The following is a 144179-nucleotide window of genomic DNA, read 5'->3' on the forward strand; positions in this document are numbered from 1 at the left end:
AGAGCTGAAGGGGAGGTCGCACCTCCAGGGAGAAGCGGACAGGGCAGGTGACCCAAAATTGACCAACGAAGGTATTCCATCCCATACACGTCATTCTCAGTATAAAGTGGGGGGATCATGAGGGTCTCACCTCCCTTCTGCTATGGCCGGCGTCCGAAGAGGACTCTGTCCATTTTCCTGCTGCCCCCGATCCCGATCCATGCATCCCTGAATCCAGCTCTCGACCGTCACTGGGCCCAGTCTGGGCCTTCCCGGAGCCTGCCCTGCAGTGCCGGGAGTGATGTGACCGACATTGGGGGAGCTCTATCTTGGTTTTGTATATATTTGTATATATTTAATTATGTCTGTTATTATTATAACACTCTTTTTCATTATTATAGTTTATTAAAACTGTTTTAACTTTCCAACCCATAAGTCTCTCTCCCTTTTCTCTTTCCCTTCCCCTTCTGGGCAGGGGGAGAGGGTTAATAGAGAGCATCTCCCACCAGTTTAATAGCCTGCGCAGCTTTAAACCATGACATGCTTAAGTAAGGGCTCCTACACTAGCCCTTTCGCCGTCTCACCTGGCTCAGGTGGAGTACCCAGCCCACCTAAGTAGGACCAGAAATGCAGTGTGAGGGCCAAGGAAAGACACCCTAATCCTGACAGGCTGAAAAGTATTTCTCAGTATCTTGCAACATTGGAGCTTTCAGAGCAGTGATGGAGCTCGTCCAGACTCCCATCCTGGGTTGGAGCTGCTGTGCATCACCCCAGGGTAACGGCTTCATTAACATCAGTGCTAGTGCCAAGCTCTACAGCACAGGATCCTTTTAACTAAAGACAGTCCTCTGGAGATAGCTGCCTTCTCCCCTGGCTAAAGCCGACCACCAAGATAAAGGCTGCTTAAAATCCTCTAGGAGAGGAACTTACTTGCGAGAGTCCTGGTGGAAGAAGCAGCTTTGTTTCTGTTGTGCTTTCAATGGGTAAGCATCCCTTTCTCTACCTCTCCTACTGCTAGAGCAGTTTGTACATCCCATCATTCAAATGTCTGACATACTGTTTCACAAAGTGTTCTTTATCCATAGCTGTGACAAGCAAATTACGCTGAATTAAGCTCATCTACCTTGGTCTCAAGGGATGCTGGCTATTAAACTGTCTCAGAACTGGCATCTTGAAGCAGCCACCACTCACCCTGGAGGAAGATGCTGAGATGTTTGAGCTACCCAACAAAAAAGGGCTGCTCTATTCCAGGGTGTAACTAAAACAGCATGTAGGGAGCACCTACATGCTGAGTTACTCAGTCCTTCTGCAGAAAATGGGCTCAACTTGCAATGGCAACAACATTTAGTCCAAATGGCAGGTCTGCAACTCCACCACTGGCTCCAAGAAATCTATGTCTTTCCTTTCTGATACACAATAAACAACACGATATCCTGCAGGCTCCATCCCACCGCCTGCTTGACTGCCATCCCACTCGGTGGCAGTCAAACTGCCCAAGTGTGCCCACAAAATCACCAACAGCCACCATACATGAAAGGCAGAGATCATGGCTTGCCTTTTAGTGAAGTCAGGATGGGCTTGGGGGAGATTTAACAGGAGCTGCATATTGTTCAAAGAGCAATTTTAGAAAGAAACTGATGGACGCAGGAGAACAGCACAAGTCATTTCTTCACCTAAAACCTTCACTCGCAACTGACTCCAACCCTTGTTCTCACTAACCACCACCTCTGCTGGGCTTTGAACGGGCAAGAGACATGCAACAAGGTGAAAATGATAGGAACAGCTTCCAAGATCCTTTCTGACAGAGCTTAGGCCATTTCACATGACAGGGCTAACTCCTGCATGCCTCACTCACACTCCACTCATGCTTTGCTCTCTTCTTCTTGATTCAGTTAGCAAAGGAGAGTTGGGTTGACACCACTTCCTACAAAATAACATCCTAATGATCAGTCTCAGAGAAATGTGCTGCTCCATGTTGAGGAGAAAGCTTTGTGCAAAGCTACCATGGGCACAGCAGCTGACGAGACACTTGGGACTTGGGCTGCTGATGGCCCTCAGCAAAGAAACACAGAGGAACTTGCTCTTTTCTTTTGGAGGAGCCCATCTAGCCCAAATGAGACACCAAGGACTGCCATACTGTTTGAACAGGCAATGGCACGTACCTGCCACCTGCATGAAGTATCTCCCCTGCGAAAGCAAAGCGTGGAAACATAAATCCCATAAAAATTAAGTACTGCACACAGAAAGTAAAAAGGAATCTGGAGAGGCGTGTTTGCACACCCCTCTCCCGCTCAGGCCTACCACCCTAGCTGCTTGGGGAGTTTGCCACCTACAGATGAATCACCTCAGACCCAGAGAAGATTGCCCAGCAGTGGCTTTAGAATGAAGGAAAAAGGAAGCTGAAAGAAGACCTCAAAAAGCCTCCCAGAGCAAAACAGGAACAGGATTATTATTAATTTTTTAAACAGTTCAGGAAAAGTAATTTAGAGCCTTGCCCTCAGTATTTCTAAAACCAATATTAAAAAACTTATTTGATGCAGATGATCATTTATAATTGTCATTACATAGGAGCACCTCTCCTATGAAGACAGGCTGAGAGAGTTGAGGCTCTTCAGCCTGGAGAAGAGAAGGCTCCAGGGAGACCTTCTATAGCAGCCTTCTAGTACCTGAAGGGGGCCTACAGGAAAGCGGGAGAGGGGCTTTTTACAAGAGCGTGTAGTGACAGGACAAGGGGGAATGGTTTTAAACTGACAGAGGGTAGATTTAGATCAGATATTTGGAAGAAATTCTTTACTGTGAGGGTAGTGAGACACTGGCACAGGTTGCCCAGAGAAGCTGTGGGTGTCCCCTCCCTGGCAGTGTTCAAGGCCAGGTTGGATGAGGCTTTGAGCAACCTCGTCTATTGGAAAGGTGTCCCTGCCTGTGTCAGGGGGGTTGGAACTAGATGATCCTTAACGTCCCTTCCAACCGAAACCATTCCATGATTTTGTGATTCTAAGATTAACTTTATCTGCAACAGAAATACACCCCATCTTGAAGGTACCAGAGGTTACAACCAAGCATTGAAAAAACCTTTTCTTTCTGGAGTTTTAGGGAAAGAAACCTCAAATTCCTCCTCCCCAACAACCATCTGACTCAGACATCAGAACAAGTCAAATACGAAGATTTGACTTCCCTGCAGGATCTCAGTTTGTTGAGATAATCTGCAATACGTCTACTAAAAATGGAGTAGAATGAATGAAATTACTGCAAATGGAGTAGCAGGCTATTTAGAACTAAATGTAGAATATAATTTAGTTTTATTACAATTAGTTGATAAGCTGCGTCTTCATCTCAAATACCTTCCTACTAGGAAAATTAAATTCAAGTGCAAACTGATGGTGAGAGTTCTTTTTGTCAGTTGGATGCATCCGCCTTTGCAAAAAGGAAATTAAAGCCAGCCTGCTACTTTTAAACAAAGCATTGGAGACAGCACAATATACTGGTATCAAATAAGGTTTGCATTAACATGAATAATATTAACTATTATGCATTAATATGAATAAGCATCAAACAAAAAATCTAGACCAATAGTACTTTAGCCAAAGAAAAGTTACTCTTGTTGCCATTTCAGTACCTGCTAAGAGTCTAGAGATACTAAACAGGCAAGTTCAAAGCATATATATATATATAAAAATGAAGGAAAGTATGAAAAAAGGCTTTCATCTGAAAAACGAACCAAAAAGAAGTTTAAGGCACTCCCACCTATATATTTATTTTTATTCCAGAAACTGAGGAAAGCCAGATGTCAGCACTTATGTCAAAATGAAGTGGGCATCACCCAGTATTACTAAAGCAGCATAAACTGCACTCAGATTTTTTTATTTAGTTTTAATTCTCCTGCGTACTTAAGCTTCTACTCCACTCAGATAATTTCATCTTCACCTCAAACACAGTTGGCGTTTCAGGCTCACTGCCAATTTGGTTTTTCTTTTGTCCCCCCCGGCAGCAGCTCACTGCACTTGAATGGATCATAGTAGTTGATATTCGCACTACATTAAGCACTCGCAGAAAAAAAAAAAAAAATCCTGCATGTATTTATGTCATAAAGTCATGGTGTGGTATTAGATACCACGATAAGAATGAGTTACAGAAACGTTAGAAGAACTATTCAGACGGAACATCTCTAGATTTTGTAGATGAAGAGGAGCTGTCTGGTCTATGAAACGTAGCTAGTAATAAACCCACGTTCAGTGTTATCTCCAGCTGATCAGCTACATGTACGCAACAGGGGTGATGACATTTTACGAAGGCACTGTGTTTTTTTTCTGCTATTTAAAAAGACCCAAAAATCCTTCTCAGCAGTTAATGGAAGCCTGCCCACTTGCAAGAAAAATTCCTGTCAGATACTGTTTCTCAGGACACAACCCCCATATAGATGTACGATGGGGGAGCAGGGTGGTGGTGCTGATAAAAAGGAACACAGGCAAAGGTCATATGCAGATTTATGAAAAATAAATTTATTACATAACACCTTGTTTTAACAATGTTTGATTTTTTTTTAATTCAGAATACTTGCGTCATTCATGTAAAATAGTTTGATACAGTACATTGTATGTAAGTTTTTCCTCATAAATTCTAAGGCTCTCCTAACACCTTGATCCTCTGCTGTAGGAATGGCACCCCTAAACAACGTGCGAACATTAAAAAAAAAATAATTAACTGAACAAAATTTAAAATCCACTACACCAAGCTGGTTCTCAAAAATCATGACGAAATATCTGAATGGATGCCGCACCTTTTTAGGAAATATCATTCATGCTTTTTTAATCCCAAAGCATGCTCACAAATCATTAACACCAACAGGAAAAAAATAAAACACTGTCTATGACAATCATTTCAGTTTGTTTGCTGAACCAAACATGTTTATATCAATGACAACATACTTATTTTACTATCAAATAGCAGCTTTAATACCAGTCAAGTCATAGATTTAAAAACAAAAACAAAAATTGATGTTGGAAATTAATCTTTGGGACATTTGTAATTGCTGGAAAAAAAATGCAAACTTCATGTTCTTAAAAAAAAAAAATCTCGTCGTAGCAATCGTGTCAGTCATAAAACATTGATCTAGGTGGAAAATGAACCAACCCACAAAAGCCACTAAAAATAAACGTCTATCAAAATTGTCTCAGAGTCACGGTTAGTTTGCTTTTTTGCCATGGTAACATATACTGTATGCTTCAAGTACCAGTTCAAAGATGTTGTGTACTATTGGTCAGATAAAGTTGTTACATCAAGAGAATTCACCACATAACGACAACAAAAATGCTTGCCCCTAGCACATTTCACAGCTTCAACTGCTACAGACTGTCACTGAAAAAAAAAATGCATCAATCAGTCTGAACCATGTCAAGTAAACTATGGAAGTAGCATATCCACAACACAAACTGTGCTAGCACTTTCTTTTCAAGTCTAACCCCAAAACCAGGTACAATTTGGGAGCCACTACTCCGCTCTGTGGAAGGGGGTGGATCGTGGCGTCCGGACAGGTTGGAGGTGTGGTTGTACAGTACATTCTCGTGGCCCAAGCCGGGTTCCAGGCAGGCAGCTGCACAGCCGGTCCTGCAGCATTAGCAACAGTGCACTGACGTTATTGGGATGCAGCTCAGTACCGATGCGTCTGGTGCGAGTACTGTGGCGGCTGCTGGGAGGTAGTTGAATATCCCATGCTGCTCTGTGGCTGTGATGTGCTTGGTCCGGGGTTGGGGTAGGCAGCATGGGGGTTGGAACGCTGCAGAGGGGTAAAAGCAGAGGAAATGCAATCCTTCCTAACAGGTACATCACAAGACAGTTGCACCTACTGATTTATTTCTTCAAGAGGTACCAAGCACACACAGTCTCAAAGCAGCTGCACTTCCAGGCTTCTTCTCACTTACTCTGATTACAGCAGGTGCAGGTATGAACATCAGGAATATCAGATTAGAAAGTGACAGTTACCACCCTTCAGTTATCCATCCTAATTGCCTCCTGTGAGCCTACATCCATCTTAGTCACACCTCCAGCCAGCCCTCCAGATGGCTATGGTACACCTGCATGTTACACAAGGCTGCCACCACTCACAGCAGTAGCCTTCTCCACTTGCTCCCTTCCCATACTGAGAAGGTATGTTGGGGTGGAGGTCCAAACAATGCATCTTACTGCTGATGAGCCACTACGCAGTATTTCCTATACAGGCAATATGTGTGCCACCCTTTTGTGTGACCTAGGAGTAAAGGCTGGGAGTGCTGTGATTATTTAGGCTAAGGTGTCATCTAGCAGCAGCCTTACAAATACTTGAAGGAGAGTTAAAGACAACAGCCACACGCTTCTCAGTGGAACTAGGTATTTCAGGGGGAAATGGCCACAGATCGTGGCTTGGGAGGTTCAGGTTGGACATTGAAGGAGGGGGGGAATCTCTAAGACACCAGTATAGCACTAGAAGAACTTGCCCAGAGAGGCTGTGAAGTCTCTATCTACAGAGGTTTTTAAGACTCAGCTAAACAAAGCCATGGCTGACCTGATTTAGCATTAGCAACAGTCCTGCCTCAAGAGGGAGACTGGGCTAGATGGTCTCCAGAGGCCCCTTTCTGCAATTATTTATTGAGTGGAGCATCCATCATTGCAAGAAGCTCTGAGCAAACCAGAAACTGCCTACTTCAATTTTAACCTAAAAGTTATTTATTTACACATCATGCATTATAAAGGAAAAAAAGAACTGCATGTGAGATTTTCAATCTAAGCATATGACCACTTAGTAGCATTTAACATTTCATTAAATTAACACAATTTCAGTACATTACTGTGCTGTTTTACATTTATGTTAAGGTTTACACACACACAAATTTTGCAGCGTTTAGAAACTGCTGTGTAACTTCTGAACTCTTGATATCACAAAATTGTTAGAATTTTTAGCAAAAGCTGCTTCTAGTAAAGGTCTGGAAAATTCTCTAAGGTGAATATTCCAGGACTAGAGTATTGCTACTGAGACCTGAATAAGTAAAACTATGGTGAACCAATATCCTGAAAAAGTAAAATATTAAAATAGCTTTACAGATTTTAGGGTAGATTTAGATTAGATTTTAGGAAGAAATTCTTGACTGTGAGGGTGGTGAGACAGTGGAACAGGTTGCCCAGGGAAGTTATGGATGTCCCCTCCCTGGCAGTGTTCAAGGCCAGGTTGGATGGGGCTTTGAGCAATGTGGTCTAGTGGCAGAGGGGTTAGAACTAGATGATCTTTAAGGTCACTTCCAACCCAAACCATTCTATGATTCTGTGATTCTATAAGTCGCAACATAATAAATAACCAGTCAAATTTTCCTGCTGTTCAGCATTTAGAACAGAAGCTACAATCAGGATGCTGAGGTGATGGCAGAAATGAAAAGGCAAACTGCTTGTTAACATACGCTCACAGGACTGAGCTGATTCTCTAGGGGCGTATAGAGTAAAGGGAAAGAAATAGCTGGACCAGCACTTAATGCCAGCGGGAACTGCTGAACTGCACCGTCGACACAGAGACTGAACTTTTGTGACATTTGCCTTCAGTCTTGAGAGACGAACTAAGTCACTCATCGACAGAAGTGTCACAGCTCTGGGTCGCCCTTCGCCGTGTAACAAATATAGGATGTACTTCAGAGAGCAAAAATCCCTGAATATTCTTTTTGCCCAGGCGTGGCTCCTGTATGTAGGAAATTACCACAAATTTAACCATTTTAAAACTGACCATTCATGTCAGTTGTAAACACTTTCTGCACTGTGACTTCTACAGCAAATCTTATTTTAAGATGGAGGCAATTAAAAAAATCATCAGACTCTTTCACGACACCCAGCACAACAAACGGCTTTTGTTTAAGAACAAATGTAAATATCCAATCCTTTCTAAATACCATTAAGCACCCAGAGGGTTATCACAGGCAAAAGCTCAGAGTAGTGGAATTGCTCCAGCCTGTTCAGTCACATTGCCTTTGTAAGTGTCACATTGCAGATTTAAACGAGAAGGCAAGGAAGTCTGTGTGCCATGTGTCTACTATTTTTATGCATGACAGAAAAGGATACAAGGTCAACTTGCTCTGCAGAGAGTAATTTGACTTCTGAGTGGATGGAGAAACTGTCCTAGTGTGCCTTGCCCAGGAGATGGCAATCCTTCTTCACAAGCTTTATATGGGGAATTTGAGTAAATTAAATGAAGAACAAAGGAACAGGTGTTTGATTAAAACAGAGGGCTGTATTGTGATGTTTGTTTGCTGACTCAAGTTGCAGGATCAGAAACAAAAAATGTGAGGAATTTTTTCAGGGAGACCTGAAACCACCGACAGGCAGCTTTTAACTACTTTTGTTCTAGTGCCAGCAAGTTCAAGTCTCCTCCCTTCGATTACCATGTTTTCCAGGTACCTTAATCAGAACAAAGCTACTCACTGCCTTCTTGCAAGACTGGGAGGGAGATGTTGGGTTTGTGTGTTTCTGGTGGTTTTGGGTTTTTTTTGTGTTTTGTTTGTTTGTTTGTTTTTGTTGTTGTTTTGTTTTGTGTTTTTTGTTGTTGTTGTTTGTTTTTGTTTTTAAAAAGAAACAGGTGTTTTGCCTCCTAGAGAGACGGCAGAAAGATTAGTCAGGAGCAGTCAAGTTACCAGTAAGAGCTCCTGAGATAGCAAAGTAGCAGCTGCTACTATCTCAAGGTAAAAGTAGTCTGAAATTATGTTTGTTGACAAGGGCTGCCCCCAGCTATAACCGTGGGATGAATATCTGAGAGTACAAAAGTTTTGATGAGCATAAGCTGAGAACAAACCAACGTCGGCTCCCGCTGAGGCAATTTGAGACTTCTGACTCCTGAACTAGCAAACCTCAGCTCTTACTCACAGAAGTAGAAGCTGAAGTTTATTCAAAATGCTAAGCTGCAGCAGCAGAATGAGGTGAAGGGCATGTAAACAGGGCATGTAAATGGGGCTCCCTGACACAGCACATGGAACCTCTGCATCCATCTGCATCCATCTCCTTAGATATGTGACTCAACATGAGGAGAAGATTAAGAAAGTTACAGCTGCATTTGCCTTCTTAAAAATACACACACAAAGCAGAAGTGGTAGGAAGAGCCAGCTAAAAGGCCAAAACAGCGATTGACTGCAGCTTGCCAAATTGAAAGGGATGAAGCTCCTGTAAGAGAGCGCTCTGTGATGCATAATCCAACTAAAAGAAAGATGATGTTTATACTTAGAGGCACTCCACACTGCAGCACTAGAGTTAAGGCTGACCACTGTTTCACACATTTCAAACAGCTCTCAAAATTTACATTGTGCAAGGAGAATGACTTGAAAACTGGTATACTATTGATGTCCTGGCATAAGCTGAGCAAAGGCACTTGGGGGACTATATGAAGGGTCTCACAATAAAGCTCCTGAAAATGACCTTATTTTACATTTTTTTAGTACTTCCAAGTTTTGGCCAATGGTGGAAGTACACAGATTTATATAACGATGAGGGTAATGCCCCCAGCCAGCCTTCAAGGAGATCTGGTACTCTCAGGAACAAACTCTGAAATGCAAGATTTCGCAGTCCATTGTTGTTTACGGAGAAACAGTATCAAACTGTGAAAAGCGTGTTGACAGCAGCAGTTTTACTGACACTGTTCTTTAACCCTCCCTAAATTTTGCTACAGGATATAAGCATAGCTAAGTGGGTTTCCAATATTAGGGCCTCAGATTTAGATATTAAACTTTACATTAACTGAAAACACTGACAGTGATGTCTGACTTCCCCATCTTTTGATTGCATCCAAGACACACTTCCAATTGGCCTTCTGTACTATGCATTCCATGTGAAGCAGTAAGTAATAGCTCCTGCAGGCTAACATTTCCACCAGCGTGCCTCCTCTTGAAATCTATTCGCTAGGCTTCCAAAATCTGCCACCTCTCTAACTGCTCCTATGCATATCATTTGAAGTCATCCTTTTGTAATTTCCTCCTTTGTAATTTCTTAGCTTGCATTAACTAAAGGTTCTGTCCTTAACTCTCTTCTCCCCAGTCTCCAGGAATAACCTCATCCAAACCCACAAATTCAGGTATCATTCCCTGGGATGACTCTCAGATACTCTTCTGCACTAGACTCTTCTGATTTCCTTGTCTGACCACAAGCTCAAATGCAGGAAGGCTAGACCACAGTTTTCAAGTTTTCCTCAAGCTTTTTTCCTACTTTTTTTTTTTCCCCAAGCTTCTTCCTCCTTGTCTTCCTCACTCATTGATCACCACCACCTCACCTGTCTCTTCAGATCTGTAATACTGGGCTTACTCAACCTGGAATCTCCCTTGATCTTCAAAACAGAGATTATGACAGTATCATGTCAAGTCTTTGTTTGTCATTCAAAATACTTCTTTGCCATCTATTTGCCCAACTAAAGCCCTTGTTCAGATTCTTATTTCACAGCTTGTTTACTGCAATATCCCTTGCCTCCTACCTTTACAGGCTTGTTCAAATAAGGAATGGTATTTTTAGGTGATACAAAGCACAGCACAACAGGCTCCTGGTGCACAATCAGCATTCCCTAACATGAAGGTAATAAATTAGTAACTGTAATAATCTTTGATCCTAATTTCCTTACTGCTAACCTAAAGAGCATCAGCGTATCAATTTACAGGCAAACCATCAACTGAAAAAAACATGTGAAAGGTGACAAAAAACACCAGTTTATACAGTGACATTTACAAAATTACTTTTTTAGCTTAAAGAAACACTGCTGTAAACATGAGAACCAAATACACAACATATGAATAAAACAAATACCTGATAGTCTGAGGTCATAATAAGTCCACCTGAGGTAGTGGTAGGAGGAACAACTCTCACTTTTTTCAGTGGGGGTCCCTGTGTGTGACTGTTGTCTTGGTTCCCTGGATGACCAGTTCCGTTAGTATGGTTATTGCCCTGCTGCTGCTGCTGGTTCTTCTCAATTGTTTAAACACAAAGAAAAATTTCAACTCAAAAGCAGTACATGAAATAACATGAAAGCAGGAAATAGTGTGAAAGCCAGTGAAGCATGATGATACTGTTCTTCCAGTACTTACTTTGTCTCCTTTATCATCTGGTTCTTCTTCTGTTAAAAATTCTCGTTTTGGGTAAGGGATTTGACAACCTGCAAAAACACTGCCCCCCAAAAAAGTCTATTTATCACTGCATTAGAACAGAAGGGTTAGACCTGTAAGATTCATACTTCATCCATGCTAGTTTCAAGTTGCCTGCGCCACAGCCTGTAACTAATAACCTGTAACTAATGCAGGAGTTTTCCCTGTCTTACTTTCACCATATTCTAAACTTAGTAAACCTATTCACATTTATTTTTAATCTTCAGTTGCCTCTTAGACACTCATTTAAACTAGTAATAGTTTTCACAGTTTCTGGTAACTGGTGACCAAACTGGTGACTGGAAAGGTACACCACTTGTCAGATATCTGCAAGGGCACAAAGAGCTATCTTAATCCAGCTATCATGTAGTTCATAATCTCAGGACTAACTAAAAATACTCCTGGAAACTCCACTGACTTCAATAAAACCACCTGGAACAAAGTTTAAAAACAACTAGAAATTTCATCTGTCAATTCATATCTCATGGTCCACATGAATTTGCTACTGCTAGTGCAAGCTAATATTTACCTGCCCTTAATCAGCAGAATGTATTTATAATAAAGCCTCTGTACACCTGTTAGCATTACTTTGTGTATTCACATTAAAAAGCCAACCTAAAGTTGAGAAAAAAGCCAAACGATGTCTTAAAAGCAGTTTCTGCAAATCATTCACATGACGACATGTCAGGAAGAGTTATAAATAATCCAGCAGGTTTTAGTGAATTACTTTCATTTTTAATTAATTGCTTATAAATATACATACCATATTTTATAAATTCTTCCCTAGCTAATGGTAGAGAATCATACGCAGGATGTACTAATAGCTTTCCTAAGAAGGCGTACAATCATGCTCTCTGGCTAGTCTTCTGGGAGGGGGGCTTAATTTTTAATGAAATCATTCATACTCCCTAAATTTTCTTCCTTTTGTAAATCTCCCTGCGCAAACAAAAAAGAGGAGTGTCTACAGAAAAAGGATTTAAGTTGTTAAGGATGACAGCACAGAGACACAGAGTTGACTTCCCCACCCACTGAATTTACCAAAAAGGCTAAGACAGAAAAATGTAAACTCATTAGAGAGTGTCATCTGGCATTCTGGAGCAGAGGAGTGGACCCGCGGGCACTTAGCAGTTGTCTACAAAGATCTGTAGCATGCATAATCAACCTGTCAGTGAATAACAAGATTAGTGCTGCGACTAATAGGATCAAAGTTCCATAAAGCAAGAGATTAACAAGAATGCTACTTAATTTTAAAAACCACAAATGGCATTTTAGTGGTTATAGCTTGCCTTGGTTGTTAGACAGTATTTCGCTCAATATTCACAAACACATTTACAGCAGAGAGAAAGCACAAATTTCTAAAGCATCTCTGGGTGTACAGGTAGGTTAATAAACTGACCACTTACTCGGACGTAGGAAGAGGATCTTCTAAGAAATAGGGATCCTGCATAGCCTGTTCTGAGGTAATTCTCTTTATTGGATCCATAGTGAGCAATTTCTGAAGCTGCAAAAATAAAAGATAAAAGAAAAAGCTCCGCATTACCAAAACTGTTTACAGAAATGTCATTGTATTATTCCTGAAAGACAAGCTGATACGAACGCGTCTGAGGTCAAAACCCTAACCATAAATGGCATAACCACATTCTTCTCTCTTGTTAAAATAGTAACTTCATTTCCCATCAAAGAACACACATTTTTACTTGCAAAGCCCAGGTCACTCAGTTCCAGTCAGAAATGTTCTAACAAAAACATTGGAAGAGTTTCCATGACGTACCAGCAGCTTGAATCACAGAATAGTTTGGGTTGAAAGGGACATTTAAAGGTCACCTAGTCTAACCCCCCCCTGCAGTGAGCAGGGGCATCTTCAATTAGATCAGGTTGCTCAGAGCCCCGTCCAGCCTGAGCTTGAATGTTTCCAGGGATGGGGCATCTACCACCTCTCTGGGCAACCTGTTCCAGTGTCTCACTACTCTCACAGTCAAGAATTTCTTCCTAATATCTAATCTAAATCTACCCTGGTTTTAGTTTAAAACCGTTACCCCTTGTCCTAGCACAACAGGCCCTGCCAAAAAGTTTGTCCCCATCTTTCTTGTAGGCCCCCTTCAGGTACTGGAAGGCTGCTAGAAGGTCTCCCCCGAGCCTTCTCTTCTCCAGGCTGAAGAGCCCCAACTCTCTCAGTCTGTCTTCATAGGAGAGGTGCTCCAGCCCTCTGATCATCTTCGCGGCCCTCCTCTGGACTCGTTCCAACAGCTCCATGTCCTTCTTATGTTGGAGGCCCCAGAGCTGGACGCAGTACTGCAGGTGGGGTCTCACGAGAGCGGAGTAGAGGGGCAGAATCACCTCCCTTGACCTGCTGGCCACGCTTCTTTTGATGCAGCCCAGGATACGGTTGGCTTTCTGGGCTGCAAGTGCACATTGCTGGCTCACATCCAGCTTTTCATCCACCAGTACCCCCAAGTCCTTCTCACTTCAATGGTCTGTTCACTTCCCACAAGAAAATGTAACATGCACATATTTAGTCTGGTTTCTTCAACCACACTGCACTTAACAGCAAGCAACATGATATCCATCTAAATTAAAATAATTCTTAGCAATTAATAAACAAAACTGATTCCATGTCCATCGTTGCTCATTATTTTGTATTGTCATATTAGTACATCTCCATTGTCATCCATAACATTTTAACCATATTATATGAAGGCAGTCCTTAGAAAATCTTTATGCTGTAAAAGAAAGTAGTAATCAATATGTTCAAAAAACCCACCTGGCCAGATAAATTTTTATCACCTGCTCCAGTGTGTCCTTGTTTATTCTGACAAATATGGACTCTCAGCCACATGTGTGCTACATGCTGCTCAAAAGAGCAGTTGTGCAAAATCTTGAATTTTAGTTCATTTTTTGCGTGACGATGCAAAATACTCTGGAGAAGTCTCATAAGCTGCCTCCTCCATGAGCACATCAAGTCTGAGCTCTGGTGTTGTTGCACTATCAGTGTTAAGACCTCAGCCTTTATCTTTGTAACAACTGATGAATCAGGTATCAACTACGTGAAAAAAAAACTTTCCAAATTGCCTGTGTTAGTTAAAGACAATAAAGATGACTACAAAGTATAAATATGCAGAAGACAAGGCAAAGTATCATGTTTTAAAAAACAGTTGAACCCAGTTCAACTAAAAATCCAGGAAAACTTTACCCTTTGAGAAAGCACCTCTAACTCTCATTGGGAAGTGTTAACAGAGGGCTAAGCAGCACACTAGGTATTTGCTGCCTGATGCCCAACTTTAAAAGAATGGCATACAAGATGTTTCAGTAACAGATAACAGAATAAAAATCCTAGGGCAATATGCAAATGAAAATTTAAAAAATAAAATTGATCTAACCAAAGTGAAAAATTTGTATAAAAAGAGCTACAAACATTGCTACTTGGATGGACATGCTCTGAGAAATGCTTAGGATACATAACCTGGAACTCCTCTTGAGTAAATTCAAATACCAGTAACAGACGAGAAGTCTAAACTCAGCACAACATTAAAGACTGAAAGGTAATTCTAAAAACCTTTTTTACTGTTTGTACTGTTTTTACTCTTCCACTCTCATTTTTCACCTATGTAAACATCTCAGAAGCTGGCTGGACTTTATACATTTGTCACTGCAACATTTCAACAGTGATTATCAATAAAAAACACATTGGAAACATCATGCTGTCTCCACAGGTCTAAAGATTTTCTCCGTTTTAAGAACAGCAGAGTGATTTTATTTAACTCTAGCACTGAATTGCAGTGATGCATTCTAAAAGTAAGTATTTCTTATTCAAAAGGTCTGGCATACGTGCTTATACTCCTCCCCATCCACTCAGCCGTTTTGTGGAACACAGCTGTGCTGGACAAATAACATATACAGGCAGAATGAGATAACCTTCAGATATTACACAGAAAAAGGAAAACAGTGAGTCTTCATGTTTAACCATAGAATACAGTATCCAAGGCAAAACTACACCATGACATATTCTCAAAGACGATGATCTGTAAAAGATCTACCTGGACTTGTGCAAAGCATTTGACACTGTCCTGCATGACATCCTTATCTCTAAATTGGAGAGACATGGACTTGATGGATGGACCACTCAGTGGATAAGGAATTGGCTGGATGGTCGCACTCAAAGAGTTACGGTCAACAGCTCGATGTCCATGTGGACACCAGTGACGAGTGGCATTCCTCAGGGGTCAGTATTGGGACCGGTCCTGTTTAACATCTTTGCCAGTGACATGGACAGTGGGGTGGAGTGCGCCCTCAGCAAGTTTGCCGACGACACCAAGCTGTGTGGTGTGGTCAACACGCTGGAGGGAAGGGATGCCATCCAGAGGGACCTTGACAGGCTTGAGAGCTGGGCCTGTGCAAACTGTGTGAAGTTCAACAAGGCCAAGTGCAAGGTCCTGCATGTGGGTCAGGGCAATCCCAAGCACAAATACAGGCTGGGCAGAGAATGGATTGAGAGCAGCCCTGAGGAGAAGGACTTGGGGGTGATGGTTGATGAGAAGCTCAACACGAGCCAGCAGTGTGCGCTTGCAGCCCAGAAGGCCAACCGTATCCTGGGCTGCATCAAAAGCATCGTGGCCAGCAGGTTGAGGGAGGTGATTCCGCCCCTCTGTTCCGCTCTTGTGAGACCCCACCTGCAGTACTGCATCCAGCTCTGGGGCCTCCAACATAAGAAGGACATGGAGCTGCTGGAGCGAGTCCAGAGGAGGGCCACGAAGATGATCAGAAGGCTGGAGCACTTCTCCTGTGAAGAGAGGCTGAGAGAGTTGGGGCTGTTCGGCCTGGTGAAGAGAAGGCCCCGGGGAGACCTCATAGCAGGCTTCCAGTACCTGAAGGGGGCCTACAGGAAAGCGGGAGAGGGACCTTTTACAAGGGCATGTAGTAATAGGATGAGGGGGAATGGTTTTAAATTGAAAGAGGGCAGATTTAGATTAGATATTAGGAAGAAATTCTTGACTGTGAGGGTGGTGAGACACTGGAAGAGGTTGCCCAGAGAAGCTGCAGATGCCCCCTCCCTGGCAGTGTTCAAGGCCAGGTTGGATGGGGCTTTGAGCAACCTGGTCTAGTGGAAAGGTGTCCCTGCCTGTGGCAGGGGGTTGGAACTAGATGATCTTTAAGGACCCTTTCAACCCAACCCACTCTATGATTCTACAAAATGCTACACTTTCATCCTATAGCTTTTTTTTTATCATGGATCTAACAAGATATGCAGAAACTACGTATGTAAATAATATTCATTTTACATTTGCTATTCTTACTTTTCATGGGATTAAATCCACCTTTTTATAGAGATCCAGTGTCATGATCTATGTCTGAACTGGTCACCTCCTTTCACTAGCTATTAAGTGAGCATACACAACCACAATGCAGACCTCCACGCTGTGGATAGCAAAAGTTAGGAAAGAACATTTTCTCTTCACAGCCTTCACTTTTAATGGCACGGTTAAGAACATAATAAATATGTATTACCACCATCAATCCAGTTTTAGGTTTCATATCATCAACAAGGACTCACAATAAATTACTTCAGCTCTCTGAGTCTACATGTAGTCTTTGTAGAATATCAGTTTAAACCGAATAATTATTGTTCTCTCAAACAGCTCAAAAAGAAACCCCAGGAGCCAGAAAAGGGGAAGTCAAAAAATGAGAAAGAATTGCCAACATGCTGAAAAACATCACAATCAAAAAATATTACGAAATTCTGGCATCATTTCTGGCAATTAGGTTATAAAGCTGTCCATTGCATGCTGACAAGATGTGAGCAAACTTAGTCATAATGAGCAACAGAAAACAGAAACCACAAGAAAAGTTTAATGATTGTGCAACCATTATCACACAGGGGGTAAAAACTCCTATTTTGTCCCCTTGTTCGGGTGCCAGCACAGAAGTGAATCTTCCACTTATTATTACAAATATTTTCTATTTTAAAAACTGTTCAATTGTAAGATCACCTGGCTGGTGACATAATAAAAATGCAGTAAACTTTATGTATCAGCAATGAATGGGACAATCACTACAGTTCACATGGTCAAAAGTAACCAAACGGAAGATGAAGCACCACTCAACTAACCAGAAGCAGCTGCGTACTCATTTTCTAGAGCATAAACAAATAAGTAGAAAAAAGAATCAGGAAAGTGAAAATGGGAAAAAATGTAAGCTGCAAAAGCAGGAAGGAGCCAACGTTGTCTCATGTTAACACATCAGCTCTGCATGTGAAAATGGAACATGTGCATGAATGTCAGTAAAGAGGAAAAAAATCTGGTTAATTCAAGTTAGGAAATCAAAACATTTCATTTTTGGCAATGACAACAATCTCTGGATTTACTAGTCCTGGAATTATTAGTTCTGGCATATTTTACAATAGTAAACTGTTTTTTTTATCTGTTCTGATGGAGAGAGTAAAAGGGCTGCGAGAGAGCTTGTGGAAGAGGAAGATCTTGGAGTATCTCTGGAAGAACCGGTACCAAGAGATTCACTGACCTTGTTCAGGCTCTGGGGGAGAGGCCTAAGGCATTCATCACCAGTTCAGCCTAGCCTCTGACTGAAGGATAAATTCCAAAATTTATATGGAGAAAAAGTACTGAACAAAAAAAAGATGGCTGCTTAAAAACCCTTGGGTCTCATCATCAGAGAAGGTACAGCTTCCAATGACTTGAACAAAAACTGCGTGGTCCTCAGACACGGGTCCCTTAACCATCTTCCCTTTTCTCCAATTTATTCCTCTCATCTCCAAGATCAAAAAGCTTCCTGTTTTCTTCCCTCACTCCTGCCCCCCCCAGATAATATATTTCCTTATAATTCTAGCCTGAAAACATTTAATCTGAGTTGGAAACATCAAGATAAGGAGAATATCCATTCAGAGAGACTTAAATACTTTCTCCTCCCTATATAAAGTTTCTTTTAGAAACCTGAATGTTCTTCAAAACACAGAAGAAAAGGCCTAATACAGTATCACCTGAAATGATGTAACACAGGCACTTCTAGGGCTGAGCAAGTGTATAAAAAAAAAATTAGACATTCTAGAGATAAACCAATTGCTGTAAGAGTGCTAGGGAGTTTTCATATAAAAGCTACAAAGCATTAGTGAACCAGGAAGGCAGACTGAAATTTTCCAAACTAAACCTTCAAGTTTCCAATTAGTTTTTTGTTTGTTTTAAACAAAAGTGCATAACACAAACATAGCAATGAATATGTAAAAAATTATGCATTTAGGATTATTTTTAAAATTAGGCTGTTAAAAGCATGCAAAGCAGCAAAATGGGTAAGAGCTGCAGCAATATTGTAAATATAAGTGCAAGCTTAACATGACTTACAGACTGAGAACTTCTGATACACTTGATACAGAAACTAATCCAGTGAATGACTCACAGAATTATTTTATCAATGTGAGAAGATAAGGTGGTTTTGCAATTTTCAGATTGCAGAGCATCAGTTATTCCTAACTTCATTTATAAAATAAGGCATAATCTTTATAAAATAAAGTTAGTCACAGAATACTTGACACCAGCTGAACTCAACTTGAACACCTGTAACTTGTACGAGGGTTTTGATTTTTTATGCATGCAAGCACTTACCAAGTGGAATGCCTTACTATCTGGTTTAACTTTATGTTTTTCCATATATTTGATAAGGCTGCAGTTGGTATACCTAGAGAAGAAAAAAAATGACACTTCTAATATGCAAATCTGTACGGCAAAGCTCTCTTAGTAGCCATGAAACATTAGTAAGAATATTTTAGTCTCCATTGCTAATCCACTACCAACACTAGAGATTGCTTAAAAATCAGACACTGCAGAAATGCATGTTTCCCTCACATGCCTGTAAAAACACATTACATCCACATAAAAAGCACACTTTTAACCCACATGCAGATGTTGAACTATCACTTGGATTTAAACTGCCTTTTAGCAATTTTGCTACTAAGCAGTTTCATTCTGTATATTACTAATGCCAGTAAACATGGAGATAAACACTAAGCCCATCTTAACACTCTCCTGCAATGTACAGGTTGCTACAAGAACATCCATGAATTCACTTTTTTGAAGAGAAACTCAGAAATAAGGTTTCTAAATGGTTACAATAGCATGGCAGATGCAAGAAATGTATATAACACAGTACAGCCCCAAATCCCTCAGCATGGAAACAAGGCAACAGGGTAGGGTCTTAAGTGCAGGTATTAGGCTCCGGCAATGTGACAGCAAAACTGAAAGGTATTCTTTTCTTTAGCCGTCATAAGCTACCCTAGGCCCCAAACCTGACAATTATACCCACTGTTTGCTGGAAACAGTATAAGGTTACCAGATCCCTTTTATGCAGCTATCACAGAAAAATCATTTCCAGTACTACAGATTTGGGAACAGCTGTGACAAACTGTGCTCAGCAATCTTCAGAGCTGTGTGGGATCTTACTGGCATCACCCTTTTCACACCTGCCACCTTACCATTTACAGTCTGTCTCTGGCTACTCTTCTGATTCACATCACCTCAACAGGCCAAGTTCACCACGATGAAACAATTTTATTTTTCTTTTTTCAATCTAAGTCATAACCATTTCATAGTCCTTATTTGGCATCTACACAGAAAACATCCTAGGCTACAAGAAATTTAGGGTAGGAGGGAGAAGTAAAATGTGCTTTCTTAAGAAAGCTCAACTCAAAGCAGACTTACGTGTTTCTCCGGAAATCTTTCATTAAAGTCGAATGTTCGGGCATCTTTTTTATGTCTTCCCAATCTTTATCTGCAAAATCAATATTTATTAATATTTTTTTTTTTCTTTTTCCCCCCAAGTGAAACAAAGGCTTTCCAAGTGTCTCTGTAGCCCTGATTTTTTCTTAGTCTGCTTCTCTAACCTTGCAGTTGCTTATTTCTTTGTACTCCTTGGCTCATATTCCTTCATCACCTCTTCACAATAAATCTTCACAATACCAACACCTAGGAGGCTCCAGTGTGTGCTGGTTAACTCAAGAACTCTAAAAAAAACCCAGCTGCTGGCTACAGTGAAGATCACCACATGCCCAAAAGACAACACAGAAGAAAAACATGTCAGCTGTTGTGCTCGCACCCTTCAGGACTGTTATTTAATTTATTGAGGCACAGTCATGATCTCGGGACAGGAGTACACAAGGCTCCTGCAAACTCTGTCTCCTTCTACAGGATTTTCCATTCTGCCAGCACTGTCTTTAGTTACAGGAAAATGCCCAGGGGTACTGTGTAAATTTCTGCTGTCTCAACGTAAAAGAAATACTGTTAGCCAACAAAAGGTTAAGAAAAAGTAATATTTGCACACTCAAATTAAAGAATTTTTCAGCTCAACTTCTCTGTGTAGACAAAGTCTGAAATGGATTTAAAAATCAAACAAAAAAGTCACTACCACCAGCTAGCCTCAAATATACTGTGCTCGAACTCCTGAAAAGGCTCTGTGGGCTAGTAGTTTGATTCAAGTCAAATCTTTACTAAGTCTTATCAGGATTGCAGAACACTGGGAGCTTAAAAATGTTAAGTGAATAAATAAATCAGAGGTTAATTATTTAATTATTATTTATTTAAATAAGAGGTTCTCCTCTTTCCCTATCCCAAAGGCATGTGAAATTGTTTCAAATATGGCAAGTGTCAATTAAGAAGCAAAAAATTTGCTTCAATTAAATGAAAAATAATATTTCTTGGTAACAACCAAAGACCTTCAAAACATCAAATGCAGACCATTAGAAAGGTTTATTTAAACCAACCAGAAAACAATAATGAGGGTATCATCTATTTATGTAAGCTACACAAAGACAATGTGAAACCCAAATGAAGTAAGTAAAGCATAATAAAAAGGGTAAAATTCTAGGCTAAAAGCAGAAAAGGACAGTATTGCTTAAAGAAGCAAAATGAAGGGGGATTTTCAAGAAAATAGAAGTACTTAATATGCAAAGGCAACACCTCCATGAATCTCATACAGCAGTATAGAAGCAATGAAGTACACACAGGACAAAAAAAAAGTCAAAGGAAAAAATAACAGAGAATTTAATAACAAAATTCTAGAACCATACAAACATAAAGAGCACAAAATTCATGTGATAGGAAGAAGAAAGTCCACCAGAACAGTAAAGAAAAAGATTATTAATAGTGAATGGACAACAGGAGGGTACACAAGCAGTACAGAGAAAGATGATCAGAAAGTAAAAATAAGGCCCCTGTTATTCTGACATCTGCAATCATGTGAACCCTAGAAGGCAAAGCATGAACTGAAAAGATGCGAGACAGCCTGCAGAAAAACAAGATATCATCAACACTGAGGGGAAAATGCAACAAGTGATATCCACACTGTAATTTGTTTTGGTTCATGCAACCAGTTCTTTGTTCCAGTTTGGAATAAAGAAATTTTCTCCATATCACAAGTTTTCTACCAAGGGAAAAAAAAACAAAATACCCTCCCCTACTTCCAAATGCTATGTTTAACTTAGCATGAGTTAGACATCTGCATAATATTCACTAAATGTAGATTTTTGCTCGGTTTCATACAACCATCAGTCACTTTCCAAATCTATAATCAGTAGTGAAGAAATACAGAAATATTGCTTCTGACTTTTAATCATCCACCATTAAACATGATCTTTTAAAATGATAAAACATGTATATGCAAAGATAACCCTACCATTAATAATAGGAAAAATATCTAACATGATCATTAGATTCTAGATTTATAACTCATGACATAAAGATTGTGTTTGAACAGCTTTGTTGCTTTGATCAGCTGCCACCTTCATACGCAAAGAAAGCAACACAGGTATCTTTCTTTGAACAGCAGTGATTAAAAAAAATACAGTATGTACCTGCAGGAAATCCCATTACATTGAATATTCTGTCGAGCTGGTCATGGTGATAAGGATTACTAGTTTTGATATCTTCTTGTCGACAATGGAATATTGGCTCTGATGTTAGCAGCTCTGCAAATATACACCCTATGGCCCAAATATCTTTAAAAAAGGAGAACAGAAATAAAAATCAAATGACTCTTTCCAAAAGCATCTTGGTGAGGTAGAATGTTAGTTTTTAGCTTATCGGAGATAAGGTCCCTGCATTGAAAGTGTCAAGTTTCCATTGTACAAGTGCAACACTTCCTCGGCTTTTCCTTTTAGCTGCGGATAGAGGTGCACAATTTAGTAACTACACAGGAGCTGAGAGTGTACCACACAAGTTCTTGAGGGGTTTTTAAAGTGTAGTTACCATTTATTGCTGTAAAAAAATTAATTTAATTACAAAAAAAACCCAAAGGAAACTATTTGGGTAACTGTCCATGCATAAAATACAAATGAAGAAAAGCCAACCAACATCTTGCCCTTTCACTGCCATGCTGTCCCTGTCAAGAAGTGTGCCCTCTCTGATCAGCCACTGGGCTTAGTAAGTATTAAATGACCCCAAAAATACAAGTTGAAAAGCAGTGATATTGGAATAAGCCAAATGCTATCTGTAAAACCTTGCGGAAAGAGAGTAAAAAGAAAATCGCTCCATGCCCGTGTACCTCACACCCGTTTTTTTGGTAACATTAATCTAAAAAAACCAAACCAAAACCCTTTCTGCTTTAACTGTTGTGTCCCAATCCGTAAAATCAGATAGCCTGAATTTTTCCAGTTGTTTTCCTGATCTTTTCTAGTATATACAAATATAATTTTTAACTTATATAAAGAAATGCTACACTGAACCTTGAATGAACAAGAAAAGGTCATGAACAAGGACAAAATCAAATGACGCAGAGAGCATAACCCCATTACTCAGTGTTTGTATACAGTCAGGTTTTATCTATGCTGAAAAAAAATTATGTACTAAAGGCTATGACCATCCATGCAGTTTCACATGCTGCAAGCAGAAGAAAATGCCGGTAAAGTGAAGGAACGTGCAAACACAACAAAAAAAGCAGTTTAAAGGAACATATAAAAGAAATGTATTTAATCTATAAAACAAATAAGAGTACTAACAGAAAAGTAAATGAAAATACAGTTAAGTCATAAATGTTAGAATTTCTGGCAAAAACACTGACACAATCTTAAAAAAAATAATGGTGACGGTCTGAGGAAAGAATTCCAGGTTACAGAAACACCACCACGTATACCAACATACAACCTCCGTGTTTGTGCAAAGTGGAGCGTGGCAGGGGAAGTTATTTTCCCACAAACGGCTTCCAGGCTTTAACTTCTCTTTTAAACCAGCCAGCAAGAGAAAAACTTCCCTGTCCTCTTTCCTACAGTCTCTCCCTTCCATGGCAAAGCTGTTCATGTCCACTAAAGGTGAATCTCCCTCCAGGCTGCTACTGGGCTGTTCCCCCTGACCCACAGCCACAGCACATGATGCCCCTGCCCTCAGCGATCCCCTACCTCCAAACTGTCAAGAGCAGAGACTGGCAGAGCAAAGGCAACCGCACCATGCCAAAGGTGTTCAAATTCAGACCAGTAAGTATGAATTAAGTGGTGAGGAAGATGCAGCGTTGAGCTGATGTAACTTAGGCCATCCTCACAGTGTCTGCGTTCAGTGAGGCTTCAGTTTTTCTGGATATGCCTGATGCAGCATCACAGCTCAGCCTGTTGCGTGACCCTGATCACATCTCACTACTTCAAGCAATTCCTGTTCACAATTGTGCTTTGAAAAATACACAGAGAGAGGCTAAAATGCAGCTTATTTTTACAGTTTATTTTCAGTGCAGCCAATATGTTCTCTATTCTGTACATTCCTTATTTTATGTATTTATTACACTAAGTAAAAACCTCTGCAATAAAATTAATGCACTGTGCCTGATCATCGTCATACATATTCTACTAATCGTTCGAAGATGCATCTGTATTTTGTATAAACAGCATTTATGAAAATCTTGTGTGAAAGTCATATAAAATTACATTGCATTGCAGGGCATTTGGAGCCAAAACCCAGAAATATTTCATTCCTATATCTAGCCAGAGACCTTAGTAAACTAAGCAATGTGTCAAAGTTCAGTATTTCCTCAAGAATCAGTAATGTACCTTTAACTCAGATACTGTCCTTTGTCCTATTTATCAATGCTTCAATGTTTGGGCACACTATATATAAAGAACAAAATATTACATTTTTATCCAATTTACTTACCAATAGCTTTGGTATAATGCCTTGCTCCAAGAAGCAACTCTGGAGCTCGATACCAGAACGTTACAACTACCGGATCCAAGTCTGCTAAAGGCTTCAGAGGTGAATTAAATAATCGGGCAAAGCCCATGTCAGCTGCAAAATTCAAAGAGAGATGCTTTAAAATTTTAGGAAAACTACCAACTATATTTTTTTCAACGAACTGATTGAGTTTACTTGTTAGCACTACCATCACTGTGCTAAATAAAACACAAACGCAGACTGTAGCAGATATGAATTCTGTGAGTAGATTTTCTCCAGTGAGAAGCTACTGGAGGTCATCACCTATAAAGTATATCATTATAAATCATTACTAACATGAGCCATTTAGAACAAAGAATTAACCATTGTTCTGAAAAAGCGCATCAACTCACTTCTCTCAGGACACTGGTAAATCCTGACTCATTTTACCTGGTATTCTCTGGTAAAATATTCTGTTATTACAGGATGGTCTTTCAAGAAGCAGCATTTTAAATGTGAGTGAAATGCAAGTTCTGCAAAGGTTAGAATGATTTATAATACATACATGCACATCACAAAAGCTCCCTCCTCATGAAGTTAGCTGTAGCAACACTTCCTTCACACAAAAAAAAGCAACTAAGCCTACAGCATCTGCCTCCCTGCTGATTTTCTATCAAGACATATTTCCACTATCAAAGATACCAGTACTAAATACCATTTAGGCTATGGTTTTTAAATTCTGTTCGGGGGCATTATATCATTAAAAACTGCTTTTTAGAATTGGTGGTATACAACTGCCTTGAAAGCTGTCTGAACTACCAAATATAAGTGACACAGGAAAAAATGGGCAGAGACTAAAATATGCACTTTCTCCCATCAAAGAGCTTTCCCAACCCACCACTCCCCAAATCCCAAGAAAGAGGGACTCTGGTGCAGTTACACATGCTGAGAAAGACTCGAATGAAATGAGATGAGTAGCCATTCTGAGGGAAAAGGACCTACGTGCTATAGCTCACTGTCTGAGGGAAAACTGCAGTGGAAATATGGGTCTCTAACTTGACTACACAATCCTTAATTTTTTTTTCCTGTGCATTCCTATTTATGTTTGTTTTAATGCATTTAAAAAGAGAAACATTTTACAGTTTTCTACATTAGAATATCGCTTACTCAAGATATGATCAAGTCACTAGTAACTATGAGAAATAAGGAAAATTGTTGGCAGAAAGTGAATTTGACTCAAAATGACATAAAAAGCCTATAAAAATTATTTTAAGTTAAATACCAGTTATGTATTTTTTTAGAAAAATTAGTTACACTGGAAAAGTGGAAGCCCTTGGTATGGGTGTAACTTCTGCATTCTTTTCCTGCTGTGGTAATATCTCAAGAAAATAAGAAAAAAATAAATATCTACATTTTGATAACACACTTACAAATCCAGGGTCCCCCCCGCTCTTCCCCTGCTGGGAATGGATGGCTCAGAGGACTGGTGGTCCGATACAGAATCTTTCACCTGTCCATTAACAGAGTCTCAGAAAATTTAGTTGTGCTCTAATTTATTTCCAAATTAATTCAAAACTATCAATTAAGAAATAAATGGGTGGTCTACGTGCAATTACTAGCAAGTAGTTGTGTATAGCAAATATCACCACCGCAGCTGAACGTGAATGTGCCCAGAGGATGACCTACATTCTCAGTTTTGGAAGCAACCGCTCCGTGAAGAATAAGGTAATAGGAAGAAATTTTCCCTTCTGCTGTCTGTGCCGTACCTGTTTTGTACGGAGAAGACCTCAGTCTCTACTGTCAACCTTAAACCTCGGAAGGGCATTAAAAACTTTCAGGGTAGGATCTGCAGAAGCATTCAGCCCTGGCCTGTCTGCTCCTTGGATTTCAAAGGGCGAGGGAAGAACTAGAGCAGCACTGAACGCTCCAAGAAAATCCTACCCCGAATCATTATACTCATGATTAACAATATAGTTCAGATAAATGAAACGGTAAGAGTACAGAGCAACAATGCAGAAGAATAATCTTCTAAAGAAAGCCAGAGGGAAGTGAAAAAGATGAACTAGCTTTAAAAAAATCCCTTCCAAAGGGGCTACATTACCATAACAAATAGAAGTAGGCTGTGTATTAGCAGTCTGCTATCAAAGCACAGCCACGCTAATGGACAGCGTGGTATAGCTTATTACTGTTAGACTACAGTTAATTGTTATTTATTTATTTACTTTAATTTAAAACAACTGAAGTTCTACAAATTATCCTCTCACTGTGAACAGTAACTCCCACCAGCAAATGTTACAATAGTGGGGAAAGCGTTAGGCTCTTCCTACCCTGGTACACCCCAGTTTGAGCATTTAGCAGTAGTTCTCGCTAAGCATTTTCGCTGGATTACTGGGTTTTCTGGACTTTAAGATCCCTTGCGTTTATCTCCAAGGGACCTGCCTACCCTTTCAAGAACATCTGGTAGGCTAAATGCCACCTTTGATTCCGTTATAAAATTTAAGTTTTGTAGTAATGAGTAGTTCCCTGTTTAGATTTTATAAGCAGCAGCAAGATAATGTCATGGCAGTACAGGGGTAAATGGAGGAAATTTTAAAATTTCATTTCTTTCTCCTCCTTTCCCCTAGCTAGCGCTCATCTTTATCCCCATAACAAAATCCCCCACCCCACACAAACACCCACTTAAACAAAATATAATGACATTTTCCCCTTTTCATTGATGAGGCTACAGCATTTCATCGTCAGAACTGGTGCATGAGGCCAATATCAAGAAGCCAGTCACTCAGAAAACAGCATTTAGGCAATATGCCCAGGCACATACTAGTATTACAGTGACTACTTTAGGTTGTACAACTGCACCTTCAGAACATTCTAACTTAAATGCTACACTGGGACTTATCAAAGATATAAACATACCAATTTTTACTCTTCCTCGCTCAGGACCTTCACCCATAACTAAAATATTAGCAGGTTTCTGTGGAAAAAAAAATAAATATACAATACATATACCACGATAAACCTAAACATAAGTCTCTGAAAAGTTAGTTAAGCTTTGTTTTGCCAGTTTTAAACCAACTTTGTTTTGATAAAAATGACAAGTTTCTCTGTCACGGTAAAGCTGTGCAAGGACCCAGACACAGGCTCTCCCTGACTGCACCTTCCTCACGTTTCTTTTCAGCATTTCCAGCGCCATGCTCCCTAACTCAACCCTGGCGTCTGTCCTCAACCCGCAGGAGCCGGCAGTTGCCGAGCCGCGGAGACTTCTACCAAAATTGCCCTAGATGCTCTTGGCAGGAGGCAGTCCCGCTGCTGCCCACCACCCTGCACCCCCAGCACAGGGATGGGAAGCCACCTCTACAAAAGGTTTTGCCCAGGGTCATTGGGCACATTTGCAGACACATTTTACATAAAAAAATACCTGAGTGAGATACAGATTAAACATTACCATATCATTTTATATTGGAGAGAAATATAATCTAAATTATTCCTATTTACAAGTGTATACCAATTCAGACAGCTGCAAAACTTGAAACCATTGCCTTTACATTATTTTTCTCTCCATCTTCCCTTCCTTTCTTTTACTAGGGAGGCGAGTTAAAGAACTAAGCTAGAGTTCAGCTGGTTAGAAACATAACCACTCACTTCTTAATCCTGTATTTTCTGCCATCCTGTTTCTCATAATACAGTCTCGGCATCTGCAGTCAGAAGGTTCCTCAAATGCTAACACTGTTTATATAAATCAAACCTGCAGTGATTATTTTGAGGGAAAAAAAGGCAGGAAACTCACAACTAAATCTGAAAATTTACGTCAGACTTGTTTTGAAAATGGAGTGATTTAGATATCCAGTTATACGGTAAATCCCGTACAAAACAGGGTCTCCTATTCAGTTGTGAATGGTAAGAATTATAATAAGGCTGAGTTAGAGCTCTTGCTTTGCTTTCCCAGTTTAAATTGTTCTGAAGAAAAAAAGTACCCCAGCAAGATAGTTTAGGCTACCTAAAAGTTAATATAATAAATCCTAATATCTTAGTGTCATTTACCAAACAGCATTCTAGGAAATTCTCAAGTCTTCCTAAATCTATCAGGCTCTGGTGTAAACACATTCAAAGAGACAGAAGACCACAATTTGATATCAATCTAGAAGTAATTCATACTGTGTAAAACAAGGTGCAAAAATTAATAACCCAGCAAAAAATTTTCTTGAGAAACTTAATTACTACTGCTTACAAAAGGCTCCAACGTAGATTTCTGAAACTGTACAATCCATGAACAAAATACATAAAAGGAATCTGAGGTCTTTGACCATCTCTTCTCTGAGAGCAGGTTAAAGACAGAAGAAAATACTACTGCTTGACTGTGTTCAAAGAGGTAAGATACATGCCATTATCTTTCCAACAGCAATAACAACAGATCCAACTTCTGCTGCATTAGCTCAGTGATACACACAAGAACTTGTGTCCCACACCACCACCATTCCTTTTTGGTGTTTTTAATAAAGGCACACACTCCAGGGGAGTATCACTTCAACATTAAAAAAAATGCAGTATGTGGACACACAGCTCACAAAACATTCAATTTTGATTGTTTCTAGAAAAATGCTAGAAATAAACAAGCAGCATAAATCTTTAAATTCAGAGTTAATGTTGAAGTTTAAAGCAATTCAAACTGCTAGGTAAGAAAACACAGCATTTCACTACATAAACCATTCTATTGCTATGCTCTGACTCAAAGAGAAAATATGCATATCTTTTACAAAAGCCACTTCAATGTATCTGCGATTTTAATAAGCTACATGCCTAATTAATATTTTTTTGAGTTAACGATACATTACACAGGCACTAAAATTTTTCAGATAAGACATTGACCTAAAGTATAATTTCCCCCCCTGCATTTTCATGGGTTGATAATACTCTACAAAAATGACTGTAACATCCTCACGATGTTTTTACCTTGAAATATTTTACTATTTGGATTTTGATAGGGGCTCCTTGATAGGGACAAGGAGCCATATTCACACAAAGACTCCATTATGCCAGATGATTAATCAACACAGCAGCGGGTAAAAACTCCTGCCTCAAAGATCTTCTACCTTAAGTTCAAGGTAGGTACAGATGAGAAGAGAAAGCACAAAGAGATGAGACAGTACTGGTTAGCAAAATAAGTAGCAACAGCTTGATTCACACTCAGGTTTTTCTTCCTCTCAGGATTTAAAGAAAACATTTAAAAATACAGACAATTTAGAAATCCGTGTGGGAGTCTTCTAAAGCCACAAAATAAAAACAAAAATTAAAAAAAACCTCCCACTCAGTCGATCTGGAATAACCATTCACAGCAATTAACCTCTTTCTAGAGTCAAAGGCCCTTCTCTGAAACAGCTCTGTTTGAAACAGAAGATTCTTACTACAGACAACAATATTTATATAGTCACATCACTGTAAAGAGATACAATATCACAGTTAAAGACTAAAAAAAAATAAATTTAAAATCAGAGGTCTTATTCTGAAGGTTCCCATTCCTAAAATCATTGCATTAGTAGCCTGGAACAACATCGTTAGTTGAATGAATTTTCCAAATAAGACCATTAATCAGTATTTAAATTCAATACGGGAATATCTATCAGACAGTAGTATATGGACAATATTGGTGTTCCTAAAACATAAGCATTTTGAGGACTCCCTGAAAAACATTCAAGCCCACTAACAAAAGTCAAAACGTGGGTCAGGGTTTCTAGTTAGATATCTTTGACTCAAGTCCACCATCCGGAAAAAAAAAACAACTCCCCGTATTTGTCTCTTTGGGCAACTCATTACATATTAGAAATGTATTTGCAAAGAAAAATAAGCAGCCATTAGAAACAGAAGGGAGAAATATGGACAAACTTCAGTTTCATTTGTTAAATTTCAGTCTAATTTTAATTATCTAGAGAAAATTAAAGTGCTTATTCAAATCACTCAGACTGACCAAGTGAAGAAAAATCTTTCAGCAATTTTTATAGTGTCTGAAAACACACTACTTCAAAAAGTTGATCTTTTGTAGTTATTAAAAAAGGATAGCTATTTCAAAGTCAGTCATTTTTGTCCTAATAGAGGCATATTTACTTTTGCCTTCAAGTAAAATAAGTTGCTCATGCCAGACAAATGGAAATGAGAAAGCTGTTATGACCCTAGACAGAATGTGAAGAGCCATGCAGTGATGTACAGCTGAGTACTTCAGAGACCAACAAAACAACTTTCACAGAACAGAATTTAAGAAAAATCACCCTCCTCCCCCACACCCCACCTCAGCAGCAGGGCAATAATGCATTTCCATGGGAGAATGGCCTTGGGACCATGGCACAGCACTAAATCTTATCTTGTGCTAGGGTCTGCCTTTGCAGGACTCCTTGTGTGATTCCTAGACAAATCCTAATCTTGTGCATTTAATCACTATTACTACCGAAGAGAGAGCAAAGATCCTCACTGAAATATTTTTAGGTACTTTAAATTAATCATTTGCAAAGTACAAACAGAAATCCTAAGCAGAAAGCTAATTTCAAATAAAGGAGCTAAAAAAACAGAGGCTATGCCAACAGGTTCATAGATGTTCGGAGAACTTCAGGCAGTCACCTTCTTCCACCTGCCTGACCTGACATGTGATACTGCTCTCTGTTCATCCTGATCCCAACGTCTCCGATGATGAAGGCTGCACAATTCCCAGGCAACCTTTCCTCTTTCACTCTTCCCTGTTGCAGGGTTTTTCCTTTGCTTCTAACACAACAAATGAGGTTACTCCTATTGCCTCTTCTCTTATACATCAGCAGAAAGTATAGACAACCACTGCAAGGACTTCTTGCATTTCTGAAGATCTAGATCTCTCTTTCGTCCTATCACTCAGATTAAAAGAACTCTCTTCTGCTCAGTGTTTCCCAGTGGGTTATTTTTTCTAGATGTATGATGACCGTTGTGGCTTCCCTCAAGCTGTTCTGCCTTGGGCTAGTGATTTGTTTGAACTCGAGTGCTCCAAATTACACACTGCTCCTGCCGAAGCTTCGCTAAGGCTAAATACAGCAGAAGGATTGTTTTACATGTCTTCCACTGCATGTTTCACTTTATACAATCCCAGTATGGCATCTGGTTTTGCCTCACTGTGTGAGGCTATTGATTGATGTTAAGGTTACGATCCATGCATTTGCTTCACATCTTTTCTGCAGGACTGCTACTTATTTTTTCTTTTTTTTTTTTTTAAAAATCATTGTTCCATTTGAACAAACACTGCAGTCACATACTGCTTCTTAACATACACTGAAAATGTTTGTTCAGAGGGGAAACTCAGACTTTAGAACTTATTTGATTTTCTATTTTGAAGATAAAAATGCAAACAACATGAAAATTATACCAACCTATGTCTTGATGTGGACATATCAAAAAAAAAGACAGTATTCTTGTTGCTCACAGCCAGTTATTCATAGGAGCAGGAGATGATTACTTATTCTAAGTCCGCATACTAGAAGTCCGGAAATCACAGGACATTCTCTCATGCTCCAGGAAAGGTATTCTGCAGTGGGATCCTCCTTCCACTAAGTTTTACTCATCAAAGCAGTGAGGAAAAAACCTGGCATTTTTGGACAGGTTAGCCATTGTGATCTTTGATACTTACTACTTGTAGCATCAAACCAGGTCTGTAGGAACTATTACTCCACATATTTTTTTGCTCCTAGGCTGTTTCTGGACTCCTTAGTTTTCAAAGGTTGATTTTAAACTTACCTATCAATGAGTAACCAAAATTCCTTTCAGTTATCTATGGCATTACAATGTAGATGCTACCTTCCCCCCCAGCCCCCCCCCAACATTTATTGTTTGCAGTAGTCCCATGTATATTTACGAACAGACTCACTCTTGCATACCTCCATTTTAACGTACCTTTTAATAAGGCTTTAGCATCATCCTAACTAATTTTCGTTCGGACAATCCCATACTTAAAAGTTTGGCTACTAAAACATTACACAGTAGAGGGTTCACAGTGATGGGGTGAGCCACACCAGTGACTTTTGTTAACCACTAATATTTGTGGATCGTTAATGGCTGTGCCACCAATTTTCAGAACTGACCATCTCACCCATTTCTACCTGTGATGAGCCAAGATAATTGAAAAAAGGTAACATTGGTTTTCATTTAAAAAAAGCATTTTAACTTAAAAAGAACAATACTAAGCAAAGTGCCTTTATCCCTGAATTATTTTCCTTTTGCAATTATGGCCTCAACAATGATGCCATTAAGATTTAGGATGACTGACTTTTTAATATTTTAGACTTCAAAGTATTCTGTTAACCAACACAGGAACAGATTCAAATGCACAACCCCACAATCATATTAAAAAAAACAACTTCTTCAGCTGTATGTGAGCAAGTGCCTGAGAAGCACGAAACACAAATAAGTTAAAAATGTCTTGCTGCAAAGTTTGTAATTCAATGGCATAAAAAAAAAAATCAAAAACGTTTTGAAATATAACTGCAAGGGCTTACTAAGTTGTAGCCTACTTGAAAGAGCACTTTCGTGATATAGGGGTAGAAATCTAAAATATCAATGTGGTTTATCACTTCACAGTTAGGTCCTGTGACAAGTAAAACTGTGCAGCAAAACCCTACTAGCCTTCAGCTTGCCTTGCAAAATTCACGCTCCTTCTAGGGTCTGTGACCCACCAAACATTCATGCTTTTAAGGTGCATTTGTCTGAACAACCCTGTTGATCTTCAAGTAATCATAACATATACCAAAATGTGTCCTTATTATCAAGGTGGGATGCTCCCTTATTGCATTCTTAGGGATTGGAACGGATGTTTTTGGAACACTTTATGGTTAAAGAAAATAATTCAATTCTCTTTCCACTTTAAATAAAACTGACTACTTCAATGCGAAATAGTACTCTACCACAATGAAAGTGTCAACCATGTTCAAATGATAGTATCAGCACTTTTTTTGAGTTAATTTATTTCCTTGAATTCAAAGATGCGTGTTCACTAGTAAAATAATTTCAGTCACATCTATTAACTGATTCAGGGCTTTAAAATACATTATCAAAGACCACCACAAACACTGGTGAAAACAATGCCTCCACAGAACCCAACATGTATTAAATATAAACATTAAAGTCTTCCTTTTAATTAAAAAAAGATACGAATTGTGAAAAGCATTGGAAAATTTTTTTTTAAATCTATTTTAATTTAATACTTCCTGTCAATTATCTTCTTACAAAGACCATCTCAGAGTTGTTTAAAAAAAATGAAAAACAAAAAACCCACCCAAAATCAAGTATCTAAATAAATTCTCATTAAAATCAGGAACCGTTAAAATTACCAGTAACAGCCAAACAAAAACAAAAACCTAACTTATCAAAGCACACATGCTCAAAAATTTTCTAAGTACAGAAAGTATTTGGATAGGATAGAAGATAGAGGGATGCCGTGTCTATGCCAGGGAAGCCTTCTGCTAGTTACCATCCCCATATTTTATCTCTGTTTCAGCCTGATGAAAGCTGTTGGCCTCACTATTACATTTTTATGCTCTGAACACACTCCCAAGAATTTTTTTCAGTTGCTGTCACTCAATTACTGCCAACTTGGGGTAATGTAACTTACTAAAGCCTGTGCACAGCCTAACACACAGGCATTTCTATTACTTGCATTGGAATTGAATTAGTGTTGAAAGAAAAAAAAACCTAATTATACTTTTCAGGCCAACTCTCCCATTCCCTAGAAATGTATATCAGGACAAGCTGCAGAGTGTGACTTTCTGTACTAAGACCAAGGAAGGAAAGGTGGATATCATAGGTAAAAACATTATTATAGCAAGTTTGCAGGAAAATTTGCTATCATGTCAAATATCATTAACACATCATACAAAAGTGTAATAATAAATGTAATAAATTAAAACAAAGTCTTGCAGAAATATATTTTCTGTGTGTTTTGCTACTCTGTCCATAGGTCAGGATGACTCTGGATGCTGTGGACACACACCACAGCAGGATCAAATGCAAGAGCAGAGTTTGCACTGGAACTGGTTTTTAAGTACTACATTATTCCAGTAATAATTCCATTTCCTTTTCCAATTTAGAGTTCCACCTCACAAGTGAGGATTTTGAATGGGTAATAAAACCCCTGAGTACCATTTTAGCTCACTCATTTTGTTGGAGCAGCTTCCACAGGCTGACAGGCATTCAGTAGTACTGTAATCTCATAATTTCTGATATTTTCACGCAAAGGAAGAAAACTGTCTTATTTACTCTTTGGTTTGCATGCAGTTATGATACCCCATGCCATTTTCCTTAACAGCCCTATTTTATTGTTGTTCTTCATTTACACAGTACTCTCATCACTTCCATATCACCCTACTTGTATTGACTAATACATAATTCCTCCTGTTCTGGATGAAGAAAAAATAGCAATTTATTACTATGCACTTTCCAGTGGTTGTCTGGGCTTTGATCTTGCTTACTTGTTAAAGCACCTTTGTGCACAGAACAAACACAATATTTCAAACAACGCCCCAAAGATTAAGTTTCGTGTCATTCGCGTTGAGAGCTAGTCAGATAAAGTTGGGAGTTCATACAGAGTAAGCTTTTATAAGGGATAAATGTGCCCTATTTATAAGGCAATTTTTTTTTTCACAGGCTACTTTGAAACTGCTCAGATTTAGAGTTAATCAGAGAACTGTTTTCTTGCCACCTTGTCAACTCTTCCTCAAGATGATGAGTACTGATCATTCATATAGATCATGGTATTTTCTTCCTGCAGCAAGATGCAGACAAAACATTGTTATAGCTATTTCCTGTACTTTGAATAATTTATACTCCTACCTTCCACAACATTTTACACAGCAGTAACTTCTTAACAAGGTATTTAGTACTAAAAAAACCAACAAAACTAAACTGCATCTAAGTGTTTCTAAAATCATACTCTAGGGTTTTCACAAAATTCTACTGCAGGGTTTTTATCGACTAAGCTTACTTCAAAGGTACATTAGTGATCAAAGAGCTTCTGGGCCTCCATACTTCCCTCATGTCAGAACTAGAAGCTATGTTGATAATTTTTCCATCTGGCTAGTACAGCTCGTTACCTTAACGACAGGACAGCTGCTAAAAATTAGATCTGAAGTTTCTAGAACATCCTTTCTCTGTACAAGTCTTACCTCTGTATTTATATATCTGGATGCAAGCTGGAACACAGGAGGTTATGGGTGCAAGCTGGAACACAGGAGGTTCCACTTAAATATGAGGAAAAACTTCTTTACGGTGAGGGTGACTGAACACTGGAACAGGCTGCCCAGAGAGGTTGTGGAGTCTCCTTCTCTGGAGACACTCAAAACCCGCCTGGACGCGTTCCTGTGTGATATGGTCTAGGCAATCCTGCCCCGGCAGGGGGATTGGACTAGATGATCTTTCGAGGTCCCTTCCAATCCCTAACATTCTGTGATTCTGTGATTCTGTGGATACGACACTTATTTCACTCAGTTTACCTACCACTACTGTGCGACAATGCACTAGACCAGTGAGCTAGTCTTCTCACACTGAAGGATTCCTTACTTACATTACTGTCTTTCCAGCACCATAATCAGATATCTGGCCATCTGGGAAAGCCAACACATTAAAAAATCAGACTAGTAACAAAAGAACAAGTTTAAAACTATAGACGAGAAAGAAATGTAGTATAGTCTGCCCATCAATTAATATATTTGCAACCCCAAAATTTCACTGCCTAATTCAGGCAGGATCTTTGCTATTAAAAAGATAAAAAAAGATCCAAATTACTTTAAAAAATCCTCATATATATACATACATAGATATAAAAATTATCTAAATATCATATATCCATATATGAATGACATCACTCAATATATTACCTATATCACACCTATATAATTCTCATGACATCACTTTACTTCAGTTATCAAGCTATGTAAATGTCCTGGAATTAAAAAAAGTCAGAATATCTCTAAACTTGAGAAAAGTAACAGCAAAAATATTTTACCAAATCCAAATTTGACAAAACAGCATCTTAAGGAATAAGCCCTCTTTATATAAAGAATGCTAGTTCTGCACATGGGCATCCTGCTTTCTGAAAAGTGCAGAAATTCAAGACAGAATGATATAGTAACTACACTTGCTAGGAAGAGATCTCCTTTGCAGTATTCAAATATCCCCAGCTACTGAAACTAGAAGAAAACAGAATATTTTCTAATATTTCAATAAAAAATAGTTGTGAAATATAGAAAACTTCCAAATCTTCATTATTGTTATGATGACAGCACAGAAATAAGCACTCAGGAAAACAAACTGGAGGTGGAAAAAGAAGAGTATGGTCATCTGACCATCTTTCCGTACATCTAAACAGCTACATCCTCCTGCTCCTCCTCCTCCTCTCCTATTTTTTGTACTGCACGACAGAATGAAGTCAGCATGGGTTTTAATGCAAACAACTTATTTTCTCTTCTGAAGACTTTGCGAGGGCAGTACAAATGGACTCGAGATTGCTGCAGAAACAGCTACTAAATGAATTTATGACTGACTGAAAATGCCAAGTTCAGCACACATGAAGTGATGGGATCCCTCAGCTGTCAGACAATTTTGGGTAGCTGACCAAAAGTTTTCATAACACCACATTTTTAAACACCTCCTTGTAGAAGCTGTTTAATAAAAAAACAGTAATAGAAACCTCAAGCCTTTTGGACAGTTAAACAATGAAGGCAACTTTCACAAGGAGCCCCTACACCTTCACGAGTAACATACTTGAGTAAACCTTTCAAAATGTCTTAATAATCCAATTTTCCTCACATAGTCAGAAGTAACAAAGCATCATATACACTAATATGAAATGTAAGAGGTATTGCTTTTGTAAGCAATATGGGGATTGAAAATATTCCCCCCAAAACACTTTTCCATATTTAAAAAACCACACTTTTCTTCATTCTACACATTCTTATTAAAGCATTAATCACAAAAATCCTTACCATTTCCTGGTTAAACATAATACTACTTTGGAAACACCTATTCATTTTTCGAAACACTTTTTATATTACCTGTGTAATTTTCGTACAAAAAAAATTTAAATTATTCAACTTTCTGCTTTGCTACATATTCCCCCTGCCCCCAATTAAATCAGTCTGCTATAGGATTCTCCATACTTTCATTCAGAGATCCTGCAGGAGAGGTACATTATATATAATTCTAAATAGGCAGTGCCTTTTTGAGCATTCTTCACAGTTGACAGGAGTTGTTAGTAAGTTTGGCCGATTTAATTTAACAGACATCAAGATATTACAGTCTGATCAGCCCTTATTCTCTTGGGGAAGGGGCTAAAGGACACTTGTGAGGTTTCAATAATTCCAATAAGAAACAAAGATATGAAATCTTTGTTAAAAGCCTTCACCGAAAAAAAATATATTTTAAATATTTTACATACTTCATGTATTATTAATTCACCTGTTCCCTTTTTCCTAATGAAATCTTTCAGTCTGCAGCATCTTAACAAGATGAGGTGTTCTCTGATGGGTGTAGCTCTTGAAGTGCATGTCCTCAGCATCTAAGTCTTAAGATCTTCCTCCTGCATTTCTCACTGCACATATTCCAGCTCCCTCCTAGGCCTTTCTTTTCCCACATCCAGAATCCTCAAGCTCCTTTCCCACCTGCCATCTGTTCTGATGACCAAGCATACAGGGCCAGTGGAGAGAGGTGTGCACTATGAATGACCAGTGAACTTCAGTGATCTTTAGAGTGCAGACAAGCCAAACTGAAAGCAGCCCTGGTGCAACTCTCAATGCATTTGTCCCAGAACATGTGTCCTCTTCTATCTGACATCTGCTTTTCATGAAATTTGAAAGAAGTTGACTGTTTTGATACCATATCTTTTCACAAAATATATCTGAAATTTGCTAACAGATACACAAGTTACTTGGGGGAACTAGCAAAAAAAGGAGCACATCCAGGTAAGCTTTGTCTCCTTAAGCAGCCAGGCTATGCCCACACAGTATCGACAGATCAACATAAGGGTTTTTTATTGTGGAGCATGCAACATCATTTGCATTTTTTCAGCTATTTTTCCTAGAGAACGTAGTAGCAATGCTATCATTTCTCCTGTCTAAAACTCCAAATCACCACCATATTTTCACTTTAGAAATCACTATGCAGTAAGTAGACAGATGTGTTTCTGGTACTGTCATTAAATGTATGTTCCATCAAACAAGGACAAACTTCTGAGAAGTCACTACAATGACATTATTTCTTGATGAAAGGCACTGAAAAGCCCTGCCTTGATTTGATACCCTGTAAGGCAGAGATGTAAATGGTTACAAAGATCAGTCCTGAGACATTCCATTCAATTCAGCCCCACTGAAGGGCTCTAGGGGAAGGAGGAGAGAGAAAACAAAAGCAGCACTCTTCACAACAGTGTTTTTAGCCATGTGAAGAAAAACTACAAGTTACTTTCAGCCTCAAATTTGGAGCTCCCCTTTTGCAACAGTTCTTCACTATCTGTTAACTGGTCTCAGATCACAGGTTAAAAATTATTTGATTTACAACGACATAGAAATGTCAGGAAAAAATGCTCTGCTTCCATTGCTTCTTGTGTCTGACAGTTCTGCAGCAGATAAAGTGAAAGATATCTCACTAAATATCAATAATAATATAATGTAACTTCATGTCTCCAAATACTCACCTGTGTTTTGTCCCTAAGACATCCAGAGGTTAAATAAGCAGCCTTACTTTTTCTGTTTCTTTTTTGCACCTTGTACTTCTTTGATGTTGAACTTTTCACTGACTACGGAACTCCAAATTCAGAAACTTTACCTGCATTTCCTCTAGCCAATAACAGTCTAAAAGTAAGTCTGCCTAGGTTTGGTCACATTATTGGATAGGTAAATTAGCAAAGCTCTTCTAATAATATATACATTGTTTCACCTTGACCTTCTGTTTAAACTTTGGACAAAGATTGTGTTTACTGTAGTTTCAAAACAAGGTATGTTCATGAATAGAGTAAAAAAAAGGTGTTGCCAGTATCACTGCCAGTTGTAAATGACAAGGTTGTGGAACTTAGCGTTTATCACCACAGAGGGTTAATTATTTTCAGAATTATTTATGGAAAAGAAATAATGAGCTAAGAAGCAAGAAATTTATTGATAAACTAAATCTAGGTTCCAACAAACAAACCGGAAATCGGTACACCAGACAAACTGATATAGTCAGACCCTTTGGAAGATAATGAAAGGCTAAAAAAAAAAATTACTTGTCTTCATGATACTCAGATAAGGTTGGACTTGACCATCAAGCAAATGGGGCTTTGAACAAAAGCAGTAGTATAAGAGAGGTGGATTTGGAAAACATTCTGAAATTGTTGAGATTTCTGACCTTTCCTGGCACTGTGTTTCATTTGAATCAAGTTTATAACCAAACTTTTTACTTGCAATCAGAAAAATATCTACCAAAAGTTTCCCTGCTCAGCACTTCATGTTACTATAATAGGAATCTAACAGCATTGTGTGGTAAAAGATTATGAAGAACTTTTAGGACTGGTTTTCCCATTTTTGCTAAACACTGGTTGCTTGGATAAAATTATTTTCAGGTGTATCTGTTGATCTCACATATTACCATAAGTCTTGGAGTTTTACTCTACCCTTTCACAATCGTTACTTAAAATTGTTAAATGACCTTGCGCTTGGCTTATAAGATCTGAGGTTAAAGATGATCAACCTGTAAAGAGCTATGGAAGATTATATCATACTCAAGAATTGCTTGAATGCAGGTGGCCTATTAATGAAAAAAATCTGTTCAATATCTTAAAAGATGACCAATTTACAAAAAATCACCAGGAGCCTTGCTATGAAGACCAAATACAAACTGGAGAAGTAGACTGAATATTGTAATTTTCACTTATCTTTTCCTTTTGATTTCAGCGCTTTAGCACAATAGGAATAGTATTCCAGCTAAGAAAAAAAGACATAGGGCTAATCCAAGAGAGGTCTAAAAATATGTATCTCCGTAATACTTTAATCCTATAGAATTGACAAATTTTTAATCTCAAAGAAGCTATCTCTTTCTAGAGATACTGCAGTTACAGATGTTTTCCATACCCAAAGTTGCTTACAATTTGAGTAGAAACATATCTTTCATTTTATGACCACACAGCTTCCAAAAAAACTTTTGGGGATACACCATCTTTTTTCCTCAGGAAAAGAAAATGTCACCATGTCCTCCCTCTCATCATGCTGCAGTCAGATACTTTGCAAAAATGTCCTCCTTCACTGCAAAGGTTTCGTATTTCACTGCTTTCTTCACATTGTTCCTTATTCCATATCAGCTATTTGATCTTTCACATTTTTCTTACTCACACCTGCTCCCACTCCTCCCCTGCCGTGTCTTCTCTTCTATTGATTTGTCATGAGCTGGATTTTAGATTTTGAAAAAGCAGTAACTGAATTCTTCAAGACAGATCAAATGGTGAAGACAACACATTAAAAGAATGGCTGAGGTTGGAAGGCACCTCTGGAAATCATCTCCCAACTTGTTGAGGGTGCGCTCTGTCCCATTGTCCAGGTTATTAATGATGACTTGAACAGCACTGAACCCAGTATCAGCCCTTGGGACATTCCACTAGTGACTGGTGTCCAGCTAAACTTTGTGGCACTGATCACAATCCTTTGAGCCCATCAACTCAGACAGTTTTCAATCCACCTCACTTCACTGTACGCTTACCGAGTTTGTGCTTCATTTGTTTGTCTACAAGGGTGTTACGGGATGCAGTGCCAAAACACTTACTAAAGTAAGCAACACGCACTGCTTTTCCCCCATCCATCCAGCTAGTCGTTGAAGGCTTTCAGGTTGGCTAAGCATGATTTCCCCTTCATAAATCCATGCTGACTACTCCCAATCACCTTCATTCTTTCAAATGTTTGGAAATGGCTTCCAGGAGGATTTAATCCATCACCTTGCCAGTGATCAAGGTGAGAGTGACTGACATGTAATTTCCCAGATCCTCCTTCTCACCCTTCTTGAAGACTGGAGTGACATTTGATTTTTCCCCCTCAGGAACCTCCCCTGATTGCTATGACCTTTCAAAGAGAGTGGCCTCACAGTGATTTGCTTATATGAAGCAAATTATTTTAGATATCTCTATAGGCTTCTCTGTGGTGAATTTAAACATCTCTAAGCAGTATGCCTTCTACTTTTCTGATTGGAAGGCTGGTAGTACTGCAGCAGTATACTCTGTATTTCTAGCTTCAAATCTGTGTTTGTGCAAAGTTGACATACATTACTCAGTCAAGAGCTTGACCTAACAGGCCATTGTCAACAATAATGTCCAAGAAGCAAGCAAGACAAACAGATTCTCATTTGTGCAGCAGTTCTTAAAAAAAAAAAGTGTATTTGGGTTTGGTTTGGGTTTGGTTTGGTTTTTGGTTTTTTTTTTAAAAAAAGTCACTGGCATGAGCATCAAATACTTAGTTTTGCAGTCTCTTCTGATCATTTATACACTTGATTAGTTACTGGTTTGAAAGTTTAATCTAAAACAAAGAAAATGCTCAGAAAGGCAGGCAAGGGAGTAGTTATGTTCCCTGCAAATAGCAGCATTAAGGAACACTAGAAAATGTTATTTTAACTACAGAATATTTAGAATTACAGTAAATTACAACTCACAGGAAAGCATGTTATTACAGCCTATGCAAGAAAACAAGGTTCTGACAGACACATTGGTCTTTTGTGATCTCATGAAAGCACACACTTACATCATGAGAAACACCCTGGAAACAAAAATCTTGGGAAACGCAACAGCAGACAATCAAAACAGTGATTGGGGTTGGGTTTTTTTTTTCCTCCTTCGAAAACAAATCACCAATAAGTCATTACAATACCTTCTGTGAAATAATGCCTGTTATCTGTTTATACACTTAAGCAGGGTAAAAGATCACCCTGCTTTTAGAAGTTGATAACTTCTTCATAGTAATGTGCACAGCTTTTCCTGCTATTTGTTTTTAAGCATTCAGGTTCATTCCTTCCAGTGACCACACTTTTGTAAGCACTAGAGCAGGACCAAAGGGCATTCCTGTATTTCTGAAGTAATCCTTGAATACTGATGAGGTAGACGTCCTTGGATTCAAGGGCTTTAATGTGGAAAATTGTAAATTGGCAGGGTAAAAGTTCCATATATTTAACTTTGCCTAAAGCACATACTTAAGTGATTCACAGCCAGAGCCTGGGAAGTGACTAAGGTGTTGTCTACAAAAAAACACCCTGGCAGTGGCTTCTCCTCATTTGCTGTTAAAAGAACATCTTTAATGTTCCCGCTAATCCCAAACCTGGCAGCAGGTATCCTTGGGAAGAGTCCAGGTCCCAGAAAGCTACATTCCAACTGTATTAAAGCTCGTCTTCCTGAAAGCTTATTAAAAATCAGCGCTCATCCCACAGCAGCAGTTCAGCTGAGCTGCACACTAGGAACGCATTAAATAAGCTGCACTACCCTGTGCTAGCACTGGTTTGCAAATGGTCACATCCACAGCGACACAATCCCAGACTAACTAGGACATGGATGTTATTGACAAAGGCTAAAAGATTTGTCATTCCTTTGGCAGGAGACAGGAGGAGAGAAATGGGAAGCAGGAGCTCAGCACTGTGTTACCCACTTCCATATCTGACTTGCCAAGTGGCAATTCATCTGTTCAGCACCCACTCACGTTGTGCACAAAGAAATAGGCAAGGGAATTTAGTCCGAAAATTTGGGGCACCATAGTGTCTCAGCTGCAGTACTGTAAGTAAGAGCTGTGAGATTTCCTCAGGGTTTTTTTGTTTGGGAGTGGTTTTTGGGTGGGGTTTTTTTGCGGGGTGCTAGTATGTTTTAAAGTATTGCTGCACCACGTGAGCGCTTCAAACAGCTTCAGTGCAAAATCTATTATTAATTTAATATTTTGTTAATATATTATTAATTTCAATTGCAGACTAATCTTACTGTCATCATACAAAACTAGTGGAGTGGTGCTCATCTTTCAGCTGAGACTGGATCCTGACTGCGTGGACAGGACTAGTACAAACTAGTATTAAATAAAGATGCACTTTTAAATGCTAATAGGCATGGCATAGAAGTTGCTGTACCATGCAAAGGGACCTCTATTTTGAGCCCATTACTTGAAGAAATCTTCCAAGCACACTGCAAATTCCATCCTCTATTTCTCTCGCTGGTGGAGGCTCCAGATTGATGAAAACAGATCTATGGCCAGTCTTCTGCTTATGCTTATTTTTAGTGTGGAAAAAGAACTTTGAGTAAAGGAAGAAGTCCAACAGCTGGATATCATAAAGTGAAAAAAATGCTAGCAAAAGAAGTCATCAAAATGCAGTATGTTTCAAGCACGCTTGATAACTAAATTCAAAATATTATTAAAACTATAATTGATGCACTTTGTAATAATTACATGAAGTGTTCTTATTTCCTTCCTGCTACAGTCAGAGCATGAATAAACAATCCGCTTTCAACTGCTCTCAGTCATGAAATTAAACAAAGCTGAAGAATATGCAAGTCAAATAAGAAATTTTAAAAGGACTGACATTTATTGAAAAATTTTACTCGTGTGTTTCAAAGAGTTATGGAAAAGCTAACTACTCAAGCACAGCACTATTCAGAGATAATGAATTCAATCAATATCTCCCTCACTCTGACAGAAATGGTGAATTGGCTTTCATGTAACCAGTGAAAATAAAACAAAGGCAAAGAGTTAGCTATTTAAATAGCTGTTGCTAAGATTTTGTATGCATTCCTTTGTAAAAGACAAACTAGTACTAGAAAAAATGATAGACAATTATTATCTTCCTACAGTTTCATACAGAATATACTCACTTTATACAAATCTTATATGAATTAAGATTCCTCGATCCCACCATTATGAACACAAATTTCAGTCTAAGTTTATGTGATTTTAATAGCCATTAAGTTTTACTGCCTGGTTTGTGGATGCTAGCAAAAAAAGGAGTTACTTTATGCCGTTATTTTGTTTCTGATTACAAAAGTCAAGATCTCAAAAAACTCCAAAACACTACCTACGTAAAAACTAACTTCATTAGGACATCTTAAAAAAAACAAAACCCAAAAAACAAAATTGCACTTAAATGGAGGATCCTTTTCCAAAAGATGAGCTTTCTTACACCCTTTAAAAAAAAAAACTTATCCTGTGAGAGAGATGTAGCAGAGAACAAATTTTTCTGCCTAGGTACTATATTCTTTAGTTTCCTACCACCCCCAAGCACCAGCACTCTTATATAGCTAGCATACGAAATGAAAGCATGTTCCTTAAGCAAATCTGTGTGTGTATCTGTACGTACCTAAATCTACGGAAATGTGAAATGTAGAAACTACAGCAACACCTATAATTTTAAAGGCACAGTAGGAGAAACATAATAAATCTGTCCAGCCATCCCATCAGGAGTTAAAATTTATGATGTAACACCAATATTCCTGAAGGCTAATATTACAGGTATCCTGGAAACCCCCATCTAAGAACAAACATTAATGTCAGATATTTTGCTTTGGATTAGAATATACGTGCTATTGTAGTCTCAGCTTGGAAGCTTAACTTTGCACCAATACGTCCTTGTCTTGCTAAGGCACAACACTAGGTAGAATCCCTTCTCTTACTCAGGCTATTCCCAGGGACCCTGATAAAAGGAAGAAAGTATCTGACAGATACAATTCTGACTTTTCTTCTGCATGAAACACATGCCTTCTAAATTCAGTTCAAACTGAACAGTTTCAAAACAACAAACCTGAAGGTTTCCATGGATGAGGCAGCACAGGCAGCCCCTGCACAGTTTTTATAGGATCCTCACCAACACGGCTTGACAAGGTTCCAGTGGGAAGACCTCTCAAGACTCTGCCTCAAGCTTTTGGTCTCTTCCTCAGATTATCAAGAAATAGCCAATTGTGATGGTGGTTTTTCTGCTGGAAAAAAGCTTTATGCTGGACTGAGACCACCAACTCATTTCACATCGGTCAGAAAATGAGATGGTAATAGTTTTTCGCAGTTGCCAACTTAAACTGTATTTGAGCTACAGACCTAGATGTGAAAGGCTCTGTAATAAATTACCAATCTCCTGAGCCATCCAGTTAATAACATGCATGGTTTTCTTTTTAAACTCGATTATGCTTAAGTTCATAAATTTTATGAAACTGTAGAAAGTAAAACATCAGAAAAATTTAGATTCTTGATGACAGGTCATTTGTTTTCTGTATGCCTCAAATATACACTGAAGAGTACTATTGCTGGCAGAACATTAGAGTAAGACATTACATTTTGGTTTAAAACAAAGTGTGTCTAAGCAGTAACATGCACTATGTACTTCTACATTATGTTTTGCTCCTCTAATTCACCGGTCATGACAAAGCCATCACAATCTTTTTGACTTTTTCCCTCCATGCTGTGGCTTTTGTTCCATTTCTAAAACCAGGAGCAAAATAGAAACAATATCCATACAATTATTTTAATAAAACAAAGCTTCCTTGTATTTCAGTTCTGAAAATGTTATTTATCAAAGACATCTTTTTGCATCAGTTTAAACAGGGACTGGCACTCTGTAAAAGCATTTATTAGGCATGAAAATAGAAGACAAATAACTAGTCATTGACTACATTTCTAGGAATGCCATTAAAGCTATTTCAAAGACAAAAAGTGACTCTGGAAGAGTAGTAAGGAAGCCAGACTTATTGCACCAAGCATAGAATAGCACTGGTAATACTGACTCATGGGAATGAAAGGTCAAACTAATGATACTCTCATGCACTAATGAAATTGCTGTAATTAGAAGCATCACATATAGATAGCATCATACTTTGATAGCATTTTTTTTTCAATTTACTTCTAAGAATAAGAGCTACAGACAACTGGGTCAGGAAAACTACCCAATTTTAAGGCAACAGACAGAACCAGCCCAGCCAGCTATGGGCATATTTCAAAGGCAAATATATAAGAATTGATGAGATTCACCAATTTAAAACATTTAATAGAATGTGCTGGTTAAAAAACACTAACTCAGGTTCAAAATGTTTTGCTTATACTGTACTTTGGATAAACATTAGCGTATTTGCAGAAGTCTTCAAAAGTTGGCATGCCTGTATTTCTGATAGATTATAAATATTAGGAGAAGACAGTGACCTTCAAAAGTTACCTTGTAACCAAAACTGATAATTTTAGGGAGTTTTTATTTTTTTCAGCAGTTCTTACAGCCAATCATCCTCTCCCCCACCTACACACATGCCGTATTTAGTTATTTATCTTGCCTGCAGTAATACTACCAGAGGCATTTTCAGTACTTCAACATGCCTGTTATTTAAATGAACATTTTTAAAAATAATTTATTTAGAAAATCAAAAAAGCAAAACAGCCATCTGATATACTTCACTGTCATAAGCATATCAGATCATAGCTGGCTTTTAAAATTCGCTCTACTAACCAAGGTTGTGTGACTGCAGTATAAAAATATATATTTATTAGTACATGCCCCTAGCACAAAGGTTTTTGTTTCCCAGCAATTTGTATAAAACACAATCCTTGCCCTCAATCATCATCCCAGTGCTAAAACCCATTGCGGATCCACTTACCAAATCCCTGTGTAACACCCAGTTAGCATGCAGGTAGTGAATACCATCTAGGATCTGATATAACAGTGACTTCACCATTCCCCGAGGTAACTGAACTGGTTTCTTGTTTGCTTTAGAAGCCCTGTGAAACTTGATTATATGCTGTAAAGGGGAAAAAGAAATAAAAAAATTAAAATTTAATGTTTTGATCTACAGCATTACACAAGATTGCGAGTAATTCCTTACATAGACTTCTTAAGGTTTTTTTCAACCTTTCATCATTCATTTTCAAAACCAGACACATATACCTTAAGTACTAGAAAATTAATACTATATGAGTTAAAGTGATCACGGGCCCAAGCAAATCTCTCAAAAATTACATCAGTTGTTGCTGTGGTTTAACCCTGGCAGGCAGCTAAACCCCACACAGCCACTCACTCACTCTCCCCCAGTGAATACAAAACCAATGCAACTGTCAAAGCAAATTCCCTTGCAGATCACTGATCTTGGAGATTTTAGGGGTACTTTTGTTTGGAGGTTCTTTTTGTTAAGAGAGGCTGATATCTTGTCTACCACAGCACAGAATTAAAAGTGCATTACCAAACTCCTATATTATTTTACTTCTAGGTTTTCTCCTACAGTAATAATGACACTGTAATATTCAACATCTAATGCCAAACAGAAATTCTTGCAAACTGTATTCGGAGTCCTAAACATTTAAATTAGAAGCACAGATTTATTCGTTCTTTATTTACTATATGCTTAAAGCACAATACTCTCAAAACAGAAGCTGTAGACAGAGCAAAGCTATAAATCTGTCCACCTGAAAAGTCAGCTACCAAGCCAGACATGGAAAAAACCTTTAACAATTATAAGCATATACACAGGCAGTGATGTCTAGCAACAATGAGGAGTTCAAAAGGATATGTTGTCTTAGTACTTGAGTCCCAGGTGCCACTAACTTCAATAGCATAAGGTGTGCAACGGTCATGGTAACCATTTTCATGTTTGCCTCCTTTTGAGAGAGAGAGAATTTCTAGAACAAACTTTTTCATGCATTCACACTTCTTTTCTGTAATGGCTCACACTTGTGTGATCATCAAAACAGCCCCGATCTTGTCTATCCAAGACCTTGCACCAAACTTCTGTCACGTGTTCATCCTACGTTCCTGAGCTTTCATATTCCAGGTCCATCTAGGTAGCCAACTACTCAAACCCCTTTGGGAAATTGCCTCTCCTCTCTTGCTGCAGCCCAGCTCCATACAGCTTGCCTTCCTTTGCTTCAGGCATCAAGCTCGGTTTTCCTGGGAGGAAAAGGCACATCCCTGCTCTGCCAAAGGTAAAAATGGGGCTGCATGGAGGGGAGAAACACTAATGAAAAGTTGACAGTCCCTGCCCAGTCAGTCAAGCACCATGTGCAGGAGCATCCCTCAGCCTGAGCCACAAGTTTCACTTCCTCTCACCGCCCACTTCCACTGACTCCAAAGCAAATGTTATTTTTCATGCAGTGGCCAGAGAGAAGTGGATCTTCAGAGACAGAAAGATGGCTCTCCTGGACTGTTTTGTTCCTGCTCTAATATACTCTGTGCCCTTCTCCCAGCCTTGTTTGAGACCTGCTGCGCTAGATATGCTCAGCGCTGGAGGACTTGGTCCATAGCCGGCTCTCCAGGGCACAGGGCCAGCCCAGTCACTGCAGCTAAGTCTCTTGCAGCCAGGTACAGCGAACAACCAGAACAGCTGGGGAGTTCTGGAGTTTATGCAGGTATGTGCGTGTAAACATAAAGGTCAAAATTGATGGTCATTCCTAAGTTACTTATACACAAGCTAGTGTTTCATTAACAGAAGTGCTTCTGCAGTGATTTAGGTTAAGTTTGAAGCAATGCAGAAATGTACAAATACAAACAAGGACGGGTCACTATTAGTCACAATCATCCAAATAAATACAAAGCCTTGCAGCACATTTTGAAACAAAAACCACCAGACTCAAATATTCCTAAACTTCTGTAGCTTAGTATATCATAAACACAGGGGAGCAGTGAAAAAGAGAATGTGCTTGCTTTTTCTCCACATTAAAAAAAAAAATCCTTCACTCCATTTCCTCAAGATTTTTTTTTCTTTGTTTGTTTTTGTACATCAGCCTTTAGAATGTCTCAACATTTCAGCTGTTCAGTAACTTTTTTTTCCCTCTAATTTTATTTTGGTAACAAAATCTCAAGTATCAGAACTTCCATGTTATTTAACTGGGAGAAAACAACTTTGATTCAGCTTAGCTAAAGGAAAACTGACACTGCAGTTCTTAGGCAAATACTACTGAATTATTCTCAACTACAAGGAAGACCATATGCAAAAGAGATTAGTGCTACTTTGGTTTGTGCTGTCTGTCTAAACGACATGCAGAGGAAAAACCAACTTATGATTCGTACTGTGCAAGTCTTACGTGAACACATACATCAAAATTTCCATCTCATTCCAAATTGCCACTGTTGTACCCTTTGATCCAAATCTTCTTAATGTCTTTTAAGGTTAGTATAACAATACTTGTTCCGTTGAGAGCAATGCTCAAAATGCCAGATTTAAATTCAAGGCACACACATACCTTTTTTCAGGGAAGTCAAGGTTGCATGGGATTTTGGATTCTCTACAATGCTATTTTGATTTTTTTTTTAACGTATTCCAAATGGATGTTAAGCTTAAAAACATTAACTTAACAGAGGAAAAGGGTATATATCTTAAAACAAATTTACTTTGCCTCCAACATGTTTATATTTTACAGCTGTATCTTGTAATTAGGAATAAACAGCCTTCCTCTCAAATATATGAAATTTCAGCAGACGAGTTAAGTAAAAAACTCTTCCCACTGGAACATATTAATTAAATTTCAATTATATACAGTGGCATTACTCTCACTTCATGTATTCATGGATGAAATGCAATGTAACTAAAACTCTAAACTGTCCTATTCAGCCCATAAATTTGTCCTTTTTCAAAGGGAATCCACCTGCATAATCCATTAGTTTCCTGCACCCTACTTTAGCTGTAATGGAGGGTTATAGCTACATTTATTTAACTAGATTTCTAGCTACTGAGAGCTGAATGCAGACTTTTATCATCTTAAAGAGGTCACAGATTAACTGTGCAGCGTGCTTACCAAACATTTTCCATTGCTTTTCCTTTAGTACTGAAAATGTTTCCAACAAACAGGGGGCAAAAGGTTATACTGTTTTTAAACCAATGCCTCTTCCCTGACCTTGTCCCTTTTCTGCAACTAAAACTCTAAACCGGGTACCTACAAACAATTCACCTTACCCAGAGGTCATGCTCAGCGTAGTCAAAGAGAAGCCACACTTTCCTGTCAGCATGAGAAAGAAACACCTTTTGCAGAGAAATGACATTGGGATGCTTGAGCTCCCGCAGCAACTGCAAAATAAAGAAAGTCCACAACAGTTACATCCACACATGCAGAGCTGTGAAAGGGCTGGAAAGATTAATTCTTTAATAGTCTTTGCTACACACTTTACAATACAAACAATAAAAGTTGAAATCTGCAAGTCACAGAAAACAGAACCTATTTTTTTAACAAAAGAACCAGTCATTACTTTGAAACCAAAGCTGAAAGCAGGTCATAACCCCCATAGGGCATTCACTTCCTAGTCATTTCCTAAAAGCCAAAGTCTATGTAAACCTCACTGTTATCCAAGATCAAGAAGACTCCACAAACAGCCAGCTGTGGCATCTGCCCTTTCCCATAGGCTGTAATCTTTGATAGAGCTGTTTGGGGTATCCAATTTTCTCCCAGTTATCTGAAAACTCTTCATTTCGGTTGCAGTCATTCAAGGCTGAATGGGATGACTCATTTAGAGCCTGTCAATGCAGGCAGCTAAACGAAGATGTGGTTTGTAAGATGGAGTCAGCTGATCTACAAGGTCGCCACCACCTACAGAAGAAGGTCCCACTCCCTCCCACAACATATATTACACCACTTACGGCACTCACAGAAGCCATCCACGAAACAGCTCCCAGTTCAAGAGAGAAATAACCCAGACAAACAAAGGTGTTAATTTTCTGCTGAGTTCCTGAGCTGAAATGACTCAGGGCACTAACAGCAGACCCAGCACTAGCGAAGGGACACAGCTAAGAGCAAGAACTTCTCTCAGCAGCAGTGAGCCATTAAACCAGCTCAGCTGCTTTAGAAACTATAGCTTTAACCACCACCAAAAGGAACATACAATCAAGGTATAGCACAAAATCTGAATGCAGACAGCATCAGTCTATTTGCGCTCTACTGGTCGTGTTATAATTATACTGTACTCACACAATTGCTAAGAAACAAACAAAAACTTTATCTAAGCAAACTATTGGCAAGCATGGCTAACCCAAGACTAGACGAATTGTTGCCAGCTCAGTTTGCCAGAAATGATGATGTCTTTAATAAAAGGAATGGCTAGGTTTTTCTAAAAAGCCAAGGACAATTTGAACTACCATTTGAATACAGAACAGAAAATTAACATTTTATTTCTGAGATTGAATCTATTTTCAATAAAATATAATTTTCCATGCTACATAATAGAGGAAACAAGAAAATTCATTCCTTTCTACTGATACCTTTGTCACATGTGGTAACATTTTAGCTGCTACTGAGATAGTAAATGGAAGTGGATATCCGCACATTTGTTTCCTTCTTTTCTATTTCGTTTGAGACAGGCTCCCATCCCTACTCACGGACCAGTCTTCAGTGCGGCATTTCTTGAGCAAGAGGACCTAGAGCCCACAGAGCTTTTATCTCAAGTATGAGATCAAACAGGGAGACAGAGGGTTGAGGAGACAATGCAACATTACAGATCAGTGCACAAGGCAGTAGTTTCAGCCTGTTAAACCTCTTAAGATTTGTAAAAGCATTATATGAAGGGATTTTAAGGCAGGATCTGCACGAAGTGTGGAATTCTGTAAATGCCTGTAATTCCTAACAAAGCATAAGAGCAGTATGGGGAAAACCAAGAAATGCCTGTTTGCAGTTTTTTTATCAGTTACAGGTGGGGATCATTGGTGGTAGGTTGACCCCAATCAGCAGCTAAGCCCCACACAGCCACTTGCTCACCCCCCTCTGTCAGATGGGAGAAGAAAGGTAAAAAAAAACGAAGAAAATTTGTGGGGAGGACAAGACAGTTTAATAAGTGAAGGAAAGAGGAATTTAAAAAAACAACAGAAGTGATGCAAGGCAATCACTCACCACTTCCCACGAGCAGCCCAGCCAGTCTCCGAGCAAACGCTATCTCCCCAAAGCGAGGGGGGCACAGAGTGGGAACGAGAAAAAGCCTGGACACTGTGCAAGTGCCACTCAGCAACAGCCAACACATTGGTGGGTTATCAACACTGCTTTAGTTGCAAATCCCAACAGACCCAGTACAACATCAGACCATCAGTGGGAGTCAGCCTCTTAATAGCGAATGAGGTTATAGGGTTTAAGGATACATTGTGCCAGTCCTTACAGCGAAGGACTTTTTGTTGAATCAGTATAAATTCACAGCTTAAATTTATGGTAAACATTTTAATGAATTAACTGTCCCCAGAAGATTACGTGACAGTTCAGCAACTATGTGTCCATGCCAAAATTTTATCAGATTTCCTGTGGCCTGGTGACACTCTTGTACCAGACACAACCGACTATTCCTCAATGAAAGAGGCAGACACTGGTCAGAGCTCTAGAAAATAATGTAACTTTCCCCTTTACGCCTTCCTGTCCCATTTTAAGTCCATCCTACTCCTTATTCCCAGCTAGAAGCTAGCATCCACTTTAAAAACGCAACCTCTTCACATGCAATGTGATCCACCTTCAAGGACACACGGAGAATCCATCACCAAAGCTGGTCCAGAACATGACACAAAGAAGGGAAACTTTGAGTAGTGCAGCAGAAGGGCTCCCTGTCTGTATAGCAAGGCAACATAGACATAAATCTCCTTTGTTTGTGCTAGGGGTAGTCAATCCTGCAGACTTCGAGATTCACAGCATTCCTGTGGTCTGCCAAATAACTGGCTGCTGCCCTTTCTTGCTTCCAAACCCAGCCAGTAGCAAGGTACAAGTAACCAAGCGTGCATTTCCTACAGGCACACACACAATACAGACATGACCAGCCACACGGGTATCAACAGAGGCAGGAGAACAGCATCTTCTTTGCACGCACCCACATAAGCACCAACAGTACCTATGTAAAACTTGAACACCACAACTGCCCTGCATCCCTTTCTCCACTCCAGCTAATCAGGCTTAAAGTTCACATACATGGACACGTATTCACTGGTCCCTCAGACTCCAGTGCAGACCTTACATCTGCTTGGAATCCAAGCCCAGATGCTGTCATGCCCTTTCATCCAGGTTTCAGCTCTGACATCAGGTCTCTCCAAATTTCAGTCTCCTCCTGCTTGCTGGTTCTGCATGCTTGAAGTTCACTAGCAGGTCACACACACGAGCTACCACAAAGAACTGCATAAGGGTTCATCTCCTGACTTACGTCTCTCCCATATCCAGCTTCTGCAGACCTGTGCTGTTCCCAGCATCTGGCCCCTGCAGACCTCACTCTGTTCTTACCGCCTCGCCCAGCCTGAAGTTTGCTAGTGGGTCATAAATGCACAAGCAGAACACAGACCACATTCACACAGAGAACAGTTAGGAACAGACACAGGACAGACTGGTTTTAGGGGGCCTGGCCAGACAAGCACGCTGCCCAGTAGCCTGCTTACATGAAACCTGCTCCTTATTCCCCCTCCATTTTCCCATGCTTTTTCACAGAATCACAGAATGGTTAAGGGTTGGAAGGGACCTCTGGAGATCATCTAGTCCAACCCCCTGCCAAAGCACGTTCACCTAGAGCATGTTGCACAGGGTTGTGTCCAGGCGGGTTTTGAATATCTCCAGAGAAGGAGACTCCACAACCTCCCTGGGCAGCCTGTTCCAGTGCTCTGCCACCCTCAAAGTAAAGAAGGTCCTCCTCATATTCAGATGGAACTTCCCCTGTTTCAGCTTGTTCCCATTGCCCCTTGTCCTCTCACTGGGCACCACTGAGAAGAGCCTGGTCCCCTCCTCTTGACACCCACCCCTAAGGTATTTGTAAGTGTTGATAAGATTCCCTCTCAGTCTTCTCTTCTCCAAGCTGAACAGACCCAGCTCTCTCAGCCTCTCCTCATAAGAGAGATGCTCCAGTCCTTTGATCATCTTTGTAGCCCTCCACTGGACTCTCTCCTTCCTTATCTTTCTTGAACTGGGGGGCCCAGAACTGCACACAGTACTCCAGATGTGGCCTCACCAGGGCTGTGTAGAGGGGCAGGATAACCTCCCTTGACCTGTTAGCCACACTCTTCCTAATGCACCCCAGGATACCATTGGCCTTCCTGGCCACAAGGGCACATTGCTGGCTCATGGTGAACTTGTTGTCCACCAGAACACCCAGGTCCTTCTCTGCAGAGCTGCTCTCCAGTAGATCAGCCCCCAACCTGTACCGGTGCATGGGGTTATTCCTCCCAAGGTGCAGGACTCTACACTTGCCTTTGTTGAACTGCATGAGGTTCCTCTCCGACCAGCTCTCCAGCCTGTCCAGGTCTCGCTGAATGGCAGCACAGCCTTCTGGTGTATCGGCCACCCCTCCCAATTTTGTGTCATCAGCAAACTTGCTGAGTGTACACTCTGTTCCTTCATCCAGGTCACTGATGAGTAAGTTAAACAGGACCGGGCCCAGTCCTGACCCCTGGGGAACACCACTAGCCACAGGCCTCCAACTAGACTGAGCACCACTGATCACAACCCTCTGGGCTCTGTCGTTCAGCCAGTTCTCGATCCACCTCACTGTCCACTCATCTAAGCCACACTTCTTGAGCTTTCCCATGAGGATGTCATGGGAAACAGTGTCAAAAGCCTTGCTGAAGTCAAGGTAGATAACATTCACTGCTCTCCCCTCATCAACCCAGCCAGTCATGTCGTCACAGAAGTCTATCAGATTGGTCAAGCATGATTTCCCCTTGGTGAATCCAGGTTGACTACTTCTGATGACCTTCTCCCCATGCTTAGAGGTGGCATCCAGAATGAGCTGCTCCATCACCTTTCCAGGGATGGAGGTGAGGCTGACCAGCCTGTAGTTGCCTGGGTCCTCCTTCTTGCCCTTTTTAAAGACTGGAGTGACATTGGCCTTCCTCCAGTCCTCAGGAACCTCTCCTGTTCTCCATGACCTTTCAAAGATGATAGAGAGTGGCTGGGCAATAACATGCCAGTTCCCTCAACACTCATGGGTGCATCCTGTCGGGGCCCATAGATTTGTGGGTGTCCAGTTTGTCTAAATGATCTCTAACTTGATCCTCCTCAACCAAGGGAAAGTCTTCCTTTCTCCAGACTTTCTCTTGTACCTCCAGGGTCTGGGATTCTTGAGGGCTGGCCTTAGTAGTAAAGACTGTGGCAAAGAAGGCATTCAGTAACTCCGCCTTCTCTGTATCCTCTGTCACCAGGGCACCCTCCTCATTCAGCAGCAGGTCCACATTTTCCCTAGTCTTCCTTTTGCTGCTGATGTACTTGAAGAAGCCCTCCTTGTTGTCTTTGATGTCCCTTGCCAGATTGAATTCCAAGTGGGCCTTGGCCTTCGTTGTCGCCTCCCTGCATACTCTGACAACCTTCCTGTATTCCTCCCAAGTAGCCTGTCCCTTTTTCCACATTCCGTAGACTTCCTTCTTCCATTTCAGTTTTGTCAGAAGCTCTTTGCTTGTCCATGCAGGTCTCCTGCCCCCTTTGCTTGATTTCTTACTCATAGGGATGCACCAATCATTTCCTCCCCAATCCACCTTGTTCACTCCCTTTCCTGCCTTTTATCCTTCCTCTAAACATCCCAGAGAAGTTTCACAGAGTCCCAGCAGCCCCTGCAAATACCCAATAAAACCTCTATCCTCCTCTGAGATCCATAGCAATCTGCTTTCCTTCTCATCCATTACAAAGCACTGGTTGACCCCCTTCAAGGACACACCTGAGAGGTTCCTTCTGTTAACATCATTAATGTTTTGAGGTTCTAGCCTTTGTTACAGCTACTGACAGTAGCTGTTATGGTTTGTGCATCTGTGTGCTCAGTTTATCATTCTTGCTGGTTTTTGCCTTTGCCTTTTATGTTGAATAGCCATTAACGACATATTCTTTCAGTCTGCCTAAAAAACCTGATGGGTTTGGTCAAAGCTAGACAGCCACAAGCACGCCAGTGAACAGGATGGCTAACATACATCAGCAAAACCATCAGAATAAGGAAATGATTGATGGAAATGATTGCTGTAGTGGTGACAGATGATCCCTGAATCACTGTCTTGGAAGACTGAAATGCTCCAGGACAGTGATATGGCACAGTGATAAATGCAAACACTGTCTGAAGGACAGAAAGAGCTCATGCAGATGATAACACATCACATGGGCTGTAAACAGCATTTCCAGTAACCTCACTCTCCATGAACCAGGCCTCTCTAGCCCATATGCCACATGCCCTTCCTACCAGATGACTTGCCTCATGTCGAGCAGCTGACAGAGTTCACTGGAGACAACGCAGACTGCAAGAAACACTCTAGGACCATCAGTACACTGCCTGCTAGTGATAAAGACCACTTTTTCAACTACTGACTCCGATACCTAATTGCTTCTCTCCACCCTAGTTCAGTTCTATAGAACACAAAGTAGACAAAAACCACGCATTTGGCTCTTGGTAAGTTACAGTCCTTTTCATTTGCATATCACACAACGATTCAAGAGCATTTCCACAGCCAGAAAAGTTTCCCTTAAGTTAGGTGGCCTGAGTGCCCTTTATAAGGAAGGGAGACCCAATTCACCTTCAAAGAAATACAAAGCAGCTACTGATTAAAACGCTGATACATGGAGTCTCCTTCTCTGGAGACATTCAAAACCCCCCTGGACGCGTTCCTGTGTGATATGATCTAGGTAATCCTGCTCCGGCAGGGGGATTGGACTAGATGATCTTTCAAGGTCCCTTCCAATCCCTAACATTCTGTGATTCTGTGATTCTGTAACCCCATGTTGTCCCAGTCTGGTCTTGCCCTTGTTTTCATAAATACTGTTCAAGACACAGCAAGGGAAACAGCATCCCTACGTGCAAGTCCTTGGCTCACACTAAGGTTCCTCCATCTCCCTCTTCAAATGCAGAAATATCCATTCCACGGCCATGGGGCAGCTGGGAAACAGTAAATGAAAGTGTCCTACCAATGCATAAAATTGTTAAATTGCTTCACAAACAAGGACAGAGTGGGGTAAGACAGGACATTATTAAACAACCAACAGCAGCATTAAGGCAGCCTGGCAAACTGCCACATGACTAAGGCAAATCTTTTCTTGCACAGGGGCACTAACAGTAATTACCTTTCACATCAAATACGAGCTGAACTCAGCACAAGTCTCGACAAACATGATCTCCTTCCTCTGGTGATATTCCCACATCTCCGGTACAGCTCTCCACCACTACAGACACTTCTCATGAGCCAAGATGCTGTACCGAACGAGCGCCTTCAATATATCGTTCTCTTCACATAAGTGAGGATTTCTAGCTTTACTGCAAATGTCATTCCACCCCTACTCTTGATGCTTGCTACTGTATGTGGTCCGCAGCGAATGTAACCTGCTCAGTGTTGCAATGCTACCATGCTTACTTCCATAACTGAGCACAGACTCATTTGCTAGAGCAACTGGCCAGGTGACCTGGCCCAGAAGGAGTTTCTCTGATGTCCTGTCCTGGGACATTAGCTAGTTTAGAGAAGGCAGCTCCTCGTTCTCACTGCCTTCCTATGAGTGCTATGCAATACCTTTCTCCCAAAGCTTAGGACAGTCAGAAAGCGGCTAAGACACAAAGCCATAGGCAATATCGAGCAAAACATTCACTTCAGCAAAAATCACTATTGTATCATCTTGCTAGTTTGATGGCATAAATTCAAAAATCTAATCATCACCTCATGCTTCAAAAAGGCTCACATCAGTTCCAGCAAGTGATCCAGCAACAAACAAATCATATATTAATAGTCACGCCATGGCCTTAAGATGGAAAATGGGCAAATAGGGACTTGGAACAGAAAGCAGATTGCAGTTGCTGCAGAAAAAGCTGATTTTCAGACCAGAAGACAACTGATTTAGTCATCCTGTAACAGATGAGACAGCAGTGGAACTACTGCTACAAGAGATGAGTATACGCAGTAGTGAGACATTACCTGAAATGCTATGCATAATTCTGGCCAGTTCAAGGAAGATTGATCCCAACTGCAACAGGGAAAGAAAGCCCAAGCCTACACCCAGGGGAAGGGAGAGCCTACTGCACAACGGGGAACTGGCAAGCCAAGCCAAAAGCCTTAGAGCCTGCCAAAACAAAGCCACAGAAAGAAACAGTCTCTCTCTCTCTTTAAAATGAAAGCAGGAGAGAAGAGCTATTCTAACTAACTGACAATACTACCATAAGTACAAATGAGTATGAACTAGTCATGATTAATTTTGGCTTAAAGGCTGAATAATGTTTACATAGCCACTAATAGAATGGGGCTCCGGAACTGCCTTGAGAGATTTTTCTTTTCCTTACAAGTTTAACTTGCAGTTTGATAAATTTTTGAAGGTGCACTTTGCTTGTCTGCAAGAGCAGGAGCAGAATATGACGACTCCAGAAGTGTCATCCAATTCTATATTCATAAAATAAATTTCTAAAAAAAAATAAATTTCAAATCACTATTCTTAGTTTCGTATCAAAAACTGGAGCTCTACTCAAGTACTTTAAACTTGTTATTTACACTAAAACCCAAATTTTATTACACAAGTTCCTAAATCCCAAGTTGGCTTAGCTGCTATCCAATAGGTTCAAGATCTGTTTATTTCAATGGAAATGTGACTTTACAGTTTTATATTCTCATGAGTCAGATATTTCACAGTACTAAAAGAGAACAAAATACCTGCTGAAAGTACATGCTGTTTTCCTTTCAAAGGTGTTCAAATGAAAGCTTATAAAAGCAATGTAACAGAAAAAGTTATAATACTGCTCACTCTATGAATTTATTATGAAGCTGACAACACATTTTTGAAGTTCTTCAGACATACAACCGTGTGAAATAGTTGCTTTAGTTTATTCTTTTGGTTTTATTTTTAAAGTCCTAAATGTTGAAAAAAGAAGCCTGACACGACAAAATGTCAAGAGAAAAAAAAAAAGCATATTTCTGGTTTTAACTTCTGTGGTTTCCAAAACAAATGAGTTATGTGATCACACATACCAGTCAGTATTTATTAGCACCTCTTATGTCCAAACACATTCAAAGTATTAGAAGAGGTGTTATTAAAGGTTCACTGAAAGTAAGGAGGTGTATGAAGAATCCAGATGAGACAGACACTGGATGTTAAGCTTGGTCAAATTCTGCTGTTCACAAAAAACATCATGATTCCTAAGGGGTTCCAATTGGTTAACATTCAATCAGTATCTTTGTCCTACTTTCGCAGAACTAAAAACAATACCACTCTCCCTTTATACAAGATTTCCCAAGAATACTGTTTGTAGCCCTGTAACACAGCTCAATAAAGTACTCGGTCACAACTTATATTTTACATACCATACTACTATTAAAGCATTTGAGAGTCATCAGACTTGCCAAGAGGGTGAAATCAAACATTTGTCTTCCCCAATACCTTCCTGCTTTTCACCACATGGAAAGACTGCTAAGAAACCATTTCTTGTCTTCTGATATGAGGATTGTACTCACCTAAATTATTTCTGGTTTTGGTCTTGTGGGAAAACGCTTTCACTGTTAGCATGAAAGGGAAATGACAGCCCCTGAGTCCTGAGGAACCTGCACCCAAATATGGTTCCTTATTGCATAGCTGGTATGAGATCTCTTCCAGCAAGCTCACTGGGACAGTCATTTGTTCCATACCACCATACCAGGGGAAGATGTTGACAAGGATGAATCCTGGAGTCACCCAGTTTCAGTTCGGCCTCATGGAGTCCCTCCAGCTGCTGTGTGCTGCCTCAAGAGTCCTTGGTCACCTTCAGACTGGCTCTGAGAGCCCTTAAAGCTTTTCTTCTGTCCCCTCCACTGGCAGAGAAGAAAGAGGCCTGATAATCATATGACATGATCTTGTCACCCAGGACATGGAAGCCCCAGTGTGCAAGGAGGACCGATTCACCTCTACAGCAGCCTCCTCCACCAATGTCAACTCAGCCAAGACCACTAGACAACAGCAGCTCCCTTCTCACCTGCCCACAGGTGCAGGCTCTGCCTCTACCTCTCTGCCACCTTCCAGCCCAGAAGCCGAAAGCCAGGGTGATGGAGCAGTTGCAGAGGTGAGCAGGTCTGCTGCAGAGGCTTTCCCTTTCAGGTAAGAGCAGCAGTCATAACCAGCTATCTCTCTGCTTATTCTCACACTGCCTGGGTACCATGTGCCTGCTCCCTGCAAACCTGGCCAAGTTCCTGACGGAAGGAGAGCTGTACCAGGGCCTGAGCCTCCTGCCTGGGAGACAAAAATCAATACTTCCCTTTCTTTTGTCAATGCTCAGACATGTGAACATTAGGGTACAAGTCCACATTATACCCAAATCACCCCTGCAGGTTCCTATCACTTCCTGTGAGCCACATTAAGCAACAGTGCGACCAGGATGGTTCAGCTCAGCTTGTTCACACAACAGAAAACTAACCAAGCTGTTCATTCTCCCTTCAGTGAAGATGAACTTCCTCATCCTACAGCAACACTATCACTAGATCCTACACGGAGGACATCACCTTTTGTGATGACAGCCTGCATTTGTTATAATAGGAAAACACGAATTCCTAGGAATGGCCAAATGCCTCCAAGGCAGACCTAAAGAGTGGAAATGGTCAGAGAAGCCAGCTACTTATTGTTCTGCAGTTTTCTGTCCCAGCCCCAGCAGATTCAACGCTGTTCTAACTTGTAGAGCTGGCTATGGTGCTTGAAGGACACCACCTAGACAGGAGACAGATAGAATACAGCATCGCCCATCCCAGCTCTGCTTTGTCCCATTCAGCATTTCCATCACTGAGAGTGTCTGCCACGATATCCAGCACTTCCTCTTCAGAGCCAAGTCAAAAACTAATGCTATCATATAAAAATACTATGTGATGTTTTTACATACAAACAAGCTTTTCACCAATACTTCAGTCAACCAAACCAGGCACCAAAAAAACAAAGCTACGTGGAAATCCTGCAAAAAGTAAAAAAAAAAAAAAAAAAAAACCAAACCACCAAAACAAGCCAGCCAAGCAACTTCTCACTAGCCAAAGGAAGCACAGGCAAGTGAAGTACTTGTAACCTGCTAAAATTGATTGAAAAATGCTTATCAACAAGAAAAATGTCAGAAAGTCACTTCATTACTTTAAAACCTAAGACTCCTGTATATAAAACTGCCCAACTCAAAATTCTGAAGCTCTATGTGAAGGCTGGTTAACTACTCCGACTTCCTACAGCCTTGAAGAATTCTCCTACTTTGCAAACTGTGAAACAGCATTTGCTGCACTATTCCATGTGGATAGGCTTTAACGACTTTCCTCCTTGTGATTAAATCAGAAAACGAGGAATCAAGTGTTTGGGCTGGTACACTTTGTGTATTTTTATACAAATATCACCATTCTATCCCTCTGCTCTCCCATCTAATACAAATCCATCTCTTGGTATGATGAGTGTGCAGTTTTTAGTGCCTGCTTAAATCCTCAGAAGTGAAAGTGCAGATCACAAAAAAAGATATCCAGAATCCCAGGCAGTACACACGTCTGCAGAGAACAAGAGATGAGCAGCCAAACGTTCAGTTAAGGTTCTGGAAGAGGTAGGATTCAAAAATGCTTACCATGGTGGATGAACGGGGGAAAGATAAGGAAGAATACAACACTAGAATTATCTTGATATTAAAGATATTGATTCAATTAGCATTATTAGCACAATAACTGTTAATTCTACCAGTTAAACAAATGGTTTACATAAAATCATCGAAGAAAACCCTCTTTCTTCAACACAGAAAGAGAACAGCTAGGTTCTTGAACATTAGTTCTAAGTTCTCATGCTGCAGGAAGTACTGAAACATAGGAAGACTTTCATACACATATATAGGCTGAGCTCATCCCATAACCAAGTCAGCCATTTCAACTAGGTCTCTGACCTAGTTCAAGCCTTTCCCTGCAATTGATGTATTCCAATAATGATTTTATTTTTCTGAAGATCTGACACTCTTCTTCAGCTCAGGTGTCTGCATCAAATAGATGTGTTGGAAGAGTAGGCTATGGGTATTTTCAAACATATAAGTTACTCAATAGTCCAAAACTGAGGTTAGACATCATAAATGATACAAAAGCCACTGCAGAGTTGTAAAAAGAAGGAATAGTTTCACTGGGCTTTATATCAAACTGCACTCTTTTCCCAGAGAGTCACAGAGTAAAATATACAAGCTTCAGCTCTCCAGAGAAACTGAAATGGATAGACCTCAATGCAAACCAAGTCATCCTAGTTCCTCATAATACCACCATGCTCGTAAAATGTGTTAATTGGGGTAGTCCAGAACACATTGTAACGAAGTCTGGGATTCAGTCTTGACTTTTTAAGTATGCCAACAAATAATTTTATTAATTAGATGTACAGGTGACATTTTAGGGTACAACACTGCTGATTAACTCAGTAGCATTTTCATATATACATTACACATACATAATCAATATAAACAGTATGGCTATTATCCTCAATTAGATCCATCTCCATATGAGGTTCCTTTTTTTTCCTTTTACAATATTAATTGATAGAAAGGGAGGAAAAAAAAAAAAATCTATTTAACAGAATTAAAATGAACAACTCATCTTGAGGAAAAAATTCTCCTGTTAACTCCAAACAGCTACATCAAAACAACGGTAAGGAGAAAAGATTCAAACCCTAGAAGTCCACGGTGAATTAATTCAACTGCAGGAAAATTCAACCACAGTATCAGCAGCGCAAGCCTGGAAGCATAACCAAAAGCAAAGTCAACAACAGCTCAAGAAATGCTGTATCAGGTTACTCTTCTACCCTTGTGCCTGCTTTTGGGCTCCGCTCCCCTCTTTGCTCTCGATGCCTGCTTTCTTGGCCTCTTCGCTGTCTTCAGTACATTCCCCTCCTTTCCCCACTAACGCTCTCCCATGTATGTCCTGTGTTGTACTGCTGTTCTCTTCAAAGGGTGCAAAGGCAGGTCCCGCTTAACTAACCTGATCTCCTTCTATGACAAGGTGACCTGCTTACTGGATGAGGGAAAGGCTGTGGATGTTGACTACCTAGACTTTAGTAAAGCCTTTGACACCATTTCCCACAGCATTCTCCTGGGGAAACTGACTGCTTATGGCTCGGATGGGTGTACGCTTCGCTGGGTAAAAAACTGGCTGGATGGCTGGACCCAAAGAGTTGTGGTGAATGGAGTTAAATCCAGCTGGTGGCCGGTCACAAGTGGTGTTCCCCAGGGCTCAGTGTTGGGGCCTGTTCTCTTTAATATCTTTATCAATGATCTGGACGAGGGGATCGAGTGCACCTTCAGTAAGTTCGCAGATGACACCAAGTTGGGCAGCAGTGTTAATCTGCTTGAGGGTAGGAAGCCTCTGCAGAGGGATCTGGACATGCTGGATCGATGGGCCGAGGCCAGCCGTATGAGGTTCAACAAGGCCAAGTGTCGGGTCCTGCACTTGGGGCACAACAACCCCATGCACCGCTACAGGCTTGGGGAAGAGTGGCTGGAAAGCTGTCTGGCACAAAAGGACCTGGGGGTGTTGATCAATGGCCGGCTGAATTTGAGCCAGCAGTGTGCCCAGGTGGCCAAGAAGGCCAACAGCATCCTGGCTTGTATCAGAAATAGTGTGACCAGCAGGACTAGGGAAGTGATCGTCCCTCTGTACTCAGCACTGGTGAGGCCGCACCTCAAATACTGTGTTCAGTTTTGGGCCCCTCACTACAAGAAAGACATTGGGGTGCTGGAGCAAGTCCAAAGAAGGGCAAAGAAGCTGGTGAAGGGTCTAGAGCACAAGTCTTATGAGGAGCAGCTGAGGGAACTGGGGTGATTTAGTCTGGAGAAAAGGAGGCTCAGAGGAGACCTTATCGCTCTCTACAACTACCTGAAAGGAGGCTGTAGTGAGGTGGGTGTTGGTCTCTTCTCCCAGGTAACAAGTGACAGGATAAGAAGAAACCGCCTCAAGTTACACCAGGGGAGGTTTAGATTAGCTATCAGGAAAAATTTCTTGACCGAAAGGGTTATCAAACACTGGAACAGGCTGCCCAGGTAAGTGGTTGTGTCACTATCCCTGAAGGTATTTAAAAGGCAAGTAGATGTGGTGCTTAGGGACATGGTTTAGTGGTGGACTTGGCAGTGCTAGGTTAATGGTTGGACTTGATCATCTTAAACATCTTTTCCAACCTAAATGATTCTATGATTCTGCAGCAGCTCAGAGAAAGGAGAGAGCCTCCCTGCTTCTTGGTCCTCTTCCACCACTACCAGGGACCCTGCTGCCTGAGAGGAATGACCACACAACACTCCTCAAACCATGCAATGAGGCCAAATCCTTCCCAACTGTCAGCCATGTTAATGATTCTCTTTTAACAGATAGAAATTGAGCTAGGGTCATATCCAGAGCAGACACGCCTCCCCAACACCAGCCAAGCTTCTCCTGCCACATCCAAGCAGAACAAACTCTTCAAAACTCTTCAGGTAAATCTCTGCGTAAAGGCAAACAAAAAATTTTCCCAAGTCCGTCTGAAATGGTAGCTGACACTTCCCAAAAGTATTAAGTCTGAAGGAGTCACAGTATTTGGAAAATTTCTGCCAAAATGGTTGAAAAAAGCGAAGTTTAAGATCCTGTTTTCAGCTCCTTTAGTTCAGCATGGATGCCTACGATGGCAGGGAGGCTCAGCTTTCATCAAGAAAGAAGAGAAGAGAAGAAGAGCTTCTCCTGAAGAACATTCTTTGGGCTTCATTTTTTTGACTTCACTCAGCTCAAGGACTAACATGTTTGAAATCACAAAGCCAACTGGAAGCTGACAAAGTAGGAAAGCCTGGTACTCACTTCAATCAACAAAAATTAAATTGGGGTAGGTCTAGTTTCACATTCTTGAGGAATATGGACTGAAAACAAACTATTCACTTCTCCCACACTCACATAAGTTACATGCATTTCCTTTTAGTAAGCAATTTCAGTTGAAACATTTCAAGAAAGATAAACCCAAGCAGCAGTATAACATAAGAACATATAACAGTTCAACTTCAGAATACCAGTTTTACCAGTATTTCTTTGCAATCTTGTCACAAACCATAACTAGACCACATTATTCACTAGTCTCTAAGAACAGGGAATATACAGATAAAAATCTGAGTAACCTAAGAAAATGTCTGAATAATATTCATGGGTGTATTACAGCCTCCGAGGCAACAATAATGCCAGTTCAGTTTCAAGTCTTCACTTCAATAGAAGCTAACATGTTCTAATCTTTATGAGCCAGTAAGAACTAAGCTCTTTAGGAAAATAACTGAAATAGTAATGCAAAAGTCAGATCAAATACCTAATTTAAGCCACTGACTCTAATCATGTTTTTAAATTGCTGCATTTAAAGTTAATCTGCCCCGAGGCATGGAATAAATTGTAGCTTAAAAACACTGTCATTTTTGGACAGCAAACACAACAGGTGCACAAAATCTTCCATGACATTTGCACTTATTTTATACCTTGATGATAAAAATAGAGCACCCATAGTAGAATAACAGGATTCAGCAAACAAAAACCAGCATGCACTCAAATAAATACTTTTAATAAGTCTGTTTGCTAGTAGAAAGAACTAATGTTACTTACTGCTATTTCTCTGCATGCAGACATAGAAATTCCAGTACCTTCTATTTGCTTTAAAGCATAATCTTTATCATCTTTCCTGTGAAAGAAGAAAAGAAGTTTTTTTAAAAATTGCACCATGAATTCCAAGTGAGCTCTTCACCACCATTCAGAGGACAGTTTCTAATTAATACAAATTCTGCATCTTATTTTCTTTTGATTCTTTACTAGTTTAATATCTGGATACTCAGCTAAACTGTAAACTAACCACACCACCTTGATGGAGCTAAAATATAAATTTGTTCTCACTACATAAATAGTGAATTTTTTAAAACTTTTTTTTTAAATGCAATCATCGGCATTTCTTCCATTCCTTCCTTCTCTTATTAAGAAGAAAACAAAGCAAACATCTAGTACATACTAGAGATAAGTCTAGCTAGGGCTAGATCTCCCATAAATGTATCACTCTGGGACACAGTAAGTCTTCCACATATTTTAATGAATTCTTGAGTTGCCCAGAAGCAACATCCCAGTAACATCTTATCTTTTCTTTCCTCTAGATCACAAAAAGTGCCCTAAAATTTTGTTCCTACCAAACTAATAAAACTACAAAGATTAATAAAAAACCCACAAGGTATCTGTGCAATCTGAAGAATGCAGAGAAATGTTTGTTCAGCTTTAAACATGTATAACACTTAAAAACAACACGAGCACTCCTGCGCACTTTAACCAGTATGTACCTTACAGTCATTTATTTAAAATGCAAGCCTATTAGTAACTCCAGCTAGCAAAAGCAAAATGAAGAAGAGAGACACTGCAGCAAAAGAAGACATTGAACTCTTGCCCGTCCTTAACCTCAAAGAGCTCAAACTTTTAAGAGATGGAGTGCTTGTCCTTCCTGCTTGTGGGCTGGCATCCACAGCACTCCTGGGGACGTGGCACTTAACAAGTACTGCCTTCAATATTTGGAGCATTCACATAGCCCCAAATCTCCAGGTTGCATAAGACTCCCTACTAATTTTTAATGAACCCAGCTTTCACAGCTGTGAAGAGCCACCCTGAAAAAAATGCAAATCAAACATCCTAAAGGCAAATAAAAGAAAACTGTAGTTAAGCATTTAAAACGTCTGCACTTGTTTCCTCCAGCTCTCACGAAATATTTGCAAGGCTTTGAATTGCTGTATTCCTACCTGAGACACACACTTTCCCCTATTCATCACTACCTGTTTAATCCCTCAAATTATCAGGTTCTGTCCAAAAGATTTTTCATGGGGTTCAAAGACAACCCACTGTTAGCAATAACCTTTCAAAGCAAAGAAGAGAGAAAAAGTGGGAGATTAATGGACAAAATCTGAACAGTTAATGAGGAGGAAGAACAGCGAGTGGGCGAGAGCAGATTTCAGTAAGAGGGCAATTACATGGATTCAGCAAGATAAAAGAGGGGAAAAGATACAGAATCTGACACAAACAGGAAAAAAAGAGTAGGGAGGACAACAACAGAAGGCATTAAAAAGCTTCCAAAACCTAAAAGTTCCTTGTCCGGAAGAGAAAGAGCCAATGCTGAGCACAAATTCATACATGGCCAAAACAAGGTGGGAATGGGGAACCACAATCCCCTAATTTCTCACCTTAGAGGAAAACAAGTTGCATGAAGCCCAAAACCAAGAAACCATTATGGTATTAAGCACACAATTAAACTGTGCAACTCATGATGACAGAGTATTACAGGGATCAAAAGTATAAACAGATTTCAAATCAAATTACAGACATTTATGGTGGATAGGGGAGTTAAAGACCACCGCATGAACAGATACTGAACATAACCCCAATCTGCTTTCCAGCATAGAGATTTCCTATGCTGCTGATAGAAAAAGACAGAGAGAAATTTCCTCACCTAAAAATCATTTTACCCTCTATCTGCAACGGCTAGCAATGGCTCGTGGTTGTTACTGGATACAAACATGAAGCAAAATGGATTGGACTAGAGGTTATTCTCATTGCCCTGTGTGCTCATCTACTTAGTTTTGAGGTGTTTGGAGAGACCCTTATTTCATGAGGATGCTACCACACAACTGCTACTGTTACAAGCATTACCATGGACAGAATATGGAGCAAAATGGGTCAGACTAAAGGTTGTTCTCATTGCCCTGTTGCTTATCTGCTTAGATTTCAAAGTATTTGAAGGAGAACTCAGCATAACAAGAAGTGCTACCATACAACTGGTGTTATTACGAGCATTTCTGATAGCACTGCCTACAATGAAGCCTGCCTCACATTTAAGATTGTATGACTATTTTTAATTGATCAAATTTTTGCCAAATTAAGTCTGGACTAAAATTTTCCATACCAGATGGCAGACTTTCTCTGGCAATTTTTAGAAAAAAAAAAAATACTTCAGCTGTTTCCTAGAACAAAACTGGAAGAACACACTTTCAGTTGTGCATGTTAACTCTTCTATAATCATTGCTTTAATGCTGAAATTTGACAGAGGGGTTTAAGAACATACCATTTGGTCTCCTCAAAACACTGGATGAAATAAAGAAGTCCCTGAAAATTAATCTTCTCACATTAAAAGGCAGCTAAAGAACTGAGATCCAGAGACCCCACACCCAACCTTGCTCTGCCCTTACAGCAACCCAGGACTGTGGGGAATTAACCACTCAGTCATTGCATGAAGGAACCGAGAGCAAGTGGCCTCTGCCCTGTCCTCAATCTACCCAAGAAATTTAGAGGAAATATAACCATGCTAAAAAGAAGGAAAAGAAATTACAATTTTGGGATAAAGCACATTTTTAGCACAACACTACCCTCTCCTCCAGAACCTGAAAAAATAACCAAAGACTTCTAAGAGTTAAATCCTCTGAATTGTGCACACACAATTGAGATACAAATAAAGCAATTCCTAACATCTGTTCTACACAGAGGCTGGTAACACACCATGGTTACCCATGACACCACTAGTACCAGCTTTTCCATTAAGAGAAGTTGGAAAATCCTACGTCTACCTTTGAGCCAAGTGAGATTTTCTTTATAAAACTTACTGTAATTTCATGGGAGCCAGGGGAACTGGGGGAATAGTTTTTAAAGGCAGTGATAAGAGTTTACAAAAGTGTTATGAAGCCAAACAAAAGGCCAACAGAGTGACCAAGCTTATTTTACACAACTTCCAAAAATATTTTGCCCATAGTCTGTTTATATCATAACACATGCCAAAGGGTCTCTGCGTGCTTTTGGATATGGGCAACTTCCTTCTTTGAAGATAAAGAGAGCTTCAATGACAAGACAGAAAAAGGCAAAAAATCAGAAAAAAAAGACCTGTTTATCACAGCTAATTAAGCAACAGCACTGGCCACTTAGCTTGCATTTTAAGTGTACAGTAAGACTCAAAGCATAATTCAACTAAATTTATACTTCTAACAGAGAGGTCCTGTTGGGAAAACCTGTCCACTTTCTCTTCTGCCTGGGAATGAGCCATTAAGTAACTTCAGCAGATCCTCCACCTCCCAGCAGGCTTAGAAAAGCTGGTCAATCTGCAAACTTATTTTCATACTAATATATTCTTACTTTCCTGCAGTTAAGTAGGTTGGCATCTTCAACACTAATACTCCCTCCTAGCAACAGGCAGTTGTGAGAGTGGTAAGGATAAGAGAACTCACTTTGTACACAGCTGCTGGAAATCGCAGGGTTTATTGTAATCATACGCAGACTACATAACCTTGCATAAAAATGTCATCTCCTCAACGGGACAACATTAACATCAGGGGCAACAAACCTGAAAAAATGGGTAGCTGCAACATCACTTCCAGTGGACTTCAATGACAAAACCAAATAAATATACCTGCAAAATCACCATAAAAGAGCAAACTATCTAGTTTTGTTCTTATAGCTTGAATAAACTAAAACCAAAAATGCCACCTTTATGAGAATTAAACTATTATTATAATGCTGTTTCCAAATATTATTTTTTTTTAAAGTTCTACTGAATTTGGAAGTATAACAGCACCATAAGAAACATTCAGTCTATTTGGGGGGGGGGGGGGGGGGGGGGGGGGGAATCAAAATGAGTGGGAGCAATGCCTGCTGAATGTGAGCACATTGCAAAGCTTTAGTATTAAAATGCCTGGTATTTCTACCCTTTATTTAGAAGGATACTTTAAGCATAAGTATGTTCAGCAAGTGGGAGAAAATATCCTACACGTGGCGAAAAAGGGGGCTTATTACATAAAACGCAGTTTTAAAAAAAAAATCAGTTCTACTGTTATTTCATCTCACATATTTTGTAGAAATGTATTGGCACATCATTATAATATACGCTTTATTCAGATCACTAGATTAGTTTAAAATTCAATTGAGTAATAAAAATAGCAGAATAAAGTACCGAAGGCTTAAAATCAATGGTCATAATTCTGAATTTACATTGCAGTTAAAAAAAGATCTCAAAATCAAAATTAACTGGTCACAATTTAGGAATAGTTTTGTCTTTATAAACAAGGAAATGTAAAACTTGACTGCACTTAAATATCTGAGGGAAACAGGCTCTACAGCCTTTCAACTACCACAGGGACCTGTAAATGCAGCATCTCTTCTACAGAAAACTCTAAGGAATCTGTTAATTGCTTATGGTTCTTATTCCCTAAAGAATACCAAAATCCTGACAATTAAGAGATGAGCTTACCAATAAAACACATGGGTTTGTTTTTTTAATTCTACCCTTGAGAATTCCATTAACATCAATAGTAGTAAAAGTAACGTAAAAGTAACACATCCTGAGTCAGTCCAACTGCCGCACCATTGCTGGAGTGATGCAGCCTCAGCAGCACTAACTCCGAACTCTCTGAATGCATTCACTAGGGCATTTTGATTTTACTAGCTGAAAAGGAATTTGTGCTGTAGAGCATCTCAGCTTTGAAAAACTCACCTAGATGAACACTGAGTAACTCCAAGCCCTAAACAGCAGCACATCTTCACTATTAACAGCAAAATACAGGCTGGAGCTTTCATACACGCTAGGGAGCCAGGTAAGGCAAAAAATACTAAATCTTTATTATCTACCAGAACGTCAGGCAAGATAATAAGTGAATCAGAGGTTTTATTATAGTTTACTTAAAAGTATCAGAATAGTGTTCAATGCAAAGATTTAAACTACAAACGAAGAGAAAGATAATATGGAGTTAAACTGTGGCATTCCAGTTAGTTTTCTTTGTCCCTCTCCCCTATGCGTCTTACTGAAATTTAACACAACAAATACATGGACTTACTCCACATGTAGATTTAAGATGCAAGAAGAACTTAGCAAAACACACAGCTATAGGCTAGAATATGAATATAAAACACTTATGACAGCAAATTATAACATTTAGGAGACTTCGCATTTTCACTTTGTGGCATCATCCCCTTCTCCTCCAAGTCACGGTAGTGTTATTTTTTCATTTTGTTTTTAAATCAGATTTTTAAATAAATGAAAATCACCCTAATGACACATGACATCCAGTGAAGTCTACAGGAAGAAGTAGTAATTCAGTTCTTTGGAAGCATATGAATACACAAATGCAATTTTTGAAGCTGAAGACTTTTACGCATTTATGCTAAATGCCAATGCTGTATATTCAGCAGTTAAAAACACACCAAAACAATACATTGTTTTCTAGAAAGCGCAGCAAGATGAGGGCTGACTGGTACCCTTTCAAATGATGACTTGGAAGAACATAATTTCCTCTTTTTCCTCTTCCAGCATCACATTCATGGCACCAGTCTTTCCAGAATAAGATATTATACCAGAAGTTCTATTTGTTTTTGCATTTTGCACCTATTAACTACCAACTCAGAAAATGGGTGTGTGGTGGAGAACCAAGTGACAAAGGACACAAAAGAGACTGAGGTTCTCATTGCCTTCTTGGCATTGGTTTTCACATCACAGACCACTCACACAGCTACCACATTCCCAAGGCTAGTGGCACAGTCCTAGTGAAAGGAATTAGAGGAAAATCAAATTAGAGATGACTTCAACAAACTTGACACACACACAAGTCCATGTGACCAGGTGGGCTGCGTTCAAGGGTGCTTAGCAGAGCTGGCAAATGTCATCGCAAAGCCACTCTATCATCTGTGAAACGTCACTGTGATCATGGCAGGTTCCTGATGACTAGAAAAGGGCAAATATCAGGACCCTCTTCAAGAAGGGCAAAAAGGTTCAATGATATTATAGGCCAACCAGCCTAACCTCAGTCCTTGAAAAGGTTATGCAGCAAACCCTCCTGGGAAGCTATTTTCAGGCGCATAAAGGAAAAGAAATGACTGCGAACAGCTCGCAAGGATTTTCCAAGGATGAGCTGTGCCTCACCAATATGATGGTCCTAAACAATGACAGGACTAGCTCTGTGCACAATGGAAAAGCACTGGATATTACCCTGACCTTAGCAAACCTTGTGACATGATCTCATAGTATACTTACAGCCAAATTAGACAGACAGCTTGGACAGTTGAACTACAGAACAGATGAAAAATCAATTGGACTGTCAGACTTAATTGGCTGTAATCAACGGTACAAATCCCACAGGCTGCCAGTTACTAGTGCATCCCTCAGGGCAGATAATGGGGCTGATATATCTTCATTAACAAATGGACAACAGGATGGAAGTCATCCTCAGCAAATCCACAGATGATGCTAAATTGAGGACAATGGTTGATGTACCAAGGAACTGAGTCGCCATTTGGACAGACCTCAACAGACAGGAAAAATGGGCAGACGAGAACCTCAGAAAGTTCAAAGACAAGCGCAAAGACCTGTCTCTAGTTTGGAATAACCCCACACAACTGGACACGCTGACAAGTGGGTCAAAAGCAGCTTTACAGAGCAAGACCTGGACAAGCTGAACATGACACAGCAACGTGCCCCTATGGCAAAGGCAGACAGCCAAATCCGGGGCTGTATTAGCAAGAGTGTACCCAGCAGGTAGAAAGAGGTGATTATTCCTCTATATTCAGCACTTGTGAAACTACATCTGGAAGCTCCATATTCAGTTTTAGGCTTTCCAGTACAAGACACTGACATAGTGCACAAGTCCAGCAGAGCAGCGTAAGTCTGAAGGACAAGACACATAAAGAGAGGCCGAGAGAGCCAGGTTTGTTCAGCCTTCAGAAAAGATTAAGGAGGGATCCTATCACTGCCTTCAGTTAACTAATGGAGGGGGCGTACAGGGAAAGAGTCAGGCTCTTCCTGGAGGTGCCCAGCAAACTGATGGGAGGCAGCAGTCAAATGGCAAAAAGAGAAATTCTAATCAGATATCATGGGTGAAAAAAAAAAAGTGGGTAGCCAAAAAGTGGAAGAGATTTGCTAGAATTCTTCATGCTCAGAGATATTTAAAACTCAGCTGGATAAGAACCTGAGCAGTCTAAGCTAGTTCAAGTTGGACATGCTTTGAGTGGGAGGTTGAGCCAGATGCCTTCTAGAGATCCCTTCCAACCTAAAATATTCTGTGTGGGACTGTGAGATAGAGTACTACTTTGTTGAGGATTCATCTGAGACTGTAAGTAGTTTCACAGCTGTGCAATACATTTATTATGCCTTTTCAAGACACACAGCTAACTCCTAATACTTTTTTCCAAGTCTGACAACATTTCCAAAACTTAGCTAGAAATAAGACAGAGCTATTCTGGATGCCTATGTACATAACTTTGAGGACCATTTACTATAGAGAGATTTAAAACTTTTCACCTTTTCAATATAACACAGATTAGTGTGAGGACACAACTTTAAATAAGGAATAAAGAAAAATTAGTATTCCAATAAGAGATGAAATTCAAAGCTTGTTCTAGTATTTACAATGTGTGCAATGGTAACTGTCTCTTAAAAAAGGAAGCCATTCTATGGCTCAGTGTAAAACTAAAGCAATGCACAGATGCTGCTACTTGTAAAAATGATAAAAAAGAAACCCAAAGGTTAATTTTTTTAACAAAAAAAGAATAATCCTTTAGAATTCTGTTTGTACTTAATAGTATAAATAGTGGTATAGACGGTAAATAGTGGTCTAGACATAGGGATTGAGTGCACCCTCAGCAAATTTGCAGATGACACCAAGCTGGGTGGAAGTGTCAATCTGCTGGAGGGTAGGAAGGCCCTACAGAAGGATCTGGACAGGTTAGATAGATGGGCCGAGACCAACGGCATGAGGTTCAACAAGAACAAGTGCCGGGTCTTACACTTCAGCCACAACAACCCCATGCAGCGCTACAGGCTGGGGGAAGAGTGGTTAGAAAGCGGCCCGGCGGAAAGAGACCTGGGGGTGCTGATCGACAGCCAGCTAAACATGAGCCAGCAGTGTGCCCAGGTGGCCAAGAAGGCCAATGGCATCCTGGCCTCTATTAGGAATAGTGTAGCCAGCCGGTCTAGGGAAGTGATTGTCCCTCTCTACTCGGCACTGGTGAGGCCGCACCTTGAGTACTGTGTCCAGTTCTGGGCCCCGCACTTCAAGAAAGATGTTGAGGTGTTGGAGCAAGTCCAGAGGAGGGCGACCAAGCTGGTGAAGGGTCTGGAGGGTCTGACCTACGAGGAACGGCTGAGGGAGCTGGGGTTGTTTAGCCTGGAGAAGAGGAGGCTCCGAGGTGACCTTATTGCAGTCTACAACTACCTGAAGGGAGGTTGTAGTGAAGTGGGAGTTGGCCTCTTCTCCCGGGCAACAAGCGATAGGACAAGAGGACACAGCCTCAAGCTTTGCCAGGGGAGGTTCAGGTTGGACATTAGGAAGAATTTCTTCACAGAAAGGGTCATTAGACATTGGAACGGGCTGCCCAGGGAGGTGATGGAGTCACCATCTCTGGATGTGTTTAAGAAAAGACTGGCCATGGCACTTAGTGCCATGATCTAGTTGACAGGGTGGTGTCAGGGCAACGGTTGGACTCGATGATCCCTGAGGTCTCTTCCAACCTGGTTGATTCTGTGATTCTGTATCCAAACCTCGAAATCTTAATACAGCCTGCAAATGACTCGTATGGATGCCACCCAAACTAAGAATAAGTTCTTTCTACCCACTGGATTTCAACAGCTTTCACAGATTCCACAAACTTACCCATGTGCTTTGAGTTTACACACAGAGAAACTTTCATTCCTAAAGGAAGTTGACTTTGTCCCCAAAGTCCACAGTACCCTGACAAGATCAGTGTATTCTAGAAGTGGACTTACAACAGCACTGTACTGGTTCTGGCTGGGATGGAGTTAATTTTCTTCATAGTAGCTCCTATGGGGCTAAGTTTTGGATTTGTGACCAAAAACAAGGCTGATAACACACCCATGTTTTATTTATCACTGAGCAGTGCTTAGACAGTGTCAAGGCCTTTTCTGCTCCTCACATCACCCCACCAGCGAGTGGGCTGGGGGTGCACAAGGAGCTGGGAGGGGACACAGATGGGACAGCTGACCCCAACTGACCAAAGGGCTATTCCATACTGTACGATGCTGTCCTCAGCAATAAAAGCTGCGGGTAGAAGGAGGAAGGATGGGCAGAACCACCCCGGTGGCACACACAGAAGGAAAAGGGCATATAACTGCAGAGGAATGGAAGGATGCAAAGGGAAGTACTAGCAGGAGGAAGAGACTTCCCCCGAAGCCTGAGGTGCCCTTGGCAGAACCGCTTCAGTCCTCTGCAGTCTGAGGAGGAAAGACCCGCCGCATCGGGAGAGACGCTGGAGCCCAGTAAGGTAGCCCAGCGTGCCCCCCGTATAAAGACCAGTACTACCAAGAAAAAGCAATGGGTGATAGTGGTAGGGGACTCTCTACTGAGGGGCACAGAGGCACCCATCTGCCGACCTGATGCGCTATCAAGAGAGGTGTGCTGCCTACCGGGGGCTCGCATCAGGGACGTCACGGAGAGACTACCGAGCCTGGTACAGCCCTCAGACTATTACCCACTGCTGCTGTTTCACGTGGGCACCAGTGATACAGCTAAGAGCAGTCTGAGATGTATCAAGGAGGACTACAGAGCCCTGGGAGCAGTGGTAAAGGACTCTGGGGCCCAGGTAGTTTTCTCATCCATCCTTCCAGTCAAAGGCAAGGGGACTAAAAGGGACAGTCATATTAGGGAAATCAACACATGGCTACAGGACTGATGCCGCAGCCAGGGGTTTGGCTACTTAGACCACGGGACTTGTTTTGAGAAACCCAGTCTTCTGGCAGCCGACAGGGTCCACCTGTCAGAGAAGGGAAAGACCATCTTGGGTCATAGGTTAGCCAAGCTGGTAAAGAGGGCTTTAAACTAGATTTGCCGGGGGAGGGGATCCTCAGTCCATCCCAATTCAGCCAGTCCGATGCCAGGGCCAGTAATAGGTGTCCAGAGACTGGAGAAGGATGGCAGGTCAGCAGGAGAGCACCAGAAGAGCCACCGATAGGAATTTCAGGCCACAAGGCAGCTTTGTCGGGGGCCCAACTGAAATGCCTCTATGTAAATGCACGGAGCATGGGGAACAAACAAGAGGAGCTAGAGACGTGCGCATACCTGCAAGGCTACGACCTTATTGGCATCACAGAGACATGGTGGGATGACTCTGACGACTGGAGTGTTGGAATGGAAGGATACAGGCTTTTTAGGAAGGACAGGCAGGGAAGATGAGGAGGGGGTGTTGCGCTCTATGTCAGATCAGTTTGAGTGCATGGAGCTCTGTCTGGGGATGGAGGAGGAGCTGATGGAAAGCTTACAGGTCAGGATTAAAGGGTGGGCAGGGACGGGAAACATTATAGTGGGCGTCTGCCACAGGCCACCTGACCAGGATGGCCAAGCAGATGAGGCCCTCCACAGACAGATAGATGTAGCCTCACGTTCACAGGCCCTGGTCCTCATGGGGGACTTCAATCACCCTGACATCTGTTGGAAGGACAACACAGCTGGGCACAAGCAATGCAGGAGGTTCCTGGAATGCATGGATGACAACTTCCTTCTCCAAGTGATAGAGGAGCTGACAAGGAGAGGTGCCATGCTGGACCTTGTTCTCACCAACAAGGAGGGGCTGGTGGGGGACATGAAGCTCAAGGGCAGTCTTGGCTGCAGCAACCATGAAATGGAGGAGTTCAAGATCCATAGGGCAACAAGAAGGGCGCACAGCCAGCTCACCACCCTGGATTTCAGGAGAGCAGACTTTGACCTCTTCAGGGACCTGCTTGGGAAAGTCCCTTGGGATAAAGCCCTGGAAGGAAGAGGGGCCCAAGAAAGCCGGTTAGTATTCAAGGACCACCTCCTCCAGGCTCAGGAGCAATGCATCCCGACAAAGAGGAAGGCAGGCAAAAATGCCAGGAGGCCTGTATGGATGAACAAGGAGCTCCTGGATAAACTCAGGCACAAGAAGGAAGCCTACAGACGGTGGAAGCAAGGGCAGGTAGCCTGGGAGGAATACAGGGAAAATGTACGAGCAGCCAGGGACCAGGTTAGGAAGGCTAAAGCCCTGATAGAATTAAATCTGGCCAGGCATGTCAAGGACAATAAGAAATGCTTCTATAGGTATGCCAGTGACAAAAGGAAGACTAGGGAAAATGTGGGCCCTCTCCAGAAGGAAACATCAGAGCCGGTTACCCAAGATATGGAGAAAGCTGAGTTACTCAACGACTTTTTTGCCTCAGTCTTTACCGGCAAGTGCTCTAGCCTCACCACCCAAGTCGCAGAAGGCAGAGGCAGGGACTGGAAGGATGAAGAACCACCCACTGGAGAAGATCAGGTTCGAGACCATCTAAGGAACCTGAAGGTGCACAAGTCCATGGGACCTGATGAGGTGCATCTATGGTGCATCTGAACTGGCAGATGAAGTTGCTAAGCCACTATCCATCATTTTTCAGAAGTTGCGGCAGTCTGGTGAAGTTCCCACTGACTGGAAAAGGGGAAACATATCCCCCATCTTCAAGAAGGGAAAAAAGGAAGACCCAGGGATCTACAGGCCAGTCAGTCTCACCTCTGTGCCTAGCAAAATCATGGAGCAGATCCTCTTGGAAACTATACTGAGGCACACGGAAATCAAGGAGGTGACTGGTGACAGCCAACATGGCTTCACTAAGGGCAAATCATGCCTGACAAATTTGGTGGACTTCTACGATGGGGTTACAACACTGGTGGATAGGGGAAGAGCGACTGATGTCATCTACCTGGACTTGTGCAAAGCATTTGATACTGTCCCGCACAACATCCTTGTCTCTAAATTGGAGAGACATGGACTTGATGGATGGACCACTCGGTGAATAAGGAATTGGCTGAATGGTTGCACTCAAAGAGTTACGGTCAATGGCTCGATGTCCAAGTGGACACCAGTGACGAGTGGCATTCCTCAGGGGTTGGTATTGGGACCGGTCCTGTTTAACATCTTTGTCAGCGACATGGACAGTGGGGTGGAGTGCGCCCTCAGCAAGTTTGCTGACTACCCCAAGCTGTGTGGTGCTGTTGACACGCTGGAGGGAAGGTATGCCATCCAGAGGGACCTTGACACACTTGAGAGCTGGGCCTGTGCAAACTGTGTGAAGTTCAACAAGGCCAAGTGCAAGGTCCTGCCTGTGGGTCAGGGCAATCCCAAGCACAAATACAGGATGGGTGGAGAATGGATTGAGAGTAGCCCTGAGGAGAAGGACTTGGGGGTGATGGTTGATGAGAAGCTCAACATGAGCCAGCAGTGTGCGCTTGCAGCCCAGAAGGCCAACCACATCCTGGGCTGCATCAAAAGCAGCGTGGCCAGCAGGTGGAGGGAGGTGATTCTGCCCCTCTACTCCGCTCTCATGAGACCCCACCTGGAGTACTGCGTCCAGCTCTGGGGCCCCCAACATAAGAAGGACATGGACCTGTTGGAGTGAGTCCAGAGGAGGGCCACGAAGATGATCAGAGGGCTGGAGCACCTCTCCTATGAAGAGAGGCTGAGCAAGTTGGGGCTGTTCAGCCTGGAGAAGAGAAGGCTCCAGGGAGACCTTATAGCAGCCTTCCAGTACCTGAAGGGGGCCTACACGAAAGCGTAAGAATGGCTTTTTACAAGGACAAGTAGTGACAGGACGAGGTGGAACGGTTTTAAACTGAAAGAGGGGAGATTTAGATTAGATATTAGGAAGAATTCTTTACTGAGAGGGTGGTGAGACACTGGAACAGGTTGCCCAGAGAAGCTGTGGCTGCCCCCTCCCTGGCCGTGTTTAAGGCCAGATTGGATGAGGCGTTGAGCAACCTGGTCTAGTGGAAGGTGTCCCTGCCTGTGGCAGGGGGGTTGGAACTAGGTGATCTTTAAGGTCCCTTCCAATCCAAACCATTCTATGATTCTATGATCCTATGATTATGTTATGGCATTTTTCTTCCCAATAACAGTTACACAACGATGGAGCGTCTGCTTTCCTGGAGATGGCAGACACCTGCCTGCCGATGAGAAGTAGTGAATGAATTCTTTAATTCTGCTTTGCTTGTGTGAGCAGCTTTACCTATTAAACTGTCTTTATTTCAACCCACAAGTTTTTGCACTTTTACTTTCCGATTCTCTCTCCTATCCACTCTGCGGGGAGTGAGGTGGCTGTGTGGGGGCTGACCTGCCTACATGAGTTAAACCTCAACAAGCACACCCAAGATATAGCCTCGATAACTGAAGAATGCACCAAAATATTAAGTTTACTCACTTTTATAGTCACTGTCCACAGGCTGAGACTGAAAAAAAGTTTCAATTGTAAAACACTTAAACATATGAAACCCAGTGGTTATCATTGGCATACACTTAAATGTACAAAGCTGGACAGGTATACCTGTGGCAGAATGAGATATAACAGTTCTGTGGGGATAGAGGGTAACAGCCAAAACAGCAAAGATGATGTGCATCAGCAGAAAAGAAGTTGTATAGGAAAGGAACTTGTTACTGACTAATTGGTACAAAGGCCGAGAAATTGTATTATAAGCACCTGACTTCACAGAAAACACATTTTAGGTAAAAAATTTTGTCAAACTAATTAGTACACACAGTAAGTCTGATCATTGACCCAGTACCTTCAGGTAAACCTGAAAGAGCAAAATCTTATAAATCATTCTCTAAAAAAAATCCGAGCTAACAGTGATGCAATGATAACCACTTCGTCTTTTTCTAATTCCATTTTTACAAAACCTGCTGGGTTTCATACATTTAAATGTTTTACAATTATGTTGGTAAAATGAACTGAAAACTAATAGTGAAATTCTGCAGAATAGCTTGCTTTGAGTCAATGGTCTGTTGCTCAAAGAACCCCATCTTCATCCCCACACATGCTCCTGTCCTTTGCACTAGCACCCAGGCACTCATTTTCAGATGGAGATGAGCTTATTCAGAGAGTGGAAAAAGTATTTCCAGTTTTTTGTTTGATACATTTTCTGCCACATTAGTGAGTTGAAGTGGCCTGCTGAATGCTCAGATGAGCCCTGGGGTTATCTAAAGGCAGAGAGCAGACATAGCTGAGGCACAGCAGCTTCTGTCCACATTCAGGATGAAATTAGTTTATCTTCCAACTCGTATTTTCTTTCCACGTCAGCTTGATGCAGTACACTCACCTTTGCCAGAAAGCTGCAAGTACGTGCTACATGCGCTGCAGAAATAATTTTGTTCACTGGAAAAAACTCACCATAACTAAAGAAGCAGACTTTTTCAAAACATGGAAACAATATAAACTAGAATTACATCCTTCACTTATAGCTGTTTGAGGGTCACTTTAAAGTTATTTTACTTTCACTGATGGTCTATGCATTTTATATATATATATATAATTTCCAAAATGAGATTATTCTAAAAACACTCAGTTTTCCAAGGGCCACTTGTTGTGGGTTTTCTTTTGTGAGCAAACAAAAAACACATTTCAGTTATATTGGCTAAAACAAGTTGGATGAAGCAAGACCAGAAGATAAACATTAGCTCAAATTACTGTTTCTTCATCTGACTGAATTTAAAAACATTTTGAAAAATGGGGTAGTCCTATAACATGCATTAAATCTACAGAAAATAGGTTAACATTATCTTCTCTGTTATAAACTGCCTGTTACACAACAAAAGCATGACTATTTTTAAAAGTTCAGATTTATTCAAGCCCAGAGTATTTAAATGTATTTACAACCAGCTTAAAGTTTATCCCATCATAGATTCTAGCTTGTTTCTTCACAGAAGAAATCTGCCAAAAATCAGATAAAAACCTAGATTCTATCATGAAAGCCTCTTATGTGTTAATAAATGAGAAAGGATCATGAATAATGCAACCCAGCCAGAAAAGCTGGGAGTCCGAGATACTTTGTCAAGTATTTCAGCTAAAAAGAGTAGTTCCCAATTATTCTCTCCTCTACAAAGTTACCTGTGAAGACTTTCTAAGAAGAGGTGAAGAAAATAAAGGACAGTTGGTACTAGTTAATCTGCAGACGAGCATAAATACAGTTCATAAAGTAGTGTGACTTCTTACATATTTGTGGCTGCCACTACAAGCAATGCCTTGTACCCATTCTAATGTGGCTGCCAGCATCAGCACATGCTTTACCGTTTCACACACTTGTAACAGTGCTCACTCCCAAACGGGAAATTTCAGAGTGTTTCCTTATTTCTACAGTAATAAGTATTATCATCTTCTTCTCTAACCTCAAACATGATATATGAAAGAAAAATCTGAATCAAAAAATGCATGGAAGCATGTTTTAAAAAAAAAAAAATGTAGTGAGCAACTGTCTAGAATCAGCTAGAGCTGGATGGGAAGCCTGCAAGCAACGGGGCACCCCAGCCACCCCAGACCAGGAGCAGAGCTATGCTGGCACACAGGTTTCCGAATGACCAGAAGCCGTGGCTGGGAAGAGGGAACACCCAGCACACTCCCCTGCCCACACCACCAACCACCTTGGGAAGCCAGTGCTGGTCCTGACACACACCGCAGCAGCACAACCTCTGAGGAGCCGCTGTCTTCTCCAACAGGTACATTTCCAAGGGCACGTCCTCATTTTCGTAGGTGTTGCTGATGTGCAGGGGCCCTCAAATGACATTGGTATGTAACTATTATCAGGAAAACCAGCTACATCTTGCCTGGTTTCACAGAGAGAATACGACAGACTAAAACAGAACAAAACCTGTGTAGGGCAAAAAAAAAAAAAAAAAAGTATCATATCCTTTATCTCCTCAGGTTCCTTTTCCTTTGATTTTAAACAGTGCAAGAACAACTACAAGCGAACAATACCACGGAAATACAGAACACCAAATTTTTATTTCACCTTAAGATAGTAGTGCTGGATACCAGATGAAGCAAAAACGTGTCAGTAGGAAAGCACCACTACATGCTTGTCCTGGTCTTGCTTCACTTCCTAAAGACCTGCCAGAGTTAACTGTCAAAGACAGCAGGATAGACCTTTCATATGATCCAGAGCAACCACTCCCATTAATCAAGACAGCCCTTAATTTTATAAAGATGTGTCATTGATTACAGCTACCTGGATCCAAGTTTCAATCAGCAGGCTGCATGATCACAGTAAGTTTTGGTGAGCCTCAAGAAGTGTTTGCGTAGTCATATCATTAAATTTAAACGAATTGTTAAACTCAGAAGTTGACAGAAACTTAATTACCTCCCTGCTCTCTCCTTTCCCTCTTTTTCTTCCAGAGAGGTAACAAAAATATATTACTATCTCAGTGCTAGGCAGCAATTATCAAGTTTGCCAATAACTTCTAGCTGAATGAAAACTTAATTTCAAGAAGGGCTAATAGAAAAATCACATTTAAAGGTAAATACTAAACAACCAAGCAGAAGAAAAAAATTCAAGACTTATCTCTAACATAACATTTCAAAAAATGTGCATGGCTAGGGTTGGTTTTTTTCCCTTTTAAAGATATGTACATGATGCCCAAAAAAGCAAACAGGTAAGACAGCATATTCAGAAGCAGGGGAAAAAAAAACCAGTTTGTGCTCTTTCTTGTTGCTATTCGCTCCCCTCCTCAGAAACATGCATTTTATCCTGAGAGGAAAAGTAATGCTTCAGCATGACTAAGATGCTAACACTTCAGTATGCAATTTTTAGATAATGTGCTTTAAGAAAAAGACCCTTTACACAAGGATAGAAGAGTACAAGGAACACAGTTTGTGACTGAAGCATGTTTCATGGACTCACATCTAAATTTACAAGATGTCACGTGAAAATAAAAAGCCACGTTATCACCAAAACTTTAGCACAAAGAAATTATTGCAGGGGAAGATGCAACATAACTGAATTTATTAAGGGTCTAACTCAGGCATTCATATTTTTTCCATCCCCAAAATGCTTACAGAACATGGCAAGATTGCTGTGCCAGAACAGCATCATTATTCTTATCAGATAGTATGGCTTATTCTGAGAATATTTCCTACTTCAAAACAAATCCTTCAGTAATCGGACCTTTCTGTGGGTAAAGAAAAGGTCATTTCCCACAGCTGGAGGAAAAACCATCAACAGCAAGTCAATAAACACTAGCGCTTCGGAGTCAGCTGATACTATGTGGTGAATGGCAATTACTGATTCATTTTATTCCTTTTGTTCTTTTTTTTTTTTAAATTAACACCTTTTGCCACAACATGTAGTTTGGCAAGAAGTTCAAAGTAAGCAAGTAAATTCAATGAGATGCTGTACATGTGGTTCTTCTGATCTAAGAATTTGCTGCTGTCAAAAGAAAAAGCCTTTTCTTGACATCTCTGCCTTGCTGCTCCTAGCCAGAAAATCCCTCCCCTTATGCCAGTTCTGATCTGTGCCACACTTCTCCATGACGTGATTCACCTCCTGCATCCAGCAAAAAGTTATCCACTTCTTTTTTCCTGGGTTAAAAAACTCTGTTAGTCTACAGTGGGGTATGATGAGTATCAAAACCAGCACCAAAGGACCTGGTAAGACCAAAAGACAATGGATGGATGAAGAGAGGAGAGTCAGAGATGGAGAAGAAAAAGCAAGATGCCACTCACTTCACTCCCTCCTTTCTGGTGGTGGTGAAACCACAGGGAGTATGGTTGGCCATAATTTTAAAAAAAAAAAAAAAAAAAAAAATTAAAACCAAATCACCACCCACCCCAGCACAGAAGTTCCACAGAAGCAAGAATCCCTGGGATTTGATTAAGTATCTTCTCCTCCCTTCTCCCACAAAATTGTAATTTGACAGCCAACTTGAAAACTAAGTTGTAAAACTACACAATTATGAAGATCGTCCCTATGAGTAGACTAGTTGATGTGCAGCAACACCCCACTCAGGACTCAAAGCTCCATGCTACTTTATTAAAGGACATGGCAGTCTTATCGGCGCTTTTATATAAAGAAATACAAGAGGTACCTATACAAATTCTCTATAAAGGAAAAAATTGCTGTATCTCATCTGCACTTTCCTTCTTCTCTCAGACTGCTCTTAAGTCACCTCAATGTTTGTACCACTTCAGAAACTAGAAGTTGCATAAAGACAGCCCAGCATTTCAAAGGATCTGTTCTGAAAAGCAAACAACAAACAGGGCTAAAGCACTGGTTTAAACTTCAGAAAACCATAATTTCTTTGGGTAACTTCTATTTTTGGTACATTTTTCTTCAGTAGTTAAATCTGTGAAATAACTTGCTTTACATGGAGGAAACAACATATTTTCTGCTTAAAAAAAACTTCTACAATGAAAAGCTTTTTAAGTCACAAATTCGCCTGACAGTCACAAACATATTACTGTAGGAGCTACAGGTTCACAGATGATATTTTCTTATTTAATAGCCTTTAATGGATTTCTCTTTCATAAATTCATCCAGTCACTGAACAACTGTTTCCTATCTTCTCAATGACACTCAGGATTTGAGAGACTCTCCCTGTCCCTCACTCTCACAGATGCAAGAGTCCTTGTCTATGGGAACAACTGAAGGTTTCATACAGACACTACTCCATATCTCTGAGTACCCTTGTTGGCCCTCCCTAGGTCTATTATAGCCTGCCTGGGATGAAGGGATTAGAAGCATCTACAATACTGAAAATAGGATTTACAGCAACAATGACACCGTGCTTTGTGCTCCGTTCCATTGCAAGTAAGCCCTGTGATTCTCCGCTTTTTAGCAATTACTTGCACTGAGCTGGCTCTTTCACAAAACTGTCATTATAAACTCCAAAATCTTTTTACCAAGTAATAATAAATCCAGAAGCTACCGTTGTGTCAGTAAAGAAAGGACCATTTCCCATACGCATCTCTTCACATCAACGAGTACGATATATTATTGGAAAAGAACTTTGTGACAGAGGGCCAAGCCTTCACAATCAGTCCTTGCCTTCACTATCCCAGGTAACTCACTCTCATCAGCAAAGCTGTTCCCCAACTATTTATAGCAAGTGATTTCCAAACAAAACTCTTACGCAGCACAGATTCCTGAGAGATACCACTAAGTCTCTATCCAGAGAAGGACCATCTTTATGTTCAGCTCAAGTCTTTGGTAGGGGACTTCACAGAATGGCTTTTGGAAATCCAGGCAGATTACATCAACTATGTTGCTAACCTATATGTTAACTCTGTCAAAGGATTTTAATAGACTTAGAAGATGTTGAATGCATTTTATAAGGCTGTTGGTTCTTCAGCTCAGCCCCTTACACGTGTCCACTATGTCTGCTCTTGGTTCAGCTTACTAGTTAGTAGTTTCCACTCTTTCAATAACTCTGTTTAAAAACTGATCCCACCCCTGCCCCTTTCCAGTCTTCTATGACTGGGACAATTTAAAGCACCAGGTTATACTTTCTGGTTAGTAATTTGCTTATTTCATTTTTGAACGCCTTCAGATGTGTGAACACATCGCATCTTGACAACTAACTGCAGTTCACTTCAGTTTGTTCAAACAGCCCCTTCCCCAAACACTGCAATTTGAGACAGATACCCCAAAGCATTCCTTTGCCTCCAATTCTTTAAGTTCTTTCATAAAGCACTGACAAAAACAAAGCTTTTCTCCTGCTGTCATTTCATCTTCTCTAAACACTCCATCTATAGTTCAGTGGTCTGATGCATCGGAAAAGAAGAGGGGGAAAGGAAGATTAATTTCATTCCTTTTTCAAGTAGTTTCTCAAGGTTGGGGAGGGGTGGGGGGAGCTTGTGTGTGTTTTTGAGGGCTTATATGGGGGCGAGGTCACACTACATTTCTGCACTTCAGCCTACCATCACTTACCTTCATCATTCACAGAAGACTTAATTTTTCAAGGAACATATTCACAGAATCAATCAGGTTGGAAGAGACCTGTGGGATCATCGAGTCCAACCATTGCCCTGACACCACCATGTCGACTAGACCATGGCACTAAGTGCCATGTCCAGTCTTTTCTTAAACACATCCAGACATGGTGACTCCACCACCTCCCTGGGCAGCCCGTTCCAATGTCTAATGACCCTTTCTGAAAAGAAATTCTTCCTGATGTCCAACCTGAACCTCCCCTAGCAAAGCTTGAGGCTGTGTCCTCTTGTCCTATTGCTAGTTGCCTGGGAGAAGAGGCCAACTCCCACTCCACTACAACCTCCCTTCAGGTAGTTGTAGACTGCAATAAGGTCACCTCCGAGCCTCCTCTTCTCCAGGATAAACAACCCCAGCTCCCTCAGCCGTTCTCAATCCCAAGGGCTTCCTTTATTCTACTATTTGGCCATGTCAGATTTTTTAATTGATGGTTTTACACTGTGTTTTGATGAGTGATACTTACTCACTGAGAGCCCAGAGAAGCTTCAAAAATGGTTGCCAAGCAGCTTGCAACATTTCATCTTCTTGGCTCTCTTTTACCTTTAAGAAGCCTCCTCCCATCACTACCACCTCCCTTTTTCTTTAACTGAAGTGGTACTTCAATCAGATTTCTTAACCTTGTATAGATTCAGCATCCCTCCAGAGGCAAAGTACAAACCCTGTTTGCCATGGACAGCCCTCAGTAGTAGTGGTTTGAATCTGCACTTTCATCCTACTGCAGGCCAAGTCCTCAGTCGATTCTCCTGTTGTGGGCACCCTGACTAGCTGTTTCAATATGTAGCTACTCACTGTCCTGAAGTTTTGTCTTGGCATCTCTCCCTGACAGAGCATCCACCTAAATGAAATGAAGCTAACGAGCCGTTCATTGCTGTATTTTCTGCTTTCTGATCTCATACAGCACAGACAAACCAGTCAGGCAGATGGAAATGCAGTCCTAACGCTATTTTCCCCCCTTACATATGCCAGGAATTCTACCTATAGAGCTTTCAGTGTTGCAATAATAGCTACTCTTTTTTGAGTCTTTTGGTATCTGACACTCATCTGGCAGAGTCATATGAGCTTCCAGTTGAGCTTTTCTAAAATTGAATTAACATAACAGTGAATGGCACTGTTAGCACATACACTTGTGAGGGGTTGTTTTGTTCCACCTTGCTTAAAGGGGATTGACGTTCACCCAAAAAAAAAAAAAAAAAAGAGTTTGAACGCCAAGCAGTTCAAGTACAAAAAGTAAGATAAGATGCAAATTACACCTGGGGACAGATTTGCCACCTTGCTGTCTTGAAGTCCACCCAGGCAGAGCTTGCTCCGGTTGCTTTTGTTATGCTCCGCACCTTGCACAGTAGTTCTGTGAGAACAACTGAGATGACGAAACCTGACTTTCCAAGGCTTCGTTGTGCGATTATCCAGTGTCTGAATGCAAACTGTAACTGAAAGTACACCTGCAGCTAGGGCTCCCCCTCACAGGGTAAGGCTATGCCTCTCCCAGAAAACACACCTTGGCCAGAAACACAAGGTGGAATCCAGGCTTTGCTGCAATTCAGATCCTTTTGTATTCCAGGTTCTCAGCCACACATATTATTCACACTGACAGTAATGAATTGAGTCTTCTTTTTTATTGCAACTCTCAAGTGTCCTTTATTCAAATGTCAACATCTTGTATGCAAGGTGTTACAAGCACACAGCACAGAGCTCTCCCAGAAAAACAGGCAGATTGTTTCAGTGACCTTTAGTTGTGTTCTTCCCTGTTCACAAAACATGCACGTTTTTTTCAAGGCTTATTTTAATTTTGGATGTTTAGGCTATCATCTGTAGTTGAGAAAAATCACTATGTTCTCTTGAACATTTTGTCCTTTAAAGAAAATATCTGCAGCTTTAATCCTGGCTTATAGTTCTTTTCCTGCAAATTCTAAACTGACTGCACAATACGTTGTGCCGTACTACCACCTATCACTCATGGTAGTTAAGATACAGTTGAATCAAAACTGTGCCTGAACTGCATTATCTTTTTGCTCAAGTATTGCATATAATTTTACAAGGACTCTTTAGCATCCTGATCTTCATATGCTTAAGTCAGTCTTTCACTAGGATATGCAAAACACATGCAATAGAGCAACACCAGTAGAATTCTCCGTAAAAAAGCAGAATATTAAATTGTCCATCCAGTACCTTTCCTATATAAGTTACTAAGGACTTCACATGTTTCTGTATAAAATTCAAAATATTTATTCAAATAGCTATTTCTCAAATGGGAAGCCTACAATACACAAAAGTTAACAACTAGTTCACAAGCGGCCTTGCACCTAACAAAAAATTGTAGCTATAAATAAAGCTATGCTGTAATCCCAAATGTGCCATTAGGGAGGCTTGACAAGGTCTCAGAAACCATTTGTTGAGCCTCCGAGGAGACGAGAGAACAGCAGGCTAGCCAGCCAGGACACAAAACCCTCCTGAATGGTTATCAGCCTGCACATAGCAGTAACATGCAGCATTACTTGCCAAGCTCACAAAGAAGAGATGGGGGCAGCGGGGAGGAGAGGAGCATGAGAGTTAGAGCATTGGCGGGATGAAGTCTGGAACTGAAACCTTATTCCCATCCATTCACGATGAGCTTCTCTAAACTCAAGACTGCTTTACAGTGGAAGGATACAAGAAAGAAAGCCTTTTGTTATCAGCAAAGTATCTTGATGTTCCTGCCTCAGCTTCACGATTTCACTTGAACAAACTTAGATATATCTTGTCTGTATTGAACCTTAAACAGCATTTACAAGACTTACATTAACAGAATCTGCTTTCAACCTCTTCACTAAAGAACTGCTACTGCACTGCAAATTACCCGCACTGTATGTACTTACCATTTGCTTATCTACCTGAATTGTTGTTCTTCAAGTACTTTTCTTCAAATGCACAAAATTAACAAAATTAGTTTCATCCTTTAATGCTACTATTTTATTCCTGCTCTCAGATTTAAGGGGCTCCTTCCAGGCTAGGTTTTTCCATAATTTCTATCAGGATTCTCAAAACTCAGTGCTGGAAACAAGAGCTGCAACATCTGTCTTCCTGGTGCAGGAGACCTCCAGGATGCAGCTTCCTGGACTCACCTCTCCCTCTCTCCTCATTCCCTGAGAACAAACCTCAGTGCTGCTCTACACTGATCACTGATGTCAGTCCCAGGAAAGTTTTCAACTCTGTTGTTTTTCTTCCAGTCTCCAGACTGTTAACAGAAAGAAGAATTCACTGTCATAGTCTGCACCTAGTCTAACTGTACAAATGGGTGCTTTCTCATGCAGGTACTACGCCCAAGCTCTGGGCTTCTGAACCCTGCAGAGCCTCCCAGCCACCTCTACCTCTTCTCTCACCTTCCCCTGAAGAACAGTTTAGCCCCAGGTTCATCTCCTCTTCCTTAACAACACATGGCCCATAGCATCCACTACTTTTTTCAGTGCGCTCAACAACTGCACATATTCTGCACTGCTGTCCCAGAAGCAGACAGTGCAGTACGTTGTTTCTAGCGTGCCACTAGACGTCTTGGTATCTGTGCATATCTCATGCTTGTCTTTCATCTCCACCACTTACTTCTAGTGCATGTCACCCCCAAGTCCACTCTTCGGGCACTGCTGATGACTGTATGCAGTCTTCATGTGAGTGGGCAAGGAAATGGACAGTCTCTTCTGCCCTGAAGTTCCCTCTGAATTTTTCAGAAGCTTGTGAATGTAAACAGGATACAAAATCCCATAGGAATCATTCTCCAAGGTGACTCAAAAATGCAACACAGTAGTTCCCAGTATATTGCAGTAGTCTGTCAAAAAAGCTCTTGCTCACTGAAAAGTACATGTGTGAGAGCCCATTTTTACCACACACAAGAGGGAACAATTAAATCAAAACAAACACAAGTACCAACTCTCCCCTACAGTTTGCTTTCAGTCTTGACATTCTGCAGTCAGTCATGTTTACCAGCCCTTTCCATTTTATTCTTTCACATTGTTACATATTAGCTTAATGTGTGCAAAACCTAGGATGGTGTTAGGCTTGACACTGGAAAAAGGGAGTTTTCTTATATGTAGGAGTCTAGAGGGAAAAGGACTATTTGGGAAACTTTAGTTGTCTGTCTGTAACCAATGCCACTTTTGTTTTGAAAATTTTAACCATTTTTTACACTCTCCAAACAGAAGACGCTACCACACCATTCAGTTATTTACATCCCTCTCTCCCTCCACCCACCCCCAATCAATCAGCATACTCCATATGAGCACCACTGCGACAAATAACTGTCACACTTCTGCTGCTTCCAAGGCAGCCATGAAAGGAAGCTAGAGAAGTCCACCTATCACTCATATGACAGACTGTTGCAGGAAAATTCAGATTAACGTCATACTTTGAAATGAAAGGATTATCCTCCAGAATTCAGAACCAGAGCCAAGCTTAAAAGACAGGCTATACAGAAAAAAATATAGAAAAGACAAACATATTATTCTACGACAAAAAAAAAGCACACTAGACAAACGGTAAAGACTGAAAACAGTCATTTTGACAGCACAGAAGAAAGGTGATCCTGTGACAGATATGAGGACAGCTCCTTTTGGGAGCCCGACACTCCAGTATTTCTGCTGGGAAAAAAAGAAAAAAAATACTGGTTGCCAATTGTAAGGACCAATACTTATGATCCTGCTTTCCAGTTTTCACTAAACTAATTTTATGTTTAAAGCCAAATAAAAGAAGATGAAAGGAGACTGCAGCCTTCTGGAACTGGAGCTGCACCTAACAGTATTAACCATAGCACAGGTGAGAAGACACAGTCCACGTCAGCAGCCTGTGCACTGCCTCACATGCTCAGTTCAGCTGACTACACCAGCCCGCTCTCCACCCCACGTAACCACAACTCCGTAATGATAAGGGTCCATAGTAGAAAGAAAGAATCCTGTTCCCAAGAAAGCTGTTGGGAGGGGGAAGATTAGAAGATGATGCTACCCAGACTTTTGCAACTGACGTCCTGCATCTCATTGTCCTGCCACTTGACTATGGAAAATGATTCTGGTGAAAGATGGAAGCATCGCAGTACTAACTGGCTATTCAGAATGATCTGTTTGTATTGCTATTTCAGGCACACCAATCAATGGCTCGTAAGTCAGTAAGTTCAATTTATAACCATTTTGATCCTCAACAGTAGCACAACAATCACTTCTTAATGCCAAAATGGACACATCTGGGCTGTAACCTGGAGGTCTTGTGAAGTGCTGATCACCATGTTCGCTGTTGTTGCATACTGTTGGAGTACAACCTTGCCAGACACAAATTCAAGCCACTTATGATTCCACTGTAGGTTCCAAATTTCAGCATAGCCAAAAGAATCTACTCTTAAGAAAAAAGAGATCTTCCACAGTGGTAATAAAGTACATCTCTGTTGTTTTGTGGTTGGTTGGGGTTTTTTTAGGAAAAAAAAAAAAAAACCACAAAAACAACTTCTAAGAGACTTTAGAACAGAAGAGTCAAAGAATACCCAAGAGCTGGAGTGAACGTACTACCTCACTGTCATTTGACCAAGAGCAGCATCCTCTGATGACACGTACCTTCTCTATAATCAGCACCCTCAAAATATCCCCTATTCCCTCATGGGAAATCAAGCACAGCAGTACATGCCTCCATTATTTAAGTATATTATTCTAATTTATGAATCCAGAATAAAAGCAGATACAGATCTTTGCTGTTTGGCAGCACTATTCTCACACCCTCCTCTCTGCACTTGTCAAAGGCTTCAGGTAGGAATGACACGCTAACTCCTGGCTATGCCAGCTCCACCTTTGCTGATGGCTATGAAAATAAATCAACACATATGTGACAAGATAACAAAATATCACACCAAACGAAGTGCAAGGGCCACAGAAGGACTCACTCGAATGCATGACCTTAAAAACCTATAAGGCTTGGAGCCACCTACCCGTGTGAGAAGGGAAGGAAGCAGATGGGAAGACAGTTATGCGAGTGGTTTACCAGAAAAATTAAAGAGCACAAGACTTCACGCAATACATCATGCATACCTCATTATATAGATATAGTTTAATTAGGAACTTTAACTACTATGGTAATAGATCCAAAAGAGACTCAGGGCATATATTTTAACAAGATAATACCACATTACATACATAAATAAAGTCTGTGGCATTTAGAAATTCCACGCTATTGTTCACAGGAGTCACAAGCCAAAGGCTTGCGTGCCAACTCCGCAGCTCTCACCACCTGCCCGTGATCTACACCAACTGCTTCGGTTCAAAAGAGTTAAAATCAACACAGATGAACATTCAGCTGGGGAAAAAAAAAACCTCATGTCTATTAAACTGAGAGATAACAAGAGTTGTTTGGAAGTTTACAGTGAAAACTAACAGCATGAACTTCATGGTAACTCCTGCAAAGGCTCGGTACAGAATGAATCAAGAAGTTTTAAGTCCAGATCTGTTGTTTCACTTCTTGCCAAGTAAAATTTCTCACTGGACTCATCTGTTTGTGGCACTCCCAAACTCAATGTACCTCTCGCTAAAAATCGGTTTGATATAAACATTGCCAAAATAAGTTATCTATGTTCTGAAGTAACTCAATCAATACATACCCAAAAACGCAGAAAAACTGGAACTAATCTCGTATCAACCTTATGAAGGGCCAAGTGTTTAAATAAAAAGAAACCCAAATTCCTAAAGTAAACAAAGGTGGGCCCTTCTGCTTGCACTACAGAGCTTCATCAGATCCCTAACAGAGCAGCCTAACTTCTAGAGCAGAAGAGCATTCAACTTGTTACAACACTTAGAAGTGACTGTTCTTGATAACGCCACAGAATGGACACTAAGCTCTTGACTTATCTTTTTCCTTTGACAACAGGTTATGCAGTTTATTTACATTTCATTAAAGTATTTCTTTATTGTTCACAAAAAATCCATTTCCCCCTCTTCAAATACTGTGAAACAAGAATAGCACCAGCATCTTTTACATTACTCAAACCATTTGTTATTTTATCTAACTTCAACATGTTCTGCCCTCTCTTTTTTCCCAAGGGAAATACTCCCAATCTCTTCAGTTTCTCTTCATACAAAAGTTTTTGAGAGAATCATCATCATCCTTGCAACATCCTTTTAACGAGTAAGCAGAAACTATGACATACCACATCAGAGATTAAGCAAACCAGTAGTTTACTGGACATGCACTATTTTTCCACTGTTCTGTTTCTTATGCAACACATACAGACACTCTAGGAAAAAAGTGGATACAGATTTGATTGTTTGAAGTGTGCAACATAAATGTATGTTCATCGTTTCAATTACAATGTGTCAGTATGTCCAAACCAGAGAATCTGTCCCTCCACCTACAGCAATACTTCCTACACAGAACTATAAGAGCTGAAATAAAATTAAAAAATTATCTCCAGCTGCACTTGTGTTTGGGACCCACATCACCTCTTGCAGTTCCTGAGAGCCATGAGGAGATTACAGCTTGCTTACTGCCGGTTCCCCACCAACCGAATCTCACTACCTAAGTCTCCTTCCGAGAGATTAAGAAAAGCTTCCAATAAAGCACGAGGGGGATGTTACTAGAGTTTGTGATCTTCAACTTAATTACAAGAGAAAAAAATGATACAAAAGTTAGATACTGCCTAACAGTGACATTCAATAGTTTCTCATTCTCATCCAAAGCACATCTGATAAACAGGAAAAACGAATATTTGGAAACACTCCAAATTGCCACTGAAACAGCAGTAAGGCAGCCTTGCTCCACAGAATAGGCTTCTCTCTCAGATTTCCTACTGTAGCTGTATCATAAAAACAGAAGGGAGAGGAGAGGAGAGGAGAGTGAACAAAAGAAAGCAGTGCAACATCAATCCCACAAACTGGGTACCACTTCGGCACTAGCACACGACCAGCACGTGCTGCCAGCACAGACAGCCCCGCTGGGCAGCTCCAGCGTCCAGGCTTGCACAAGCAGTCCCCGCTGTGCCCTTCCACCTCAGCCTGCCCATACCTGGCACTCAGTTCCTAACGAGCTTTGAAGGAGTCTGATCTGGTCAATTAAAAAATAAAAATTAAAAGAAGTCAAATCTGTACATTAGCCCAACAAACTAAGAACTTCTGGCATATTTTCCAAGTCAGGCATAAGTCAAATAGGTAGGTTTAATACCTGGGCTGAGCAACTTTCCTGAGGGAGCACCCAAATAGCATGCAAAACAGCTTTTATGCACAAAAAAAATGACACTTCCTAGAAAAAAAAAAACCTATCGTACTACCACTAGAGACAAGCAACAGTTTATTTATCTGAAGACTGATGGTCAACATGCCATGCCTGTGTTCCCTTCCCAGTATCCGCCATTACAGCCCATCGCCTTCTTGTACACCTTTCTGCCATAAAAATAAACCCCGTTAATTCACACAGAGTTTGTTCTAAGCAGGTTTTAGAGCCCACTGCAGGTACTGCACTGATGATAAAAAGACAGCAGCATTCAATAAAAAGCCAGGAAGATTCTTTTTAACCACAGAGACCGCAAACTTAAAAATAAGAGGGATTAAAATAAAAACTTGAGAAGAGAATGCAATTTTGCTGCAGGCAATGCACCAGGCAGAGCTCAGCTTTAAGGCCTGACATTGCTACTCAGCTGATTTGATGTTCAGCTGGATCAAGTTTGGCAGCAAATATGTAAGAAACCTCCCTGGAGCTGTGCCTGATTACCTGGTGATGCTCTAATAGGGACCAGTCGAGACCCTGCACCTCACCTTGTGGCACAGGGCACCCCACAGGGCTGGACCACCTTTTTTGTTGGGGCAGGGCATAAAATTCAGGTCACACGTTCAGCGGGTCACTAAAGCACATACGACAGAACGTCTCTTGCATTCACTAGAAGGATTTTCACTCCATCAAGATTCCTATATGACTGTCCCCCAAAATGTTCCCTTGTAGTTTTAATGACACACAATTAACTTCTACAATTAGGACACACAGCTGCTATCTAGTTTTGAATTGCCATACTGCACCTCAGAGGCAGCTGTAAGAGCAATCAAAAAAAAAAAAGTGAAGATTGCAGTCATACTAATAAGACACTAGCTCCTACCACTCTTAAAATGGATTTTTATCACCAAGGGCTTATGAAAATACTTTGCACAAACTGAATTATTAAAGTTCAGTTCTTTTCTGTTTCCTCTATTCATTAGACATCTGCATGCAGATGATGTCATTTAAGAAAAAGCTGCCCCAATATTTTTAACAAAACATTTGCAATCCTGCAGCCCATCCTTCTAAGTACTCTAAAAATCCTTAAAATATTTGTGCTACTTAAAATAAGAATTAGGATCATGTAACAAAGTTTGCTTTAACTTTATATGTTTAAGGGAAAAATTATGAAAATTAACTAAAAGATAGCAACCAACTTCACATGTAAAGAAATTTTGAGCTGTATAAATACCACAAACAATTCAAAAAGCAGGTTATTCATCTGTCAGCATGTACCATTTGGGGAATACTGAAACAATGTAAGAATATTTTTTTCAATATTTACATATAATAATATACAAACATTGAACTCTTTCATACACTCCCCACTGCAAGACATCACATCGACCCATACATTACCATAGCTTCAAGAAAAAGAAATGTTATTACACATTTGCTTTTCCAATTTAATTGATTCCTTTGGATAAAGGGATGTAAATAGAACCTTTAACTTCAATCCTAATTTCATCCATATAATTTAAGTTCACATACAAGTATACTATAAGCTACAAATGCATCTACAGGTGTTTCTATTTTAAGCATTTTAGTGATTGTCCAAGGGCAATTACACAGCATATTTAAAAGAGAAAGTTTTCACAAATCTGGAAAGCAAATGAGGAGTACTAGGGAAAGAGAAGGGAAAAGAGGCACTAAATGAACAATAAGGCAAAAAAAAAGAAGACAATATACATTGTTCACCCTTTTTTTTTTTTGCAAACTCTCATCAAATATCATACTTTGACTTCTCCCCTCACCAAGAAGAGAGAGGATTTAGAATCATACACATTCACGAACTGAGAGGAAATTCTACTTCAAAGCCACCTTTGAGTAACTATCCATTTTTAAAGCACATGATTCCATTTTTCTGAAATTTCTCAAAATGATGCTACCACCAGCAACTCTGAACACACTCTCCTAAACAACATCAAGCAGACTGAAATATATGTTTGAATATATGCTTCACCAGTATCACATGCTGAATTCCCTACACGCTGCTGCAGTCCAACATGCTGAACAGCTGCAAAGAAGAGTCTGACAGGAACATTAGAAATGGAGTCTATTTTTTATATTATAGGTCTCCTTATCGGTGCTGAAACCAGGGCTAACTGTACCAGCAAGTAAATACCTGCATGTATGAAGACTTGAGCTTATCACTCTCACAACAGTTTATTCCCCTTCCCCTCCCAGAAAAAAAAAGAGAATTCAGGCAAGATAAGAATTTCTCCTACGGACAGCCTGAAGTATCCAAATGTAAAATTTGAGTACAGAAGTAGTCAGCAGACTCATACCAGCAGACAAAACTCATGCTGAAGTAACTGTGCTGCATTTAATATCCGCATGTTTAAGACATAGACGAGGTGCAGCCGGTCCCATTACAACCGTTCTGCAGGTAATGGCTAAAGCATTTCTAAAATTAAACTTATGTAAACAGAACCGGACTGTATGACAGCCATGACTGACCACAGCCTGCTTCGAAAGTTTTTTTATTTATCAAATGTAAAGATAATACCCAGACTTTTAAATACATGCTATTTGAATGACAGCATACAGAGCACCACTGTGACTAGACTGTAACAGAAAGGACAGGTGTAATTTAATATTTGGGACCTGTTACGAGAACAACCTGTGCCTCTCCTGCTTCTTCTGCTCCCTATTTGCTATTGTTCTGCTGTGCAGCAAGTGATGCCATGTCACGGACAAGGGAAACCTAAATGACAGTTTGCTAGATCTTTCTTTAAAACATTTATGCGAAGAAATTCGTTTACTCAGGTCTGTACCGAGAACTGGTCACAGCTAAAGCTCTTTTAAGGCATTCTAAAGCCCCAAAAGGATCAGCAGACTCTGGCTCCTGCAGCAGCCAGCAAGAATACCCAAAATGGTGACTACAAGTAACAAATCAGACAAAAAAGCATTATAAAAAAAAAGTACCAAATCCCACAAAGCTGATGGTCAGGCTGAACATCGTAAGGGGCCACTCATTTGTTCACAATGAAAATCCGTTGTTTTCCTCAACTACGCAGTTTTCCCTCCGCACCTCCCCGCACCGAAGCGGGACCCCAGCACGACGCTGAGGGAATGGGAACCCTCAGAGCGACCTACGGGGAACCACGCACCGGCCGGACAGCAAAACGCAGGCTTTAACCGAGCGGTAGCAGAAGCCGCGGCACCGGGAGAGATGAGGCAGGGCCGGAGAACAGACAGCATTAACGCGAGGGGCCGGGAGGGACCCCCCGGCCCGGGGGGCAGGAGGCGGTGGGCACCGGGCAGGGCGGCGGGCCAGGAGGGGCCGGGGGGAGGAGGGCGCGGAGGGGCCGGGGGCGCACGGCGGGGCTGGGGGAGCCCCGCTCCTCACTCACCCGTCCTTCCGCTTGGCTTTGTAGACGTGCCCGTAGGTGCCCCTGCCCACCTTGCAGCCCTCGTACTCGAAGAGGTCCTCCACCCGCTCGCGCTCCCCGGTCAGCTTCACCTTGAAGTCATAGTCCATCTTCAGCGCCCGCCGCCCCGAGCCGCGACGAGCCGAGCCGAGCCGCCCCCGACAGCCGCGCACCCCGCCGCACCCCGCCCCGCCGCGACCGGGCGGCGGCAGCAGCAGCAGCAGGAGGAGGAGGAGGAGGAGGAGGCCCCCAAGCCGCCCCGCGGACCATCCAGGAGCGGGCGGCGGCGGCAGCGGGGCTGCTCCCTCCCCTCTCGAGCCCCGTCCTCCGGCTGCTCCCTCCCCGCCCCGCCAGCTAGCGGCACCACAGCCGGTCTCCCGGGGCGGAATACGGCGGCCCCGCCTGGCCGCACTGCCGCAAAGAAACGTCGCAAACCGCGGGCACCTCCCCGGCCCCGGGCGCGGCGGGCAGCGCACCACGTGGAAAGCGGTGGCGGGCTGCGACCTCCGCCAGAGCCCCGCCCGTCCCGGCATGCCTTGCGGGTGCCGCGGCACGCTGGGAGGTGTAGGACGGACGGGAGAAAGGCGTGGGGCGCGCCGCGAGGCATGCGGGGAGCTGTAGTGTTCAGCCGGCGGCGTGGCGCGGTGCCTGCCGGGAGCTGCAGTCCCTGGGCAAGGCGGAGGCAGGCCGCGGCCCGGCCAGGGAGAGCAGCAGGCCCGGGGCGGCTGCGGCTGCAGGGCCCGGCCTGGGGTAGCGGGACTGGCAGACGTCGTACGTGTGGTTATTCCCTGCCCCACGACCAGGCTCCCTTCACTGGGCTGCCGGCACCAGGTGCAGCACAGGGCGCCAGCTGTGGGCTGGCCGGGGTCAGCTGCACCAGCTGGGCAGCTGGAGCTGGGGCACGGGGCCTGCGGGTCGGCAGTCACCGCAAGCAGCGGCTGTCATCGTTACAAGGGCTGGTTATGGTGAATATTAGGGTCCCCAGCTTACTCCAAACTGGTGAGGGCTGACACAGCTGGTCCTCACCTGCTCTACCTGCCAGACTGCCTGTTAACATCGTTGTAATTAAGACAATTTCATGACTTCGGGCATGGACGCAGACAGATAGCTACAGTGCAGACTAACCTTCTCCGCGTGGCTGCAGAGACAAATCAGGATCACAGCACCTGGTATTTAATGCAAAAGCATTACGTTTAGCAAGGCCCTTGCATGTGACCAGTAACCGGGCACTTTCCAGTTCCTCTCCTTGGCTGACAGAGCCATAGTTACCAACCCAACACTAAGCCAGATGGTCATTTTATAGAATAGAGAGCTTGTAACTAAACTACAGCTATAGCAATCTTTCTAATTACAGCCCAGCTTTTGGCATTTTTAGTAATTGTGCGCATACGCTTCACATTTCATCTCAAGAACACAATGTGGGTAAGAAAGCAGACACTCAAATCCATAACTTAAAGACAAAATGTCATACAATGTGAGAGCTAATGTATATTAGGCGTCGGTAAAAATACGTGCAATTGGTAGAAGCAGCAAAAAGTTATTTGCCCAGCAACCCAACTAAATTACACAAGGATATTGCCTAGAGACTCACTATAACAGTCAACCAGAAACAGCTCAGGGCAGCCCCTCAACCCGTAAAGATCAAACAGTCTGGAAGATGCCATCCACATCATAAAATTTATGCCACTCAGCCCAGAGCAGAGCAGCACGACCCTGCCTTCAGGCTTTGGGGACTTCCAGGGACACCAGGGACCAAGCTTGCATGGCCAAAGCCACCACAGTCAGCACCTCCTGCCTGTCGACAACCCTCAGTCCTGTCAGAAGCAGAAATACCCACTTTTCTGTAGCTTTGTACTCTTCTTTCATTTGTTAATCACTCTTTCATGGAGGCAATAAATATCCAGACTCATTCACACAGATCCAATTATTGCATGGTAATTACTGAGTGAGTGTAGTCTGTCCTGACCTAAAACACTGTAGGGTGTGGAGGAAGAACAATGTCAGCTTTGAAAGAAAAGAGGGCATGAATAAAAACAAGAATACAGAATCCAGACTAGCTTTCTGAGGACCTGTGCTACGTTTTACATGTTTACATAAACCCTTGGAAAGCATTCCGTACTTCGACAAATACACTCTGAGCAGTCAAAACCACAATAGAAATAACTTTTCTTCTCTTTCAGATTTTGGTCCTTTTGTAAGAATGCTTAGAAGTCTGCCTTTCTGCAAATGTTGCTTTCATTAGTTGTTCATAACATTTGGATTATATGCCTTCCAGATCAAGCGTAGATGTAAATTTGTTGCTTCTTCCCTCTGTTTACACTTCAGATGAGGTATTGCGGACAACACTCAATTTTACCAATTCAGGTGGATGGTTCCCAAGTCCCCCAAGATGGTCCCCCTAAGAGCTTTCAAACAGAAAGCACCTTGATTCTTTTAATAATGAGAAGTGACATTTCAAGGTCAACTTTTAATTTTGTTTCATGGAAAGCTACATATTTTTTGTGCTTTATTTTAAAAATCTGTCACAGTATAATATAATTTCAAGAAAAACTTTAATTTTGGGGTCCATTCTTAAAAAGAAAGACACAACCAGGCCATGATCTTGCTATTCTTGACTCTCAGGTCCCCACAGTGGCCCTTTCAATTGATAGGATTTCTTATCTCTTCCTGCTTGTTTTGTATTCCCTCCTTTCACGCTGTCTCAAAAATCAATTTGAAAATATATGCTTAACATGTCCTGCTGAATTTGGCTCTTTGGATCCTCCCTCGTTCTCTTTTTTCCTCTAACACTGAAGGTTCACATCATTAAATGTCTCTGAGTGTAGGGAATTGTGTTTCAGGTGAAAGCCTGGGATTGTCTGGGAACTGGATGGTTGTGGTAATAAGCAGATGCTGCCTTTTGAGGTACAGCACCGGATAAAGCGGGTTCTGTACCGGAGCCAGAGCAGCAGTACCGACAGCGAAGTCGGTTTTGTTGCGTGCATGTTTGCGTATTAATGGCCACAGCGTCAGCGCAAGAATCAGAGTTTGTGAAGCAAAGCATACAGCTGGGGAATGTACAACAAGCTACTTGCTCTGTGTTTTGCAGTCTTCATAAACAGAGAAAAAAATACAGAAAAGTATATCTTTAATGGTTTGGCTTTCTCATCTTTGTATTTTGTAAGTGGATAACCTACAACTCTCAATCACATCCCCAAGAATATCTGCTTGCTCCATTTACTGATTTGCTAAATTTGAACATACTTTTGCTTTTCAGAGAATTTTTCATGTAAGAGTAACGACCTGCTAAAAGTTTTCCATATCCCCAAAGGGACATTCTTTAGCAGTATGACTAAGGTGTTCCCAGCTCGTTATTGAGTGAAAAGGGGCCAGTCCTGCTAAGCGATACAGATCTTCCACTTTTGCTTAGACCAGGGAAAGCTGAAGGCAAGAGAATAACATGGAGTTTGTTTCTTTTGTGTGTAAAGAAAAACAAGCTACCATACTTGCATAGTTTGAGTCTTTTCCAGAAACGTTGCAGTTATTAATGTGCAGATGAGTGAGTGAGCTCAATACTGGCAGCGTTTAAGAATGCAGTTTACTTAAAGCACTACCTACAGTAACTCTCCTCCTGACTGCTTTATGCTCCCGAAGAAGCCAGAGAATCAGTTCTCAAGAGTCTCCACAGACCCTGGATATTCAGCCTATGAACTCCTGGTTACTTTTGTTACTGAAGAGAGTCCTACCTGAGGGGAACTAAACCCTGATATTGAATATTATTTTATATTATTTCAATAAACAGAATCACAGAAATATTCAGGTTGGAAGGGATCTCTGGAGGTTATCCAGTTTAATATCCTGCTCAAAGCAGGGCTACTATTAAATTCAGGTTGCCTGAGGCATTGTCCACTTGGGTCTTGAAAACCTCTGTGGTGGGAGACTCCACAGCCTCTCTCGACCTGTCCTCAGGGTGAAAATTTTTTGTCCTTCTGTCTACTCTGAACCTCCCTTCTTTCAAATTCATGATTGCTGTCTCTTGTCCTACTTAGGGTGAAAATTTTTTGTCCTTCTGTCTACTCTGAACCTCCCTTCTTTCAAATTCATGATTGCTGTCTCTTGTCCTACTTTGGCAGAAATCCTGGCTCTGTCTTCTCAGTAACCTCCTTGTCGGTACTGGCAGACCGCCCCTTCTCCCAGATGAAGGAGCCCTGGTGCCCACAGCCTCTCATGATCACACGCAAATAACTGTGACCCTCTTGGTGGTCTTGGCTGAACTCATTTCAGTTTATCAATAATTTTCCGTATCAGTATTGTTCTGCTGGAGACCCGCAAACATCATATTACCCATGCAGGCAAATGAGAGACACATCAAGGGAAATAATCACTTCCCAATCACTTCCCAATAATCCATTGTCTGTGTTCCTCTTTACACAGCCCAGGATGCCATTAGCCTTCACGGCTGCCGGGCTGCACTCTTGGCTCCTGTTCAGCTCCTGCCCAACAGAACACCCCAGCCTTCCCAGCAGAGACAGTTCGTAAGCCCCCATGCAGTATTGTCCCAGAGGGCTGGTCACTCCTAGATGGAGGGCTTTGCATTTGTGAAGCTCCTGACGGCCCCTTCCTCCTGCCTGTCCAAGTTCCCCTTGAGCACATCAACTTGATGTCACCACTTTGGTGTCATCTGCACGTACCAAGATCCAGTTTACAAAAACTGATGATGAAGTTCTGCCTTACTTATATAGCATCAAGGAATAGAATAGAATAGAATAGAAGATACTTTCTAAAGAACTTAAACGACTGAACAATCAAATTAAAACGAGAGTATAAATTTTCTGTTATTACAAAACTTAGTAATTGCCTGAGGTTTGCTGCCCTCCATAGGCTATTTTTATTATAGTTCCAAAGACAGCATGTTACTGTGGAAAGCATTGCTACAGTGCAAATGTAATAGTCCAGGAAAGATCTACTATTGTTATTTTGTATTAACATGACAGCATAAAATGAACAAAGACTGTACTTAGTTACAGTGTACTGTTATGGAACATCAGTATGAACAGGACATGAACATAAAATTCTGCATTGGAGGACAGGTCAGTGGAAAATAAATTAATTCAGCATAAGCTTTGAGTAAGGAAGTACAGGTTCATTTATCTACCTAAAACGTATTTCAACCGTCTTCTGGGTGAGCAGCCCATATGTAGGCTTGATACCAAAGAAGGTGTTGTGTTTGACTGTGGCATAATGATTACTAGAAACAGACTACGAAAGGGAAAGATTTCAAAAATAGGACAAAAAATAATTGTGGGAAGAAACTGACCTTTCAAGGGATTCAGGCACCACTTTATATACTCTGATTTTTATTGTGAAAGTAAAATTGATCTGTAGGAAGGACACATTTTAATTGCTCCAGGCAAAGGAACTCATCATACAATACTAATTATTCATACTGTGGTGAGGAACATGAATTACAACAAGGGTTCCAGTTTTTGAGTACAGTGAGCAGGAAGGAGTAGTCCCTGGTCTCGCCTCACTGCTAAGAACGTGCCACAGCCATCAATTTGTCTAGTGGAAACCACGTACTGGCACAAAAGGAGTGTAAACTGACATGAAACCTAAGTGTAACACTTGTGTAAACTCTTTTTCTCCGCCAGAATGAAGAAATCCTGGCGTGCATAGTTGAAGTGGGCAGTGGAGGTATCTTTCTGGACACCAGCCCTGAGCCCTTCCTATCAATCACCTCACTCATCAGTGAGGGTTTGCCTTTGCATCGAGACCAGCTGCACAAAAAATACCCAAACTTTATTTCTGCAAGCAAGTTTGAATACAAGTATGAGCAGTTCGGATACTCTAAGGACGAGGTGCTTTGACATAGTTAAAGCATCCTTCTTGTGAAATCCTCTCATTTTGGTGACCCAAAAAGTTTATGTAAGATGTGAAACACGCTCCTGTGTCAGTCTGCCAGTTTCCGCCATGTGTTGAAACAATCTGCAGAAGCAACTCAGAAAAGAAAGTTTGTGTATGCTATCAGCATATCAGCAATTAGCATACGTGAAATTTGTAAAAGGGATCGCATCTTGTGTGGAAGGCTTCCAAGGCTCTGCAAATCGAAATGACCAAAATCACAGCTTGAAACACAACGGTTTCTGTGATGGCACTGAGCGATTAATCGTTTATTTTTGAAAATGGAGAAGGTGAAGGGAGATTCCTGCAGAAGGAAAAGTAAATAGGAAGGAAAGAGAGACAGAGAGTCATGGAAAATGGGAGAAGCGTCCCATTTAAAAATGCAGGCCTAAGAAGGAGAGAGCAGGGGGAAAATGTGTTTGTAATCTTATTCCTCATGTAATTTATTATAAACAACCAAACGAGTAACTGAAGCTGCAGTCTTTTCTGATTTGGTAAAACATAATAATGGTCATTGATATTATGAGGTAGGATGTTGAGGCTGAGAAGCGCCGTATTGTGAAATCCTCTTTGTGCAAGTTTATGTACCTCTACAGGGGAGGCTCGCACCCAGCAGGGCGGGATAACCACGCCAGGTCCGACCAGCAATGAGTTTGCTAATGAAATGCCACCCCCGAAACGACTTCCTTTAAGTATTCAAAGGGAAGGACTGTGGAGAATGGCAACGTCAGGCGAAACAAAAAAATCCAAAGCTTTAGTGAGAACACACACAGGTAGAGCCCGCGCAGCACCGAGCGGGGACCTCGCGGGCTGCCGGGGACAGCGGCAGGACCGGCCGAGGACAGCGGGCTCCGCCGGGCAGGATCAGCCTGAGGAGGGGCGGGAGACGAGGACGGGTCGGGGGAAGGCTGGCGCTTCCCGTTTCCCTCACGGCGTTTGCGCTCGCTAACCCACAGCCGCTGCACAGACCTGGGCCGCAACCCGCGGGTCCCGGCGCAAGGCCGCCCGTGGCTCCGGCCTGGCCGAGGGGGTGCTGAGCGGGAGCCAGCATGTGCCGTGAGGGGGCAGCGGCCCGCGGCCCGGCTGACAGGGACGGGGGGAGCGGGCGACTGCCCCAGCCCATGAGCGGCGGGTGCACCCCCCTCTACGCACAGCCGGGGGCCTGCGCGCGCCGCGCGGCCGTTAACCCCGCGGCACGCGCACCGCCCCCCGGCCGCCCGCGCCGCAGCTGCGCGCATGTGCTGGAGGGGCGGGGCCGGCCGGCGGGGCCGCCCTCGCGCGCTCGGAACCTGCGCTGGCGGTTACCGACCGCCGCCCGGACCGCAATAGGGGCTGGAGCGCGCCGCTCGCACACCCAGGGGTCGGTTACGTTCCGGTGTAGGCGGTGTTTGCTCCTGCCGCCGGGAGGGAAGGGGGGCGCGGAGTGGGGCTGAGCCGGGCCGCCCCCGTCGGCGCCGCGGACAGCAGGCAGGGACGGCCTCCCGGCAGACTCCCCCGGGGCAGGCGGCGGCATGGACGCCTCCCCGGTTTGGCACAGCGGGTGATGCCGCTCCCCGGCGGGCAGGGGACACGGGGGTGCGGGCAGCGCTGGAGGGAGTCGACCCGACCGGCGGCGGTTAGTGGCGGGGCCTGACCGGGGAGTCTGGGGAGGAGAGAAGCGGGAGGACATGGGCTGCCCTGTTGTGATTGGTCGGTGGCTGTGAGCTGGCCAGGTGATTGGACGGGAGCCGTGTCAGTCACTCCCCTCATTTCCCTTCCCCCCCCCTCCCCAGGCCTTTGGCAGCAGGCGCGGTCTGGGGCGGCCGGGCCGGGGGCTCCCTGCGCCCGCCGGGGCCGCGCGGCTCCGCTGCCCCGTGGGCGCAGAGCCGGCCCGCGCCTGCCTTGGGGAACGGCCGGAGAGCGTGAGGCCGGGGCGGGGCTGGGATCCGCAGGCCCTGCGGCCGGCCTGGGGGCTGCGGGAAGGCGGGCGGCCCCAGGCCCTGGGCTTGGGTGGCTTTGGGTGTCCTGCGGCCTGTTTCTTAACTACCTTCTGATTCTTCCTTTGTCTGCTCTCTTTCCCCCTCCCCTCCTTCCCCAGGCGCTGTGGGGTTTTCTGGGTTTGGTTTTTCTTTTTTTTTTTTTTTTTTTTTTTCAAAATTCGGTGAGATCATCTCTCCCCGAGGCTGCAATGTGACAGAAATGCTAAATAGCCCTGTCGCTCGGGGAGGCTTCCTCATCTAAACTCCATAGTCGTCTTGCTTGCAGTCAGGTGGTACTCTTTCAGAAAATTAATACCTAATTGGATTGGGGATAGTAATTCATGGAAAGAGGCCAAAACCTAAAAGCATAAGGTATATATCGCTTAGATAAAAATGAATGTAAATCTTCGAGAATGGGCCGCAGCAACTATGAATTAAGAACTAAAGGAGTTAGTCTTAGTTGAAAATTCTAGAAAATGTAGATAAACTGTTGGCATGTGGCACCTGTTTCTTTGCAAAGGAAGAGTAATTCTGAGTCATAACTGTATTTCGATTTCAGTTTTTTACATCTTAGTAGTTAGTACCCTTCAACTTTTCAATACTTTGAAATATTTTATGTGCCAAAGTACTTCTTTTTGATGCAGTTAATACCCTTCAACTTTCACTACTCTGAACCATTTTAAGTACCTAAGTACTTAGTTTTGATGGAGTTTGATGAATATGGATAGTGGTTGTCATCCATGCAGTTATGTTAAACAGATGGGACAACCGAACACTTCACACTTATTACTAAGTGAGTCATTTAAAGACTGACTAATCATCCTACCATACAGTTGTCAACAAAACAGTTATTTTTTTCTACCACCCACAAAACCTGAAGAAGAGATTTCTAGGTTTTCTGTGGATGAGAAATGAAAAGTAAAGATTCTCTCTTTTGAACAACAGTTTAAATTTACAAATTTACATTGCGGGGGACTACATGTGATGGACTTTTCATCTTAAGAATTTATATGTCATTTTTTCTGTGCAGCAATATGGTGATATATCCAGAAAGTCAGTTAACTTACTGTGGTCATTGTTGGGCAAAAAGTAACGCATTAGTTGTTTTAAGGCTTTCATCTAAATAACAACCTTATGTGAAACTAAATTAATTTTATCTGTCCTCTTTCCCCTCCCTGCTTTACTTTTCTCAAGTTGTAAGTCATTTGGGACAGAGGCACTTTAATATTCAGTGCAGTATGGATTGGGCATTTTCATGATAATAGTCAAGTGATAGGTGTCATCAGGGTAATAATAGTGCTAACTGTGTGTTGGGGGGTGGGGGAGGAATTGCATCTGCTTTGAGGGAAGGAGGGTAGTAAGATAAAGAGCTGGTTGAGAAATCTGTGTTTAGACATGTGATATGAGAAGTGACCTGATTTGAACATAGCCCTTGTGGGAAATGGAAGCCAGCAGTTACCTACAGCTTGTGAGGCTGAGCCAAGAGGGTGATAGTAAATTTAAAACCCCTACAAATACTATGGGAATAGAAAATGTCTTGAAGGGGAGATACTCAGATTTTATTTCTTTTGAGTTAAGTAAGTTAAAGAGCTGGGAAGGACGTATTAAATACATTGAAATGCAATATTAGGCACAGGAGGCAGATGAGTGAGAAGATTGGGAAGGGCTGTTTAGAAGTGTGGTTACCTGTCAGGGGGAGGAAGTAGCGTATGGGGTAGAAAATGAGGAGACCAAGGATGCACCAGAATGGATCCCACAAAGAACATAAGAAAGGTATATTAAGTGTATGCCTGCTTCTGCTGATGGCAAATACATTTTGTGATACTTTTTATCTGTTGGCAGCATTGGTAAAGGTTTGCTCTTTATTGAATGTATGTCTAATAGTTAGCTGGTTTGGTCTGTCTGTTGTCTCGTCACCTTTCCTGTGAAGACTAATTACTGATGAGAAGTGTGCTGCAAATGCTGTTCTGTTTTCTGTACTTCAAGTGACTTTGATATGTTTGTGAATTGACAAAAAAAAAAAAACAGAAGTATTTACCCAATAACTTCCTCTCCATGTGCAAGCAGAATGGTGCTGTACGGTTCCTCTTTTGGCCTGGTGATGTCCTCTTTTAGAGAAGTGATCTCTTCTCTCAGGTGTCTGCCTCAGCAGGTGTTACAGATGGCTTTTGCTAATCAGGAAACCCCATTGAAAGGATGATACTTTGCTTTCTCTTCTTTCAAATTGAGTGTTGAAGAACAGGTTTTCTTTAGAAAATAGAAAAGTTGGGGAGTGGTCTGAGAGCCAATTGGCCGGCCCAGGACTGAGTCCTAACCAAAGAGAGGTGGTAATGGCACAGAAATCAACAGAGGTGATGCCTTTTTCTGCCACTGGAAGGTTATTCATGACTTCTAATAGTCCCACTGGTTCAATATTTGGAAAGTGATGAAGAACTGGGGGTAAAGTATAGCTCTTTCTCTTTTACACTAATTTTCTGGAGATGGGTATCCCTTTGCTAGCTAATTCTTGGATTAGAGAGTGCAAGGAAAATATGCAGGTTACCTCAGAATGTCAAAAGAGTCAGTTCTGCCAAAAATGTCTCTGTAGGCTTTGTGCTATGTGAGGGGTAGTACCGATGGAGATACTAATGTAGTGTTACCTGCTTAACAGTAAATGTTTCAAGTGGAAGGTGGTCTTCTCTAAAGCAGTCGCTGTGGTTGTCAGAAGTCTACACTGTGTAATTACAGTCCAGTAATTAGAGAACAATGTTTTTGGTGACATTTTAGCTTTTAAAATACTCCATGCTGCTCTTGTATTTTACTGGGGAGAAGGGAAATAGATTTTATGTTATTCCTTTGACTTTCTACAATATCTTTATTTAGCTAAAAAAAAAAAACCCTGTCATTGCTTTTTTTATTTTAAAGTTGCTATACCAACTAGTGTGTCCTTTCAGTGAGCAGAGAGGACTTCTAGCTATATTTCAGCAAGCTAGAAGCAAAATACTTGCATAATAAACTACACTGTTGACTTGGCAAATAACATGGAGCTTAGTTCACCTTAATCATCTTTAGCTATTAATGAACTAATTTCATTGAAAATGATGGGAACTTTGTACTGTAAATTAGGTAAATTCTTACTGTAATTACTGTGCAGTCTAACTTTCTGGTTTTGTTCAGGATAGCCTGGCATTATCATTATGGATCGCTCTCGGCACCGTGCAGGAAATGGCAATGAGCAGGCATCTTCACGAGAGCATAGTCATGGTGAAGATGAGAGACAACGACAGCTGGAGCGCCTCAGTAGGGAGGAGGCCTATTACCAGTTCATTAATGAACTCAATGAAGATGACTACAGGTTAATGAGAGACCGCAACCTACTTGGCACTCCTGGTAAGACATGAATACCTTCAATAGAAAAGGTGCTGTCAGGCACCGCATGTGGTTGTATGACTGAAGTAGCCTGACATCTGTGGCTTTGTAGAAAGGAAAAAACCCTCCATTTCCCTTCAAAATTTACAATATTCAGTAAAAAATAAAAACTTAAATAGATACTAAAGCTGGAATAAAAACACAACTCTTTCAAATGCAGCATCTCCATGTATGGGTAATATCCAAACCCAAATAATTAATGTCCTGTACACTAAAGTCTATCTGTTGGTATGTGGCAATTTTGGGGGCCTCTGAGTTGTTACTGGAAGTTGGCATGCTCTTGACAAGCATTCAGCATCTTTTTGTCTTCTACCCCACTACCTACTTCCTCTGTTATCTGTGTACCTGCGTTACAATCTAATACTAGTGCTGTTTTGGTTTTGATTTCATTAATTTTACCTTATTTCTGAAGATTTTCCTTCAAGATAGAAAATATTGTTATTTCTGCATGGCTGTGTTGAGCCAGTAATAGTCTTATCTAACATCATTATCAAAACGTAAATTATTTCAGGGGAAATAACAGCAGAAGAGTTGCAGCAACGCTTGGAGGGGGCTAAGGAGCGTCTGGCATCACAGACTGATCTGGATAACAGAGAAGGTGAAGGTAGAACTGTTGGAGGTAAACATTCTTCATTCATATATTTATAGATACACATAGTATGTAATGCATAAATATTGTTCTGTACATATATTTAAGAGAAATGATGATGAATTTCAGTACCAGCCATTTCAAGTCTTGTTTTTTCATTGTGCCTCTGTAGATTATTTTAAAAGTGAGATTTTCTAATGGTATGAAAACAAACTTGAAATACTTCATGAAAACTGATTTATGTCAGCCACAAATTACTTTCTCCTCTTTCCTGTTTCACTTTACTAGTAAACTTAATAGCACAAAAATAACTTTCATTCTTCTAATTCTTTAGAATACAAAATAAAAATTTTATTGTGTATTAGAGAAGTTGGAACAGAAGTTAATTGGGAAATAGTTGACCTCTCCACTGTTTCATTGTTTTTGTTAATTTCCCTTGTTTTAATGGAGGGAGGCTTGTATTATGTGCACTGTCTGTCTTCCCTTCCCCAGCAATATTGGCTTAATCATACAAAGATCCCAGAGTTCTTGCAGGTTTCATTAAAGTAGGAGATGATGGAGTAAGGAGAGCTTAATCTGATCCCTTCAAGGGCAAAGCTTCACTGTGATCGTGACCATTGGCTTTCTTTATACACGTAGTTAGCACTAACCATGACAATTGTATCTGTTCTTGAGCTTCTGGTTGGAGGAGATTTGGGAATGGAGCTGCAGATGTTGTTGTAGGAAAAGAGTATATTTGCACAAAAGGAGCACATCTGTTGAAACCATTTATCATTTATTCCACCGCTTATAGAAAACAATTTTTTAAAATGTTTTCCAAAAGAAGACAAAATCTGTCATACTTTTCCTTATTTACCAAAATCAGTTGACTGGGATACCCTCAAATTGATAGCTTAAGCGAGGGACAGGTATTGGACAAATACCACTAACTTTGGACTGCCTAAATTGGAACACTTTCTCAGAAGAGGCCATCTGGGCATACTAATTTCTCTGTTTATCTGTTGGTGAGATGAAAATTCTAGGTTGAACTGATGAGTTTTGCTGACATTTTTGCATACAGCATATTTTCAGCAAAATTACATTAGCATAGCAAGGTAGCTGTCCTGCTACTGTAACATTTCTGAAGTCAGGGCCCAGCAGGCATAGAGGATTTGGAGTGCATCATAGTATGCTGAGCATGCAGTTGTATGAATGTTTGCAATTCTTTGTTTCTCTCAGATTCTGATGTTCTTGGAGAAAACTCAAATGGGGACTCTTTGCTTGAATGGCTGAACACATTTCGTCGCACAGGAAATGCCACTCGCAGTGGACAGAGTGGGAACCAAACCTGGAGAGCCGTGAGTCGAACAAATCCAAACAGCGGGGAGTTCCGATTTAGTCTTGAAATCAACATAAACCATGAGCATAACAGTTTTGAAACTGCTGGTGAGGAGTATGTGGGTATAGATAGTAGCAGAATGTATTTAGAAAGAAGACATCAAAGAGCTGTCAGTCCAGTAACCCCACGAACGAGGAGCAGGACTGCAAGAGAGGCAAACAGGGAGCCTTCAAACACTGCAAGGACCAGGTCTGTAAGAAGTTCCGTGGCACAAAGCTCTGAAGCAGCCTCTCATCCAGTCTCAGGGAGGCTCAGGAGTAGAACAAGGGAGTTGACAGGCCTTTCCCAAACAAATACTGCACGTAATAATTCTGCAGCTCCTCGCGAACAAAGAGAAATGACAGAAAGAGGTACTTCCACAAGAGTCACAAGAGGTAGAGCTAGAACTAGTGTTCGGATGAGTACAAACCAAAGACTAGAAATTCTGCGGCTGAGGTCTACTTTAAGTAGCCGAAGCCGCTCTCCACTGCAAAGGCAAGGCGATACTGCTCACTCGGAGGAACATGGGCAGAGGCAGGATAGAAATGCACAGCAAGTCACCAGAAGTAGAAGACAAACAGCTCAGCCCTCTCCACAGGCTGCTGAAGAACAAGCAAGAGGTAACACTCAGACTCTTCAGCTTTCTAGTGTAGACCCATCCTTGGGAATAACTGTGGAAGAGGAGGAAACTAGTAGGCCAGTAGCTGCTGTTAGAAGGCATCCAACAATTACATTAGATCTTCAGGTGAGAAGAATTCGTCCTGGAGAAAACAGAGATCGGGACAGTATTGCCAGTCGAACTCGTTCTAGAGTAGGAATGGCAGAAAACACAGTTACCTTTGAAAGTGACAGTGGGGGATTTCGGCGTACGATATCACGATCAGAACGTGCGGGTATTCGAACCTACGTTAGCACTATACGGATACCTCTTCGTCGGATTTCAGAAACCGGACTTGGTGAACCTTCATCAGTGGCTCTTCGATCAATCCTTAGACAAATTATGACAGGCTTTGGAGAACTGAGTTCTTTAATGGAAACTGAATCTAACTCAGAAGGGCAAAGAGGTAGTCATCACTCACCGGATGTACAGTCAGAGCAGAATAACTCAAGTTCAGCAAACAATAGGAGTGATCCAAGTGAAGTTTCATCTACAAATGGGCACGCAGTAGAAGGCAGCAGGGAAGCAAATGGACGCAGTGATGATATTCAACGCTATGGTCGCAATAATGAAAACCAAGATAACAGCCAGTCTCAAGATGCTAACAACCTAGTGGAAAATGGAACACTGCCCATACTTCGACTTGCCCACTTCTTCCTACTGAATGAAGATTATGATGATGATCGTTTAAGAGGTTTAACCAAAGAGCAGATTGACAATCTTTCTACCCGGAACTATGGGGATATTCACACTGAAAATGAAATAAGTAAAACGTGTAGTGTTTGCATTAATGAATATGTAACAGGGAATAAGCTAAGGCAGTTACCTTGTATGCATGAGTTCCATATTCATTGTATTGATCGCTGGCTTTCTGAAAACTCCACTTGCCCAATTTGTCGGCAGCCTGTGTTGGGCTCTAATGCCTCAGACAATGACTAGGATTACTTACACTGCTCAGTACTCAAGGATTTGCTTCTGCTCTGTTTATGATGAGCCAGATGGAATGAGTTGACTTACACAGGGTCCATTTGTGTGGGGAGTTTTGTTGAATTTCTTTAAAAATAATAGGAAACTTGTCTAAATCTAGCAATGTAAATACTATTTTTCTCCAAGTGCAGATCTAGGAGTACACATAGAACCAAATGATATCGGTAAAGTTTATATTTTTTTAGGTAATTTTGTTATGCTAAGCACTTTTGTAAATACAAAAATGCAATAGTTAATCAGTCCTGCTTAACGTATGTTTTTTTAACAGTGTAATGGACTCACTTTATTTAGATTACAAATTGTTTCACACAGACCCAGCACTGTGTTGAAAAATTAGTGTCTAAATAGCCATTCATTAGCTTTTTGTTCTAAGAACAATTTCTTTTACAGAAAGTCTCTTGCTGGACATGTTTGCTAAAGATATTTAAGTTACTTGAAGTGCTCATTTTAATAGGCAGTATATTTTTTTTAACATTGAAATATCCTTTCCAAAAACTTGCCAATTTGGTTCTATTTTTAAAATTTTATGGCAATTTTTGCATGTGGTTTTACACAATGCTTAACGCTGATGAGTTCATATTCAAAAGTGGATGGGTTAGTGACATTATAAAATGTACATAATTAAATGCTGTTTTTGACAATCGCTGTCTTTTCAATGCAGACAGCAATCAAATCAATAATAATTCTAAGAGGACGTGTCTTACTGAACATGATACTTGCTCAAAGAACACATGAGCACTGAGGAAGCCTTTTTACTCTTCCAAATTACTCAACTGATATTCATGGGTTTTTAACCGCCTTAGTTTAAAGAGGGAAATACTTCCTTGACCATTATATTGTCTACAATATGCATGATTTGTGCATCCTACTCAGAAAAACAAAACAAAGGCTTGAAGTGGTTTTGTACAGAAATTTAAGGTACACATATAATATTAGTCCTCTCAAAACATGTCTGAGGACCAAATGGCAAAAGACACTAAAAAGGACAAAGTAAGCTTCCCTTAAAGTTCCCAGGTTACTGTATAATTAGATATTAAACTTTATACCAATAACTTATAAAGAAATAAAGTTGCAAACTAAATGATTGAGGCTTTGTGTGAATTATTGTTGAGCCATATCCTGTAGATTGGTAAGAAGATTTATCATTCTTCATGTTCAGTCTCAGTTTTCGCTTTATTCTTTCCCCGGTTTTCCCCAGCTGTGTACTTGTGTTTCTACAGCGTGTGTTAGCTGTTAGGTAGATAAAAATGCAAGGCAAAGCACTGTTAGGGCTTCTGGAAGTAAGATGAACGTTAGAAAGCTCATCTTCTGAGTAATGTGCATCTCAGTCCTTAGAGAAAGGCAGAGTTGTGCAGTACTCTTGTGTGTATATTCTCAGTGGTAGAAAGAATACTTAAAGTGAAGAAGTCCTACTGACCTTCTGTGCCTACAGATGGCCTTGACAAATGTACCTCTGTGCCAGGTGCTTCAGTTAAAACATCTGCTCATGGCACCCTTGAAGGGAAACTATAAAATCCTGTGTTCAGCTATTGGATGTCTGCTACAGTTTTGCAAGTGAAAAACTTGTGTCGGAAGTTCCACAGAAGTGCTTCTTTTTATTCCTAAAAGTAACTCTAAGAAAATATCTTAGAAGATGTAGATGAGTTTAAGGATATGAGTAAGATCTGTTCTCATGTGATTTGGACTACTAATTACTGCAAACATTGTTGACAACTTTCTTGAGTGCCGCCTTCGCCATGTTAAAGAGTGAGGAAATTTAAACACGCTTATCAGAACTAGCTTAATGTTTTACATTATTTTTTTCTGTTACTTCTTTTAGCTCCTGATGTTGACAGTATCTAGAATCATAGAACCATAGAATTGTTTTGGTTGGAAAGGACCTTTAAAATCATCGAGTCCAACCATTAACCTAACACTACCAAGTCCACCACTAAGCCATGTCCCTAAGCACCACATCTACTTGCCTTTTAAATACCTTCAGGGATGGTGACACCGCCACTTACCTGGGCAGCCTGTTCCAATGTTTGATAACCCTTTCAGTCAAGAAATTTTTCCTGATATCCAATCTAAACCTCCCCTGGTGCAACTTGAGGCAGTTTCCTCTTATCTTGTCACTTGTTACCTGGGAGAAGAGACCAACACCCACCTCACTACAACCTCCTTTCAGGTAGTTGTAGAGAGCGATAAGGTCTCCTCTGAGCCTCCTTTTCTCCAGGCTAAACCACCCCAGTTCTCTCAGCTGCTCCTCATAAGACTTGTGCTCTAGACCCTTCACCAGCTTCTTTGCCCTTCTTTGGACTCTCTCCAGCACCTCAATATCTTTCCTGGAGTGAGGGGCCCAAAACTGAACACAGTATTTGAGGTGTGGCCTCAGCAGGGCTGAGTACAGAGGGACGATCAATTCCCTAGTCCTGCTGGTCACACTATTTCTGATACAAGCCAGGATGCTGTTGGCCTTCTTGGCCACCTGGGCACACTGCTGGCTCATATTCAGCTGGCCATTGATCAACACTCCCAGGTCCTTTTGTGCCAGGCAGCTTTCCAGCTGCTCTTCCCCAAGCCTGTAGCATTGCATGGGGTTGTTGTGCCCCAAGTGCAGGACCTGACACTTGGCCTTGTTGAACTTCATACAGTTGGCCTTGGCCCATCAACCCAACCTCTCCAGATTCCTCTGCAGAGCCTTCCTACCCTCAAGCAGATCAACACTCCTGCCCAACTTGGTGTTGTCTGTGAACTTACTGAGGGTGCACTCGATCCCTTCATCCAGATCATTTAAACAGAACTGGCCCCAATACTGAGCCCTGGGGAACACCACTTGCGACCGGCTGCCAACTGGATTTAACTCCATTCACCACAACTCTTTGGGCCCACTCATCCAGCCAGTAAATACAAATCTAAATACATGGGTGCCTTCTGCTACTTCCTTGTCTCCTTATGGGTTTCCTTTATATTTGAAAGCTGCCTGGCTCATGCCACATTTGTAGAAACCTGCCTTTGGCTTGCCGTTGCCTCGCTGGTTGCTTCTTTCAAGGTCAAGTTTAACTTAAAATCTTACCATAGGGGATTTTTTTTTCCCTTTGTACTGCATTTTTTTTAATTAACTAATTGGAATCCTGCTCAACTGCTACACTAATGCACTAGAGGTAAAGGGAGATTCCCCGTGCCTTCTTTCATTCAGATGGGATTTTGCTGTGTAACCATAAGAACAAAATTTCTTACGGGATTCAAGACAAGATCCCGTATGACAAGGTACTTGTGACTGAGCTGCTGTGGGGGAATATCCAAAAGTACAGTGAGAGCTTTCCGTAGAAGTCATAGGCTATTGGATAGGAAACATGAAGTCTCTCGTGCTATATTCCTGTCCTGCTGCATGTGAATTTTCAAGTATTTACCCTCTATTGGAGGGGCACATCACTTTTTAATTCAACTTTCCCAGCAAATTGTGCTGATAGGACCAATTAAATCTCAGTGATTCATTTTGGTATTGGCTTCCGTTACCTGCATTCCTGTGATGTTCCTTCAGTTCTCCACACACACTCCCAAATACTATTTTACCTTGTCCATGGCTTGGGGGTTTCATGTTCCAACAGTCGTATCTGTGTGTTTTAAGAGCTTTGTTAATTTATTCTCCATGCATTGCCTATCACTTTTCACAGAATCACAGAATCACAGAATCACAGAATGTTAGGGATTGGAAGGGACCTCGAAAGATCATCTAGTCCAATCCCCCTGCCGGGGCAGGATTGCCTAGACCATATCACACAGGAACGCGTCCAGGCGGGTTTGAATGTCTCCAGAGAAGGAGACTCCACAACCTCTCTGGGCAGCCTGTTCCAGTGTTTGGTCACCCTCACCGTAAAGAAGTTTTTCCTCATATTTAAGTGGAACCTCCTGTGTTCCAGCTTGCACCCATTGCCCCTTGTCCTGTCAAGGGATGTCACTGATAAGAGCCTGGCTCCATCCTCTGACACTTGCCCTTTACATATTTATAAACATTAATGAGGTCACCCCTCAGTCTCCTCCAAGCTAAAGAGACCCAGCTCCCTCAGCCTCTCCTCATAAGGGAGATGTTCCACTCCCTTAATCATCTTCGTGGCTCTGCGCTGGACTCTCTCTAGCAGTTCCCTGTCCTTCTTGAACTGAGGGGCCCAGAACTGGACACAATATTCCAGATGCGGCCTCACCAGGGCAGAGTAGAGGGGGAGGAGAACCTCTCTTGACTTGCTAACCACACCCCTTCTAATACACCCCAGGATGCCATTTCAAACCTGTCTGTGTCCTTGTTCTCCACAGCTTCACATTGCAGAGTTACATGGTTTGTCTTTTGTGAGAAGTATTTGTTTTATACTTGCTTTTTAGTATCTTAAGATCTCTAGTTCTTATACCATAAGAAACAAAGTCACCATAAATAACACCTCCCCGTTCACTTTGGTAGTGTCTCCTCTTTTTTTTTTTTTTAAATAACTGAGAAGTCCTAATTAATCTCTTTTTATACAGAAGCTGTTCTTTTGTAACTATACTTCTTGCTCTTTGGAAATGGGAGGACTGGTACTCATGCGAATTCAAGATGTGGTTGCACTAAGCATTATCTGGTGATATAACAACTGCTTGTTTCCTCTCTGTGATCTTCCAAATAATTCCTAATATTCTGGTTTTGATTTTGATTGCTGCTCAACACTGAGCTGATATCTTAACAAGTTTTGCAAAAAGATTTCACAATCACTTTCCTGAATGTTAATTGCTAATTTAGAACTGATTATTGCGTGCTTTTTTTTTGGTGTACTATTGTGAACATTTTTTTTTCTCTTGGATTATTTTGTATGTTGTGCAAGTCAAATTTTTTTTGCCCTTTTGTCATCCTGGGCACCCTGCCTCCTGTGATTTGTCTTTGCTTCTAATACCCCAATAATTCTGTACCATTTGCAGATTTTATCCCTTGTTATTTGTTTCTTTTTCTGATCATTTACAAGTATATCACATAGCACAGGTATTTCAGTAGCAATGCCTTCTAATTCAAAGTTTAACCATTTATTTCTAGTTATTTCATCAGCAGAATTGTAATTTTTTTTAATAAAAAGGGACTAGAGCTAAATATATGAAGAATTTCATAAAATAAATATGGTAACTGTCCTTAAGCTGATACTTGTTGAGGAGAACTTGAAATCCAAGTAAAGCACTGACAGAATGAAGCTTGTTTGTTAATTACTAAATTCCTTTAGTTATCCCTGAATTCCGTCTTATTAGGTGAGCTAACAACATGTTTTATCCCTTCTTTTGCTTGTAAAAATGCTGAGGAGAGGAATAATACTTGCTTACTCTTCATATATTTTGTATAAAGGTGCAATAGCCTTTCCCTATATCCTCTTTCACAGGACAGCTTATAATGTTACTACAAAAGATATAAACATAATACAGATGGATATTTTTATGGTGGCTTTCCTCCAGCAAGTACAGGTTACAGCAGCAGTGGGGATGTGCAGCCAGGCCCCAGCAGGTCCTTACACTTCCCCCTGATAAATAGGCGATCTCTGTGCCGCTCACTCATGGTGGCGCGTCTTTGCTGTAGCCAGTGTCAGCATGACTGGAGCAGGGGAAGGAAGGTATGTCTTTGTGTGGGATAATAGCTGTTAATTTGCTGAGCAGACAGTTTGAGTGCTACCAGTTCAAATTGAAGCAGCACATGTCGGCAGGAGCAGTGGGAGCTGTGGCAGCGTGGGGGTGCCAGCTCCCAGCCATGCAGAAGGTGGAAGATTTTCATCAGCAGCACAGACAGGTGTCTATGTAGCCAAAGTGACAACAACCCGCTTTCAGCATGCACTGAGGTTGCTTACTCATCAGGTCGCAGGCTGACGTGGAGCCAGTCTGGAGCGTTTGTGTCTGTCATAGCAGTCAAAGGGAGGTTGCATCCAATTCTATGAAACTCTGGGTCACCGGAGTTTTTTGCAGCCTGTTGATTCATCTTATTGTGAAGGTGAAAATACAGGGAAGATCTTATAAAAGACTACATAAAGTAAGTAATGACTTGACATTTACTGGATATAAAAGACTTGAAGCCTTATAGTGAACTACAGTCAAGGGATAAGGTGCTCTTAGGTTGGGGCAATGAACCTCTTCAAACAGAGCCAGACCGCCACTGGTGGCCCTGGCAAATAGCCTAAGGGAAAAAACAGCTGAGTGCACGCACATCCGTGGGGAAACAAAATGTGACTGCAGTCGTGAAATTGACTATGACAAAGCGGGGAAATGCAAGAATGAAGGTTGCCTATGCCACCTGAGGTCGGCTTTCTAGTGCCTCTCCATGCTGTTATTCTCTCTCCCTGCAAATGTGGCCTCTCTCAGAGCACCGAGTAGGTCAGGTTCACTTACAGAGCCGCTAGCAAATCTTTCCTTGTCTTTTGTTCTGTGCCTTGGAGTCTAATGCTTCTAAATTCCTGTCTTTTAAAGGAAGTATCTACTTCTTCATGAGTTATTTCATGATGCTATTGTTCATGATAATTTTCTCAATACTTTTGTGAGAGAAGGATCTGCTTTGTACTTAGGAATTTTACTTCTCATCCCTCTTATTTTCTTTTTTTGAAATAAGCATCTATTTCTCCATCTGATTGTCTTCTATTCAGGTATTTAATAGGATGTAGCTTACATAAACATAATTGTATGGCATGAAAGAAAGCTAAAAATAAGGAAATTAAAGATGAACAGCATAGATCCTCAACCTAGAGGAAATGTCCTCTAAGCCATCTTTGGTTGATCTCCAATAGACATTTTCTATTGGTCATCTCCTGCTCCAGGGTGCACAGCTGTTGATACTGGCATCAGGCTAGCTTTATCTCTGGAATGAGTAAGTGAGATGTGAAATGAATTTTATTGGTAACATTAAGAAAAGTAGTTTACTTCTATGGTAATAAATAGAAAAATGTGGGTAGAAGTTTTAAAAATAACAATTTATTTAGCTGAAATATTAAATTCAGGTCAAGTGGCAGCACTAACCCAGAGCCTCTCTAGGAAGCCTTAATGCTGAAAATGACCCAGAGAGCTGGATTGGGCAGGACCCTTGGGAAGATAAGAGAACTGTTGGGCTGAGTTAATAGGTTTTCCATTTCTTGCACATGTGATGCTATCGGTGACTTTCTAGCTGATATTGTGGCCCTGTATGCCTCTCTAATAGTATCTTCTTTAATAATATATGATGTAGAAATGGATTCTTGTGTTACCAAGTAACTGCAAACTGGGCAGAAGTGTTTTAATTTCATCCCATTCCTCAGACTCTTTCCAACTTCGTTTTCCTTCTCCTCCATATTCATTAGATCTTTTTGTACACCTGTAACCATTTCCAAGCCTTTTTTCACTCTTTCATCTTAGGAACAGATTATTTCCACAAATTATATTTCCTCTAGCACTACTGAAAATTTCATGTGAATCATGTACATGTCTAGAAAGGGGAAGAGGTTTGGGATAATAGGGGCATCACTCCTCCTGGTTTTCATAGTCTCACTTTCAGGGTTTATTGAACACAGAGTGTCCCAGAATAGCTCCAAAACTAATACAAGGGCATCATATTGGTTTGATGACATATTTGTACCATAACAGCAATATTTGCTTTATACTGCACCATAAACCAGAAAAGCAACACCAGAGAACTGTGAATCAAGATGTACAACATATATTTGCAGTGCTGTGACCCAAGAGGTTTGTCAGACACTCTAATCTGAATTAACCAAAACAATGCAAGAAGTTGCAACTTGTGCAGTGGCATTGCCATGATAGTTGCACAACCTCTTTTGGCTTGACTGTGAAGTGATTCTGTTCATAGAATCATTTAGGTTGGAAAAGACCTTTAAGATTATCGAGTCCAACCATTAACCCAGCACTGCCAAGTCCACCACTAAACCATGTCCCTAAGCACCACATCTACACATCTTTTAAATACCTCCGGGGACGGTGACTCCACCACTTCCCTGGGCAGCCTGTTCCAATGTTTAACAACCCTTTCAGTGAAGAAATTTTTCCTGATATCCAATCTAAACCTCCCCTGGCACGACTTGAGGCCATTTCCTCTTGTCCTATCACTTGTTACCTGGGAGAAGAGACCAACACCCGCCTCACTACAACCTCCTTTCATAGGTCTCCCTATGAAAGGATAAGGTCTCCCCTCAGCCTCCTTTTCTCCAGACTAAACAACCCCAGTTCCCTCAGCCGCTCCTCATAAGGCTTGAACTCTAGACCCTTCACCAGCTTCATTGCCCTTCTTTGGACTCGCTCCAGCACCTCAATATATTTCATGCTTTTCGATTTTTAGAAATGCAAGGAGGGAATTAGTTAATTAGGTGTTTTGTTGTCTGATATACGACTGAATTACAAATGTAGCCTTTTCATCTAAAAACAATAGCTAAATGGAAAACAGAACATGAAATATGATAGTTTGACTGGAACACAGAGGATAGGTTATCAGGCTAGTTTTGGCATCAAGCATCTTGCTAAGCCACAGGCATGATTAAATTATGTTTATATAAATATGACAATAAGGTTTGGCTTAGATCTAGCATAAACGTGGCTGAATTTGTGTAGCCAAGCAGAGTTGCACAGCCTGGTTCTATTAATATTAGGCAGGCTGTTGATCTGTATGAAAAATAAATAGGTAAGTACACAAAGAAAGGAACCAGAGGCATCTGTGAGAGGGAAGTTTTCTGGAGTTATTGACATGACAATTAGCAACGTGCAAATTTGGAAGTATGAAAGGAGATGGTGAATTATAGCAGGTTATGTCCTGCCACTTCCTGCTTTTGTCTCGATGGAAAATACCTATTCTGTTTTTAAAAGCAGATTCTGCTTCCCCATGCCCAAGCTGCTCCTGAAGTAAGCCTGTGCAGTCTTGTAGTAACTACCAAGTGATTATCAGAGCCCAACCAACCTGGTGAGGAAACCAGGCTGACCACCAGGCCAACTAGGAATGATGCGGGGAGGCACACGACAACCTGCAACCAAGTGAGGAAGTGGTGGGCTAAGCTGATAAGCAGAGTGTGCAGGGTGATGTGGACAGGAGAAATGTCTTACTCAGAACAGAAGAGAGTTGAAGTGGGGTCACTCCAAGTGTGCACACACAAATAAGGAAGGCCCCCCCCCCAGGTGGGGACAGATGTCTTACCTTCTCTGGGAAATCAGCATCTCAAGTGCCTGTAGACCAGTGCACACAGCACAGGGAACAGGGGAGGCATTAGAGGTCTGTGTGCAGTTACAAGGCTGCGATCTCATCAGGATCACAGAGACACGGTGGGATAGCTCACACAACTGGAGTGCTGCAATGGATGGATACAGGCTCTTCAGGAAGGGCAGCCCAGGACGGAGATGGGGAGAAGCTGCTCTTCATGTGGAATAGCAGCAGGAATGCATGAGCTCTGCCTTGGGATGGATGAGGAGCCAGCTGAGAGCCTACAGGTCATGACTAGTGAGCAGACCAACATGGTCGATGTTGTAGTACAACAAGGTTGAACAGCTATAATGGGATACGCGGGATCACTTTGTCCCGTTAATTTTATGCAGTCCTTTATAAAGGCCTAACTTCAGGCATTTATAACACACAGTTGGAGTTCTTGTCCTGAGTAAAGTGGGACAGATCGCTTACTCCTACTTCCAAGAAAAGCACTTTATTTTTATCTTGAACCTTTTTGTCTCACCTTTAGTATTAAGCCTTCATCTAGGCCACTTGCATTATAATGTATTTCCTTACACAACATTAGTTCTACCGTGTGGAATGTTTGACATACCTTACACAGCCTGTAAGCTATTTTTGCAGTTCACACACATTTGAGCTGCATTAATAATGGCTCACCCCTTTACCTTCAAGCATACGTGCTCAGGAAAGCATACCGTGTTGCTATTTTAACACAGAGATCCTGCCCTTATCTGAGTGAGTGGCGCATGAATAGAGTGCTTTGGTTGCCGGTACTGTTCCTTTTACTGATTATTAAACATATCATTCAATATTAAAGGTGTACATATAAACACTGAAAGAGTAGGAAATGCCAGTATGTGTATGAGCGTACAGTTAGTGTGAAGCAGTTAACTTGAACATGCATACAGTGAGACTGAAGAACCATATTATTCCTTGTCTAACACTGTAGGTTATGTCTGTGTGTGTGTGTTTGTGTGTATGTATATACACATACATAAATTGAATTCTGCAGGAAAAATCATGTCATCATAGATAATTAAGTTTGAATTATTGCATGTCTGGATTCAGGTCCTTTTGTTGGGCTGCTTTATCACTGTATAGACACTACAGTTGGGGGCTATCCCCAGTACCATGACAGCTGAGACCTTCTTCCTATTTAGAATGTTTAAATTTCGTTTGCTTAGTTTGTTTTTCTTGAAATTTTCTGTTGGATGTGGCATTGAAGTAAAAACCCAAATTTGGGGTTATTTGAACAAAAGGTTTCTAAACTTTAGCCCCTTATTTTTTTAAGGCATCTCCACATCCACAGACTCCAATTTATTTTTTTTCCTTGTACCTGGATCTCAAACAATGATGCTGGCCTCCCAGCTGGTCTCACTCACTCCGTTCACATTATTCCCCTGTGTCCCTACTGTGCTCTGGCCCGTCACTGGAATCAAGTTATAGCTGCTTTCCCACCTCACTATATGAACCAGGTTGTGAGGTGCCCCTGAGAGTAATGCAATTTGAGACACCCAAAACCCCACAAAATACCGTGTGGTCATTCATTCTAACCTTGATGGTGGTAGACGTGGGGGAGGCAGAACCATCGGAATGAGACGGGCTGTTTGGGACAGAAGGATGCTGAGAGCAAAAGGCTTGCCGGAGCCCCGGAGCACAGAGGTCCGCAGAAGCCCAGGGCTTATGTATCCCTCTGGAGTTGCTTAATTAAGCCTGGACTTGCTTAATTAAGACTAAACCTTCAGCTTGCGAGATGAAGCCGTGTCGCGCAGCAGGAGAGGGCGCCAGACAACCAGGAGCAAGCGCTCGCAAAAGGGGAAGGGGACCCGGGAATGCGGCACCGGGGGTGCGGCGTGCACTGGGGAGCGAGGGGAAGCACGCTGCTCCTCCCTCCCGGCCGCAGCAGGGAGGGCAAAACAGAAAGCGGAAACAAGTGTCCCTTCCCGCTGTGCGGATCCCCGCGCGTTGCACGGCAGGGGCAGCGGGGCCGGGTGAAGGCAGGGAAAGCAGAGGCTGCTTTGGCATCCCACGGCACCCTTTGTTTCGCTGGGCGTGGAAATACGAATACGATGAACCGCCCCTTAAATGAATGCGAATTCTGAAATAAACTTAACACTAAATAACTCAATTTTAAATAAGACTAAGCAACGCCAACTGCAAAATCAAGTGACCAAAATCCGGCTGGCACAGCTTTCGGGCTGTTACACGGCTCCTTACGCCCTTTAGCAGCAGCGTCCTCAAACCCCCGCGCACGGGACAACCAGCGACACTGCACGAAACAAAGCGGCCAAACGCCGGCGGCTGCCGAGCGCCTCCCGCCGCCCAGCGGGCAGAGCCCCGGGGTAAAACCCCGGCCCCAGCCTGCGCGTCCTCCCCGGCCCCTCGGCGGGAGGAGGCAGCGCGTCGTGACGCGGGGCCCCGGCCTCGGCCCCGGCCCCGGCCCCGATCGCGGAGCCTCAGTCCCGCCCCGGCCCCGGCCCCGCCGGCGGGAGCTCTCCGAGGTGCTGGAGCGGCGCCGGCGCTCCGCCGCCCCTGCTCGCCGCTGCCCGCCACCTCTGCCCGCCAGCTCGCCCGGGCCCGTTGCGGTTTGCCGGCGGTGGTAACAAGGCGTTCCCCACGGCAGAGGCACGGTGGCCCAGTGCTCAGGACATGTGGGTTCCTGGTAGCCTGGTAGGGCTTTGTTTGTCCAGATACCCCAGGAGTAGTCACCATCTCTCTCTCTCTGCGCTTCCTCTGCCCTGGGGAATCAGGGATGACGATATTGCCTCTCCGTAAGCTGCTTGGAGACCGGTGCCTAAGAAGCAGGTTTCCAGCCTGCAGAAACAGCTCTCAGCAACGGCAGAAACCTCAGTTTGCAGGACATGAGCCGGACACGTTTCCTGACCAGCAGAAGGGCAGAGAGCACCGTGCCTCTCGTCAGCCAAAACACTACAAACAAGGAGTGCTGTGACTTCTGGTTCCTAGAGTATGCAAAATGCTCCTCTGTTATATTAAACTGTATTTCAGTGGTTTTAAAATTATTTTTTACTTATTCTACGTTGCACATGACATTTTAATTTTTCTGGTATGTAAATATTTTAAATAATGTGTAAGTCACAGCTATATTATATACTGAACTCTTACTTCCAATCAAATGATGGCTTGGCCATAATAGCTGGTTCAAAACATATTTTGGAACATTTACACACTTGCTGCAGTGTATGGTTTCATCCTAACAAGTGTGTCAGTTCTCTCAAGCTTCTTCTCAGTCTTTCTGAACACATCTGATTGGGACCAACTTCTGCTTTTCTGCATTTTTTTACAACAGTACAAAGTGAGCACCATCAGACCAGTATGGCAGTGTCATGTGCATGCCTTGGATTCCCTTTGCACCAGTCTCATTGATTACAAAGCCAAAGAATACTGGACTCACATTAGCTAGCAACCTAGCTGTGGGACAAGGAAGTGAGTGAAGATAATGAAAATACACCTCATGCATTTTGAGAACTATTTCCATTCTGTAAATTAATCTCATCTTAAACATTTGTTCATTAAGCTTTTAATTTCTTCAGTATTGTTCTTCTTTGCTTAAGAATCAATTTTTTCTTCATTACTAGTTAATAATTAACTTGGCTGGGTATAAGCTGAGGGAATGCCTAACCTATGGTCTACTGTACCATATGTCCTCTCTGTGCAAAGCATTTGTAAGGGTTGTTCTACACACAGGTTTCCATCAATTGCCAGCTTGATGAATTCCTTCTGTGGACACGATCATCAAGCAATAAAAATTACTTGTTCCAATTTAGCTTACTGTATTTTGAATGTATGTTTAAAAGCATACAAACTTGGAGTTATTCTGGTAAAGTGATAACACTGATGTTTGTTTTCTGAATTAATGTGCAGGTATGAAGAAGCCCCAACAGGTGCTATACTAAGTACTTAGTCTTGAGTAAACTAGAAAAAATTACATTATTTTTCTTTATTTAATTTCACTGGTTTTGTTAGTGTTAATATAGAAAGGGCTCAGTATTTTTCAGGTTTTCAGTGTTTTTCAGGCAAATCACAGGTCACCTTCTGCTACAAAATGAGTACCAATTTCAGTTTCCAACATATCAATGTGATTATTTTACTCACTATAATTTTATTTACATCTATCATGATTCAAGAGTCATCTGGAAAACCTTGATGTGCCTGGTGCTGATTATTTTCCATTGGATGGAAAATTTCCACTGGAAATAAGAGGGAAGAACTGTCTAGCCTTGAATGAACTTTGAATGGGACTCAAAAAATGAAAAAAGATGCCCACATTTCCAAATCTCTGGCCCTTTTTTTCACCATTGCACTGATAGGTAATGATTTATCCCTCCTCCAGCCTGCCACCCCTCTCCCATGCACCCACTGCATGTGCGATTCAAGATTTTTTTTTCCACCTTCAGGTTAAATCTGTGGGCAATGGTTGCCTGTAGGAGCAGTGTATTGCTGAGTGAAGCCCCTCTGCCCTAGAAAGCATAGGAGACTACCAGATCCTATAAAAGGTTATGGGTGGGCCATGCATCATTAATACATGTTCATAAAATATCTTACTGCTGCCCAGGAGTTCCGTATCTTTGGTCTCATCCCATTTCTGTCTAAAGAGACACAGCATCTCTGTGAAGAAGATCCATAAATGATTTAATAATTTTTCTTAAGTTCAGTGATGCTAAGCACACTTTCTGGATCTGGAAGTAGCTTCCTCCATGAATCCAGGAACAGCAAATGCTGGCTTTTCGACCTTTTTTAAATTGTCATGATGAATGACAGATACCTCCCACGTATCTCAGCAAATAATTTGAATCATACTGGTTTTGATCCTATGCATGTAAACAAGGGCAAAGCACCACAGCACAAAGATTTGTTTTAAGACCAAGACAGTCTGTTGTGGGTTTTTTTTAAGACAGCAGAGTTAGACAAGCAGAACTTGCATGCGATTACTCCAGTCCTGTAGCCCAGTAACACCATTGCTGGTAGGAGGCCACAGGCTTTGTACTGACTTTGCAGTGCCTCAGGACTGAGGCTTGTTTTGCCTGAGCTTTTTTTGACCCGTCTGCAGCTTTCTTTTTACTTTCTTTCACTGTAACTGCCACATTGCTAATCAGCAGGTGGCTATGTCTAACTGTTTTACTTTGACTTAACTTTGTATGGTACAACTGTAGCTTTTATACGGATAGTGACAAGAAGTTATACTGTGTAGAATGAAAGATATATAATATATATATAAAATACCTATAACTAACATAATGATGTAATGTAGAGGAATACAGGCCTTGTATGACAGCAGAGTACCCTGAAAGTGGGGACACAGGACACTGTAGAGGAGGCATAGGATGATAAGAGAAGGGACACAGCCTTGGCACTGGGGAACTCAGGGCCATGAAGAGCTCTCCAGTAGTCAGCTAAAGCGGTGCAGACCTGGGAGATGGGCAAAGCTGGTTTAGGGATAACAAAAAGAACAAAGAACAAGTATGTAACATACATAGTGGCATCACATACAGTAAAACTGGATGTAATATGAAGCTGTAGACAAATGAAGAAAGCAAGGTGTAAAGGCGTGTTAAAAACATATAAAAATAGCCCCATAATAGTTCTTCACTTTTCTCAGCAAAGAACTTGTTGGGAAGACACTGATGACGAGCTGCAGCCCTGACACCCGCTGCTTGAGGAAGGCCGTCACTGTCAACCCTAGGTCCCTGAGGGGCAGCGGAAGGGTCAGCACAACACTAAAAAAAGGACAGACGGGAAGAGTGTGTCTACAAAAAAATGAACTGCATTATTGTATCTGATTTTTTTTGTAGTAGCATTCTTTAATTTCTTTTTTTTTCCTTTCTTTTTCTGTAATAATTAGCTCTCACCTAATAGTTCTTTGACTAGATTATTAAGCTTTCCACTATATTAATAATAAATTCTGAGTAAGGTGTGTTTCTTTTTTTTTTTTTTTCAGGACCCAACTCTGTGCATAACGTTAGTAATTGGAGCAAAGGATGCATCTTTTGAAAATTTGGGCTTAACAATCTCTCCAAGGTCCCAGATGGTATCTGGCACAGTCAGAAATAGAATAAAGATATCCTGTCTCCCAGCCTGGCACATTAACCGCAGGACCATTCTTCCTGCCTTTGCTTTATTTATTACATTGAAATAATTATTATGCATACTGAGCTCTTTGAAAGTACATTGCTATAAATACTAGAAAAGCCAGCACATTGTAATTTGAAAAATACCAACTCCTGTTTTTCGCTACATCATTCAAACCATGGAGCCATCACGAGAGACCTCAGGGAATCATACTGCCATGACTCATGGTCTGGTAATACACAATTTAGTGCACATCAGCGCTAGGACAAAGACTGGCATTTCATAACAAAATGACAAAGGTGAGTCCTGCACATCTGAACAATCTGTTTCTTTTCTCAAAACTCAGGGCTAAGCTGCTACTTGTCAGCTGGTTACTAATGAACGTGAGCTTTCAGAAACTCAATGAACTCCTGTTCACCTCCAGACAGCACACTCAGATTTCCTGCAGGTCCTACTCTCAAGCCTGTTGAGCAGGACTCAGGTTCTTCCTCAGTTACTGAGATTATTCTGCATACTCAGTTTCCTTACAAGACACTTCTGCAGTTCACTTTCTCCCCTCCACTTCCCATTAGACTGCAGTGTACGATTATATCAACTTGTGACTGGAGACAGATATTGCAGGCAGGTCCTCTGATGCTCACAGTCTATGCAAGGACAAAGATGTTTTTTCTTTCTTCTGTGCCATTAAGCATCACTGAAATGCCTGGTCGCTAATGCTCAGGGACCTGCCTTCCACAGGGATACATGTCAGGCTTGTTGAGGTAAGCGTGGGTTGGGTGATTATATCTCTTCAAGGAGCTTGAGTAGTCAAGTTTACTTGACTGAGTAGCCCTGCATAGACACAAGCCAGATGTTGTGTTAGCTGGAGCACTCTTCGAGAAGACTGAGGGTGCAGAGGTGAAAGCAAGGGCAACGCATGAGAAGGAACAAGTGCATTTAGCTGCTACTTGGGCTTGCAGGCTGACAGGGCTGACGGCTCGCAGTTGACAATACTTTCAGTGCACTGCAAACACAGTTCACCTGAGGGTTAATTTCAGAAGAAAAAGTAAACATGAAACCAGGAGCTGCCATTCTTTCTTGGTCCTGTTTTGGAGCACTTTTCCTGACTTTGATATGACATCTTGAACCCAAAGTGAACTTCACTTTAATTTGTCTACTAGGTAACAACACACATGAATTGATTTTCTGTTCTCTGGGCAATTCCTGCTCATGTAAAAACACTGACCACAACAGAAAATAATTTGTAGAGAGGCAAAAGAGTAAGCTGATGGAGAAAACCATGTTCATGAAAATAACCAGCTCCCTGTCATGGGCTTAAAATGGGAAAGTCATGCAGGAACGCTAGCATTCGACATTGCCCTTTGTCCTGGTTTGGCCTAAAACGGGCTGATCTTCCTTTCAGTGATTTTTACTTTCAGCTAAGTCTCTTCTAAGTAACTGCACTTTCTGAGACTAACTGCATGTTTTGCAGACAGTGTCTGCTTCTAGGACTGACAATGCTCGAAGTTTATAGTTATCACTGAGGCACCGGTAGGGATGTTATGCAGAAAGGCTCTTGCTTGTACTTATTCTTAGAGAAACCAAGGTCACTGCTAAATTCCTCACGGATTACGAGTGAAGAGCTGCAGAAGGGTCGCACCTCCAGGGAGCAGCGGACAGGGCAGGTGACCCAAAATTGACCAAGGAGGTATTTCATCCCATACACGTCATTCTCAGTATAAAGCAGGGGGGATCACGAGGGTCTCGCCCCTTCTTATCGCCCCCTTCTGGTATGGCCGGTGTCCGAAGAGCACTCTGTCCATTTTCCTGCTGCCCCCAATCCCGATCCGTGCATCCCTGAATCCAGTTCCCGTCCGTCACTGGGCCCAGCCAGGGCCTTCCCGGAGCCTGCCCTGCAGTGCCAGGAGCGATGTGACTGACATCGGGGAGCTCAATCTTGGTTTTGTATATATTTAACTATTTCCATTATTATTATTATACTCTTTTTCATTATTATAGTGTATTAAAACTGTTTTAACTTTCCAACCCATAAGTCTCTCTCCCTTTTTTCTTTTCCTTCCCCTTCTGGAGGGGGGAGGAGGGTTAATAGAGAGCATCTGCCACTGGTTTAATAGCCGGCCCAGCTTTAAACCGTGACACCCTTACTGGACAATTTCATTTCTGAAAGCTCTTGGGCCAGCCTTCTCCCAGAGTGATAAAATCTATGAGAGTAAAAGCTTCTCACTGGGCAAGAAATATGTGTCTGCAGCAGTCCTGTCCCAAAGCAAACATCTCCGGATGGACTACAATGCACTCAGTGAAGTCAGTGTAAAATGCCGCAGTTCTATACTACTTTGCATTTATGAAGTGCAAAGTGATTTGTCAACAAAACATCCCTTTGCAACTTTTTGTGAAGTTGTAGCTGGAAAGTATCAGTTTCCGTATTATAAGTGAGGACACCAAAGTACAGTGAGATCCATCGGTTTAACATTATTTATGATCTTTGAAATAACACCCAAATTCCCCATCTTGTATGCTAGCCAACTCCTGATGGTGAAGTGCCTTAGATACAGGTTTAGGGCCATTTTTCACAGACCTTCAAGGTACTGGGCACCATCTATCACGCAGTAGTCTTCCCAAAACTCAATACAATCTTATCCCGCAGGAGCTTCTGCCTCATTTAAACCATCCTACCTTAAAGCTCACCTAGTAGAGAAGGCAGCCCCTTAAGATGTGGCAACCACTGCTTGCTATGCCTGATTGAGACCACCATCTGTAAAGATCGAGAGGCTTCTTTTTAGTTGATTTTTTGTCCTTCAATTTCATTCCTTCTTTGCCTGTCCTTGGTAGCTAAATTCTCATGGTTGCAAATGTTCTGCGCAGAAAGGCGATGCACTCTAAGAGTTAAGTGGTATATTGATTAATCTTTCCTCTATTTATTTTTTTTATCCTTGATTTAGCAGATATTTTAAGTTGAGAAGGAATGGTATCTTGTGAAGAGGCTGGCAGCATGCCGCAGTGATGAAAGATGCCCTTGCAACTGTAACAAGCCCAGTTAGGGATCCTGATCCCAGCAGGGGCTTTGTTGGGATGCTTTATGTGCCTAAAATGTCAGTAAAATACTAGTTTCAGACAGACACCTCAATAAAACCCCTAGGCCCTGACTTTATCGTATCTTAAGTAATGATTCAGACTGGGTACATGGGGTTGTGAGAGGCTGTGTTGTTACCAGAGGAGTAGCGCATGGCTGCAGGATGTGAGGCAGTGGGGAAGCAGAAAGAGTCGGTTTATAACCTACAAAGGGGAAAACAACGCCGGGCCGGCCCGGGCCGCTCCTTCTACCCCCGGGAAGCCGTTGTTCCCGTGAACGGCGGTGAGGAGGCGGTCAGGACCCGGCCCTGCACCCAGCCTTGTCCCCGCTGGCGCTAGCGGAGGAGCCCGATAGGCGCCCGGAGCCGTCGGGCCGCACCGGCCCCGTCAGGCCGGTTTCCCCCGGAGCGTGGGGTCGGCGGCGCTGCGGCGGCGAGCCGCGGGCCCGCGCCGGGGCCGGCCCTCCCCCGTGCCGGGCGGGGAAGCAGCGGCAGCCCCCGCTCCCGGAGGGGTTGCCTTTGGCCCCGGCCCTGAGGGAAGGGGTGAAATAGAACGCAGCAACCGCCGCGGCGCCGAGCCTCCTCCTCAGGAGGGCACCTCCCCGGCGCGGAGCCGAGCCCGGCGCGGGCTTAGCGCCTCACTCGCCCCCGCAGCCAGGCCGCGGCGGTGCCAGCGGCCGCCGCCGCAGCGCGGCGTCTGCGTGAGGGGGGGCCCATGGCCAGCCCGCCGCCGCCGCCGCCGCCCTAGCCGGCCGCGGGCTTCGCCTGCCGCCCCGGCCGCAGCATGCCGAACAGGGCCGGCCTGGACACGGCGCTGAGGATGTCCCTGCAGCGGAAATCCTCCAAGATCCACTCCTCGGCCGGTGAGGAACGGGCGAGGCGAGGCGAGGCGGGAGGGAGCGGCGGGGGGAGGAGGCGCCGCGGCGGAGGAAGGAGCGCGAAGAGACGGGAGACGGCGCCTCCATGGCACGGCCGCCCGGCCCCGCCACCGCACCGCCTGCGCCCCCTCCTCCGCCGCCGCCCCCGCCGGGGTGTTTGGCGGCTGCAGCGGCGGCGGCGGCGGAGGGGGTGGGAAGCTCGCAGTGCCGCCCCCGCCCTCGGGGTCTCTGCGCGGGAAGGAGGTGCCGCGGGCCCCAGCGCTCGGCGGGCCGCGGCGGAGCAGGGCACCGCTGCCCGCCCGGCCCCCGCGCCCCATGCGCACCGGGCACCCGGCCCCCGCCTCCACAGCCCGGCCCCAGCACTGCACCCCTCGGGGCCTCCCCACGCCCCAGTCACTGCACCCCGCAGGGCGCTTGCATCCCAGTGGGCACCCACCCCACAGTGCCCCCCGTCCCCCCAGCACCCACACGCCGCAGGGCACCCACCACACCACAGGTCGGGCCGCCCTAGCCCGCTGCTGCACAGGCATCGCCAACCGTTTCCCTGAGGCGCCGGGGTCAGGGCAGGTGGTGGACAGCCTCCAACGGACAGCCTGGGTGCTGCCTTCTCGTCATAGCACCGCGGAGGGGGCAAGGCCTTGTCCCCCTGCTTTCTCTTGGTTCCGATAGTTTCTGACAGGAAAATGCCTTGGTGCGCATCTGGTCAGAGGGTAATACTGCCGGCACAGCGGGGGGAGGCAGGGGTGCCCTGCACCCAGCCAGACTGGTCCGGGGCCTCTGTCCTGTTGGGGAGAGGACTGGGCACTGCTGTGAGCTTGCAGAGAGGTAAATTATAAAGTTTCTCAAGGGGTTCATTTAGGATAACGCTTTCCATCTTCTTCATAGGAAAAGAGACAAAAATGGAATACTTTGAAGGTGTAATTCTGGTCCCAAAGGAGTTCCACTGACTCCTGTAGGACCAACGTGCATTCAGAATTCACTTGTGGTATCTGTTTTACTTAGGGATAGCTGAAGCCTTAGTGACATTGTCTGTGACTTACGGACAGGTCCAGTAAAAGGCTCAGACACTCGTTCCTGTGCAAAATATTTAGGTGCCTAGTACAGTCTCTGCCAGTGAGTAAGAGTGCAGTATGATTCTCCTTCAGCACTTCTTATTTGAACGAAGAATGTGGTTTTGAAGCACATTTCCTGAGCAGCTCTACTTTGCGTTAAATCTCAGAGCACCTTGGAGAGCATTTGCTGGATTGCTTTTGGATGACGCTGAACTGGAAGATGTCCTCCAGCCGCCCGTGGCTGTTCAGCCCATGGAACCAGGCTAGAGATAGCTTGTGGGGAAGCCACCTTTCCTTTGGCTCCTCTGTACAACCTGGTCACTCTACTAATATTCCCGTTTGGCCTCACTGCTTGCTAATAAGGACGGAACCTCAGGGACCTCTGCGGAGCTGCTGAAGTAAGCAGGATGCTGAGCAGAGAGATGTGTAATGCTAGCTCATAGGAAATGGTAAGGCTTCAGCGAGGATTTAGCACATTACCAGCATTACTTATCTTCAGTGTAAGCCATTCAGATGAAACAGTTGCAGTTAAGCAGATTCCGCTCTCTAGTGCTTGGGGTTGTGTCCACTTCTGGAGTCCTGTCTGAAATCCTGTCCTGTGCCAGGGAGGCTCCTTTCCCAGAGCTGCAGTTTGGCAGATCTCTCTGCGACCTGATGTTTGGAATCCAAACCGAGGTGCCCTTACCCATAACCAGACTTTCAGATGCTGAATGCTTGGCACTTAGAGAATGTTTAGCTTGAACATGGGATACATAAGGAGTTTAAGCTTCAGCTTTCGTAAATCATGCTTGTGCATCTAGGTCGGGAAGTTGCACCTCAGTCATTCTCTGGGTGCCTCAGGCACCCAGATCTTCCAGCTGTGATTTATCTATACACAGCTTTAGACTTTTACATGTTCCCTTCATTTCATGTAAGTGAAATCCAGATTAGATGATACTTTGAAGAAAGATGGCGGTTGCTGGTTAGCATGAAGATCACTGCTCAGTTGTTGAACAATATATTTACTATTTAGAATATTTTTCTGAAGTATAACAGTGATATCTAGTATAGCTATATATAATGCCTATAAAAATTACATAATAGAGGTTTGTGTAACTTATTACATAGACTTATTAAAAAGATATGATTGTAGTTGGCTTAGGACACCAGAGCCAACTATGATGGCTTTGGACAACCAGAGCCAATCTCTCTGCCACCCAGAGAGAAGGTCCTGCCTTCCCCCTTCCTGCATATTCCCATTGCCTTGCTTGCATCAACATTAGCCATCAGATGGCTACATGGTCACCTGGCTCAGTGCTGATGTGGCTCGCTACCAACCTGTATGATCTCAAATGGCAGCAGGGAACAGACACAGAAAGGCAGGAGCACTCTGTTTTTCGCAGCGTGCTGTGGCTTGGTGTGCAGACCTGCTGTCTGAATGGTTCGTACGAGGGGCTCTGGGCTGTGTGAACCCAGCTGTAAAAGCATGTTTGGAGAGCCACTGACAGCTGAAAAGCAATTCAGGTGTGGTTGTGTGGTGGCACTACAAAATCTGAAGACCTTTCCTGAGCTTAATGGGGTGGAGGGGGGATCGGTCACCCTTTTGTCATCCTTAGCTAGGGTCTTGGGAGCCCTTGGGAGTGAGAACGGCTGAGGGAGCTGGGGTTGTTTAGCCTGGAGAAGAGGAGGCTCCGAGGTGACCTTATTGCAGTCTACAACTACCTGAGGGGAGGTTGTAGTGAAGTGGGAGTTGGCCTCTTCTCCCAGGCAACTAGCGATAGGACAAGAGGACACAGCCTCAAGCTTTGCCAGGGGAGGTTCAGGTTGGACATTAGGAAGAATTTCTTTTCAGAAAGGGTCATTAGACATTGGAATGGTCTGCCCAGGGAGGTGGTGGAGTCACTATCTCTGGATGTGTTTAAGAAAAGACTGGACATGGCACTTAGTGCCATGGTCTAGTTGACAGGGTGGTGTCAGGGCAACGGTTGGACTCGATGATCCCTGAGGTCTCTTCCAACCTGGTTGACTCTGTGATTCTGTGATTCTGTGATTCTGTCTTCATCCACTGTGGTTTTCTTGGCACCTATGTATCAGAATATTCTACCTTCTTTCCTTTTTAGAAGAGAAGATATACTCCGTCAAATACTTGTAGTTTGTTTGCTAGTCCTGTTTACTTTTGAGGGAGCTTTGGTAATCTTAAAGTATTAGCTTCTAGTTTGGGTCACAGAGATTTCTTTTCATACTATGTGAAGTATTTCAGTAGCTTATAGATGTTCTTCTTTAGTCAAGAACAGTACCTCTGTGATGGTGTAATGATGTCTTTTCACGTCAGATCCAGTTGTGATTTTCTACCCTCTTGCATTTTGTAGTGTGGCTTTCAGATATGCTAGTGCAGTATAAAATGTAATTGGTATATTTTGTAGAGTTTTAAACCCACTTAGCACTGGTACAAAGGACTTCACAGAAGAGCAGATGATGTGAAAAGGAGAATTTAGAGATGACGAGTCACCTCCTGCCACTCAAATGATGAGTCCTCTTCTTTTTTTATGCATTTGCTTGTTAATCGATTTTTTTTTTGCTTTGTACAACTGAATCTTTTTATTGCTGTAATGTTGTACCAGCTGAGCTAAATTGATTAGATTTAAATTATTCTCAAAGAAGTCTCCAGCTCTCTACTGTTGGAACCACAGACATCAAAGGCTAACCTGTTCTCCTTCCTGTCTCCTCAAAGTCACTAAAAAAAAGCAAATGTCAATAACACATTGGATGATTTCACAACAGCATTTTTATTTTTAGGGAAAAAAATTTCAAATTCCAACTTTAGAATGGATTAGGGTACAAATGATTTTGGTGTCATTTACTGCAGTCTTTTTGAACTGCTCAGGGGTGCACATCAGCAAGAAGAAATATTTTTAGTGTAAAGGTAGTGACAGAATCTTCTCCCAGGACATGAGGAGCTGAAATATAAACATAATTTCATGGTATGAAACCATACTCCTTTTATGTCTTTTCTATCTATATTTCCCCTGAAATATTTGCTTATCTTTTATGCTGTGTATTTGGTTTTAAGAACAGCGACTGTCTCTGAGAGTCTTACTGCCTTCTGGTTGTGAAGGTTCCATCTTTTCCCTTTGTCAGAGGAACATCTATGTAAGAACCTCTTTGGGCTAGATCCTATTTTTGGGCTGTGACAGTACATTAACATGATTGCAACTGTTGGGAAGTGTCATACGGAGCAGTTACAATTGCACACAAGCACTTGTATTTTGCTCAAAGCTTTCATCTGTAGTCATTTACCCTTTAGACATAATTCCTATAGAGAAATGTAAAAGGCACAGTAGCTATAGGTGAAATAGTCAGCTTTGCACTGTTTACATATTGTTATTGCTGCTTCAAAGGTGGTGTCTCTTGGTATTGTGGAGGTCAGGTTCAGACAGTGTAAGAAGTACAGTGAAGGCTAAAGCTTTCACTGTGAAGCTCATTCAGGTCACCTGTACTCACAGGATACCTACATCATACTTTGCAGGCAGATCAGCAGTTGTCCTGAATGCATTTTTAAGCAAACAAACCCTATGAAAGGGGTCAGCACAGTGCTGAGCTAAGAGATTCCTAAAATATTAACATTTAACTGTTTAACTAAGAGCAAAAGCCCTGTTCTCCTGTGAGAAGTGTACCTGGCAGGTGTAGTGACAGTGGGCACTGAGCAGAGTGGTATACTTCCTCAGCAAATGCATTTAATGCCCATTAACATTATCAAGAGTTACAGAAACATCTATCAAGACAATTGCAACCATAGCATTGGCACACAGAAATTCTATCCTACGATGAGAAATTTTTCCAGGTGAAGACTGAAGTACGTGTGTGTTTATGCACACACTCAGACTGCGTGGTGGTAATCACGTGTAAGTGTTACGGAGCTCCTGTTTCTTTTCATCCATGTTTAACTGGCACATAACGTAGTATAATGTGCAGCTTATTCAATCACATCAAAGCCCCGATCCTATTTCCATAAACATCAGTGACAATTATGCCTTTTCAGCAAGACCTCATCACAATAAACCTCATGTTTTATGTTACTATGTTTTTATAGTAGCACAAACAGGAGTCTTCTCAAGCAGAGTGAGATCTTGCTCAGCTGTGAAGTGAGGTGGTGACAGTGACGGGGCTAACTGGAGGCCAACCTGAACTTCTGCTGTCTCGGGTAACTCACTTAAAGCTTGCCTGGCTGTGAGAGTTAGTTTGTATTAGGATAGGAGGGAATTTAAAATACATCTGCTTACGCCACTGAATTAGAAGAAGATGTTGGATACACGGTTACTGTGGAATAATTTCATATATAAACAAGGTCCAAAGTAGTGTGGCAGAAGAAACACGTTTTTGCCTTACTGTGGTGGGGGAGGTGAGATCATGAATAAATCCATTAAAGATCAAACCACTCAGTTGATAGGGAGTACAGTTATTTAGGAGTTAGTTGAAGAGATGTAACCTTCCGTTTTTAAGATTAAATTAAATTATGTATTTAATAAAAATAAAAATTTCCACCCTACTGTATAGCTAATATATGAACTCTCTTATGTTATTTGACTATATTCATAACTCCATTGGGAACAGACACATGTACTGTCTATTTATAGGAACTATTTTATTCCTTCTCTGCTCCGCTCTCTCTGCCACAGGACTTTTGTTTCAGATTTTAGTTCCCTAGCAGTATTTGCTTTTAGTGTCCTTCCCTGTGCTGGGTGAGTCTGTCCTTCTCGTTTTCTGTGTAGATCTAAAAGTACTGCCCTGCTAGTGTGATTTGGCAGTAATGCTGTTGTAATTCCATGCAGGATTAAAAAATCTGACGGTAAAATGATTGCAAGGAAACCTGCTTGTCTGTTCAGGGTCCTAGAATATTTCCGAGACAATGAAACTGCACTTACTGGGTACAGAAAGAATAGTCGTTCAGTATTGCATTTTCATTGCCACGAGGTCTGAGTAGAGTCTTGATCTTTGCCAATTCTGTAGGGAGTTTTTACGTGGACATCTATGGCTTCAGAAATTATGCTGATTTAAAGCATTCCTTTTTTTTTTTTGATAATTAACTCTTCTTCCCTCCCCAAGAAGTTCCAAGCTGGCAGCTCCCATTGACTTGACATGGAGTTTTGGGTGATCGTCTGAAAATTGATGGCAGCATCTCAAACTGATCACTCTCCAATTAGTTACCAATTCACAAGGCATTTTTATTGTAGTGAAGACTTGCTGAGGGCCCTATAAACAACCATGTCTTTAATTTCTGCTCTTCTGGAAGGTTGTCAAGTGATACTCCGTAGACTTGCTACATGGTGGTACTATTAGCTGGTTCATTTCCCTTTGACCATTCTTCTCTGAGGTGTCAAGTATACCCTCTAAATAATCTTTGAATCTGAGAGGAATACTTGTGAAGTAATATTCTGACCATCTATGTTAGCTTTATTACTGTAATAGATTACAGTTTCATATTGGTTTTCCTGCACCATGTTGCATTGTGGCACATTTTAATTAGTTTGTAGTAGTACAAATATCAGAATATCTGTTACAGACAGTATCTGTAGAGCCTGATTGCCAACAGGTTCTTTTAAGGGATAGTGAATCACAAAATCTTTCTTGTATGTATAGCTGGTAGAGCAGAGCAATACATTAGACTTTGAAAAGGCAGTTGAACATCTCTGCAGCAACAGGTTTCTGCTTCTGAGACAGCCATTAATTAAGTTTGGCTTGGCCTTTTCATCATCATAAATGTTTTGCTTTCAGTCTCCAATCTTTTCTAGCTAAGCCTTTTGGAGCAGTTGCAGGTACATGAGACATGACATCTGAGAGCTTTAGATAAACGACTCTTAGCTGGTACTGAGGATAACTTGTGAAAGATGGTTGACGTGGTGGAAGATGGAGGGAAAAAAGTATAATTGTATAAAGGGTTTTTGTTTTTTTTTAAATGCAGAATAAAAAAAATGAAATACCAGTATATAAAATTTCTTATTCGAACAGTTATTCCAGTATTTGTTTGGAAAGCTTTCAGATTTTTGATTAGCATTATTGCCACCTTTTCATCAGGAATTCTGTCTACTAGAAAAGTTCCTGGGCAGTTTCTTTCCAGCCTGAGGAATGGATAGCTGCCTCCCTGTTTGGAAGTTCCTGTCTCTCAGATCACTGGTTGAGACCCATGTCTTACCATAGCAGTAATTCTTGATTCTGGACATTTTAAATTCGAATACTGGTAGCTAGAATGGAGCAAGCACACCTGAAAACAGAAGATGCTAAGCTTTGCATTTCAAGCCAAGACATGATAAGGCAAAGCTGACATGATACAAATTTTAATGAGTGACCCAATCAAGCCACCTATTTGCACTCCAAGGATCAACATAATCTGTATAGATAGAATGTCACATACATGTATATGACATTCAGCGGTTTTTCAGACAGCTGGAGGTGTTTCTTAACAATGTAGTTGTCTTTGCAGTAAGCACTAAAACCAGTTTAAATCGGAAAGAACACGAAGTCTCAGTAAATTAGTCTCAATAGCTTCATGTCATGATGAAGAGTCACAAGACACACTGTAGATTTTTTAATACATTGCCACTGCTTTCCAGCCTCACAGAGGATATTTTTGTTATTTTTAGTTCTAATTTGACAACTTGGAAATTGTTGCACTGGGGCATCAGTGCAAAGTGCAAATGAATGAGCACTTGCCTTCCACTTGACTAAAATGAAAGAGCCATGATTGGGTCAGACTTGTAATTTGTAATAGATCCATCAAAGTATGTCAGTTTGTTTTAGCCAAGGGTTTGGTCTGATGAATCTCCCTTCTTTTAGAGTGTTGTAAATCGGTATTACACAACTGAAATTAGTGTAGAGATTCTACTAGGGAGAGAAGGCAGCCTTACATCTTGTTTAAAACTGATGGGAAGGTCTTGATTTTTAATTCCTAATCTCTTGAATGCAGATGACCAAACTAATTTATTTGATTTCATTAAATAGGTAGGTAGTCGTAAAGAGTGAAAACAAAAGTGTTTATCTCCTTACACTAACACCACCCTGACTCATTTGAATAGAAGGAGGGCTCAGGTGTTATCTCCTGCTGACCGAGCGCTGTCCTGCCTATTCATGCGAAGCACAGTGAAGGCAATCTAACATCCTGTGCCTGTGAGATCTAGGAATGTTCAACCCAATGCGTATAAAAAGGATATATGAAACAAATACCCCAGGCTTTTGTGTGCCTTTAAATACTCTTAAGCAGATGTCACCTTAACTTAATAGATGCAGTTTGTTTGTAAATGGGAGACAAAAGATGCTGAAAGAATATGTACAAAGTTGACAGCAGCCATCATAAGTCTGAAACAGATACAGAGGCTACATCTGCGTTTGTCTTATCAGTTACACAGACGGGAATTGGGACTTGACCTGGAAGCTTTAAACTGAAAGCCAGCTGTCATTTACTCAGCATTTCTGCATCACTGTGAAGGCTCAGCATAGTTCCTGCTTCAGTGGTCCTGTGGCTACTGAACTGAAATACATTGACCTAAATCCTGGTGCCTTGTTTTGAAAAGGGACAGAAAGACAGGGGAATTAAGGTGTGCGAGTACTCCCTGGGTGGGGGAGAGGACCAGTCCTGCTTTACAGATTAACAGTCAAATCTTGTTCCCAGAGTTTCACTAATACAAGTCTGCACCTGGAAGCCATCCTTGTGCCATTTGTCTGCCTGGTAGGGGAAAAAAGAGCTTTTGTAAGAGCTTACCAGACAGACAGGAGGAGAGAGTGCTACCCTTCTCCCTCCCTGCCCCCAACCAAACTCATCCTAATCCTGCGCTGCCTGAAGAGCAGGGACTATTCACTCTTGAACTAAAATCCTGACCCTTGCTGAAGTTTTCCCACAATCTTCAGTAAGTAAAAAGGTTCTTACCCTTTGGTTTTGATGAAAGTAATTGTATTTCCAAATCTGAAATTTGCTTATCCGTTCTTTCAAAGGTTTTAAACCCTAGAAATCCTTGTTAGGATAGCAAAAGGGGGGGGTCATCAGTCTTCAGAAAAATAAATGACTGGTTAGATCTGAAAGATTTGAGGAGAAAGAGTTGAATGCTTACAGAAAAAACAATTCTTACAGAAAGAACAAAACGATGTGGGGGGTTGGGGTCCCAAATTAAGACACTTTAGGAAAGTGAAGTTATTGGTCAATTTATTAACATGCAAATGTGCAAATTAACTCATTATTTTAGAGTTATTTTAGATATGTTCCGTCTTGAGAAATTGGAATTGGATATCATTTCAGGTCTCTATATATAGCATTGAGCCCCTGTCATAAGAAGAATTAAAAATACATTTTATGGAGAGGGTGAGGGCAGTGTAATCTTGTAACATACCATATAGATCCATATTACCAAGGGGTCCTCTGTAGTTGATGTTTTGATTGTGATGAAGCTGTTCAGGACAGAATATGCCACTAAAGTTTGGCCAACACTTCTGTATTTACTGTGAGCTTCACAGTATCTTGGTATTTTACTTACCAGCTACCAAACACAAGCTTCTGTCAGCCTAGCTGTCATCTAGACAGTTAAGTTTCTATATGTATAGTCAAGAGAGAGAAAAATTATTTCAACTAGAGGATAGTGCTGGTGCAAGAACAAACTTTCAGAGACATTTAGTCTGAAAGTAATAAGCATATTTCTAAATACCAGACAACTGTTCAGAATAGCTTTGCAGAAGGAGTGGTGTGAAAGAAACCTAGCTCGATCTCATAACTGAATTTGATCGGTATATGTAAAGGACTATAAAATAATTATCTGGAACAGGAGGATCTGAACTTTGAAACAGGCTTTTGCTGCTAGGTCTGTGTTTTTAAACACCAAGTAGAACCAGGAACTTCATGAGCAGAAAATAGACTGATCTATACACTGATCTTTCCAGGAACAGGCTGTAAAATAGCACCCGCACTTAATATCTGATTTTGATTGAACAATAACAACCATCAAATACAGTATATTCCAGTACTTCCTTATTACCATGCTAGGATTGGGATGATCCGAGATGTCCGCTGTCACTTGAGTATCAGGTTAATTTTGTACTTCAGAAATGACCAATAATTGTTTTGGAAAATAGCAAAAAGTGGAAAAAGGCAGTATCATGAGAACTGTAAAATAATGGAAGAGCATGGTGGCAGAGGGGGACTCCATGCCATCTCCCTTAACTGTGCTTACCCAGATTGGTTCTGGTAGAGTTCACCAGTCTGTAGAGTTAGATGCAAAGGACTGTGCGTGGCGTGGCGTGGCATGGAAGACACTGGAGGGTTTTGTTGAAGTTTTGGCCTGCCAGCTGATTACCTAAACCATTTTCCTTTAGCACTGTATGCCAAAACCCCAAAGAGAGAAAAATGGAAATACAGTAGCTGCAATAATAGGTCTGATATGATTTTGTTGAGACAATGCAATTTTGTGTTAGTGCTAAATAGCACGGGATTTAAATAATTTGTTACTCCTTTTGGTACTTTTTTGTTCATTAGGCAGCCAGGTTCCCCAGGCTTTGTGCACTGGCCATTCCTGCTATAATGGCTGTTGTTTAAAGAGACATTAAACTTCTATCAGGCCATCAGTGCCATCTCCTATGCAGAAAGATCCCTGACAACCAGAGGCGAGTGTTAATCTTATACCTTCTTCTTACAGGAACCTTTTTTTTTTTTAAGTTGAAGTCCCTTGTAAGACACCCAGCACTTCACACACAGACATCTTGCTGAATTTCTGCCTCGTTCTGTTACAAGCTACAAATAAAATCAGGACATCAGTTTTGTCCACTGATGAGATTTATAAAGGATTTATATTTCTATGGCCCAGTTCATGTCTAGACAGGGGAGATGGCACTATTGGAGTGTACACCGTCATTAATTTGGGACTCAGCAACTGTAAACAACCATATTTTTTATTTTCACCAGAATTAGTACATGAACTAGCATTCAGTAATAAAATATTCGTACTCTAAGCAGAAGCCACAAAATTTACTGAGGTGGAGAAGGACAACAGTGGTGGCTTCTGTCTTCATGAGGAGCTAAAACTGTTTCACTTCAGTTCCAAGTATTTTATCATCAGTGTCTCCCAAGCAATAATTTTAGTTATCATCTACTTCATAGGGTCAATATGAAGCTTACAGGCAGCTACACAATATTTGTATGGTGCTGGGAAATAGAAGATGGTATATGAAAAGGTTTCTTTAGTCAGGTAAGTTTGCAGCAGTTAGGGTTAAATTTTTTTCATAGTTGCCCTCTGGCTTTGGTGGTGTCAGAGCCCATGAAACCAAGTCCATGTGGATATTCTGGAAAAGACAAACAGAATTGAATTTATTAAAACAAATTTATTTAATCCTTTATTTCTTGTAAACGTTTATTTTTACAAGGGCATTTTATAAGCTGTATTTCTGTAGTTTTTTGGCATTGTTTCATATTGTTTAGATAGCTTATTAGCAATGATTCTACTCCTACATAAACAATTCTAATAAGAAAAGTGATATATCAGTTTTTATGGACTAAAATTTGAGAAGAGTGATTAACAACCTGAAGAAGGGGGAAGGGAAGTCCTACATTAAGAAGATTGGCAGTGCTTCAACTAGAAGAATGTGCTGTGACTGAGGCTATAGCCAAAAATAGAATTGGATTAACAGAAGAAAAGCAAGTAGCTAAAACTAAGGTCAAAGCAGAAATAGATGCTTTAGAATTGTCTCATACACCAAAAGACAGGAAGAAATATTTAAGGAGTTTTCCTATTATATACACCTGTAAAAAGGAAAATCAGGTCATACTAAGAACTGTGAAAGTAGACTCAAATAATAAGGAGTCAATTAAGAGATCAAGAGCTAAGCTTTAAAATATGAGAAAAAAATTACAACAACCTTTTCTGGTGGTTTATACAGGTTTTAACATGTACACTATTACAAATAAATAAAAAAATAAGCTGTAAAAGACAGCTGTAATAATACCAACACTTACAAAATCAATGGAACAGTAAAAGTGAGTTGTCTGAAAACTCTCATTCAGGTGGGGCAGCATAGAGACTGTTGAAGCTGAATAGGTTGTGCTTTAACTACTGACCAGAAAGGAGGCTTAACTAGATACGAGTTCTGCCTGATGCTAATTATTACAGCTCTGTTTACACTAATGAGCCCCAGCCCCCTAATTTGTGAGTGAGAGAAGCTAATGCGCACAGATAAGATGACTTTAAAAGAGGAGAAAGGAAGTAGAACGTCACTTCTGTAGAGGTGTTTGAAGGGTAAGCTGTAGTATATAGGAGGCTTGGTTTTTGTTTGTTTGGTGGGGTTTTTTTTTGTTGTTTTTTTTTGGTTTTTTTTTTGCTTTGGATTTTAGTCAGGTAAGTTAATTTTAGGGCTTGGGGGAAGGTTGTACTTATTAAAAAAAATGTATTTTTAAAGTGTTTAATAGACTTCATCTCTAGTGCTCTGAGGTAGATGCCGACTATGTTTATCTTTTCTTTACTTTCCTGTGTGGAAAAGCTGAAAGCCTATTTTCCTGATAGGAAAGAAGTACTCAGAATTACAGAAAGAGTCTTGTAGTAAACAAAGTCTATGCCTGCTTTTACTGTAATGGTTTTGTTCTTTTATCTGTGATTAAATATTGCTTGGTAAAAGTATAGCTAAAACTTAAACTTGGAGAAAAATAATTCTAAATCTATATTAGAGTAATTTCTTCCTGTGGGTAATTCTGTGTT

At 41.7% G+C, this 144179-nt stretch overlaps 2 protein-coding genes across 6 annotated transcripts; one reads left to right on the top strand and one right to left on the bottom strand.

Annotated features, from left to right (window-relative positions):
* Nucleotides 1-4496: 4496 nt before the first annotated feature.
* On the bottom strand, nt 4497-97519 carry CDK8 (cyclin dependent kinase 8). 3 transcript variants are annotated; one of them, XM_068422886.1, is made up of 13 exons: nt 97372-97519; nt 65637-65712; nt 50106-50216; nt 46821-46961; nt 27140-27197; nt 24230-24361; nt 21949-22092; nt 19802-19871; nt 18710-18782; nt 12506-12603; nt 11046-11124; nt 10768-10923; nt 4497-5752 (listed from the first exon to the last, which is right to left on the bottom strand). In XM_068422886.1, exons 1-13 carry the CDS (start codon nt 97497-97499, stop codon nt 5627-5629), a joined length of 1392 nt encoding a protein of 463 aa, XP_068278987.1. In that variant the 5' UTR covers nt 97500-97519; the 3' UTR covers nt 4497-5626. The 3 variants fall into 3 exon arrangements, with proteins under 3 accessions (XP_068278987.1, XP_068278978.1, XP_068278970.1); XM_068422877.1 differs by having other exon boundaries at nt 10768-10926; XM_068422869.1 differs by lacking the exons at nt 27140-27197; nt 50106-50216; nt 65637-65712; nt 97372-97519 and having other exon boundaries at nt 10768-10926; nt 46821-46909.
* Nucleotides 97520-104534: 7015 nt separating this feature from the next.
* Nucleotides 104535-113310, top strand: RNF6 (ring finger protein 6). Of its 3 annotated transcripts, none has more exons than XM_068395426.1 (4): nt 104535-104629; nt 108384-108596; nt 109147-109254; nt 110443-113310. In XM_068395426.1, the coding sequence occupies exons 2-4, from the start codon at nt 108404-108406 to the stop codon at nt 112176-112178; spliced, it is 2037 nt and encodes a 678-aa protein (XP_068251527.1). In that variant the 5' UTR covers nt 104535-104629; nt 108384-108403; the 3' UTR covers nt 112179-113310. The 3 variants fall into 3 exon arrangements, with proteins under 3 accessions (XP_068251527.1, XP_068251528.1, XP_068251526.1); XM_068395427.1 differs by lacking the exon at nt 104535-104629 and adding an exon at nt 104802-104884; XM_068395425.1 differs by lacking the exon at nt 104535-104629 and adding an exon at nt 105193-107000.
* Nucleotides 113311-144179: the final 30869 nt, after the last annotated feature.

The sequence above is a fragment of the Nyctibius grandis genome, chromosome 2, assembly GCF_013368605.1.
Source record: "Nyctibius grandis isolate bNycGra1 chromosome 2, bNycGra1.pri, whole genome shotgun sequence".
Taxonomy (NCBI): domain Eukaryota; kingdom Metazoa; phylum Chordata; class Aves; order Nyctibiiformes; family Nyctibiidae; genus Nyctibius; species Nyctibius grandis.

Coding starts and splice junctions, on each gene's coding strand:
- CDK8 (XM_068422877.1), bottom strand. CDS start 97,499: ATGGACTATGACTTCAAGGTGAAGCTGACCGGGGAGCGCGAGCGGGTG. Junction 65,713..97,371: donor AAAGCCAAGCGGAAGGACGG/GTGAGTGAGGAG, acceptor CTTCTTTCACAG/GAAAGATGATAAAGATTATG. Junction 12,604..18,709: donor ATAGTAAGGCATTCCACTTG/GTAAGTGCTTGC, acceptor TTATTTTTGCAG/CTTCAGAAATTGCTCACTAT.
- RNF6 (XM_068395426.1), top strand. CDS start 108,404: ATGGATCGCTCTCGGCACCGTGCAGGAAATGGCAATGAGCAGGCATCT. Junction 108,597..109,146: donor CAACCTACTTGGCACTCCTG/GTAAGACATGAA, acceptor AAATTATTTCAG/GGGAAATAACAGCAGAAGAG. Junction 109,255..110,442: donor TGAAGGTAGAACTGTTGGAG/GTAAACATTCTT, acceptor TGTTTCTCTCAG/ATTCTGATGTTCTTGGAGAA.